The sequence below is a fragment of the Artemia sp. Qi Xiang Cuo genome, chromosome 5 (assembly GCF_049724085.1).
Source record: "Artemia sp. Qi Xiang Cuo chromosome 5, ASM4972408v1, whole genome shotgun sequence".
Taxonomy (NCBI): Eukaryota; Metazoa; Arthropoda; class Branchiopoda; order Anostraca; family Artemiidae; genus Artemia; species Artemia sp. Qi Xiang Cuo.
In genome coordinates, this window is record NC_142798.1 from 74,198,365 (window position 1) to 74,342,543 (window position 144,179).

Below are 144,179 nucleotides of genomic sequence, written 5' to 3' on the forward strand. Positions count from 1 at the left end.
CAAATAATCTACCAAGCGTGAAACTACCACCAATCAGCATCAATAAATCAATGCAACTCAAAATAAGCAGAAATTACAATGAATCACCAAGACAAACTTAAAATGAGCAGAAATTAACATAATTTTGGCTCAAAATCCTTATGCCTTCCCAAGGCCAGAATGTAATTTGCACTTTACTGAAAAAAATATAAATGTTTTTACTTTTATAGTTTACCAAGCGTCAAACTACCACAAAGCCTGAAACTGCCTTGGGAAGGCCAGAACATAATTTGCACTTTACTGAAAAAAATATAAATGTTTTTACTTTTATAGTTTACCAAGCGTCAAACTACCACAAAGCCTGAAACTGCCTTGGGAAGGCATAGGGGTTTTGAGCCCAACTTATGTTAATTTCTGCTCATTTTGAGTTTGACTCGGTTATTTATTGTAATATCTTTTCATTTTGGGCTTCATTTATTTATCGATGCTGATTTGTGGTAGTTTCACGCTTGGTAGATTATTTGATTTTATTTTTGCTCAATTTTTGTTTAATGGAGTTCTTCACTTTTCTCTGAAAAACTTATTTTGTGGAAAAAGTTTTTTTAATTAATTTATTTTAAAGACCGACTTCATACTTGGAAAAAAAAAGAAAAGAAATGGCCGATTCGTAAAAGATATGGACGGGTGAACATGACACCTTTCCTTCACATCTTTCATTGGAATCGAAAGCATATAAGAAAAATACTACTTTAAGCTTTTTAACTTTGAAAAACTTAGTCTTGCATCTCCGATTTGTTAGTTGTAGACTCTGTGCTTGAAAGTTGAAGATAGCCCAGCTCAACCAATTATGCACTAAAGTCATGCAAATTTTGTGTTATTAACAAGTTTGATTACAGTTTGGCTTTAAAATAATTTTGGAAAGCGTTGTAGTCAGACGTGGTCCAAGGAATTTAATCAATCTTTCAGGAATGTATATATCAGTTCATTCGTAGGAGACTTTCTTTCGCTAACAAGTAGAACCATTTTTTATCCCTGCTACCTGGAAAACCTGAACTTTGTTAAGATTAAAACAAAAGCGTGGAGCGGTAAAATGGTCAATATATTTTTTCTTTCGATTCCAAAACGAATCCACATAACCATGCGATAAAAATCATCATAATTAGCTCCGTCTTATATCTATAATAGAATCAGACTCTGCCATTGAACAAATCACAGATTATATTTCTTATAAAAACATCATTATATAAAAACTGACCAAATTCAGATCAATAAGTACAAATGCAGTGATGGCACAAAACGTAGCAAATAAACAACTTGTAAAAAAAAACGAAACGCCAATTTTGAGTTATGACTTACAACGTCAAATAAAAAGCGTTACTTTTGAATTGCAGCGCCGCCACTTTGTGCTGAGTTAGCAGAGTCTGATGACTGAGAAGTAGAATTTTCGCTGCGGCTTGAAGGTTCTGAAATTAAAAGTATAATTAACTTCATTAATTAACTAAATTTAATTTATTAATTCTTATTTTATTTATGGGGAAAAAATTAGTAGGAAAACAATAGGATTTTATTTTCTATATACTTCCTCCATAATGGTTGTTTATTCGGTTCATTAGGGAGAAAAAAGGGGGGAAAAGAAGGTCTGTTACGCGAAAAATTAAAATCATCAAAGTACCGAATATAACAAACTCACAGTCTAGGTCCACAATTAAACCGTTTACACCATTTACGCTTTTGCTGCGATAATTCTAAGATACAGGGGGGGGGGGAATGACCCCATTATTGCTTCTGGGATGTTTTGAAAAAGAAATTCGAACTTTAAGAAAAAAACTTAGACTGTTTAGAGACTGTAACACATGAAGAATCTTAAACTTCCGAAAGGATACAGGATCGACAGAGTCCTCTACATGCACGCCTGTTGTCACTATATGTAAAAGAGGGAAAAATTACTTAGTCTACTCACAATCCAACTTTAAGCTAACATAATATCTTAAAATATGTCTATAACAGCTTCCAAATAATTTCTAATACAGAATTTCATAATCAATTCCCAGTTACGTCAATGGGACAAATTTTGCCCCCCTTTAGATTTTTAAATATACCATTCCTTATCTATTTTTATAAAATAATGGTTTCTTTGTGTATTACCATGAGAAAAATTGCCCCTCCTCTGATATAAAAAAAATCATGTTTGCCCCCCCCCCTCACATTTTCGTGAATTGACACCACTGGAAGAACTTTAAGCAGCCTTTGTACCTAAATAATGGTCTTTATTTTTGAGTAAAACTGGTATTTGAGGATTTCTTATATCAAAAATTAGAAATACGGAGCTCACATTTTTTCCCAAAACAAAAAAGAGTATGCAGCCTATATTTTTCAAAGATAGGTTCCAGTCTCCACTCCAGTTTGTATCCAAGAATTTCTGAAATCGTTGAATACAAACCTGAGGCTAATATTATACTACTGAAGTCAAAAATCAAAGTACTGTAAGTAAATGTTTCACAGAAATATTTAATTAGAGTTAATTTAATTAGATAATTAAATAATTAGATAATTAAATAATTAAATAAAATCTAATTAAATAAAATTTAATTAGAGTCAAACTTAAAGAAGTTTGATTTTTCCCTAAGCTGATATTTAAGATATTTTGCAGCTCTATTGTCTCGTGATCATTCAAGGATTACTAAGGGAATGTTCCCAAAGGGCTCATAATGTAACCATTAACGGTAAATTGCATTAATCAGCAAAGATACAATATGGGACTTAGCTTCACCAATAGCGTGCAAGTCACAAAAACAAAACTTGTCCTTCACGGAAAGAATTTAGTTCTACTACTAGCCTACTACAACCTTCACTACAACCACTCCTACCGCGACTACTCATACCATGTGAGTTTTTACTACGACAATTTTCACCAAGGCCACTGCCATCATGGTTACTCCAACCGCTACTATTCCAACTAGGAATAATCCAACGATAACAGCTTATTTGGCAGGCTTTTGCTATATCCATTTTTTAAATGCATTTTGCTTTTAAAATAAATTCTATATTAAACCACATTTTCATAGATGTTGCAAATGTTCCTGAAGTCACAGTTTACTCATTAGCCGCACGATACTTTAAATCATCAAGCCAAAAATAAAAGGGTGTATTTAACACTTTGTCAATCTTACAAGATGGCAAAATTATTGTTTTAAAAAATAAAGTTGTGAGACAGAGTCAAACTTTAGCGTAAAGAGCGAGGCGTTGAGGAAGAGACAGCCCCTTTCATATACGGAATAATTTCTGTTCGTTTCAAGTTTTAATGTCGCTCCTTACTTTCAGTTTAAAAAACTTGTTTTTTTATTTAATTGTATATAAGAGCTTAAAACCTCTATAATAAGGCTTTCTGATATCTTGAATCTGCTGGTTTGATTCTCAATAAGATCACTTGACTTTTAGGAAGTGTTTCTCTCCTTTTTTCGGAAATTGGGCAAGATTTCTCGGCTCGTAACTTTTGATGGGTAACATCAAAATTAATGAAGGAGTCAGGATAAAAATTCAATACTGTAGTTATCAAAATTCTGTTTTTTAGAGATTCGGTTACTATTGAGCCAAATCGTTCGTTTTAACGAACTGTTTGATATGAAAAAAGGAGACAATTCACAGATTCACATGCAAAGTGATTTTCCTTGTTTCTCATGATGCGGGACTGTAGTTCACCTATTTAGGCGTTCCGACTATACTGATTCCAAACTTCAGTTTTCATTTTGACCTGATACTATTTTTGTTGGGTTTTGCTAGAAGATCACGGATGCTGGTTTGTCTGTGTGTTTTTTTTTCAGGGGTGATCCTATCGAACCAATAGTCCTAGAATACCGGGTAACGGCTCATTCAAATGGAAACTAAGACTTCTAGTGTCCTTTTTACGTGACCAAAAGGATTGAACGGGAACTAACCCCCTTCCCACGCCCCAAAGTTTTTCCCCAAAGTCGCCAGATAAAAGATATCGAGACACCCATTTTGTTCAGCATAGTTGAAAGATTCAGTAACTATTCCTTTGGGGATAACATGACCCCCTACAGTCCCTAGGGAAAGATTTGTAAGTCATTAAATTTGCCCAGTGTTTATGTATAGTATTTGCTATTGGGAAATACACGGACTTTTTTCGGAGAGAGGGGGTAAATTTTCTGCTGAAGGATTTTCCAAGGGGAGAATTTTCCATGGGAGGGAAGATTCCAGAAGATGAACTTTCCAGAGGAAATTTCCCAGAATTCCTATATGACATTATTTTTATTTGTCTTACTTTCTCTTTGTCAACTTAATTTTACTTGTGGAGATGTCAAGGGGAATTGTTCAGGGAAAATTTTCCCGTGTTGGAATTGTCTAGATAATCTTTAAAAAAACGTATTTAAAAACGTATAAGAAAAGTATTTAAAAAGCGATCAAAAGTTTTTTTTTCACTAAAAGTAAGGAGCGACATTCAAACTTTAAACGAACAGAAGTTATTACGTATACGAGGGGGTCACCCCTCCTCAATATCTTGCTCTTTACGCTTAAGTTTGACTTTAAGTCCCAATTCTTTAAGAACGACTCCTGAAATACAAGGGCCGTTTAACTAGAATTCAAAAATCAAAAATCTTTGAAAAGACCGCAGCATAAAAAGACATCACAAATATAGTTTTTTTGTAAAAAGTGATTCTATTGTTAATTTTTTTTTGTTCTTTGATTATAAAAGGCACTTGAGCTTTTAATTTCCGTTCGAATGAACCCTCTCGCGACATTCTAGGACTACTGGGTCGATACGATCACCCCTAGGTAAAAAAACAAACAAACAAACAAATAAATACGCATCTGTGATCCTTCTTCTGGCAAAAAATACCAAATTCCACGTTTTTGCAGATATGAGTTCGAAAATTCTACAGTAAGGTTCTCTGATACACTAAATCTGATAGTTTGATTTTCGTTAAGATTCTATGACTTTTAGGGGCTGTTTCCTCTTTTTTTCGAAAATAAGACAAATTTTCTCAGGCTCGTAACTTTTGATGGGTAACATTAAACTTGATGAAACCTATCTATTTAGCGTAAAAATCCAATTCTTTTGATGTATCTATTAGTATCAAAATTCCGTTTTTTAGAGTTTCGATTACTATTAAGACGAGTCGCTCTTACTATACAGTTCGTTACCACAACTGTTTGATTTCAACTCCATAAATTCCTTTAAAATGAGCTAAAACAGCTCTCTACAATGTTCCAGTGCCCTACTATATGAGGAAAAGAAAAAATAAAAGAAAAAAGATGCTAAACTTTTTTAGGAACATATTTTTAAATTTTGGGTTACTAAGAACTGTTTTACCTTTTTGGGGCCCCAGTCGGGGCTCAAAATTTAATGTCCTCCAGAAGCAACTATTAAATTACGAAAGAGGATAAAAAAGTCATCATGTTGTGTATTCACGTTCATCCTAGTTAAACTACATACATTAGTCATTAAATTATTACTGATTAAAGTAAATTACTAAAGTTATAGAAGAATTCTTATCATTAGTATCTTGCAATAACGTAGTGGCCTCACCTAGAGCATAAGCTTTGTCTCTAAGACATCGGCTTATAACAGAAAGAGCTGGTAATAAAAACTTCTGTGTGGTCTCTATAAGCTTCCGTTGTGATCTCTACAATTTCAGGGATATAATTTAACTCGTCGACAATTAAATTTTTCTTATTCTTGTATCGTAATCGCTATCCCGAGCTTCTCTCCTCTTTGTAGACAAAGAACGATCTGTAGTCCATAGTAACTGAAGTATTATAAGGAATCATTTTAAAGACTACCTTTGCAACCCGTATTATATAATACAAACAAGAAAAAGCCTTATTTGGAATAAAAAGAGACGAATTTCAAAGAATCAGGCAGACTAAATCCAAAATGTGCCAAGGTTTATTCTTTACCAAGTTTCAGCCATCTCTAAAGCCTTGATACCCATTGAACTTACATAATTCCCATCTATAAATAACTAGACCCATCCACCATACTAGTCTAATGGTGTACTTTATAATTCAATTACTATAGGCTATAGTTCGTTCTTTAATATAATTCTTGATTTTCAAGCCAATATATTTCCCTTGCTGTTCAAGCCAAGCGCTAGCGCGCTGCCTATGATTACAAACAGGAAAAAGCCTACGGCTTTTTCTTCTTTGAAATAGTAAGAGACAAACCTCATGTAATTTTGATATATTGACTTTAAATACAACTGTACTAGTCTATACTATAGTTAAGTGGCCTATAAAATTTAGTATAGGCAAGAGGTCGTTCTTTATTGTAAATAACGATGTTCCAGTGCCAAGCTATCTTTGGAAAAGAAGAAAGAAAGAAAAAAAATACCATTTAGGCAGAATATTGTAGTAGCCGCCACTTTTCTTTATTTTCAAGCCAATATATTTCCCTTGCTGTTCAAGCCAAGGGACAGAAAGTTTCCTATACAGGAGTTTCGGACAAGGCGGTTCTAATGGTGTACTTTTTTTTTATCTTAACTTTCTTTTAAGGAGTTATGGGTTTTTATATTTCTTAACATTGGATGCGATCGTCTCTTACTAGGTTGCTAGCTACCGCTGCAACCCAGATCTTAAGGAACATAATTAAATAATCATCTATATAATGATTCCTTTTTTTACTTCATATACTCTGGGCTACAGTTCGTTTCTTAATGTAATAAAAATTAATTGTTTTAATTACAAAAGGTTTTTAACCCCATTAATTTCCTTGAAAATGGGCCATTGAACACCTCTCTACGATATTCCAGTGCCAAGCTATCTGTGGAATTACTAACCTATACTATTATTAAGTGGCGTATAAAATTTAGTATAGGCAAGAGGTCGTTCTTTATTATACCTGATTCAATACAAAACCAGCTGCTTACCTCATTTCCTACCTTAACCGCATCAGTGTTATTCTCGTACATAGCACTAATCACTTTAATGTATATGTCTGGTATACCATACAAGGATAAAACCTTTACTAAAGCTATTCTAGCAACAGAATCGAACGCTTGCTCATAATCTACAAAACTGAGGACCAACGGTGTTTGAAAATTCAGGAACTTCTCAATTATTAACCTAAGAGTGAAAATTAGGTCGACACATCCTCCACCTTTTCTAAAACCGCAGTGTCCTTCTCTTAAAACTTTGTCTACGGCATCTCTCAGTCTAAAAAGTACCATATTAGTAAGTAATTTACTGCCTACAGAGACCAGACTAATGCCTCGATAATTACCACACTCGCTTTTATTACCTTTCTTATAAAGTGGCTTAATTAAAGTTTTCCTAAAGTCGTTATGTACTTCCCCTTCTTCAAAAATTATATTCATAATCTTCAGTAACTTATTTCTAACCTCAGAGCCACCATATTTAAGAAACTCATTTACCACCCTATCAGCGCCTGGAGCCTTATTATATTTTAGTCCTTTTAGTGTGGTCACATATATTAAGTTTGCCCAACAACCGTCTAGCGAAGGCGGCTTACAATGAGATGTGGAATACTTCTGAAGCCCTTAGGAATTTTCTTTGCAAGTGCAGCAAAAATTTTCTGTATTTTTTGTTGTCTAATAAAATTATCTATCTTCTAAAAAAGCAAAATGGCCAAAACAAGTTGAATCCCAGCTGGATATTTCTGGATTTTCATGGACATTGAATAAGGGCCAGGGTACCCAAAGTAAACCTGACGATTTCCTTGGTAAGTTTGAATCGCGCCTTCGGGACCAGGAAATCCGGCTTTGGCTTATTGGTGTAGAGAAATATAGCACCCTACGTGTTTGGAATCAGATTAAAGCAACGAATGGATGGTAAGCAAATGGAAGTGTAAGCAAATTGTGTGCCACTGCGTAGGGGACACTAGGAGTCATATGACGAAGATGGCTCAGAAGGTAGGTGTGTTTGTCCCCTTTGCGGGGAGCATGGGGATGGACTGGAATATTTTCTGAGTAATTAATTAAACAAACCTTTTTGCACAAAATAAGTTTTTCAAAGAAAAGTAAAGAACTCCATTAAACCAAAAATGAGCAAAATAAAATCAAATACTCTACTAAGCGTGAAACTACCACAAATCAGCATCGATAAATAAATGAAACCTAAAGCGAACAGAAATTACAATAAATAACGGAGTCAAACTCAAAACGAGCAGAAATTAACATAAGTCGGGCTCAAAACTCCTATGCCTTCCCAAGGCCAGAACATAATTTGCACTTGAACAGAAATTATTCCGTATATGAAAGGTGCTGTCCCCTCCTCAACGCCTCGCTCTTTGCGCCAAAGTTTGACCTTCTCGCAACTCTTTCTCTACAGAATGAATGTGATTGCAATTTACAGGAGATACTCCAAACACACAACAGGTTGAAAAAAAAACTATTTAAGATAGGTATTTTAAGAAAGAAAATAAGAAAATATTTATGTAAATGTGTACTGAAAGCCACATTGAATCGCATTGAAGCAACTGAGCCCAAAAACTATAACAACTGTTTTTGTTTCTTGTGAAAAATTTTACTTCCAGGCTTTTTGTTAACATCTGGATTTTTCCGAACCGCTGGCATTACTATGTTTTAAGATTTTCTGTAGAGAAGAGCCGCCGACAGCCAATGCTGACAGCAAATTTTTCTTAATGATAATTTGCATTAGGAAACACAATGTTTTGTATCGGGTGTAGCACATTTACACCTTTATCATTTGTTCTCTTCTACAGGATTAATGGCCCAACATCTCTCGGAGAGCAAAGAAAATGAGCACGTCATCGAAAGTTAACAAAATCCTTAAGCATTTTCTCATTATGGTTTTTCAGGTCAGTCATTTGTGCGTTTTTACTTTTTCTGGCAGCTTAAATCTCCGCTGGCACTTTTAAGGCTCAAATGGCAAGTCAGGCAAATTCAACTGTCTTTCTTTCGGGAAAGTCTAACCTATGGAACAAGATGTTTTTATATGCCTCCTTTTTCTGAAAAAAACAAACAAACAATTAAAATGGTATTTTATTATGGTTGCTCCCTTAGGAGCAACCTAGTAAAGATCGAACACAAGCCCATTTTAACTGTAAATTCAAAAACGTGTTTTGAAAAAAAAAATGTAATACAAGGAATACTCTAAAAACCAGTCTATGACGACACTTCAAAAATAAATGACGATATTTCAGAGAATGAGGTAGCGGAGTCATAAACATGACACCATACCTTAGAGAAGCAACTTTTCATAATTAAAACAAAATCTCCCAGTATGCTCTAAAAATGGTTATGGAGAATTTTACAATGGGAATTTTTCAGCAAAGATGAAATTTTCTGGGGGGAGGTTTAATCTATTTCTTCTATAGTTGGTCCACCAGATTCTTGAGGTCGGTCAGGCATTTCTCCAGACGTACTTTCAACCCCTTGATAAAGTTTTGTTATTATAGGCTGGCATATATTTTCAGTTCCTTTTTGCTTGTCTTCATATTCTTCTTTCTCAGCCAACTGATTGTTGTCATAAACATGACACCATACCTTAGAGAAGCAACTTTTCAAAAGATACGCGCGTTATATCATTTTCCATATGAAGATGCCGTTTCTGTCAAAAATGCATTTATTTTAACTTTATATTTCGTTACTGCTCATTCACAACGAGATTTTATTAATGCCAAAACTAAGCTAGCACTAATTTTAGCCAATCAGAATCCTTTGTAGAATTTTTGGGCCAATGAAAAAACTATGCAAAAAAATCTGATTGGCTCATTTTAACACTAGCGAAGTCCAGGTATTAGGCAAATCTCATTGTGCATGGGTCTTTTTTTAAAAAAGGCATCAGATGTGGCAATGTTCTTCCAAATGGACCATCTCCTAATTTCATTAAAAGGATATGATTTTCATAAGCCCTTTGGTGATTATATCCTGTTTTGCTTCTCATTTTGGGGATTGAGTAGGAACTTTCAGGAAAAGTTTTCTTTTTCTGGAGCTGGGATGGAGGCTACTTAAAATTTTTTGGAGAAGTTGCAAACTATTTTCGTCTATTTTCCTTACAAGACCGTATACAGCATGGCTTTTTAATCGTTCTACAGGCTCTTTGACTAGTTATAAAATAAAATAACAAATATTTCTTATTATAATAAAAAAGGGAAACTAAAAAATACAAGAGAGCACTTTTTGTGGACAGAAAGTGTGCAAAATATTGATACACATTAGATTGACATGGTCAGAGGCACCAAATTGGGCAATTACCCACTACATTCTTTTGCCCCCTTAGATTATGAAAAATACCTTTTTTAATATTTTTATTGAAAATACTTTTTTTGGCGTTTTTACTGAAAAATTGCAAAAACAATGATATTGCCATCCTAAATTATGAAAAATACTTTTTCTTCTAACCCCCCCCCCCCCACACATTTTTTGAACTGGCACCCCTAGACAAAGCGATTTGGGATTTGCAACCCAAAAATAAAAGCTCTAGATACTGAAGATAAACAATCTGAATTATGCAATAAATCAATGAGCATCACAATAGTATCATATCCAGAAACTCACGATTAAAAAGAAACAGGAACGTTCTCAATTAAAATAAAATAGGAAAGGGATTATTTTTGAAATTGATATGATAAAAGGAAAAACCTTTTTAGCAGGTGAAACAAGAAAGCCTTACGAAGCTCCGGCAAAGGATTTTAGTAAGAAAAACGTTTGAGTCATGTGCCATCATGCTAAATAAGGACTAGTTTCAAAATTGATGATTACTTTTTTCTAATTCCTTCAACTTCTTTGTGCTTTTTCTCGGTTATTCAAAATGATTCAAAATGAACAAAACTTAATGGATTGCAAACGAGACTCGCTAGATAGTACTTTTTAATCTTTCAGGTCATTTTTAAGGGCCAAGGACCAGAAAGTGCTTTCAGATCACGCATAACAAACGGATCATGGAAGTGTCATATTTTTAGGACCTGGCCCCTGGACTAGACTTTAGCTAAAATTTACGAAAAATCAAAAACACGATATACCCATTAAAGCACTTGTTTTATTTCATGAAATTAGGATCTCTACCTGACAGTAGTAACCATGCTTTTATAGCTAAAAATGAACTAATCTGTCCTTGATAGAAGAGATGAAAAATGTGTTTTAGTGGTTTATTTAAACATAACATATTTTCACAAGTTTTAGTCTAAATGGAAGAGTAATTTTTAAATATTTAAAAGAAGGAAGAATAATAAAACATCTGTAATTACGAATTGACTGTATTTGTTGTATTCTAGCAAGTTTTTATTTGGCCATAGGGCTACTGAAAATTTGGTTTTGTGGGGCTTGGGGTAACGACAACTCCGAATTATCCAGGGCCGAAAATGTCCATTTCAGCTTTAATTGTTTTTCTTAGGTTTTTTATTTCCTTTTATTAAAATAATTGCGACATAACAAGTGCGTTCATTGAAAAGCTTTTAGAATAATATTTGATAATAAAAAAAAAGATCAATTCATCAAGCCAATAAGCTGAATAAGCTTACCATTAATTTATTCGGCTCTATTTCAGGTAGTATAATATTATTACAATTTCACTTAGTATGCCAAAACTTGATCCAATTCCTTTAAATTGTTTTTGTTGAGTTTCAGCAGTTTTTTTAGTCATCCGCCTACCAAATCGGCTTATTCTGCAAGACAACCCACAAAGGAATGCGAAAAAGAATATTTAGGATGTCCCAAAAGCCGCCAACTTTATCTTATTTTTGCGATTCGAAGTTGCTCGCAGAAATTTGCAGGATAATTAAAACAAAATCTCCCACTATGCTCTGGCTATGGAGAATTTTACAATGGGAATTTTTCAGCAAAGGTGAAATTTTCTGGGGGGAGGTTTAATCTATTTCTTCTATAGTTGGTCCACCAGATTCTTGAGGTCGGTCAGGCATTTCTCCAGACGTACTTTCAACCCCTTGATAAAGTTTTGTTATTATAGGCTGGCATATATTTTCAGTTCCTTTTTGCTTGTCTTCATATTCTTCTTTCTCAGCCAACTGATTGTCATCCAGCCATTTAATAGTCTCATTACAGGTACTTATGACTGTGTTTCGGTCATCTTCACTAATCTTGTTTTTTAAATCTTCACCTTCTATAATCTGTTTTAAATTGAAACAATAGGATTCAAGGGAATTCTTAGCAGAGATTTTATCCCTTTGTTTCTCATCATCGGCACGATAACGCTCAGCATCATTGACCATTCGCTCAATTTCATCCCTAGATAAACGATCTTTGTCATTAGTGATCGTGATCTTACTTGATTTACCCATGGATTTTTCAACAGCGGCAACATTTAAAATTCCGTTAGCATCAATATCGAATGACACTTCGATCTGAGGTACACCTCGAGGGGCTGGTGGAATTCCAGAGAGCTCAAATTCTCCGAGAAGATTATTATCTTTTGTCATGGCTCGTTCTCCTTCATAAACCTTAATCAAAACTCCAGGCTGATTGTCCGAATAAGTAGTAAAAATCTGAGTTTGCTTCGTAGGAATGGCTGTATTCCTTTTTATCAATGAAGTCATAACTCCTCCAGCTGTTTCAATACCAAGAGAAAGAGGTGCAACGTCCAACAAAAGGAGATCCTGAATTACTTTGGACTTGTCACCATTAAGAATGGCAGCCTGAACAGCAGCACCGTAGGCTACTGCTTCATCAGGATTGATTGACATATTGAGTTGTTTTCCGTTAAAAAAGTCTTGTAGAAGTTTTTGCACACGTGGAATACGAGTTGAGCCTCCAACAAGAACAATTTCATGGATGCTTCCTTTGTCTAGTTTAGCATCCCTGAGAGATTTTTCAACTGGCTCCATTGTCCTTCTAAACAAATCAGCACAGAGTTCTTCAAATCGAGCACGTGTAATGGAGGTATAAAAATCAATGCCTTCATACAGAGAGTCTATTTCAATTTTAGCTTCGGTAGAGGCTGACAAGGTTCTTTTCGCTTTTTCACATGTGGTCCTAAGTCTTTTAAGTGATCTTGCATTAGTTGAAAGATCCACTTTATACTTTCTTATAAACTCTTTGACGAAGTGGCTCACTAGTCTGTTATCAAAATCTTCTCCACCCAAATGTGTATCCCCTGCCGTTGATTTTACTTCAAAGATTCCATCTTCGATCACAAGAATGCTCACGTCAAAAGTACCACCACCAAGATCAAAAATGAGCACATTTTTTTCAGAATCGTTTTTATTATCTAGGCCGTAGGCAATTGCAGCGGCGGGCGGCTCATTAATTATACGAAGAATATTAAAGTTTGCGATGACACCAGCAGCCTTAGTAGCTTGTCTTTGGGCATCGTTAAAATAGGCAGGTACAGTGACAACAGCGTCACTCACTGGTTCTCCAATATAAGCCTCGGCGATTTCCTTCATCTTACTAAGAATCATTGAAGAGATCTGCTCGGGCATGAATGTTTCTGCCTTGCCTTGGAATTCAACTTGAATTCTTGGCTTGCCATCTTTATTGACTACCCTGAAAGGCCAATGTTTCATATCTGATTGAACTGAAGAATCTTCAAATTTTCTACCGATTAATCTTTTGGCATCAAAGACTGTGTTTAAAGGGTTCATGGTTCCTTGATTTTTAGCAGCATCTCCAATAAGACGTTCAGTATCTGTAAATGACACATAAGATGGTGTTGTTCGATTACCTTGATCATTGGCAATGATTTCAACTTTACCATGTTGAAAGACACCGACGCAGGAGTAAGTAGTTCCTAAATCAATACCAATTGCAGGTCTTGTAGTCATTTCTAATATTTCTTTTGAAATTGTTTTAAATAGCAAATGAACCCAGTTTTGTAGGACAAACTTGCATGATAAATTACATCTTTTAATTCTTATAATAGTATTAAGAATTACATAAAAATAAATCTTGATGAAGTGAAAATTTTTATGCATTTAAAGTTTCAGTAGTAGCTAATAGGGGTAAATATCCAATCCGGAAAAAATTTCAAAACCGAGAATTTATTCGATGACATCATATTGCCTTACGATACCAACTCTTTTGAATATTTAATGTTTCACGATGTTCACTGTCTATGATCCATAGCTATTTTAAATGATCTAATCGCGTCTCTAGAGATCTTATTATCAATTTGTAGTTCCTGTTTAGATTCGAATGCTATAGTTTGCATTCGAGATGGCAAAACAACTTGCAAAGTTCTATTCAACAATCGAAAAAGTAAAAATACAATTTAATTACATGATGACTTTAGTTATGTGTTTTGTTATGACGCTATTTTAGTGCAATTTTATGTTGTATGCAGAAGCTTTACAAATAGTTTGCTTTCTACCTGATGACTTCACTAGATCCGTTACTCCAAAATATCTTTAGTCGGATTTATCGCCGCTGCACTTCAGAATAGTGCAGCTATGTCAAACTGTCTTAAGAATTTTGGGTTTACAGTGTATATTAATCTACCATTGCGAATATATATAAACATACGAACCTCGGAGCAAACTCTTCAACTATGTTTTATTGTACTTTGTGCTGCGTTGGTGACAATTTCGTCTGCTCAGTTTACCCGTTTGAAGCTAAGATGTTGTTTCCAACGCGAAAAAGGTACGATGTGCCTTGTCAATGGTGCATTTTATATAATTAATTTAAAGACCATTGTTATTAATAAGACTCATTGATTCTTATTAAATCCTTTATGTAAAACCCCCCAAAAATTACTGCATTTTACATAATAATGGATACTTATTAAAAAAAAACCTAATTGACAAATACCATTTATGATGAACTATGTCGGTCCTTTATGTAACCTTTTATTTACACTGTCTGTGTTTTTAAGATGTAGTCTTTAGTACGAGTAAGACACGCATTTCCCTTTATTACTACAGCTAAGTCCAATGTATGCAATGGTTTGTTCTTCTAATAATGTAATTTCTGAAAATATTTGATATGAAATTACAAACAGAAAAAGCCTATAGTTTTTTCTTAATTGGAATAGCAAGAGACGACCTGGCTACAACCTATGCTTATGACGTCATTGATCAATCTTTAATATGAAATGTGCAGTTTTTCTTAGAAAAATTAATTCTATTTTAAAAACTATTGGGTTTAATTACAAAAGGTTTTCAACCCCATTAATTTCATTTAAAAAGAGTCATTGAACAACTCTCTGCGATGTTCCAGTGCCAAGCTATCTGTGGAAGAAAATAAAGAAAAAAGGAGGCTGTTTAGGCAGAATGCTGTAATAGCTACCACTTTTCTAGATTTTCAAGCCAATATATTTCCCTTGTTGTTCAAGCCAAGGGACAGAAATTTTTCTATAAAGGGGTTTCAGACAAGGTGGTTCTAATTGTGTACTTTTTATTCTGATCTGATTCTATTTTTAGGAGCTATGGGTTATTGTATTTCTTAACATTGGACGTGATCGTCTCTTACTAGGTTGCTAGCTACCGCTGCAACCCACAGGATAATCTTTTTTACAGGGACAAGTAGCAAGCTGGTCACTCAACATTGCTGCGGTGGGAATTGAACCCGGTCCCATGTTGCCAAGCAGGGCAAATTTCAAAGGATGTATGTCTTATATAATCTTTATGATATCATGTTATGTGATATTATATTCTCAGGTTATATGATATTATATTCCTGTTATGTGATATAATTCCCTTGTCAAAAGATAGGTGTGTTACCACCTTGCAAATGAAGATGCAGGTTTTTGTCAGAAATTGCGTTGTATTACAAAGTCATCTCTTATTAATTAACAGAAAGACATAAAATGTGATGAACTTAAGCTGGCTGTTCTCTAATATAAATGTTCTTTGTTTGTTGTGAAATTACAGACAGGAAAAAGTCTATGGCTTTTTCTTAATTGAAATATTAAGAGACGACCTGGCTACAACCTACGATTATGACGTTATTGCTCGATTTTTTACATGAAATATGCAGTTTTTTGTAAAAAAATTAATTCTATTTTTGAAATAATTTGTTTTAATTACAAAAGGATTTTAACCCCATTAATTTCCTTTAAAATGAGCCATTGAAAAACTCTGCGATGTTCCATTGCCAAGCTATCTGTGGAAAAAAAAGAAAAAGAGGAAAAAAAGATGCCGTTTGGGCAGAGTGCTGTAGTAGCTGCCACTTTTCTTGATTTTCAAGCCAATAATTCCCTTGCTTTTCAAGCCATGGGGCAGAAAGTTTCCTATATAGGGGTTTCGGACAAGGCGGTTCTAATGGTTTACTTTTTGTTTTGATCTGAATCTATTTTTAGGACTTATGGGTTATTATATTTCTTAACATTGGACTTGATCGTCTCTTACTAGATTTGAACAAAATTAGATGAAATTAATTAGCTAATTTGACATGACATAGTAGGTAACTAAGGGCAGGAGCTTGTTCTTTACTATAACAACCAGGATGATGTCAGTTACAACCTGGAATTTGTTTTATGCTAATTCATTACAAACAGGAAAAAGCCTACGGCTTTTTCTTCTTTGAAATAGTAAGAGACGAACCACAAGTAACTACCCTTGGAACCACCATATATCAGTTACTATACATGAGCGATCGTTCTTTACTGTAAATTCGATTCCCGGTATTGGAAAATTTTTAACTCTATAATCTTCGAACATTAGAAGCTCTAAACCTTTTATAATTTATAATGAACCACATCGATCCTTTATGTAATGATCGTCTCTTACTAGGTTGCTAGCTACTGCTGCAACCCAAATTATGAGAGGCAGCCTGACCAAGTGGTCCAAGACACTGGTGTTAGCCACCAGTCTCTTCGGAGGCGTGGGTTCAAATCTTACCGCTGGTATACGATTATGTTTGAAAGACTGCAGTGTGAAAAGACATCAAAAATGCAGTTTTTGGTGGAAAAATTTATTCTCTTTTAGAAATAATTTATTTTATTTACTATAGATTTTTAACCCAATTAATTTCCTTTAAAATGAGCTATCGAACAACCCTCTACGATGTTCCAGTGCCAAGCTATCTGTGGAAAAGAAAAAAGAAAAAAAAAGAAAAAAATATCCCGTTTATGCAGAATGTTGTAGTAGCTGCCACTTTTCTTGATTTTCAAGCCAATATATTTCCCTTGCTCTTCAAGCCAAGGGACAGAAAATTTCCTATACAGGGGTTTCGGACAAGGCGGTCCTAATGGAGTACTTTTTGTTTTGATCTGACTCCTCTTTTAGGAACTATGGGTTTTTATATTTATTAACATAGGACGTGATCGTCTCTTACTAGGTTGCTAGCTACCGCTGCAACCCGGATAAGAGACGAAACTCAAACAATCAAGTAGCTAACTAAGTCCAATATATGGAATGGTTTGTTATTCCAGTGATCGTCTTTTAATGTAATTTGAATTACTAACCTATACTATAATTAAGTGGCGTATAAAATTTAGTATAGGTAAGAGGTCGTTCTTTATTATAAAGTATCTAACTAAGTCCAATGTATGGAATGGTTTGTTATTTCAGTGATCGTCTTTTAATGTAAAAAATTTTCAGGTATTTTGTTAGTTTGAATGAAAAGATTAAAATTATTGCTCAGACATCATAAATATTTTTGCAGTTTACATAATAACTTTAGCGATTCTAAACTGAAATACTAACTCAGTCCAATATATGCAATGGTGTGCTTTTCTAATGATCGTCCTTTAATATAACACTTTTCATCTCTTACTATCTCTTCGCTCTTGCTTCTATTTCGGGCATTTGTAGTGTTGATGCTTGTTGTAATTGTAGATACTGGTTCTTTAGTTATAAGTATATATGGTAGATTCCTTTGAGCACACTCATTGTTGTTACAAGATTCTGGTTGCTCTCTTCCTACACCTCCTCTTCCGTGGCTTTGCCCGACTGGACAAGTTATTTTACTGCAGAGAAGCAAATTTTCAAAAGATCCTTGTCTAACATAAATACTTGACTTTTCTCTCTCAATTTTAACTTTTCCATACAACTGGTCTATTAAATACCTTTGCTTTTCTCTTTTCATGATACTATGCCTTGTTTTTGTGTAGTACTATTATCTTTAACTTACTTGAAGCTTGCTTGGATAAAGCCATTAATGTTTCAGCTTTGTAGTCTTACGGGTCCTTATATTATAAGAGACGAAACTCAAACAATCAAGTAGCTAACTAAGTCCAATGCAAGGAATGGTTTGTTATTTCAGTGATTGTCTTTTAATGTAAAAATATAAATACTGTAATCTTAACTATAGTGAAGTTGCGTATGGAAGTTAGTATAGGGAAGAGTTTGATCTTTATTATATTCTAGCTAAAATAATGAAGATAATATGAATGTACCACAGGGTTCAGTTTCTTTGGACTTGAGTTCGTTTTTTAACTATAAATACAAACAGGAAAAAGCCTACGGCTTTTTCTTCTTTTAAATAGTAAGAGATGAAACTCAAACAATCAATTAGTAGCTAACAAAGTCCAATGTATGGAATGGTTTGTTATTTCAGTGATCGTCTTTTAATGTAAATTTACTAACCTATACTATAGTTAAGTGGCCTATATAATTTAGTATAGGCAAGAGGTCGTTCTTTATTATAATCTAATGATGTACTTTTGTTTTGATCTGACTCTATTTTTAGGAGTTTTGGGTTTTTATATTTCTTAGCATTGGACTGATCGTCTATTACTAGGTTGCTAGCTACTGCTGCAACCCCAATTCACATATTTATTTATGAGAGGCAGCCTGGCCGAGTGGTCCAAGGCACTGGTGTTAGCCACCAGTCTCTTCAGAGGCGTGGGTTCAATTCTTACCGCTGGTATACGATTATGTTTGAAAGACTGCAGTGTGAAAAGACATCAAAATGCAGTTTTTGGTGGAAAAATTTATTCTCTTTTATAAATAATTTATTTTAGTTACTATAGATTTTTAACCCAATTAATTTCCTTTAAAATGAGCTATTGAACAACCCTCTACGATGTTCCAGTGCCAAGCTATCTCTGGATAAAAAAAAAGAAAAAAAAAGAAAAAAAAAAAGAAAAAAATATCCCAGTTAGGCAGAATGTTGTAGTAGCTGCCACTTTTCTTGATTTTCAAGCCAATAAATTTCCCTTGCTTTTCAAGCCAAGGGACAGAAATTTTACTATGCAGGGGTTTCGGACAAGGCGGTTCTAATGGTGTACTTTTTGTTTTGATCTGACTCCTTTTTTAGGAACTAGGGGTTTTTATATTTCTTAACATTGGACGTGATCGTCTCTTACTGGGTTGCTAGATACCGCAGAAACCTGGATTTGTTTTGATCTGACTCTTTTCTCAGGAGTTAGGGGGTTTTATATTTCTTAACAATTGACGTGATCGTCTCTTACTAGGTTGCTAGCTACCGCTGCAACCCGGACAAAAACAATCAAGTAGCTAACTAAGTCCAATGTATGCAGTGGTATGTTATTCCAATGATCGCCTTTTAATGTAAACAGCCATGATACTGATGGGAATTACATAATCCCTATTTATGTTTCAGTTAACATGGGCTAGGTTTCGTTCTTTATTGTAAATTTTCAATTTTCTTTAAAATGAGCCATTAAACAACTCTCTAAGATGTCCCAGTGCGAAGCTATCTTTGATTTACTAACCTATACTAAAATTAAGTGGCGTATAAAATTTAGTATAGGCAAGAGGTCATTCTTTGTTATACTATTCCTTTAAAATGAGCCATTTAACAACTCTCTACGATGTTCCAGTGTCCAGCTATCTGTTGAATTGTTAACCTATACTATAATTAAGTGGCGTATAAAATTTAGTATAGGAAAGAGGTCATTCTATATTATAACCTCCAACAATGGAATTTTTTTTCCTTGAGTATGTTTTCCTTTAGAATTTACTTCATTTGTTATAGATAATTTCTTATGCATAACGTTAAAATCAGCGTCTTTTTCTGCATCTTATGTTTTTACTTTTCTTTTGTTCTCTTTTTCTATGACTGCATGCACAACAGTACTCTCCCTTTTCTTTCCTGTTGGAGAAATTTCCGTTAATAAGGGTACTTCATCTGGTGTACCTCTGAGTTGCCTTTCTGGGAAACTCAAACAATGGAAGATCTGTTCTATAAATTTTTCTCAAACGGTTGTACTCAATTAAAGCATCAACATCGCAATAAATCTTTGTCTTATCAAATTCTACTAGATGTAAAGCTGCACTAGTGGTCACACGGGAAAGAGCAACGTACATCATACCTAGACCAAAGCAACGATTACCTACGTCAACAATTGCACACTGTAAACTTAGTCCTTCAATTTTTACTTCTCGATACGCCTGGTCGGTTGAATACCTTTGCTTTTCTCTTATCAAGATACTATCTCTGTTATCTGTGTAGTACTTTTTTTTAACTTGCATGCAGCTTGCTTTGCTCTAACCATTATGTAATTCACGAATGAGACCATTTACATCTTTTTCGTTCTTAAGTACTAACACTTTTCTTGATTTTCAAGCCAATATACTTCCCTTGCTGTTCAAGCCAAATGACCAAAAATTTCCTATATAGGGGTTTTGGACAAGGCAGTTCTAACGGCATACTTTTTGTTTTGATCTGACTTTTTTTTAGAAGTTGTGGGTTTTTATATTTCTTAGCATTGGACGCGATCGTTTCTTATATTTATATTATTATAATAATGGGTTATGATATTTCATAGTATTGGACGTGATTGTCTCTTACTGGATTGCTAGCTACCGATGCAAACCGGATTATACTATTACTATTAATTATTATTTTAGTCACTATAGCTAGTGTTTGTTCTTTATAGTTATGACTTTAAAAGTATATCGATCTTTTAAAAAATCATTACAAACAGGAAAAAGCCTATGGCTTTCTCTTCTTTGAAATAGTAAGAGACGAACCTCAAGTAACTACCCCTGGAACCACCATTTATCAGTTACTATGGATGAGAGATCGTTCTTTACTGTAAAATATATTTTTAACCCAATTCATTTCCATTAAAATGAGCTATTTAACAGCCCTCTACTATATTCCAGTGCCAAGATATCTCTGGATACAAAAAAAGAAAAAAAAAAGAAAAAAAAAAAGAAAAAAATTTCCCGTTTAGGCAGAATGGTGTAGTAGCTGCCACTTTTCTTGATTTTCAAGCCAATATATTTCCCTTGCTGTTCAAGCCAAGGGACAGAAATTTTACTATGCAGGGGTTTCGGACAAGGCGGTTCTAATGGTGTACTTTTTGTTTTGATCTGACTCTTTTTTTAAGAACTATGGGTTTTTATATTTCTTAACATTGGACGTGATCGTCTCTTACTAGGTTGCTAGCTACCGCTGCAACCCGGATCTTACTAGGTTGCTAGCTACCGCTGCAACCCGGATATATGACTACTACACGAGATCTTCTCGAGTGACACCATTTATGATAACTTTATCGATACCTTATGTAAAAACTGGAAAAATACCTGAAAATTTTAAAATTAGTTTTATTTTTTGTTAGGTTTTTGTTTAATAACAAGCAGACATTTTTTCTTTGTTGTTAAGCAAAAGGATTCCGGGTTACAGCAGCAGCTGCAACTCAGATACTGCAAAAATCTGGAAAACTTTTAGCTACCCCTGTAAACACCGTATATCATTTACTATGGGCGAGAGATCGTTCTTTACTGAAATTCTTGTTTTGATCTGAATTTTTTTTTCCAGGAGTTATGGGTTACTTTGGGCTTTACTATGGGGCGTGATCGTCTCTTACTAGGTTGCTAGCTACCGCTGCAACCCGGATCATATATACCACAGACCTATTTTTTCTTTTCCCTGTTGCATCAGTTACTATGAGATAGACTTCGTTCCTTACTGTAAATCAATTTTTAGGAGTTATGGGTTACTTTAGTTTTTACTGTGGGGCGTGGTCGTCTCTTATAAGGTTACTAGCTACCGCTGCAACCCGGATATTCAGCTATCAATAAAACCATGATATCGATGATAATTACAAAATTATCATTTACAATATCGATCCTTAATGTCAAAAACCCTGATTACAAACAGGAATAAGCCTACGGCTTTTTCTTCCTTGGAGTAGTAAGAGACGACTCGCAAAGAATAAGGGAGTTAACTAAGTCCAATGTATGCAATGGTTTGTTCTTCTAATGATCGTCTTTTAATATAATATTTTTAACCCCAATTATTTCCTTTAAAATGAGCCATTGAACAACTCTCTACGATGTTCCAGTGCCAAGCTGTCTGTAGAATTACTAACCTATACTATAATTAAGTGGCGTATGAAATTTAGTATAGGCAAGAGGTCGTTCTTTATTATAATTTTCTTTTCAAGTTACTATCTCTGTTTTTTTGTAGTACTGTTTTTTTAACTTGCGTGTAGCTTGCTTTGATCTAACCATTATGTATTCATGAATGAGACCATTTACAGTTTTGACGTTTCTTATATAGTAATTATGACGTCACGGCGTAATGATTTTATTTCATGACGTTATGGCGCAATGGTATTATTTCATGACGTCTTCAGAAACAACAATATAATTTCGTGTTTTTCTATTCACGTCATAGCTCTAATATAAAACTATGATGACATTCATTATTTATCTAGTAGGGTTTCAGACAAGGTAATTCTAATGATGTACTTTTGTTTTGATTTGACTCTATTTTTAGGAGTTTTGGGTTTTTATATTTCTTAGCATTGGACTGATCGTCTCTTACTTGGTTGCTAGCTACTGCTGCAACCCAAATTCACATATATATTTATTTATGAGAGGCAGCCTGGCCGAGTGGTCCAAGGCACTGGTGTTAGCCACCAGTCTCTTCGGAGGCGTGGGTTCAAATCTTACCGCTGGTATACGATTATGTTTGAAAGAGTGCAGTGTGAAAAGACATCAAAAATGCAGTTTTTGGTGGAAAAATTTATTCTCTTTTAGAAATAATTTATTTTAGTTACAATAGATTTTTAACCCAATTAATTTTCTTTAAAATGAGCCATTCAACAACTATCTACGATGTTTCAATGTCAAGCTATCTCTGGATACAAAAGAAGAAGAAAAAATATCCCGTTTAGGCAGAATGTTGTAGTAGCTGCCACTTTTCTTGATTTTCAAGCCAATATGTTTCCCTTGCTGTTCAAGCCAAGGGACAGAAAGTTTACTATACAGGGGTTTCGGACAAGGCGGCTCTAATGGTGTACTTTTTGTTTTGATCTGACTCCTTTGTTAAGAACTATGGGTTTCTATATTTCTTAACATTGGACGTGATCGTCTCTAACTAGGTTGCTAGCTACCGCTGCAACCCGGATAATAGGAATAGTAAGAGACGACTTGGCTACATCCTACGATTATGACGTCATTCATCACTCTCAATTTTTACTTCTCGATACGCCTGGTCGGTTGAATACCTTTGCTTTTCTCTTTTCAAGATGCTATCTCTGTTTTTTTTGTAGTACTGTTTTTTTAACTTGCGTGTAGCTTGCTTTGAGCTAACCATTATGTAATTATAAATGATATTTATATCTTTGTCGTTTTTTATATAATAAATATGACACTATGGCGTTTTGATTTTATTTCATGACGTCATCGCGTAAAGATACTGTTTCACTACGTCTTAAGCAACAACGACATAATGTAGTGTTTTTCTATTCACGTCATAGCTCTAATAAAACTATGACAACATTCATTATTTATCTAGTAGGGTTTCAGACAAGGTGGTTCTAATGATGTAATTTTGTTTTGATCTGACTCTATTTTTAGGAGTTCTGGGTTTTTATATTTCATAGCATTGGACTGATCGTCTCTTACTAGGTTGCTAGCTACTGCTGCAACCCGGATTCACATATATAGTTATGAGAGGCAGCGTGGCCGAGTCGGCCAAGGCGCTGGTGTTATCCACCAGTCTCTTCAGAGGCGTGGGTTCAAATCTTACCGCTGGTATACGATTATGATTTATGTACAAAAATCAAATATCTTTGAAAAGACTGCAGTATGAAAAGACATCAAAAATGCAGTTTTTAGTGGAAAAATTTATTCTCTCTTTGAAATAATTTATTTTAGTTACGAAAGATTTTTAACCCAATTAATTTCCTTTAAAATGAGCCATTGAATAACTCTCGACGATGTTCCAGTGCCAAGCTATCTGTGGAAAAGAAAAAAAGAAAAAAGAAAAAATATGCCGTTTAGGCAGAATGTTGTAGTAGCTGCCACTTTTCTTGATTTTCAAGCCAATATATTTCCCTTGCTGTTCAAGTCAAGGGACAGTTTCCTATACAGGGCTTTCGGACAAGGCGGTTCTAATGGTGTACTTTTTGTTTTGATCTGACTGATTTTTTAGGAGCTATGGGTTTTTATATTTCTTAACATTGGACGTGATCGTATCTTACTAGGTTGCTAGCTACCGCTGCAACCCGGACCAAATGTAACCTCGTATGACGTCATGTATACAACAGACCTCTTTTTATTTTCTCTGTTGCATCAGTTACTATAAGATAGACTTTGATCCTTACTGTAACTCCTCAAACTCCTTGCTGTAGCTTCTCCACATAGTTTCTATCTGGAAATCAACTAAGTTGAAAAAAATCACTATCTCAAACTTTTGATTGGGTGTTTTTGGGAAAACGGTTGGCGTAGAAGAGGTGTTAGTTGCCTTCCAATCACTTTCGACTATTAAAAAGGGCACTAGCCATTCCGATTTCCAATGGAATGAACCCTTTTTAAAGTTTCTACGACAACTCCTTCGATACGAAGTGCCCTGGTATGGAAAAATAAATAATATACCGTGGCAACATCGTTCTTTACTTGTTAGCTACGGCTGCAACCGGGATAATATCTCTCCTTATGTTAAAAATTATTTTTAAAACAAAATCTGATGAAATTAATTAGCTAATTTGACAAGACATAGGTAACTAAGGGCAAGAGTTCGTTCTTTACTATAACAACCAGGATGACGTCAGTTACAACTTGGGTTTCGTTTTATGCTATATCATTACAAACAGGAAAAAGCCTACGGCTTTTTCTTCTTTGAAATAGTAAGAAACGAACCTCAAGCAATAAAGTAGCTAACTAAGTCCAATGTATGCAGTGGTATGTTATTCCAATGATCGTCTTTTAATGGAATTTAGTGGAAAAATTTATTCTCTTTTAGAAATAATTTATTTTAGTTACAAAATTTTTTAACCCAATTAATTTCCTTTAAAATGAGCCCTTGAACAACCCTTTACGATGTTCCAGTGCCAAGCTATCTGTGGAAAAGAAAGAAGAAAGAAAAAATATGCCGTTTAGGCAGAATGTTGTAGTAGCCGCCACTTTTCTTGATTTTCAAGCCAATATGTTTCCCTTGCTGTTCAAGCCAAATGACAGAAAGTTCCCTATACAGGGGTTTCGGACAAGGCGGTTCTAATGGTGTACTTTTGTTTTGATCTGATATATTTTTAGGAGTTATGGGTTTTTATATTTCTTAACATTGGAAGTGATCGGCTCTTACTAGGTTGCTAGCTATCGCTACAACCCGGATTTTTTACGTCAAGTCACTCATTACGTCATATATGGTTATTCTTGTCGAAAGATAAACGTGTATAAATATTCCATTCACTTTTAACGTTATATATTATAATATAATACAAGAAAATTTAATCCCTTTGTATCTTTACAACTTTATATTCGTTCTTTATTATAATAAAACACAGTTAGAAATACTTTTTTCTTGAGGAGGTGTTCCAGGAATTTGTTCTAAATCATTAGTCTTACAAAGACATATACTAATAACCCTAACAGGTTCGATTCCACCATGATTTAAAAACATTACTTTTCCTTCGTTGTTCATAGGTATGCTTGTATATATATTTTTATAACTGCTACATAAACTGCAATTGCTTCTCTCGAAATTAATATCCGAATTTTCTAAGAAGTAAGCCTCCCTATATTCACTTTGTTGTCAAACATTTTCTATTACATCTATAAACTGTTCCGCAGCTACCAATTCATACCTTGGAAGCTTTTCCTAAAACTGACAAAATTTCTTTTGGATATTACAATGAAGTTTTGTCAGAGCATTTCTAGCCGACTTTTCAACAGCATCCGCTCTTTCAAAGAGAATTTTAATCTGTAATTTTGAATACTTTTCGTGATCCTGGTTAAACATACGTAAAATTTTTCTCAATTTATGAAGATCAGCCTGCATTTTTGCCATGTTCTTGTATCTCCTTTGTCCTTATGCTTTCTTCGGTACAACCTCGCAGAGAATTTAATTTTTCAATTATAGCTTTTGTCACCCCAGTATCTACACATTATTCTGGTAGCAATTTTTTTCCTATGTTTGTTTCGGTAATCTTTATCATTATAATAACGTTCCTTGCTCTTTTGTTTGGCTGTCTAACTTTTTGCATGTCTATAAACTTCATCATTATAATAACGCTGTTTGTCACTATCAATTTTTGCATGTCTATAGTCTTCATCATTGTGATAACACTCTTTGCTGTTTTGTTTTGCTCTCTCAGTTTTTGCATGTCTATACACTTCATCATTGTGATAACACTACTTGCTGTTTTGTTTTCCTCTCTCAAATTTTACTTCTCGATACGCCTGGTCGGTTGAATACCTCTGCTTTTCTCTTTTCAAGATGCTATCTCTGTTTTTTGTGCAGTACTGTTTTTTTTAATTTGCGTGCAACTTGCTTCGATTTAACCATTATGTAACCATGAATGAGACCATTGTTTCTTTGTGGGCTTTTATATAGTAATCATGACGTCATGGCCTAATGATTTTATTTCATGACGTCATGGTGTAATGATATTATTTCATGACCTCTCCAGAAATAACAACATAATGTCGTGTTTTTCTATTCACGGCATAGCTCTAATAAAACCATGACGACATTCATTATTTATCTAGTAGGGTTTCAGACAAGGTAGTTCTAATGATGTACTTTTGTTTTGATCTGACTCTATTTTTAGGAGTTCTGGGTTTTTATATTTCTTAGCCTTTGACGTGATCGTCTCTTAATAGGCTGCTAGCGACTTCTGCAACCCAGAATCACATAGTTATGAGAGACAGCGTAGCCAAGTAGTCCAAGGCGCTGGTGTTAACCACCAGTCTCTTCGGAGGCGTGGGTTCAAATCTTACCGCTGGTATACGATTATGATTTATGTACAAAAATCAAATATCTTTGAAAAGACTGTATGAAAAAATGCATCAAAAATACAGTTTTTAGTGGAAAAGTTTATTCTCTTTTAGAAATAATTTATTTTAGTTATAAAAGATTTTTAACCCAATTAATTTCCTTTAAAATGAGCCATTGAACAACTCTCTACGATGTTCCAGTGCCAAGCTATCTGAGGAAAAGAAAGAAAGAAGAAAGAAAAAAATATGCCGTTTAGGCAGAATGTTGTAGTATCCACCACTTTTTTTAATTTTCAAGCCAATATATTTCCTTTACTATTAAAGCCAAGGGACAGAAAGTTTCCTATATAGGGTTTTCGGACAAAACGGTTCTAATGGTGCACTTTTTGTTTTGATCTGACTTTTTTTTTTAGGAGTTATGGGTTTTTATATTTCTTAACATTTGAAGTGATCGTCTCTTAATAGGTTGCTAGCTACCGCTGCAACCCGGATTCCTTTAAATAATTCCTTCCATCTTCTACATTATCCAGTTTTTGACTCTTTAGTTTAATTGTCCGTTATTTACATTTTGGAATCGCTGTGATGTTTGTTGTTGTGCGTCTTCTAGCGGCATATGTTGTCACGCTTTATATTTCCTCAGAAAATTTTATTGCATGGGCAACAGTTCGTTCTTTAATATACTTAATGTAAAAAATGAAATTAATTTTAAAATTCTCAGGTATTTTTCTAGTTTAAATTAAAAGATTAAAATTATTGCTCAGATACCATAAATATTTTTGCTGTTTATAACTTTAACGATTCTGAACTGAAAACTGAAATAAAATAAAAATTGATTTTTTTTTCAATTTTTACGTCACGTCACTCATTACGTCATATTTGGTTGTTAACACAAAATCAGTTTTAGATTTTACATTACGTCACCTACTGCGTTATACATGGTATTTAGCAGAAAATTGGTTTTAGAAATCGACCTTGCTTCTAAGACCAAGTATCTTTGAAAAGATGCAGTATGAAAAGACATTAAAAATGCAGTTTTTTTTTGGAGAAAGTTATTCTATTTTTAATTTTTTTTTTTTTTTAGTTAAAAAAGGAACTAGAACTTTTATCCCCCCCCCCCTTTTTTTGCCGCGGGCTATTCTTTTAATTCTTTTGATTTTCTCAGGCTCATAAATTTTGATGGGTAAGACTAAACTTAACGAAGCTTAAATGTTTAAAATCAGCATAAAAATCCGATTCTTTTAATGTATCTATTGGTATCAAAATTTCGTTTTTTTTTAGTTTCGGTTACTATTGAGACGAGTCACTTACTATACAGTTCGTTACCACGAACTGTTTGATTGCTTCAAAAGTCAAATATCTTTGAAAAGACTGCAGCATGAAGACATCAAAAATTCAGTTTTATTGCAAAAAGTGTCTATTTTTATTTATTTTTTTTTATTAAAAAAGAGACTAGAACTTTTAATTTCCATTCGAATGAGCCCTCTCGCGACATTCTAGGACCATTCTCAATACGATCACCCCTGGGGGAAAACAAACAAACAAACAAATATACACGCATCCGTGATCTTTCTTCTGGCAAAAAATACCAAATTCCTCATTTTTACAGATAGGAGCTTGAAACCTCTACAGTAAGGTTCTCTGATACACTGAATCTGATAGTGTGGTTTTCGTTAAGATTCTCTGACTTTTAGGGGTTGTTCCCATTTTTTTCAAAAATAAGTCAAATTTTCTCAGGCTTGTAACTTCTGATGGGTAACATTAAACTAGATGAAACTTATATATTTAAAATCAGCGTAAAAATCCAATTTTTTTTATGTATCTATTAGTATTAAAATTCTGTTTTTTTAGAGTTTCGGTTACTATTGAGACTAGACCCCGGCACCGCTCCGGCGGATCGACCGAAAGCCGACGACGAGAGGCCCGGTCGAACGCCACCGAAGTGTCGTAACGCCGCCGGCGCACCGCAGGCGCGCCGCCGCAGACAGAGGCGGCGGCGTTCGGTCGACTTCAAATTAATTTTGTGGCAATTCTTTATTGCGTCAACTGCAAAGTCGGAGCTTTTCCTTCTCGTGTGGTTTAGTATTTCGATTTGCCTGATTAGAAATCAAGCAGGGCTTGCACTATCCCCGAATTTTCGGGTATTTCCCCAAAAACCAATGCGTCACCCCGAAAAAAAATTTGGTTCCCCGAGTCCCCGAAAATCACGCAATCACGATGCCCCCCCCCCCCAGCGATTTATCACCCGTGACTTCCCCTGCCAAATAATACATAATATACCATAATTCTTCACTACTCTCTTCTTCATTAGTTTTCGTCTCTTTTGTTACTTTGCATAAAAACCAGAGAGATGCAATATGCAATTGCAAATAGTACAATGTACACAGTTCTTAATATGTTTACAAAAAACAGTATCGTCTTTATGAAATGAGTTTAAGCCATTTCGAATGCAGTTTCCCAATCGCTATTTCTTACATCATTCATAGTCAAGAATTTTATTTTCAATTTGAATAGAACTATAGAACGCATTCACTACTATACAGCTTCAGCCTTCAGTTGGATTTTGAAATTGACAGCCGACAGATTGTTTCTACAGCTGAATTGTAAATTTGTAGATTTTTTTTGCTGATTTTAGATAAGATTTTCTTAATGTTTAATACTCAATTATTGAACGCCTGATGTAAAATACAATCTTCATTTTTAAAAATTTTTACCCCCCCCCCCCCCCACAAAAAACAAAAACCTTCGATTGGGAAAAAATTTATCTATAGACAAAGCTATGTACAAGGTTGGAGAATTAAAGATTGAACCGAAAGTTACCCCAAACATATGCTTCATAAATAAATTGTAAATTATTGCCTATAGGGGGGGATAGGGGGCTATCATTTTTAAATGATAATAACTCTTTTTTTTTATTGAAAGCAGGGATGCCAAAAAGATAATTATTTTTTTCATTTAAAGTGGAGACAGAAGAAAATGATTTCAAATTTCCCGAAAACCCATGGAAATAATTTGATAGGCACAGGGCCCCCCCCATTAAAACTTTATTAGTGCCTTCAGCCTTTTGCAAATCATCGCAGACTCGTTGTTTAATCTAGCTGGTTTAGATGCCCCCTTTGAATTCGACTACTGGGAAATTATTGAATACCTCTGCAAATCTATGACTCAGTTTTTAAATAATTTGAGCTATATCTGAATAATTTCGACATTTTTGTTGTTTTCTTTGTACCTCTTTACTCATACCCTCAATTTTTTTTAAAGGAACACTAAGCTGTTTAACCTTATTTTGCGTATTTGTTTGAACCATATAGTGACCTAGTTAATTATTAAGTACATTATTTTTCTAATGAAAGCTGAGACGGTATCCTATCAAGGTGGTATCCAGAGGGGGGGGGGGTAGGGAGGTATTACATTTAAATAATATCTCGAATTCTTTTTTATTAAAAGCAGGGGTCCCAAAAAGTTATTTTTTTTATTTAAAGCAGAGACGGCATCCTATCAAGGTGGTATCCCGAAGGGGGGGGGGTAGTGAGCTATCATATTTAAATGGTAATACCTAGATTTTTTTTGAAAGCTGGGGTGCCAATAAGTAATTTTTTTTTTTATTTAAAGCAGAGACGGTATCCTATCAAGATGGTATCCAGAGGGGTGGGCATAGGGAGTTATTATATTTAAGTGATGGTTATCTTGATTTTTTTTTTTATTGAAAGCAGGGATGCCAAAAAGTTGAAAAGTTGACGAAAATTAACAAGATTTTCGTGAGTTATACTTGATACAGCGCTTGCATGGTTTTGTCCTCGAAAGGCAAAGTGACAAATGCGTCCGACCCGTCTTTTTTTTATTATTGGTGAAACAGGTTTACTTTGAAAACATTCATTCATAAATACCAGGCAGATTCACACTAAATCGAATTGGTGTGACGAAAGCGATATCGACATCCCCACCTAACATTGCGCTCGAGTGACAATGGCGCCCTTGGTCCAGTGCCCAAGTTACATTAAAAGGCCAGGTCATAATAAAAGCTTTCAATTTGGGAGGTTCAAGGAGGGGTCTTTGACAGTCTTATGACATCAGGGTACTAAATGTTGCAACATTCTTAAGTATCTACAGTGGTTTAAAAAATTTGATCACCCCACAAATGATTACCGAAAATATGCACAAATATAACAAATGTAACATTTGGAATATTATAACACTTTTTTCAAAGCTTTGAAGAAAAGCAAAAAAGGCTAAATACCCCTAACTACGCTTGAAAGCTATTTTAAAAAGAAACTCTTTGGAGATTTCCATGGAAATGAGCCTGGGTGGGGATCAAAGAGGAGCCTTTGAGTATTTTGACCACATGTGACTTATTGTTGCGACTTTCTTAAATCTGGTAATTTTTGTGAGCACTTTGAAATCAAAGCTTAAACTCAATAACTGATACTAAGTGTCCTAACATTTCGCTTGGATTAAAAGTGACGAACTAGGATGAAAATCTCAACATCTTCCTGGAGCTACTCCAGTCTGCATATTATTTCATTTAATTACATTTAAAACAGATGAGCTTTTCATTTTTTACCAAAGAAAATCACTTCATTTTTCTTCATACCGAATAAACCATTAAGTGTTTTTTGTTTCATTGTAATTGAAGTGTTCTCATGTGAAGTGCTCATCATATATTTTTCAATTTGATAAATTTACTCCTTTTAGATGCAGTTTATAATTTGACTGATATTAGGTATTTATCAGTTTATAATTTGGAATGAATCCCCGAAAGAAAAAATGAATAATATCCAAAAGAACAGCCAAAACCAATATAAAAAAGCAGCAGTTCAGCCTTAGCCTACATGTCAAGTATTCTATAAAGAAGCCAAAAAAAAACTTTAAAATGCATTTTTTTTTTTTTTTTTAGTTGTTATTAAAACCAGTTTTTAATAAAAGAAGGCTTTTTAGGAATCCAAAAGAGCAAAAAAAAACAATCAATATCAAAGTCTGTCCATTTTAACTGTTTTAAAGGTGATAAAACAGAAATAGGCACAGGACATTATGAAAAAATTAAGGTTATTAGTTCAAAGTTATATTCAAAATTTTTATCCAAATAACTGACGAATTTTGTGATACGGTATTTGAAGTTTTGTATGCAGTAATGCTCGATGAAAAAAACTACAAATTTTGATAATTATTTATGTTAAGAATACATAGCTAATAGATACTTCAACTACTCGTATTATGCAAGGGTTCTGAAACGTCGCAGCCATTTCGTTTCTATCAGATTTCTACTTCTCTTGATGAATAACGAAGGAGACCAGTTTCCAGCCAGCGACTTGTGAATTTTTGAACTCATGAATAGGCTTGAATCTGTTGTAAATTTAAGCTTTGATTTGAGAAAGACTGATGAAAACATTAATGTTTGCGGTAAACATTGAACGCGCCGGCGTCGCGCCGCCGGCATCTTACTGGCGACGCGCCACCGACATCTTACCGGCGGCGCGTCGTGGCGCGCTATTTTTGGCCCTGCCGCCGCCGGTCTTCCCTCATCGGCGCGGCGCCGGGGTCTAATTGAGACGACTCCCTCTTACTATACAGTTCGTAACCACGAACTGTTTGACAGTAAGAAACTTTTTTTAAATACTAAAAAACTTTAGCGTGAAGAGCGAGTTATTGAGGAGGGGAGCCCCCCTCATATACTTAATAATTTCTGTTCGTTTAAAGTTTTGATGTTGCTTCTTACTTTCAGTTGAAAAAACTTGTTTTTTTTTACTTCATATCATCAAGACTAATGGAAATAACAGTTACCATTCTTGAATAAACTTCACATGGCGGGTCTTACCCAATTCATTTTTTTTTCAAAACCCATTTTTAAATTTTCGATAACTATTGGCTTTTCTTTACTGGGTTGTTCTTTGTTGTACTAAATTTGTTCTTTACTGGGTTGCATCTGACGCTGCAATCATGATGCATTTTTAGAAATAACAGATATTGGATTAAGTTTTATATTGTAAGGCAAAGTAATACAGCATCAACTTCTATACATGCTGCGTTTTAAAGTATCAACATTGATTTGATGTTGATAGAGAATAAAGTTGATTTTCAGCATGAAAAGCGTATATAGAGACTGTCTTTAAGGAACGTGTCATAATTTTTTTTTTTTACAAAAAAAAATGCTTTGCGGGATATACTGTTCTAAAAGTGTTGAGTGGTCGACAACTAAAACATTTGCGAGAAAACAAATTCAGTGTTGCACCTGCAAAACTTCTGCCAGCGAAGCCATCCAAAAGTTGTTGTACAATTTCACGGTGCCCAAGGAGCGTAAGTACAGTCAGTATCCGGCTTTGACCTCAGTTCAGCAGGTGCAATCATATGATTCTTTAACAAAACAAAATTGAGGAAATAAAAATTGGGATTGAGGTTCTTTTAAGGCCAATAAAAATACTGGACAAATAAAGTGAATATTTTGGGACGACAACCGCCTCCCTTCTTTGTTCAGTTTCTTCATCCGGTATTTTCATGAACCTTAAAATAACCCATTCTCAAATTTTGTTTTGTTTTTGTTAGGCCTATAGCAGACCAATGTTTTTTTTCACGAAATTATACGATTTTTTTTAGGATCTCCCCTCCATAGATAATAGCATCGAAAATTGACTTGGAAAAGAAAAATCTCATTTTGTCCAAGAATTATGAAATCAGTTAATAGTATATTATAGAAAAACAACAGGGCCCAAAACTCGGGCGAATTCTGTTTCAAGAAATTGCTTACCCATCAAACACGTTACGAAAAAACAAGGTGCTAATACGCTCAAGCCACTTTTTCACACGTGTCGATAAAAACACTATTTACGAATGATCCGTGTTCTTCATTGGTTTTAATGCTACACCAGCGCTACTCAAACAGATAACTGAAACCAACAGATCTTTCGTCCGATTCAGCATGCATATAGGAACAGGGTTGCTACCAGTAGCACGAAAGTGCTATTTTAGCACTATTTCATTATGTGTAGCTCTGTAGAACGTGCTCCGGGTTGCTAATTTAGTGCCAAAATAGCACGAAAGTGCTATATTAGCACTATTCCAGTCAATTTTCGGACTACAGCACCAAATATCGTTGTGTAGCTCGCAAATTTGGGGAATTGTAGGACTTTAGGAACTGATCGTGATGGCAACCATGTATAAAAACACTGCGATTCCAAATTTCCATCTTCTCTAATTTAAAAAGAAATTTGTCTAAATATTCAATCTGAATAGTCAGCCATAAGAATTACTCTTGAATGCTTTGCCCAACTCACCCAAATAGTTGTTAATTAAATTTAAATTAACCTATCTTCAGTGTAAAGAAGGCGGAAGTCTCCTCACATACAGAACAATTTTAAATCCGTTTTAATCTTCAGTGCCGATTTCTACTTTCACTTTAAGGACATGCTCTTTTTTATTATTATTATTATTTAACAAGCGTCAGTAGCCCCTTGCTATTCAGTTTGATAAAGGTAAGCTTTATTCTAAACGCAGCTGAAAAACCCATACTGCAAAAACAAATCTAAAGCTGACACTACATCCATTATGCCATAACATATTCCATTTTCTATCGTACATTATTTATCTATGAAAATGAACAAAGAGATCATTAGGAGTTGCTAATACCTAGCTTTGGTTTTTCAGAAAAGGATTCCTATAAATCGATTTTTCCCGGGAAATGAGCCATTGGCTATCTCATCCTTTTGCCTTATTTGATACATTTAAAAGCGAAAACTATACATAAACGAATTACTGGCTGAATAGGTTTGGATATTGGTGGAATTTGATTGGAAATCATGTTTTTGTTTCTTCATTCATAGCTAAAATGTGAACAATTAGTTCATTATCCATAGTTTCGACACAATAAAAGATATACTAAGAGTAGAAAAGCAGAATAAATGTTTACTTGTATTCCTCGTTTCGTTATTATTTACACATTTGTAAGTTAATCCTTTTGTTTTTGGTTTTTCCTTTCAGCCTTTTTGGGCTCATAGTCAAGCCAAATGAGGAAATTGGGTTGATAGATCAGTCAATCAATAGATTCACACTATTGATATTCTTCTATTAACTCTTTTTTTTTGTGGAATCAATGGGGTATCATCTCAAATGGTCCCATTTTTACAACCAGTTATTGTGCGAGATAGGAGAAGGGAAGATCCGTAAAAGAAAACTGAACTAGTCATCTCCATTGTAAGTTTCTTTTATTACTAATGGTGAAAAACCTCAAATCAACACATTAAGTATTTTCTAAATATTCCATTCTCATAGAAATAAATATTGCTCCCTGAAGCCTTGCGATTATCTTACCAATATATTACACGATTCAATCTGATCAATCCTCCTAGAGGCCATAGAGCCTTTGTGGGGATTTGTAGACTGTAATGTTGGCATTGGTATCTTATTGTATTGTATATGTGTTTTAATATTGTATTGTAATATGAAAAATAAATCTATCAATCTATCTGTCAACGACAATATTTTCTTCTTCATGGGTAGAAAAAAAAGCGGCAATCGAAACGGTCAAACGCAGCAAGTAAATTGGAACCAAGGGCACAGAAGCAATGGGTTTTCGGAGGCGCATACCACTTGGAAGTCCTACTTATCTTCCATACCAAGCTATCAACACTGTTAAAACTGACTGTGTCTATATTGTCTGAGACTTTGGACCCCTACTTACCGTCGATATTTGGTTGTCCAAAACTTTGCAAGTCAGAGAAATCACAACCTTAGTCATTAAATTGATAAGAATGAGGTTTTGTTTTTTGATAACCTCTAGGAAAAACATGGAATTAGATGTTTTAACTTTGCAAATCAGAGAGATCACAACCTTAGTCATTAAATTGATAAGAATGAGGTTTTGTTTTTTGATAACCTCTAGGAAAAACATGGAATTAGATGTTTAAACTTTGCAAATCAGAGAAATCACAGCCTTAGTCATTAAATTGACAAGAATGAGATTTTGTTTTTTGATAACCTCTAGGAAAAACATGGAATTAGATGTTTAAACTTTACAAATCAGAGAAATCACAACCTTAGTCATTAAATTGATAAGAATGAGATTTTGTTTTTTGATAACCTCCAGGAAAAACATGGAATTAGATGTTTAAACTTTTCAAATCAGAGAAATCACAACCTTAGTCATTAAATTGATAAGAATGAGATTTTGTTTTTTGATAACCTCTAGGAAAAACATGGAATTAGATGTTCAAACTTTGCAAATAAATTGATAAGAGTGCGGTTTTTTTTTATAACCTCTAGGAAAAACATAGAATTAGCTGTTTAAACTTTGCAAATCAGAGAAATCACAACCTTAGTCATTAAATTGACAAGAATGAGATTTTGTTTTTTGATAACCTCTAGGAAAAACATGGAATTAGATGTTTAAACTTTGCAAATCAGAGAAATCACAACCTTAGTCATTAAATTGATAAGAATGAGGTTTTGTTTTTTAATAACCTCTAGGATAAACATGGAATTAGATGTTTAAACTTTGCAAATAAATTGATAAGAATGAGGTTTTGTTTTTTGATAACCTCTAGGAAAAACATGGAATTAGATGTTTAAACTTTGCAAATCAGAGAAATCACAACCTTAGTCATTAAATTGATAAGAATGAGATTTTGTTTTTTGATAACCCCTAGGAAAAACATGGAATTAGATGTTTAAACTTTTCAAATCAGAGTAATCACAACCTTAGTGATTAAATTGATAAAAATGAGATTTTGTTTTTTGATAGCCTCTAGGAAAAACATGGAATTAGATGCTTAAACTTTGCAAATCAGAGAAATCACAACCATAGTCATTAAATTGATAAGAATGAGGTTTTGTTTTTTGATAACCTCTAGGAAAAACATGGAATTATATGTTTAAACTTCGCAAATAAATTGATAAGAATGAGGTTTTGTTTTTTGATAACCTCTAGGAAAAACATGGAATTAGATGTTTAAACTTTGCAAATCAGAGAAATCACAACCTTAGTCATTAAATTGATAAGAATGAGATTTTGTTTTTTGATAACCTCAAGGAAAAACATGGAATTAGATGTTTAAACTTTGCAACAGAGAAATCACAATCTTAGTTATTAAATTGATAAGAATGAGGTTTTGTTTTTTGATAACCTCTAGGAAAAACATGGAATTAGATGTTTAAACTTTGCAAATAAATTGATAAGAATAAGGTTTTGTTTTTTGATAACCTCTAAAAAAAACATGGAATTAGATGTTTAAACTTTGCAAATCAGAGAAATCACAACCTTAGTCATTAAATTGATAAGAATGAAGTTTTGTTTTTTGATAACCTCTAGGAAGAACATAGAATTAGATGTTTAAACTTTGCAAATAAATTGATAAGACTGAGGTTTTGTTTTTTGATAACCTCTAGTAAAAACATGGAATTAGATGTTTAAACCTTGCAAATCAGAGAAATCACAACCTTAGTCATTAAATTGATAAGAATGAGATTTTGTTTTTTGATAACCTCTAGGAAAAACAAGGAATTAGATGTTTAAACTTTGCAAATCAGAGAAATCACAACCTTAGTCATTAAATTGATAAGAATGAGGTTTTGTTTTTTGATAACCTCTAGGAAAAACATGGAATTAGATGTTTAAACTTTGCAAATCAGAGAAATCACAACCTTAGTCATTAAATTGACAAGAATGAGATTTTGTTTTTTGATAACCTCTAGGAAAAACATGGAATTAGATGTTTAAACTTTGCAAATCAGAGAAATCACAACCTTAGTCATTAAATTGATAAGAATGAGATTTTGTGTTTTGATAACCTCCAGGAAAAACATGGAATTAGATGTTTAAACTTTGCAAATCAGAGAAATCACAACCTTAGTCATTAAATTGATAAGAATGAGGTTTTGTTTTTTGATAACCTCTAGGAAAAACATGGAATTAGATGTTTAAACTTTGCAAATCAGAGAAATCACAACCTTAGTCATTAAATTGATAAGAAGGAGATTTTGTTTTTTGATAACCTCTAGGAAAAACATGGAATTAGATGTTTAAACTTTACAAATCAGAGAAATCACAACCTTAGTCATTAAATTGATAAGAATGAGATTTTGTTTTTTGATAACCTCCAGGAAAAACATGGAATTAGATGTTTAAACTTTGCAAATCAGAGAAATCAGAACCATAGTCATTAAATTGATAAGAATGAGGTTTTGTTTTTTGATAACCTCTAAGAAAAACATGGAATTAGATATTTAAACTTTGCAAATAAATTGATAAGAATGAGGTTTTGTTTTTTGATAACCTCAAGGAAAAACATGGAATTAGATGTTTAAACTTTGCAAATCAGAGAAATCACAACCTTAGTCATTAAATTGATAAGAATGAGGTTTTGTTTTTTGATAACCTCTAGGTAAAATATGGAATTAGATGTTTAAACTTTGCAAATAAATTGATAAGAATGAGGTTTTGTTTTTGTATAACCTCTAGGAAAAACATGGAATTAGATGTTTAAACTTTGCAAATCAGAGACATCACAACCTTAGTCATTAAATTGATAAGAATGAGATTTTGTTTTTTGATAACCTCTAGAAAAAACATGGAATTAGATGTTTAAACTTCGCAAATCAGAGAAATCACAACCTTAGTCATTAAATTGATAAGAATGAGGTTTTGTTTTTTGATAACCTCTAAGAAAAACATGGAATTAGATGTTTAAACTTTGCAAATAAATTGATAAGAATAAGGTTTTGTTTTTTGATAACCTCAAGGAAAAACATGGAATTAGATGTTTAAACTTCGCAAATCAGAGAAATCACAACCTTAGTCATTAAATTGATAAGAATGAGGTTTTGTTTTTTGATAACCTCAAGGAAAAACATGGAATTAGATGTTTAAACTTTGCAAATAAATTGATAAGAATGAGGTTTTGTTTTTTGATTACCTCTAGGAAAAACATGGAATTAGATGTTTAAACTATGCAAATCAAAGAAATCACAACCCTAGTCATTAAATTGATAAGAATGAGGTTTTGTTTTTTGATAACCTCTAGGAAAAACATGGAATTAGATGTTTGAACTTTGCAAATAAATTGATAAGAAAGAGGTTTTGTTTTTTGATAACCTCTAGGAAAAACAAGGAATTAGATGTTTAAACTTTGCAAATCAGAGAAATCACAACCTTAGTCATTAAATTGATAAGAATGAGATTTTGTTTTTAGATAACCTCTAGGAAAAACATGGAATTAGATGTTTAAACTTTGCAAATCAGAGAAATCACAACCTTAGTCATTATATTGATAAGAATGAGATTTTGTTTTTTGATAACCTCTAGGAAAAACATGAAATTAGATGTTTAAACTTTACAAATCAGAAAAATCACAACCTTAGTCATTAAATTGATAAGAATGAGGTTTTGTTTTTTGATAACCTCAAGGAAAAACATGGAATTAGATGTTTAAACTTTGCAAATCAGAGAAATCACAACCTTAGTCATTAAACTGGTAAGAATGAGGTTTTGTTTTTTGATAACCTCTAGGAAAAACATGGAATTAAATGTTTAGAGGATTAAGTTCCAATCAAAGTGAAAGTTGCATTCAAAGGTGGAAAGTTGCAATCTGATTAGTATATCAACGAAGTTCCTTAAAAGCACAATTAGTAACTAAACATTATATTGCCAGGCTACGTGAAGTGCTGCAGCAACACACGCGACAACTTAACTTGTTTTTTCCATGTATTTGCCATTTACCGTGAGATTAGACAACTTTAGAATTAAGTTTTATGTGGTTGAAGCAACGGTTAAAATGGATACAGTAAACAGTTTTTTACAAATTTTTAGGAATTATGCAAAAAGCCAAGTTTGTTTGTCAGATATGTCACAACATTCTTAGACGATTATCAACAGTTATTGGACCATCAGTAAAACGACCAGTGTATGAAGGCGAAATCAATCAAAAAATAAAACAACGCCCAAGGATCCATTTCGAACTTACTTTTAGAGGAAAAGGCTCTACAAGTTGTTACTAAAATCATATATAGTCGTAAAACCTTAGCTGGTAATCCCTAACAAATTTAATTGAGATCCAATAAAGAAGATCTTGTGATGGAAGCAAATGACAAGAACGTATGCCTTCCTTTACTATACACGTCTGATCAAGATAGACACCCGAAACCACAGCTATTGACCAGGTCGACACTCAATGGATACCGCCATGCAGCTTAGCAATTAAGCTGAGGACACGAGATTTTTAGGTGATCTGTCCCACTCCCAAAGAGGATCGGGTACAAAACTTAAAAAGTTTAAGATCTTACTCTGCACCAAGTTTGGTTCAAATAAGACAAACTTTTCAGGTAGAGTCCTGACGGCAAGAATCTATGGACCCAGTTCCGTCCATAGAAAATTGCGGTTTGGATCGCTCTTGGAAACCCAAAAGGCATGACTATTCTTTTCATTTTCATTTTTTTTACTATTTTTTTTTTTTTACTTATTCATTTTCTGACTATTCTTTTCTGATTCCAATGGGCAATAAAAAAAATCTAAAAACATCTCAGGGATTCTTATACAGCTTCAATATCATTTTATTCCATGAAGGCGTAATTAATTCCTGTGAGTAAAATTCTTAAAGCTATATTTCTGTGCAATATTCATTTGTTTATGTTTCTGATTCAACAACCTGCCTAAAACCGTGTTTCAAACCTGTATCTTGAAAATTAAAGTCTTTTGACTAAATAAAAACTGTATGAAACTTTCTAGTCTACTTTTCTACTAGTCTACGTTTCTTTTGTAGTTTCTTTTTGCCCGCGATTCAAAACGAGGCTACATTAAATGTCAGGACCAACAGATAATAGAATAAGCAAAATTAGAAGTGCTCTAACGCTTACTTTCAAATAACAATTGAGATCCAATTTCAACCTGGAACATATCTCAACCAGAGGAATTTGGGACTTTTTTTCCTCCTCCAGCCAGGTTGAATAAGTCACTAACTCCAAAAAGGAACTGGCGCATAAAATGTGTTTCTTAATAGCTTTGGTCGGGATTTGATAGCCCTTTCTTGTGAAGGTCCTAATGACACGGATTTACCCACCTCCCCCCTTCACCTACAATATAGGGGTCATATTATGACAGGACATCCATAAGGGGCTTATTATTTTTCCCTCATACGTCGGATCGGTTCATAGTCTCGAAAAGGCATAATTAGGACGCTAACTCTTACTTCCCATCAAGCGTGGTTTAAAGCCAGCGAGTCTTGCTGGTAAATGTACTGACGATAAGATTAAGGACCCTCCTCCTACAGACTATGCTGCGTCCGAATACCTAATTAATGAGCCAGGAAATTACCTCTTAATTCCAATCAAGTTTGTTGAGATAAGTCAGCCCCTTAGGTAGATGATGTCCTGATAACAAGAATATCACCCTCTTATAGGTCAGACCGGGTCATGATACCTAAAAAGTATTTGAGATTTCTTCTCTGTTTTCCCAGTCCACGTGTTCGAAATAGCCTCAAATTTATCTCTTACAATTTCCAAGCTACATACCACTAACCAAAAAGCAAACCTACAAAAGCATGTTGCTTCACATCACAATTAAGCAAGTTGGTCATTTGCTATAGATATTAGCCATGAGACCGTTGGATTGAGTTTTGTCATACTAAGACGCGATTCACTTCTAAAGAGATAAATTTCCTTGAAATTGATTAGTCAACTATCTATAAGCCGTTAGTGTTTGGCAAGTCTGAAACAGAGGATTATGAATGAGATTTAATACAAATACACACATAAATAAACCAGCCACGGATACTACCCAGGATATGTGGAAAAAAAACTATATCCGTTATTGAACCATGCAAAACTCGTTACTAGCAGTTCAGTCGATTGTAAACATGAATTCAGCCTATTTAACCTTACAATATCCCTCTTATAAAGTGAACAATTAGCCTTTAAAGTTTTACTGTGCCACCAAGTTTCGGTAATTTAGAATCAAATAGGATTAAAAGGAAATAAAAAAAATATGACAAAAATAGGTGAACTACTACTAGCAGCTCAAATCCGCCAGTGCCCGGCTAAATGCCAGTGCCCACTACGGCTAAAAATCCATGACAATTTCTTAGCTGTATTAAGCTCAAAGATCACCATGAGAGAAGGTCTTGTGATATGCAGGTGTGAGCCGCAGTCTCCAGAGTTTACGGGGGTGGCTTTATCAGACACTAAATAAAAACCATCCACAGAGACTAAACTGAAAACACTTCCCGCGAGCCAAAATAACTACATACATTGTGGGACCCTTAAACAGATTCTTAAAAGTTCAGTCAGTTGTGTACAATGATTCAGCCTACTGAACTTTATAACGTTGTCCACCCAGACAAGGCTTACAGTTGCATTCCATCTCAAATTTGATGTCCGCTAAACTTTATGATCCTTACACGAAAGATTGAAATCCCCACCCATAAATTAAAACACGAGTCAGAAGACACATGACTCCAGACGACACACTAACTCAACAAGCAAAAATGAGCGGCGCAGAAAGGAGAAAATCCACTCACTTAGATTTTAAGCTTTAAACAAATTAATGAGCCGATAAGCATAATGCCATGAATTTCTCCATCAATGTTTGTGTAAATTATATTTAAAAAAAAAAAAATCCCGCCTCCTCTCCACTCGGGGAAGATGACACCAAAAAAGGCCTTTGACCTTACACACACTTTGTTGTTAATTAGCAGCCGAGCAGGACACAGCTCAAGACATCATAATGACAGTTACAGCATCAGGACGACCCCAACATCAAGTCTAAATAACTTTTTGAATAGTTTTAATAGGCTATCACTCCCAATGTTTGAACCTTTAACATTTTTTCAAGGAATTAGTAAGAACCTCTATTATGAACTCAACATTGGTATATGTATAATTCGTTTGTTCCTAGCAACAAAGAGCGCAGAAGACAATATTGGGCCTATCCAAGCTATTGCCTTAATTTCTCGTCCAAGGTATTGAAGGCCTATTTAAAGAAGTTTTTTGGAAGAAAAACGTGTGTCTTGCAGGTTGAAATAGATCGGAGGTTACAATCTTTTTACGGCCGCCTCTTTTGATGTACCGCCGCCTCGTCATATATAACTTTCAATATCCAAAACTGTTTTTTGGTTCTTACGCGAAGTGTCTAATTAAGCGAAGAAAAGGTTAATTTTACAAAATATCTTTTAAAAAATGTCTAAATATTGTTTAAAAAATGTTTAAAATGTTTAAGTATAACGAATGCTTTGTCATAATGATTAAATAAAAAAAACAAGTTTTTTTTAACTGAAAGTAAGGAACGACGTTAAAACTTAAAACGAACATAAACTATTCCGTATATGAAAGGGGCTGTCCCCTCCTCAACGCCTCGCTCTTTACGCTAAAGTTTTTTATTGTTTAAAAAAAATAAGAGTTGTGAGAAAGTCAAACTTCAGCTTAAAGAGCGAGGCGTTGAGGAAGGGACAGCCCCTTTCATATACGGACTAAATTCTGTTCGTTTTAAGTTTTAACGTCGTTCCTTACTTTCAGTTAAAAAAACTTGTTTTTTTATTTAATTTTTGAACGTTTTTGAATTAATACAGGTTTTGATTTTGGCTCACCATACATAAATAATTAAAACAAAATTTGGATATTAATTTTACTTTTATTTGGCTAAATGGCTTTTTCGAAACTTGTTTAATTTTATTTGCGAACGTTTTTATTAGTAATAAATATACGTAACTTACGAATTAACTTACGTAACGAACGAATATATTTTTAATACGTATATTAGGGGGCTCGCCCCCTAGTCAATACCTCGCTATTTAAGCTAAAGTCCGAATTTTGTTCCAATTCTTTAAAAATGACCCCTTAATCACAAAGGCCGTTATTTAGAATAAAAAGCTCTTATGAGAGTAGTAAAAAATATTTGGCTTAAAGAGCGAGGTATTGACTAGGGAGTGAACCTAATCATACACGTAATATTTTCTGTTCGTTTTAAGTTTTGATGTTACTCCTTATTTTCAGTTGGAAAACTTGTTTTTTTTTTATATTTAATTTCTGATATTTTTTTTAAATAATGCTGGGAAATCCGGCGCCCCCTTCATAGCAAGGTCCCTTCCCACATGAAAACTTCCTTCATGGAAGAACTTCCCACATAACCCCCGACCCACCTACCCCCCTACTACCAGAAAAATCGCCCCTGAAAACGTCAGTAAACTTCCCAATAACAAATACTATATGATAACATTGGGTAAAGCTCATCACTTTCGGCCCCCTCCTTGGGGAATTTAGGTAATTAAATTACTCCCCAGAGAACAGTTATTATGTATCGGCCCGTGCTCAACAATATAATTATCTACATGTGTTGAACGGGTGACTTTGGGAAAAAAATGAGCATAGTAGGGGTCCAAGTTGTCCCCCATTTTTTTGGGTCACTTCGTACGAAAACAAATACTTCTTAATTTCTGATCCACGGAGCCATCTCGCGATATTCAGTGACCACTGGGTCGATAAGATCAACGCTGGAAAAAAAAATAATGAACAAATAAACACGCATCTGTGATGTTTCTTCTGGCAAAAAATGCAAAATTCCAAATTTTTGTAAATAGGTGCTTGAAACCTCTACAGTAGGGTTCTCTGGTACGCTTAATATGATGGTGTGATTTTCATTAAGGTTCTACAACTTTGAGGGAGTCTTTCCCCCTTTTTTCGAAAATCAGCCAAATTTTCTCAGGCACGTAACTTTTGATAGGTATGACTAAACTTGATGAAAGTTATATATTTGAATTCAGCATTGGAATCTGATTCTTTCGATGTATCTATTGGTATCAAAAACCCATTTTCTAGAATTTCGGTTACCATTGAGCCGGGTCGCTCCTTACTTACAGTTCGTTACCACAAACTGTTTGATTAACTCCGGGTTGCAGCGGTAGCTAGCAACCTAATAAGAGACGATAATATTAAGGGTAATTTTTTTTTTTTCGTCACTTTAAAAACAGTCCTCAGTACCCCATATTTTATGGCACGTGCATTTTGCATGTTTTATTAACCCAGGATTGTCTTTGGATACATTTAACCAATATTTTCTACCCTCGAAAAATCTTTCATTGTATTTGTATTAACCAAACCATAACAAAACTAAAGGACATCAAAATTAAAATATTTCTTGGCTCTGGACCCATCTTAACTTTTTCATAAACGATGTTTAAAAACATAACAAAGTAAATATTTGTTATTTACATAGTCTCTTGCTTTAGTAACCCTTTTTTTCTGAGTGGATCAGTAGCTTTTTTCCGTCATTGTAAAAAGAATTGGGTTTTTTCAGTAGCCAATTAAGTCAAAGTCCCCCCCCCCTCGTAACTGACATTCTTGAATCGTTGGATTCCAGGAGTTCCTTTGAATAAGAGAAAGGGATTAAATGGCAGGGTGATACTTCTGTGTTACAAGGAGGTTTTCTTAAATAGTGTCCAAATGTTCCATCCAATTTTTTGTGTATAAAAGTCATAGTAGGGCCTATGTTGTCCTGGATATAAATGTCTACTCGTATTGGTTGCTAAAGTCTTTTGAAAAATTAAGCAAATATATCTAAAGTTACTCAATAGCAAAAAGCTGTCTACCACATGGTGATCAGGTGATTGTGCAATCAAATAATACGCAAAACACTGTGCTTATCCTGTGCCACACTGTGACAGTTGAAAATCTGCTTTCACATTTGAACTCCCTCGCAGCCTGCCATGAACTGTTTATACCAAGGTAACACACACGGCTTAAACAGTGCTTGGCCAAAAAAGTATGCTATTAGTCCCTGGTGGATGCCAAACTGTTTTACCTTCTCACGAACCAGAAAATTCATGACAATCCCTAAACTAATCAAGAAGCATATTACTTTCTCAGACTTATTGCTGAACCAATCTAATAAGGAGATGACCTATTCCTGACGATAAATAAAAGTTCAAATTGAGATAAAATCCTTTTAATAGACAGTGTTTCACAAACAGTGACTAAACAGGAGTTTAGTTTTACTACTGATGACGGTCACTGCATATGTGACCAAAATATCTGGTATTTTCGTAAATTTCTATCACTGTTTGTGAAACACTGTCTATTTAAAGGATTTTATCCCTATTTGAACTTTTATTTATCGTCATGGAAAGGCAGTGTGGTCTCCGAAATTAGCGTCTCAATCCTCACCTGATATACCTAATATCCTTATACCTAATATCCTGATATACCTAATATCCTTATTTGGGCCTATTACGAGATACGTATAGTCTTGTATACTCTATGAAGGACGCTTTGTTTATATTTGATCCGTAGGTCATCCCCGAGGTACCCGTCCTTGGTCCGTATATGTTATACCAGCGTATATCCCCTTTTTAATCTTGTTAAAAAATGCATGCTCTTAAAGAACCCATAATATATCTCTCAATATAGCCCTATATCCCTTTCGTACTTGGTCCCCATAGTTCATCATAACCCACTTTTTCCAGCAGAACCTTCAATGACGTTCTGCAGAACCCTATGTTAGAGTAAGAAGCACTCAGAAGTGAAGATAACCGAGATATACGATTCCATGATTTTAGCTAAAATTAACCTTAAGCAAAAATATGGCTGAAGTATACTAATTTATATTGGGAATAGACGGTCTTCTGTCCACTTTGCCGTACCATCACACTAAAACATATTTCAATTTTTTAACAAAGCTGGGCTTTTTACATATTTACACGTGATATGTCATGTCAGATCAGTTAGGGACTCAGAGTTGCCATATTCCTCTTTCCAGCAAAAGCACTTGCATTTCAATTCGATACATCAATATTAAAATTAAATAAGTTCCCTTCAAAATCCAAAAATTTGACAAATCTCCACTGAAATTAAAAACTCTCCAAATCACCATTTATAATTATTTCTCAAAACCAAATTCGTTGTTTTCTAACATAGCTTTACAGTGAAATTAAGGGTAGAATGATTCAGAGGTTTTTATTCCACTCTAGAGACTTACTGTTATTTATTGATAAGGATATTTGAATAAGATATATGTCAAAACAGGGGAGGAGAGACATTGAACAAACTTTACTGTGAAAGTACCCAAAATTTTACTTGGTTAAATACAGAGAAACTAAATGACTTTTTGGAAGCATTTCAAGGAAAGGGGGATGAAATAGAAATAAAATTAAATGTAACTGGATATGTAATTTAAATGGATATGATATTTAGTTGAAAATATGGTCCTCCAATAAAAGCTACAAGATGAGAAACAGCACTAACTTAAAATGCACTAACTATAAGAAATTTGGACCAAAAGCACTCATCAAACTAAAGAAAACGTCAAAAAAATGGTGAAATCACAAATGTCATGCTGTTCCTGCGGTAGGGGTCATAAGACCCTGTCCCCCTATGCTTATATCCTGGTTGACGAGCCTTGACATAAAAGGCCTTTTTATTCAAATTTGTGGACTTATCTTTACACTTAATATTAATTGCTAGTATAACAGGTTGCCTTGTCAAATAGATAAATTTTGACTCACCACCACAGGATAATCCTTCTAGGGCTTCCGGCAGCCCGGCAGTGGATACAACAGCAAAACTTCCTTGTAATTCTGGCAGTGCATTACGTCTCCCGGTCCGTCCACACACTAAAAAGTCCCTATTTAGCAAGTCCTGATCAGTATTTGTTGTTTCGGTCATCATAGCTCACGTTCATTGCCCTGAAAGGAAATATACCTTTTGAACAAAATCATAAATAAATGTGCAGTAACGCTCCTGTTTCTTGTCACTGGTAAACTAATGTTATCGTCAGCAAGGCCTGAACCATACTGAGTGGAAGAAGTGTTCAGTGTTTGCTTACAGCCGAGTCGGCTTGGAAAAGCTAGGAAACCACCTTTGAAAATAACCAGGCTTCTCTGACAAATAACTAAAGCGGGGATACTTTGCTTCAAAAGAAAAATTAGCAAGCTGAGCTGAATTTCGTGGAAAAAAATGGATTAAATACGGAAGAAGGTTCAAGTGCTTTATCCAAGGAGTAAGGCTCGATACGAGGAATTTTCCAATTAGAATCTGACATCCCACTTTCAACTGTCTGTGATGTCAATTGGATTGCCAATTTCGTCAATTGCGATACTTGTCAACTGCCCCATTCGATTGTCAATGAAGATATACAGCTTCAATCAAGGTCACAGTTTATAAGTTAGTGTTAAAGAATCCATTTGTCAACGAAACAAATTATTTCTTGGCAAAATAGCTTTTTCACCATTTATAAAAAAGAATTATACACAATGAAGATTTATGTTCCTTTACTTAGGCAATGCTAGAGGGCTGCCTTTGATATTTTGTTTCTATTGACATAGGATCGCCCTCTGTCCTATGTTAATTAAAACCAAACTCTTCAAAAAAGCGATATCAATTGTCATACTTTTCCATTGCCACATTCAATTATCAATGAAGATACACAACCTAAACTCAAGCCCATTATTTATAGTTCAGAATTCAAGAATCCAATAATCAATTAAAAAAAAACATGGCAAAAAAATAAATACATTGAATGCTTATGATACTTTACTTAGGCAACGCTAGAGCGCTCAAGTTTTGCTGAAGAAAAGTAAAGAGCAATATTAGAACCTAAGAAGAGTAGAAATAAACTCCTACAATAAGTTAAATTTAAAAACAAACAGAAATTAAAATGAAAAGATAAATTCATCTTCCTTATTTTCTAATGGAAGTGATGTAATTTTTGTTGGATCATGTCATGTCCCATGGTTCCACCTTTTCTTCAAAGAAACCCAGAGAGACCAACAAGGAAGACTACATATTTATCCACAGTCATTATTTGAAACAGTGCACAAAACTTTTTAAGCAGTCAATTGATTCTATCAAAAGAAAATTCCATAGACTCATTGGAGAACCGCTGGGTAAAAAGAATTTAACTGATCACATATCAGGCCCCTAAGTTTTAAGCAGCATAGTGCCATGAAGGATGTCAGAAGAAGTGGCACAATTTTTTAAAGTACTTTTATTGAGTTATTTGTGTTTCAGACAAAAAAAAAGTAAAAAATAATCACATAAAGCTGTAGATGCTTGACGGATTGTGCTGAAAAGGTTCACAAATTTAAGTCTTTGAGCCATGAGTCATAACTTTGTTCTAGTGTGATTTGTGTTCTGGAAAAAAGAAGTTAAAATGCTTAAATGTACTTACTGCTGATTTGTATGCTAAATTTAACTATATTTTCTGACTAATTCTGGCACTTATTGTTTTAGTGCAAGTGATCTTAAACTTCTTGTTGTCAAATCTTTGTTGTTCTTTCAAAATTATTTTTTTAACTACTATTAATAATTTTATAAAATTAATATATAAAATTAATATTATAAAATTAATAAACTACTAAAATAATTTTTTTTAAATTAATGGTGCTAAAAAACTTGTATATTTAGTATCCAAAACTGCATTGGATAATCTTAAATAATCTTAAACTGTTCAAATTTATTTTTGGAACAGTCAAAAGCATCAGAATTTTGCCAAGAAAGAAATAAAATGTATTATTATGGGCAATGGAAAAATGCGTTTTCATTTTTGAATTCAGAGTTCTTTCAAAATTGCGTACTAAATAAATCTTAAGCAAGAAAGTTCCATCTTGATCCCTAGTTTAATCCTTTCAAGAGTTCATGTTGAACCAGGATCTTGAACTTGCTGTTATACACTCAGGCTGAAGAGAATAAAAGCAAGCTTGACCATCGATTTTTAGCTCGATTAGATAACGCGATGGCTTCTCTATCATAGTCCTTTCTTGAGAATTTTCACTAATGTTCATAAACAAAAATATGACCGACATGTTACAAATATTGCAAGTTCTTCCTCAATCTTTCTCCGTGGATTAACAACTGACAAATAAAGAGTAGATATTTGGTTATTAACATGGAGGATGCGATTTATTTCATAGAAATGAAATTCCCCTTTATGACAATTCAGTATGGATCTACGCCTCGACTGGTGTCCTAAAACAGAAATGCAATGTGTTTTAAGTTAGGTTTCATAGTTGTTTGAAGAAATTTGTTTCGTATTTATATTTATTTGAGTATAAGACGTATTGAATTGAGTTTTTTGTTTGTTTTTGTGTACTCCATCTATTGTTGGTTTGGTGGTATGGAACAAAAACCTTTTTAATAAAATACTTGGCTTTTGTTATTCTCCTCAGGAACGTGGCTAATTTGCCAGTTGGCTCCTAGCCTATCTAAAATGCAGACACTTTGAGTGCATAACCACTGTTTATACCCATAGGCAGGGGCGTCCCGAGGGGGGGGGGCCAACATTTTTGGCGGCGAAAATTTCGGCAGAAAGTTTGCAAAATCGGGTGAAATTTAGCAAAATTCTTGATTTCTGCCAAAAATTCGGCATAAATCAGGTAGCGATTTGGTAAAATTTACGAAGATCGCCCCCCCCACCCAATAAATGAGCCTCGGGACGCTCCTGTCCATAGGAAAGGAAATCCGTCAGCGCACCTCAAAGTGGTGAAGGGGTATAAACATGTTAGCAAAATGTATTAAATTTCAGAGGTTTTGTGAGTTAAGTGTACAAAAATAGGTTTGAGAATTAATGCTAAGAAGACTAAGGCGCTAAGATTAGGAATAAGTGAAGATGAAAAGGTGATGTTGGGTAACGAAAAGATTGATGGACATCTTCACTTACCTAGGTAGTCTTATTAGTAAAGACGGCAGGTGCAGTGGAGATATTATAAGCAGAATAGCAAAGGCCAAGGGTGTTTCTTCACAGTTGATAAAAATTTGGAACATTAGGAAGATAAGTTTGTGAACCAAGATTAGAATAGCCTATAGAAAGCTACATTGAAGACAGTGGTCAAGTATGTTTCTGAAGCATGGGCGCTCCCAAAAACGGGGAAAGATTTGCTAGATATTTTCCAGAGAAATTGCCTACGGATTGTTTTGGGTACCCGACAGACTGACAGTATCTCAAACAGTAGGCTGTACGAAAAGTGTGGTTAAATTCCACTTTCTAGGGCTATAATGAGGGAAAGGTTGAGAGGATTAGGGCAAGTTTTGCCGATGATGGATGACAGATTTCCTAAGATTGTCTCTTTTGGTCAAACATCTAGGGCTAAACAAGAAGCAGGTCGTCCTCGGTTGGGTGGGAGGATGTCGTAAGGAAAGATTTAAGGGAAATTCCAGGGTGATTGTAAGGAGAGGCTTTGGGCATTGGGATACAGGAAGAGCGTGCGTAGATGCGTTGGCCTCGGGCAGCTTGGTGCTGCGGTGAGTTTTTAGTAGTAGTAATAATAGATGGTGTCATAACTTACAGAGCATGTATAAGAGATCCGAATAAACGACAGAAAACGAAAATCCGACACTTACTTTCCCAGAAATCTTAGAAAAACTGTTTAATCTCCTGCTTTGTGTCAAAGATAGAGATATTCATACCTAATGAAACTTACATCGTTAGAAAGGGTGAATTTTGTTTTTCTAGTTAAGTAGAGCAGTAGTTGAAGAAAGGACATTTCCTAAAAATATTCAAGCATACCTGCTTTGAAAACATCACAAATCAGCTCAAAGAAAGCAGTATTTTGGTAATGTGGTAGTTTTGAGACTTTCCTGTTGTCCTACTCGCCTCAATTAAACACTTTGTTGACAAGTGGCATGTATTATTTATGCTGTATGTACATTGAATAGAAACCCCTTTGCTTGACAATTAATTATAGAGACTATATACTTTCTTTATTTTAAACTATCCTCCTATTAGCATATCGAACTGCTGTTACATTTAAGGTCCCCTATCAACTTTTACCTTTTTTTTGGAGGGGGGGAGTTCAGATTTATTTATTTATTTCAGATGGAGAGGGTTCATTCTAACAGAAAATAAAAGTTCTAGTGCCGTTTTTAAGCGACCGGAAATATTGTAGGCCAACTAGCCCCTCTCCAACACCCCTTTTTTCCAAAGAAAATTCTAATCCAGTAAAGCCAATGAGAAGCACTTCAAAACTAATAAAACTGTCCCCCTCCCAAATTTTTAACTTAATTAATTGATATCTATCTTTAAAAAAAAAACGCCAAAAGTCTATTTTACCAGTGCATAAATCGAAGGATTTTATTTATTTTAAGCACAATTTGGCCGGTCAGAGAGACGAGTTCTTACACTTTTATTGGGAACAGTAGCATGCCAAACATGCGCCCATGCGAATACATTTTTTTTGTTGAGCAACGTGATATCAGTAGAGTAAGAGGTACCATTTTGCGGCCTTTACGTTCCATGGTAGCTTTCCAAGGCATAGTCTACAGCCAGCGGTTATTTGGCAGTGTATAATGTGGTCAAACAGGGTTTTTTTTCTGTTTTTGTTGTCAATTACACAATGAATGTAGGTCATGAGTTCACAAACACATTCTTAAAACTACACGTGATTAAACACGTTATAAAACTACGTGCTATTTGCTTATGTCCTGTTGGTACCATTCCAAACGAGTGGGGATTCCCCGCCTGTTCCTAAACGTTGCAAAAAAGATAACAGTATGAACGGGGGATTCCCCTCACAATTTTTTTTCAACTCAAAGTTTTTTCAATATTAGTGGGTTTTTTTTCAAGCTGAAACCTGTTTTTTAGGCAGACAAAAAGAGACAACTGATATATTTACTCCTCTCTCTCTCTCTCTCAATTTTTTTGGTTTTTCTAGCTCACTTTAATTTTGGTAGTGAGAGTGTCACCAAATGAAAAAATTTTCCATAAATGTCAGTTATGTATGTATACACTTGCTAGCTGGTAATCACCATTTGAAAACTGCACAATGATTGAGGAATTTTAGGGAAAGTGTAGATTATGGAACCCGTTTAAACTGCATAGAGGATATGCTGTATAAATTCAAGGTTGTAATTCCTGTCATGAAGAGGTGTGTGACTCTCATCCTGGAGGCCACCTATGTTCCAATTGTCATTATGATAAATGTAATCAGTGGGAGAATACATATTCCGGTATGATTGGAAAGAATCCTAAGCGTGATTGTAGTTTATTGCTACGAGATTGGTTTCGTCGTGGTTTTAGATTGTTCTGGGAGATGGAACCGGGTCAACGATTTAACTGTTGGAACAACAAAAGAATATGGTTTCTACGTAATCGTTGTGAAGACAATGGGTGTTATGATTATTAGCCCACTAATTTTTTTTTTGCTGTGACAGAATGTGATTTGCTACTTGAAGAAACTATTTGTGAATCTACTTCAAATAAAAAATTTGAAACATTTGAATTCTATAGAATGAATGAGAATAGTATCATTGACTTTACAAAGAGATATGATAAGAGTGAAGTTACACTCTACTTTAGAAAATGTGACCCTGACTTTGTAGTACATCAGGATCAGTATACTGTGAATTCAGATAATCTACCTGCACTAGTTGTTGTCGACAAATACCAAGTAGTTGATGAAATCTAAAGAGCAGAAAAGTTGCTTTATCATGTCTATAAATTTTTATTAATAAACAATTTCACAAACATTTTTAGAACATTTTATTATTAGGGCACTAAAATCAATATTAAATACACTTGTAAGTATATTTTTCACAAGAAAAGCGTTCAATCAAGGTAAGTCAACGTAGATATCGAGAAACTGTTTGTAGGTGTAGCCACGAGATCTGAACATGAAAAAGGGTAGTGCATGGACGTCACAATGTCTTAGTCTTTATATCCTGTACTCTTTGTTGATTTTGAATAATGGTTTTCCCCCTGATTTCAATAAAGTTGCTGATGTATGGAGCGTAGAATTTATACGATAGGCCAAGAGAATCAAAAAGTTCAATATTCCTCGCTGTTTGAAAGATGCATAGCCAATGACCGGTCTTCAAAGTCGATGGACTGCTATTAACAATGATTAGGGTATTGTTAACACTTGGAATTTTTTCAATGGAGTCCAATGGTATACAATAGGAGTTGTACTGGGGCATGTAAGGATCCATACTAAATACGTTGATTATTTGGTTTGTGTTCATGGTGCTAAGTCTAGTAGAACACTGCCGTCGGGTGTGATCTCCCAATAGGTTTCAAATTGACTCAGAGATATTAGCGTGATACTCTCAGTCAGAACATTGGCAAATGTACACTCTAAACGTACATTCCATGTTCGTACTATGCTTATAACCTGTGTGCCAGAAAAGTCCAAAACAATAACCCCATAATTTTTTAAAAAATTGAATCGGTTATTCCATTTTCAAATAGTTGAGAGTCATGATCTAGGGATTGCATGGTCAACTCGTACAGAGTTCTATAGGATTTTTTGTCAAATTATAGAGTGTACAGTGGAATACCATTCACTTTACACAAAAGGCTAGATAGACCGAAAAAATTAAAATCATGGGGGATTCAGTTCAGGATCCAACAGCACTGCCACTCTTCACAAAGGCCAAAGTGAGTTTTGATGGGATTTCTCCATTGATAAATGATGAATGGGTATAGCTACGAGACCCAGTGGCAATGTGACGTTGATTGGTGATAGTATGGGGGACAAGAAGTTTAATGTTGTTGCCATTGGCTCTTAGCTTTTCCAATGCCAATGCAACAGAGCTAATAACCTGTTGTTTTCGAACGTGAAGAATTGCCGATGTGATAATGACATTTGCATCGGGTGCTGCAGGAAGTGTTTTTCTCAAAATGAAATTCGACGGGGCTAGTTGCAACTTTATGTCAATCTTGATATTGGGGGGTAACCATTGGGATATATTGAATATCTCTTGATTTAATTTTCCAACTAAATGATAGTCATGGGTCACCACAGTAGTCATCTCACCGTCAGTATCAACACCTGATCGTTATTCATAGCCCAATGACTGTCCTCTCAACTCCTTATATGCCTTTGGTGTCATCATCATAAATTGTAAGTAGCTTGCATAGTTGGATAAGATATTGCTAGTGCTCACCAATGTTCTGTTTTTTCATGCATTATTTCGATTTAACTGATTGTGTAGAATACAGTTTTCATAAGTGAGTCCATAGCCAACAGTTAGAGTTAAATTATCTGACGTTTTATTCGCCACAGCATTTAATTCAATAAGTGTTGAGGACACATCAATGAAGCGGTCTTCATTGGAAAATATTTGAAAATGTATATTTTCGAGAGGGGTTGCTGGGGGTGAAATTGTTCATAGTAGCCATACTTGACACTGACATCAACATTTTCAGCATTGAACAGATTCAATGAGGAACTGATTGATGGATGTGATTCCTTGTGGGGGAGATAATTTATCTTAAGAGAAGAAATCTTTCTTTGATCTAAAAATGGGATTTCTCCATTGATAAATGATGAATCGCTATAGCTACGAGAGCCGGTGGCAATGTGACGTTGATTGGTGATCGTATGGGGGACAAGAAGTTTAACGTTGTTGCCACTAGCTCTTAGCTTTTCCACTGCCAATGCAACAGAGCTCATAACTTGTTGTTTTCGGAAGTGGAGACTTGCCGATGTGATAATGACATTTGCATTGTGTGCTGCAGGAAGCGTTTTCCTCAAAATGAAATTCGATGGGGCCATCTGTAACTTTATGTCAATCTTGACATTGGTGGGTAGCCAATGGGATATGTTGAATATCTCATGAATTAATTTTCCAACTAGATGATACTCCTGGGTCACTGCAGTAGTTAACTCACCGTCAGTATTAACACCTGATCGATATTCATAGCCCAATGATTGTCCTCTCAACTCCTTGAAGGCCTTTGGCGTCTTTATCATAAATTGTATGTAGCTTGAATAGTTTGATAAATTATTGCTAGTGCTCACCAATGTTCCATTAATAAATACAATAATCTGTTTGAATTGGTTGTGTAGAATACAGTTTTCATAGGAGAGACCATCGCCAACATTTGGAGTTGTATTATCTGACTTTTTCTTCACCGCAACATTTAAATCAATAAATGATGACGACAAATCATTGAAGCAGTCGTCATTGGAAAATACTGCAAAGTGTAGCTTTAACATAATGGACTGTTGGAGGGGAATTAGTTCATAGTCGCCGTACTTAACAATAACATACATATTATCACATTCGAACAGATTCAAATAGGAATAAAATGATGGATATACTTCACGGGGGGGGATATAAGTCATCGTAAGAGAAGTCCTTCTTTGATCTAACAATCTTTTTCTTCTTCTGCTTATTGGCCTTCGTTGTTTAATTTCTTCTCAAAGTCCTTTTTGATGTCCTTTGCTTCCTTCCTGGGTAAAGCCTGATGAGTGAATGACGCGAACACATCCTTTACAATCCCCCTCCCATTTGTCATGATTTTAGTTGTTCATCAACGACTCTTGCTGTAGATCTAATATTTTCCTTAACACTCTCCTAGATATTCTTACTTAACCCCCAGTCCTATAATGTAGAGGCAGCAAAATTCGATGCAGCAGGTACAAGATATTTTTTGGCAAGGGGTAGTGCAGAACGAAATAGCCTAGCAAACCAGCTACCAAGACCATAGCCAGACATTTTAGTCCGCCTCTTGTAGTAGTCCAATCCATTGCCTATTTGACGTGGAGTCAAAGCAGCAACATAGCAATCGATATCGGGACAGACAAATGGAATTCTACTATTGTTCATTTTAGGTGATTGTGCTGTCGTTGACAATGGATCGAAAATGACATGTAATCACTGCTAAGCCCTTTTTTATTGCTAGAGGATTACCCAATTCACTTCTTAGGGTTAAGTGACAGAGTTCCAAATATGAAGTGTTTACAAGAATATACTGAAGATGCTTTATATTATAGTGATGAACAAGTTCATGAGTTGTTTTTCGTTCAAGAACACGTAAGAGGGGGACATTTGAATTACCGACTCTCGACGTTTCCACAAAGGATGCATAAAGAAATATGCAAGAGTCCGAGGCAAAACCAGGTGGATAATCAGCAAAAATAACTTGATCCATCTCGTAAACGATGCCAGCATTTTTCCCATTGATAATATTCTGTTTAAAGCCAAGAACATCTCTCAGATTATCATTGGGAATAATTGTTTCAGTGTCAACAGGTGAGCTAATGTAAATCCTATCATGTTCCAATGAATAATTAAAGTGAAATGTGCCGTTCCTTCGATATGGGTTTTATTTATTGATTGCACGACCCAAATCCCACATATTATCATATTCTATATATTTTAATCCGACATTTGCATAGCCCTTAGATTTCAGTGTTTCAACCCATTTATAGTCGACTTACCCCAACCCATTCATAGTCCAATCGAATAGTATAACTTTTATATCATACACACGATCCTTTCTCAGGAATTCCTAGGTATTTTTAAGAATACATTCGACAAGAGACCCTTCATATGCACCGTCAAATTTGATGACGAGGGAAAGTTTTTTCCAAAAATAATTTGTTGTATTCAACTCATTGTAGAGAAAATTAGAAATGTTGGAAATGAATGTCACATAGAGATCCTGGGTCTTTGTCAATATCTTCAACATCGATCCAAGAATCAAAATCAGAGTTATATCCTAGCCACCGAACAAGTAAATGTTTCTTACCCCTGTGAGTACGTGTCTTTAATATCTTTTCAATTTGATAGATATCACTAGCATTTTTAACTTTTTGCAATTCATAGTCATAAAAGCCGCCGAGAATCTCTTTATCTTTGGTATCACGCAGGCGATAAGTTATGGGTCTAGTGTCTAGGATTTTTGCCACTTTAAAAAGTTCGCTGGACCACAAGTAATTCCCCTTTTCAAAAACATTAGTTGTTCTATTAATTCGAACAGTATCACCAACATTGACTTTATTTTTCTTATTGACATCTGATTCCTTGGAATATTGTTTAAGAAAGGTGTCAATTGTATCATGATCAGAATGATGAACTTCCATTGGCGTAGAGTTTGACAACGATCGATGAGGTCGTTGATTATAAATCAACATGATTTTATCCAGATCATGAATAAAAGCCGGTGTACTTTTAAATGTAAAATATCTTGAAATTAAAATTCTAATAGTTCTTATAAATCGTTAGGACATTGCGGAATTTATAGGACTTTGACTATGATCTAGCAGTGTACTACATTTATCTATTACCTCTGTAACAATATAATTAACAAATTTAATACCGCGGTACGTTTGAATTCTTCTGTACTAATCGTTTCCAAAAATACTTTTAACGCCCCGAGCAGCATCAACGCCTCGCTTTGACCGCAAAGGCATTGCACATGTATTATAATTATAAACACTCATTTTAAGTAGGGTGTATTTATACGGCAGATTATGACGTCGTTGAATTTCATCTAGACAGGAGATCTGCTTGCATTATATGCAATGGGAAAAAGGCTTTAGTTTTTCTATATTGATTGGCACGAAGTCTATGATTTCTATGCAGTGTAACTTGATTCATTTTGTAGATAGTCTTGTACATTTTTAGTGTGAACACCAGTGACATTGGACAGAGTTGTAGGTGAACTTAAAACTCCCTGCTTTACAAATATTTTCGTTAGCACCTTTAAGAAGCTCACCCATTTTGAACATAAACATGTCGTGTAACTTCCGCTACCCTTTTGCATACTGGCTCTTGGTGGTGTTGGTAATGGAGACGTTGAATTGATACGTCTTCGCTTTTGTCTAGCTATCAGGGGTGTACTAGTATTTTCCAAAATTGATTTAAAAACCTTATTCTTCTTCATTTCTTAATGCTTTCAATGTTGTTGATGATGATGATGATGCATGTTTATTTAATTTTTTTAGAATTTATCTATTGACAATAAGACTTTTGGGGAAGTTTAATGTATTTAGAAAGTTGTATAGATGAGTGTCAAATGATAATAGCCCTTTACGATTTTTAACCATGTCATAGATTAAATCAAGTAGATTATAGCTCTTGCCCTGAATTATAATCCCTTCCCCATTGCTCTCAACTTGAATATGATCTTGACCACTTTCCAAGAGATAGATTAGGAGTCGTGTTATTTGTGCACGATATGAGTGGGGCATTAGATTTACAATTTTCAATACAGATTAATCCAATTACTCCTTCGTCAATTGTGTTCCAGCAGGAGCAGACTCTTGAGAAGTTGATTATTTTTTGGGATCAGCAGCAGCAGCAGTGGGATTCAACTGAAAGGACTTGTGTTTATCCTCTCGGCGAAGTGTATCTTGAAGTAAAATCATTTTTTTTTTATCCTCAATAGTTTCATTGTCAAGGAATTTACTCAGATTGTCTTCAAAGTGTTCGACGGGTGAGAGAGCGAGTTCTATTGGAGTCAATTTATAGGGTTTTGCCATTCTCACTAGAGAAAACCGTTTACACGTCCTGCAATTATTGGCAGTAAAGGCGTGAAAAAGCTACCGCCCGCCTGAAAAAGTCATTTCCTTTTAAAATTATTTCCTTCCTTTTGAGAGGCCCCTGTACGTACGATGCAATGATGTTGCTTCGCCTGCTGCTTAACTACTTATGGCATTTTAACATTACCCGTAGTCAAATTTAAACAAAGTTCGGATATTAGACTAATGAAATCGTTGTTAATACTGTGTTTGAGTATTGCTTTCCTAAGTAGAAGTTATGAAGTGCTTAAAGCTGAAAACAAATGTCTAGTTTCATGTAGTTTCTTCAGCGTCATGATAGCGACTAATAGGTCTCTTTAGTGTTCACAGAGAGATATACTGTAATTTCATTGTCAAAAATATCCGTGACTTCACGCAGATCCTCGGGTGTATTTTGATTAAGATCCAATAGGATGTAGCCGTGGGGTTTATTAGTTGCCTGATTGTATGCCGAGAGCAGATATTTAGAGGAACCTGGATAGATTTGTTTATTGAGCGTTCTTAGCGAGCTAGAATCACGAACAACTCTGTATATGATATAGTAGGTACAGTTCAAAGCAAGTGTTCGCATACATTTGCTCTGATGAAAGAGATTGTGTAGAACCAGAGTAACGGAAATCTGTTCATGATGAGAGTGAACAGTGAATAATTGCAACATTTGCTGGGACCATTGTTCAATAGATTCAGCCAGATCGTCAATGATCAGCCAAGAGTTTGGTTCAATAATTCTGAAAACATCAAGTCCCTGTATGAATTGTATCTGCACCAATCCCATGGCAGCAATTGCTTCTATTTTATCGTATGACTCCTACCAAATACTGTAGCAATATTAGATTTTTTTCGGCTTTTCCGCAAACATTTTATCGCAATTTTTTATTATTTTAGTTAAGAGTGTTGTTTTGCCCGACATTGAGGGCCCACACAGAAAAGATCTGAATGGTGTTTTAAATTGATACATGTTCCCTTCAACAGATCACCTGGACAACTAACTGTAGACCCTAATTGTCTAATGACTATATAATTTCCCTACTGCTACTCTGTTCTTCAAGAAGAATAAGAAAACGAATAAAGAATCATATTTTCTTTTATTATATACATAAGAAAGTAACAATACTTAAAAAAAGCACATTAAACATGAAAAAATACACTTTTTTTTAAATTTAATTATAAAAAAAATACAACATTTACATGGGCACAGAGAGAAAAAACACTTGAATACTTTTTTTTTGTTTATTTATAGATAAAAAAAATACAACATTAGAAAAAATATCACTTTTTTTTAATGAAACATTTACAAAAAAAAATCTGCTCTAAGTCAAAAAGATAACTTTGATAGTGGCGGTGCGCCCCCCGCTGGCGGCCGCCCCCCCGGGCCACGAGGCCCCCCCCTCCAAAGTCCGCGAGCCCCCCCCTCCAAAGGCCGCGAGGCCCCCCCTCCAAAGGCCGCGAGGCCCCCCCAAAGGTTTTAGTAAATAATTTACAGGACTTTGTTTAAACCGAGACTTTCCCTATGGGTAACACATTCGGCCCGGTCTGAAGTTAAATAGTGACCAAGGGGGAGGGTGGTCACACCGTCTTGACAAACATAGACCTTGTCGGAGATGGTACTCATGGCAATTTTTTCTACATTTACAGTAAAGTTCCTGTATTTGAGAGAACGAATTGCCAGCAATTTGGCTCGTGGAATTGTATTTTCAACAATACAATTCCTATAAATGTCAATGTCGAAATTCTTATCCACATAGCGCGTGGGTACTCCTTTACAACGTTTCTTGATTTCCTCGTCGTGTGTCTGTATAAAGTACACCTTCGGACTTACAAACATACCACGGGAAATCATGTCGCTTCCCGTTTCTGATTTAAAAAATAAAAGCTGATTTGGTTCCCGACGTTTCACTAGCTCTGGGTAAAGACCACCCCAATTGGTGTAGTCCATCCGTGAGCTGATAATTTTACCGTGCGCCAAATCATAAATTATATTTGGAGTTTTTTCTTTTAACATTAGAGAATCCGTGTCCCCGTATCAAACCTCTACTTGTCCCTTTTCCGGCCATTGTACCCTAGCCAAATTGTAGTAGGATTCCAATATGAGTTTTTCTTAGATCTCTAAGATCGCACTGCCTGCAGCAATATTTTTATTCAAGACAATGCGTCTTTTTTTCCTATTCAATAGTACCATGTCCGGGCCAATGAGTGAGAAGGAAATGTAAATTGGATCGGCAATATTTCAAGCCTATTGTTTGGGATTAGTCATGACTTAAAAACAATTCCTATTACGAATAACCTGACAAATTTTGCCAAAATTTGAAATCAAAATGAGTATATAAATTACTTTTTAAGCTTTCGTCTACGCTGTTGAACGTTTCTTGACACAGGTGTCAACAAACGTTTTTAGATATGGTTTTTGACTAAACTGGAGTGCTCTGTGAACCTTTGTGACGTTGAAACCGTTGTTGCACATCTATTTTAAAGCTACATGATGTACAACTATGTTTTTTTGGCAGAAGGTCAGCAATAAGTTTTTGTTTTGAAGGTGACCAATGCAATCCGTCCACCTCGACTAAACGCCTATTGCGGGGGCTCAAAGAGTCCCTAGTCACAGGTCTATTGATGCACGGGAAAACAAAATCCTTTACTGAATCGTGAAGCTCGATTGGTATCTCTCCATCAATTTCAAAAAAAAATCCAACCGGGCCATTCTCCTCAACACTGTCAATGTTGGGGAAATGGGGAGCTTGAGGGTCATTGAGCCATTTATAGTCACCGCAAGGTAATGGATAATGGGACATGGCCAAGGGGTGGAGAGAATTCATATCAAGAAAAACTGCATCCGATTTTGTCCCCGTCTTCTCTCCTTTTGAATCAGTTTCCCAGATACGATCCCCATGAAAAACAAAACCACCCCTCATTGACCTTTCAATGAACAGGTACTGATCAATGTCAATGATTAGCTCAATTTTTTCCCCACTAATTTTTAGGATGAGGTCCATCACTAGATGAGGAGATGAAAAACACTATCCCAAATCAAGATTAAATTCCTCATAGATTTTATCCGTATTTTTACACATAATGTCTAACAAAGTTAACACATCACTCGATGAATACAGCTTGCAGTAGTCAAACCCATTTTTACACCCTCCCTCTGCCCAAACTTTTTTAGCAAAACTGTATTCATTGGGGGTGCACCTACGGTCATGTAAACTGTCGTAAAACGATTCAATCGAAGGAGAAGTTTCCTCGGCGAATCTCGACATGGAACAATAATAATCATAAGGATAGATGCCCTTGACCGTCAACAAATCATATAAATCATTTGGAAATTGTTGCTTGAGAAGGGGGAAAGCATTGCAACCGTCATCGTTTTTCTGCACTTGAATTAATTTGCTCAATGATTTTGGGAAAAAACTGTATGAATCTAAAAAGCGAATTTTATTCGTGTACTCAACGTCGGCTTCAGCAAATTTCCACATAGATTCCAAAACAAGCAACTGTTCCGATGACTTAGGAACGGTTTTGTACCTAAATTTGTCTATCACCAATGCATCATCCACTCTTTCGTGTCTTTGAAGATGCGCCAATGTTATTAGCACATACTTCAGATCATAGTAAGAGTTATGCATAAAACACGGAAAAAAAAGCTGCTGTTTAATTTTTAAATTACATGAATTGTGAGCCCACCCTCGAAAGTTACTTTTTCCCGTTGAATTGGGGTTAATAAGGTGATTGTTATCCTGGACAAAGTCTTTTTGGGCAAGAGCACTCCTAAATAAACAGCAAATTCTTCCCTTTTCAAGTGCCAGCTGCTCTTTATCTGACAATGTCATCAGGTAATTGATGTGACGCAATCGTGAAATTGCGCCGTTTGCTGTTTTTGTTACAGAAACCAATAGCTTTTCCATACTGCCCTCCTCATCCATAGCCAAAAAAAACTCTTCGAACTGCATTTTATTGTTGGAATCAGGACGGGCGTGTGCGTAGAAACACGCAACTAGTTTGTGTTCATTTACTATATTTGGCCTTGATGGATCCGATACCTCAACCAGTCTTGATTCACAGTCTAAAGACACTTTATCAACTTGTAGCAGGGAATTTTGGAAATTTTTAAATTGTAAACTATCTTTGCCTTCTGCCGGCATTTCAATTCTTTGATTCCCATGAATTTTGCAATGGTTCATGTGATCTGAGAATGTTCGCTCAGATCTAAATGGGGAAAGGCACATGGGGCAATAGAGACGTTCTCCTTTCTGGACGCCTTGAGATAAGAGTCGACTTATTGCTGTAACGGGGAAAAAATGACCATAGGAATTTACATCTTTGGGAGGCTCGTAAATAACCCATACCCAATTTTTAACATTATACACCATCGGTGTCCTAACTGAACACGAAACTCGTTTTTTATTTGTTTTCTTTCCCCCATCTAAAAATTCTGTGTCATACTGGAGAACAACAATACCCACCCCAAAATTTTCATTTGCTTACTCGACTAAGCTTATTTCTTTCAAGGACACCGGATATTTCCCCTCTAAACAATCCAAATTTACTTTAGGGAAAAATTTTCCACCGTTACGTGCAAGTCCGTCGAGATTTTTTATTGTTGAATCTTTGTTTAATGTTTTATGGGCTCCTGCTAAAAATGCATATTTAAAGCATTGCAGCCCTGTGTCAAATCTCAAACCCTGAACCCCTCCTGCAGCTGACAAATCTGGGTGGCATTTTATTTTTAGATTACCCGCTCCCCCCTTAAAATAAAGTTTTTTTTAAATCCACTGAGATTCAGATCCATGTGTTCAATGTCTAGAATTGTGGGCCCACTCCCCCTCTCGTTAAACATGTCCAAAGTCGAAATTAGTTTATTTACCCAGTTGAAAAAGTTGTCTTCAAATTCATTTAGACCTGGGTAAAAAGTCTGGTTACCAGTTGAAAAATTAAAATAAAAACTATCCCCGGATGTCCCCTTTTGTCAATAAACTTTTTGATTAACTGATGCTTTAACTCCTCCTTGACCCTCCCATTTCTGAATCTGAATCTCAATTTTTGCTCGAATTCTGTCGATGTAGCTATGGAGAACATTCACAGGGTCTGTTAAAATAATGCCCTCGTCAATCACGTTTTCCTCGGGGGGTTAAAATCTACCCTGTATGTTTGTAAGTGACCTAGAGCAGATTCTAACAAATAAAATTCACATAATTCCGGGGACATGGCACTATTTTCATGTCCTGCACCTATTTGTACAGGATCCAATTCACTAATAGTAAAGTTGTCGTTAAAAATGTCCGCGGAAGAATTAGGCCCAAAAATTTGCATAAGACTGTCCATTTCTTCAGCTGTAAATTGAAAATCTAGGGGGATATCAAATAACATACCTTCACTAACATCATCATCTGGTGAGAGGTAACAATTATCCATGATACATTGAAGTCCTGTTCCGGGGACGGCAGCAGTTGTAACAGCTTCCCCCTGAAACTAGAAAATGATTGGATTAAGTTTTTTTTTCTTTGATAAAAGTTTTATCACATTTATAACACACTTTTCTTTTTTTTCTTTTTTTTATAGATCAATTTTTTTTTTAAACTAAAAATCTACCCCCCTCCTCACTAAGAAAGTTCAGACAGACACAAAATCCATATATGTAGTGAAGAAATTTTCTAATCTTACTTCTCGCCAAATATTTAAACAGTAACATGTTTCCATAACAACCAACAAAACCCAATTCCTCCTATAATTATTTAAACTAAAAAGTTACCCCCTCCTCCCTCAGAAAGTTCACAAAAACACAATCTGTAGTGAAGCATTTTTCTACTCTTAAACTAATTTTTAAAACTAAAAAATTTACCCCCCTCCTCCCTCAGAAAGTTCAGAAAGACACAATAGCCTTATCTGTAGTGAAGCATTTTTCTACTCGTATGTTTCCCGAATATTTAACGCGTACCATTTTTCCATACCATCCAACAAAACCCAATTCCTCCTATAATTTTTAAAACTAAATAATTACCCCCTTCTCCCTCAGATGGTTCAGAATTAAACAAACTCCTGACCTGTATTGAAGCATTTTTTTACTCTTAAAAAAACATTTTAAACTACAAAATTACACCCTCTTCCCTCACAAAGTCCAGAATAACAAAAAAACTTTATACATAGTGGATCATTTTTCTGCTCTTACACTAATTTTAAAACTAAAAATTTACCCCTTCTCCTCCCTCAGAAAGTTCAGAAAAACACAATGGCCTTATCTGTAGTGAAGCATTTTTCTCGAATATTTAACACTTACCATTTTTCCATACCATCCAACAAAACCCAATTCCTCCTAGAATTATTTAAACTAAAAAGTTACCCCCTCCCCCCCCCCTCAGAAAGTTCAGAAAAACACAATAGCCTTATCTGTAGTGAAGCGTTTTTCTATTCGTAAACAAATTTTTTTTTAACTAAAAAGTTACCCCCTCCTCCCTCAGAAAGTTCAGAAAGACACAATAGCCTTATCTGTAGTGAAGCATTTTTCTACTCGTACGTTTCCCAAACCATTAAAACGTACCATATTTCCTTACCATCCAACAGAACCCAATTCCTCCTAGAATTATTTAAACTAAAAAGTTACCCTCTCCTCCCTCAGAAAGTTCACAAAAACACAATACCCATATCTGTAGTGAAGCATTTTTCTACTAGTAAACTAATTTTTAAAACTAAAAAAGTTACCCCCTCCTCCCTCAGAAAGTTCAGAAAAACACAATAGCCTTATCTGTAGTGAAGCATTTTTTTCTACTCCTAGGTTTCACGAATGTTTAAAACTATCCATTTTTCCATACCACCAAACAAAACCCAATTCCTCCTATAATTATTTAAACTAAAAAGTTACCCCCTCCCCCCTCAGACCGGTCTGCCAAACACAATATCCGTATCCTTAGGGAAGCGTTTTTATTTTCGTAAACAAATTTTTTTTTTAAACTAAAAAGTTACCCCCTCCTCCTTCAGAAAGTTCACAAAGACACAATAGACATATCTGTAGTAAGGCATTTTTCTACTCGTATGTTTCCCGAATATTTAACACTTCCCATTTTTCCAGACCAACCAACAAAGCAAAAGTCCTCCTAGCATTTTTAAACTAAAAATTTACCCTCTCCTCCCTCGGAGAGTTCACAAAAACACAATACCCTTATCTGTAGTGAATCATTTTTCTACTCGTAAACCAATTTTTAAAACTAAAAAGTTACCCCCTCCTCCCTCAGAAAGTTCAGAAAGACACAATAGCCATATCTGTAGTGAAGCATTTTTCTACTCGTAAACTAATTTTTTAAACTAAAAAGTTACCCCCTCCTCCCTCAGAAAGTTCAGAAATATACAATAGCCTTATCTGTAGTATATCATTTTTTTCTACTCGTATGTTTCGCGACTATTTAACTCGTACCATTTTTCCATACCACCCAACAAAACCCAATTCCTCCTAGAATTATTTAAACTAAAAAGTTACCCCCTCCTCCCCCCTCGGAAAGTTCAGAAAAACACAATAGCCTTATCTGTAGTGAAGTGTTTTTATATTCGTAAACAATTTCTTTTTTAAACTAAAAAGTTACCCCCTCTGCACTCAGAAACCTCAGACGGACACAGTAGCCCTATCTGTAGCGAAGCATTTTTCTACTCGTATGTTTCCCGAATAATTGGAGCTTACCATTTTTTCTTACCCTCCAACAAAACCCACTTCTTCCTATAATTATTTTAACTAAAATGTTTTGCCATCATTCCGCAGAAAATTCACAGACACATAATAACCTTATTTATAGTGAAGCATTTTTCTACTATTTAACTAATTTTTAAAACTAAAAAGGTACACCCCTACGCCCTCAAACGGGCAGAAAAACACCATAGCCTTAGCCGTAGTAAAGTATTTTTCTACTCCTAAGTGTCCCGATTCTTAAACGCTTTCCATTTTTTCCAAACCATCCAAAAAAAACCTCTTCCTACTAGAATTATTGAACCTAACAAGGTACCCCCCTCACCCTTTCGACCTGTCAGCCAACAACACTAGTCTGATACTGAGGGTCTCGTTTTTCTATTCTTTTACAAATTTTTTTTTTTAACTAAAAGTTACTCCCTCTTCCCGCAGAAAGTACAGAAGGACACAATAGCCTTATCTTTTGCGAAGCATTTTTATACTCGTATGTTTCCCGAATATTTAACACTTACCATTTTTCCATGCCATCCCACAAAACCCAATTCCTCCTAGAATTATTTAAACTAAACCGTTACCCTCTCCTCCGCCAGAGGGCTCCCAAAAACACTATCGCATTTTATGGCGTTAATCATCTTTCGACACTTAACCTTATTTTTTAAACACAGTATTCCCCCACCCTCCTCCTTAATCCAGAGGAGACAGACTTGCAATCCTGAGATTTCATGTGGCATTTTTTCTACTCGTATACTAATTTTTAAAACTAAAAAGTTACCCCCTCCTCCCTCAGAAAGTTCAGAAAGACGCAAAAGAGTGCTTTCTTTGCTAATAAAAAAATGCATTATATTCGGTAATCTATGAGGGGGGTAGAGAAATTTAAAACAATGGTCGGGGGATGGGGAGATTAACATTTTAATATCTCTGACATACACTTTTACGGTGTTGAAAAATGATGAAAAGAAAATACTTAAAAAAAAACAAAAAAAGTTGGATAGAAATAGGTAGAAGCTAGAGGTGAAAAGACTCACATTTCCAAATTCAGACTGCTGTTGAGTGCCGTCCGTTTCTTGCATAGATGTGGTGGCGATGTCACTGGCTTGTACAGGTGAGCCAGTGGGGCTCCCCATCATGTGAGCAACTATCCATTCTCTTTTCAGTTTTCTACCTGGCTGCATAGGAGCTGGCACTGGCGAGTTTTGAGCAGGCATCGTCGGTCTGGAATGGATGTGAGTGGCCCCCAATTGACCGCCTATCTCCACTTGTTGTATTGGAGCAACGCCGTTAGTCTTAGCTCTCTTTTCCAGGGGAGGGTAATTGTAGGAATCCTCTTTCTTAAAAAGAAGGCAAAATTTAGCATGGAAAAAAACAATTCCCTTTTTTACAGAAGAAAAAATTAGTCTGCACAAAGAATCCCCTCTAACCACACGGAATCAGGGAACAGAGTCTCTCTCAAACCACTTAAAGCTCTTTTAAAAGATACAAGAATTACTTATTTAACACAAAAATTTTGTTTTTAACGGATGCCAAGTAAAGATAAACTGTGTTAGAATTGATTCATTACCCTCTTCCCTGTCATATATTTTTATAAAAGCCTCTGAATCATCTATGAAATCCATTTACTATCATCAAATACAATTGAAAAATATCTTTCTAATTTAGTTAAAAAACAAACTCTTTTTTCAATGAGCCTTGAATCGCACATATCCGTCTTTTTTTTTTCTTAATCCCGATAAGACTCATGCCAAATGTTGTTTTGAAATCATCCCCTCTTTGGTAACATGTTAAACACAGATGGCCTTATTTAGAGTGGAGGAAGATAGTACATTTTAAATGCAGGATTGGGAAAGGATTCTTTAGAACGAAAAAGAACTAAAACTACAGAATTATGTACCTGACATAATAATGGAAAAGGGAGTTTTTGTTTTACATAATATAAAAAAGCGTGCTTTGCCGTTTGTATCGAATATACTCATTATCTTATTAAGATTTTGTTTTGTTGGTGGGGAGGGGGCTAAGTCCCCAATTAGGTTTTAATTAAAGATTAAAACGTTTTTTTTTTTTTTTTGGAAATAAAAAATTAAATTTTAATCAAAATTAAAATATAAATATCCCTTTTTTTAAAAGTTAATAAAATTTAATGTGATATAATCAATTTGTTAAAGCATAATGAAAATTGGAATGTAGTGTATGAACACTTTATACGGGGTTTCAATGACGAATTGTTAAGCAATTCTCTGATTGGCTGCCTAAAAAACTGGTGTCAGCTCGAAAAAAAAACCACTCTGGTTGAAAAAAAAACCACTCTGGTTTAAAAAAAAAACTCGTTTGGAATGGTACCAACAGGACATAAGCAAATAGCACGTAGTTTTATAACGTGTTTAATAACGTGTAGTTTTAAGAATGTGTATTCGAACTCATGACGTACATTCATTGTGAAATTGACAACAAAAACAGAAAAAAAACCTGTTTGACCACATTATACACTGCCAAATAACCGCTGGCTGTAGACTATGCCTTGGAAAGCTACCATGGAACGTAAAGGCCGCAAAATGGTACCTCTTACACTGATATCCGACCAACAAAGCGAAAATCGACTACTAGGCAAGAACCCTAATTTTGAATGTGCCAAAAACTCGATGAAAATTGACCAGCTAAGTCAGAGAACAACCCCCCCCCCCCCCCCCAAAGAGATATTTTCTAATCCTTTTTCGTTCCGAGTCCCAAGGTCAGCAGGTTTTATCCCCCATCACCCTCATGTTAAAGATTTTAAAATACTAAAAATGAAAATATTGGCAATTATCTTATTGAATGTGATGCAGTAACAAAACAACAGAAATTCTTCATATTAAACTACCAGATCATCTCAAATCCCAAAAGGTGCCACCTTCTGCCAAAAGTCTACAAAGAAAAGTACTGAACTTGAGATCTTCAACTTAGTAATCCAGTACCAATAATTAAAAATAGCCCCAATAAGAGATCTGAAACTGCAGCAAGCAGTTTCTCTATAACTCTACTTAATTGTATTAAAGCAATCCTCCTCCCCCCTCTAGTAAAAAGGTGGCTTAGTACAAGATTTCTTTTATGAACTACCTACAATAGCAACAAATGAGTAATACCCATTGATTCCCTATTTAGCTCTTTCAAAATATATTAGTCGTTGCCGTGACATTTGTATCCCAGTCCCTCCCTATTCAGAGGCAACGCTATAGTGTTGCCTATAGTAAAGGTCATAAGGCTTCAATGTTTTATTATAATTATTCATTTTTTTTCCCCAGAGGCACTTCATATGGAAGGGTGGTCATATAAACTTCGGAGGGGCTCATTCGATTGGAAATAGCTAGTTCTGGTGCCCTTTTTAAAAGTCAATAGTGATCGGAGTGCAACTAGCCCCTTCCCCCACGCCCCCTTTTCCCAAATGTATCCGATCGAAATTTTGAGATAGCCGCTTTCTTTAAAATAGTCCAAAAGTAAAATAACAATGCCTACGGGGTTGAAATCCCTCCTGGCCCCATTAAGTGCTATAACTTATGCTAGTTCCTCATTGTTAACATATAAGGTTTTTGTGGAAGGGGTGGTTGCATGAACTTTGGAGGAGGCTCATTTGTTTGGAAATTGAAAGTTCTCGTTTCCTTATTGAGAGTCAAAATTGACCGGTCGCAACCATCCCTCCCCCCCGGCACCCTTTTCCCCCAAATGGATGTACTCAAAATTTTGAGATTGCCATTTTGCTTAAAATAGTCCAAAGGCACAAAAAAAAATATGCATCAAGGGTTGACAATCCCCCAGCTCCCAAGGCAAAGGCTATAAGTTATGGTAGTTGCCCATTGTTAACATATACGTTTTTATGGTTGTTGGGGCTCATTCGATTGGAAATCGAAATAGCCCCCTCCAAATTAGTAAAGCCTTATAGCCCTCTCCACAATAAATTTTACAAAATAGTCCTAAGACCAAATAACTATAACTCCGAGGTTGACCCCCCCCCCCTCGGCCCCCGGGGCTAGGGCTGTAAGTTATGCAAGATTTTTATTGTTAACACATAAGGTTTTAAGGTTGGGGTGGTCGTATAAACTTTGATCAGAAATTGAAAGTCTTAGTGCCCTTATTAAGATTCAAAAGTGATCAAAGCGCAGCCAGCCCCCCACACCCGTTTTTCCCCAAAATGTATCAGATCAAAATTTAGTGTTAACCATTTTGTTCAAAAATGGTTCAAAAGTTAAATAACTATGCCTCCGGGTTTGAAACACCTCTCCCAGCCTCCTGGCAATGGCTATATATCATGCAATTTGCCCATTCAGACCAAGATTTACCAATAGGCCTACTAAGACCTGGGCCTAGGGGTTCACAATGCCAGGGGGCGCAATAAATTGTCTCTCAGCGATTTGTTTTTCTTAAACAGCTGGACTATTGTTATTTATCGTTGAAGTGCCATATACACTCCGCTGCCGTGCCGCCTATTCACAGAAAAGCGATTTTAGAGCAACACGAATTCCATGGTCACTTAAAAACTGCCCGATGCCTCCCAAGAATGGGTGTTGAGAGTTCGGTATCACCTCTGTCTTTTATTACTTTTGACTCATCAGTTGTGTTCGGTTCAGAGGTTCCACTATTCCCAAATTTTTGGGGATTTCCCCAAATATATCGCAAAAAAAGATCGACAAAAAAGCTTGGGCCTAGAAGCGTCAAAGCTTTAAATCCGGCCCTGTACCCATTGTTAAATATAAGGATTTTTATTGGAAAAGAGGGCATGTTTTGGTCCTGGGTCTCCAAACGGCTCAGGGTATTAAGGTGAAACTTTAAGGAAATGTTGAGAGGGATGCCAAACACAATCGAAACCCTCTATATGCTTCCTGGTTGTGAAAAGGGAGCATCAGCAATTTCTAAAGTACGACTGAGGGCATTAAGTTGAAAATTTCAGGGTATGTTGAGGAGCTGTTGAAGAGAGATTTTAGAATAACCAACCCCCCCCTCCATGCTCTTTTTAGGTGCCCGCTCTGCTCAACGGTGATCAAAATTTTGGAACTGTCATTTTGCTCAAACTAGTCAAAAGGTCAAATAACTATGCTTCCAGGAATGCCATAGCCCCATAGCCCGGGGCAAGGATTTTAACTAATTTTCCCATTGTATACATGCTGGATTTATCATTAGGAAAAGGGCAAAATATTTTATTCTGGATGAGCCTGAAAAGGCTAAGCGCATTAAAGTGAAATCTTACAAAATATTTGAAAAGATCTTGCAAAGGAGGGAGGGGGTTTGAAAAGTGAATGAAGGGTCACCAGCCCCCTCCCATGCATTTTAACTGCAATTTCTCCTAATATCTGAGCAGAATTTTGAAAGACACCTTATTGAAAAATGTCAAAAGCTCAAGATACTACGCCTATGCTACCCCCCACAGCTTTGGAGAGGGATGCAGAACAAAATAAAACACAATGTGTGCGGGCTGATTGTCAGAAGGATGTATTATCAATATCTAAGGAACAGCTGAGAGTATTAAGATGAAAATTTCAGACGATGTTACAGAGCTACTGCAGAGTAGCCAGCCCTCCTAGCCCTTTTTAGATGCTCCCTCTCCTTATAACTGATCAAATTTTTGAAAAGCAATTTTGTTCAAAACGGTCAAAAGGTCTAGTAGCTACGCTTCCAGAGATTCAATGCCCCTCACAACCCCCAGGGTAAGGATTGTAAATTACGCAATTTGCCCTTTTTTACATGCATTATGTATCATTACGAAAAAGGAGGATTTTTTAATTCGAGATGTGTCTGAAAAGGTTGAGGATGTTAAAGTAAAAGTTTGGGCAATACTAAACTAAATCTAAAGATACTATGTGCATCCTGTTTATCCAAAAAAAAATATATCTGCAATATCACAAGAACAGCTGTGGGTATTTAAACTTCCAGCGCATATTGAAGAAGATATTAAAATGTAGCCAGAGGGCAGCCAGTTCCCCTCCCATTTGTTTTTAACTGCTCTTTCTTCAAAAATACCTTATCAAAATTTTAGAATAGCCATTTTGTTCAAAATAGTCGATAAAGTCAAATAACTGCACCTCCAAGGATGACTTATCCCCATAGCCTCTAGGGCAAGTGTTGTAAGTTATATAAGTGGCCAATTGTTTATATACAAGGTTGACTATTGGGGAAAGGTGGCATGTTTGGTCTTGAGTCTCCAAAAAGGCTAAGAATATTAAGTTAAAGCTGGTAGAAATGTTGAGGAGGATGTCAAACAAAATTAAAGCACACTATGCGCAGGAGGAATTTCAAAAGGAAACAACAACAATATCTAAGAAATGGATAAAGTTGATATAGAAAAATATCTAAGAAATGGTGTTAAGTTGAAACTTTAAAGACATGTTAAAAAGGAACAAAAAACAGCCACCACTCATGCATTTTTAAACTGATAGAGATCTTAAAAAGCCATTTGATTTGATAAAGTCACAACGTCGATTAGCTAAGCCTCTGGGGATGCCACGCCCCTGCAGGGCAGGGAATGTAAATTATGCAATTTCTCCATATTTTATATGCAGAATTCAACATCAGGAAAGGAGAAAATTTTTGTTCCTGGACGTGTCCAAAAAGGCTAAGGGTATTGAGACATAATTTTGGGAAATGTCCATGGATAGTTGCAAAGTAAGACTCAAAGCAGGTGTTTACAAAAATAGGAGAAAATGTGACAATTTTAGGATTTCAATTGGCTACAGGTTAAACAATACCACCACTTTTCTTCTTTCCAAGGATAAAGGTTCATGATTGGATCTTTTGTAAAAATCTGCTTGGTTGTACAGAATTATCATACCAAAGTCATTGGATGACCTTTCTCAACTTGTGTTTTTCAATCCAGCAAGTAAAATCTTCAAAAGATGATTGAGTATTAGGCTACTACTCTTTGGCAATCATGTGAGCTACAATGTCATCAGTATTTTTACTCTCCTTCTGATCTGTTCATGTTGTCTCCAACCCCTGCCCCACTGTACTGGCTGTTTTAGCCAGTTTATAGATAAAAATAAACTCGTGGCTATGTTTCTATTCATGAGACAGCTCAGCTTTGTAAATAACCAGTTTTGAGCAAGCTGAATCCAGAAAATATAGCAGCTGGTGTCAGAAGTGCAAGGATTTGGCCATTCAACAGAAATATTTTACAGAATCTGACTCTTTACTAGTCCAGGTGACTTGCAAACAATTTCAAAGTGAACCCTCTTGTGAAACCTTGAGAAGCCTCAAATGAAAATAATGTTAATGACATATATGAGCATCAGCCTGGAGATTTTGTGCTAGTACAATTTCAGTAAAGGAAAAAAAAAATGGGTTCTTAAGTTTAGGAAAAAAGCCTTGATATGCTTTGAAATCCTGCTTAAATTACAGGTCCTAATAAAGAAGACAGAAAACCCATTATTTTCACAAAGTTTGTCCTGCTCACACAAGAATTTCGCCTTTATGACTACAACAATTTTTTGTAGCAAATAACTTCAATAAATCATGTATGGAGCTGAGAAAACCATTTTCTTAAGCATTTTTTTCTTTTAATAACTTAGCTGATCAGCAGGTTATTACATGCAACCTAGGCTATTTGGTTTATTTAAAGCTTCTCAGAAGTCTTCTGCTATTGGCTAAACTTTGCTTGCTTTCTTGAAAAATTTAAATCAACTTCAACTTTTTTCTGACTGCAATAAAGTTAACAAAGTCAAGTGAGAAAAACAATTTATTCACTTTGTGGACAACTTTATTAACTTTATTGATGTCATCCACTAGATAAGCGAGATATAGACTTGTCATGTGCACAATCTTCTAAGCCCTAGAAAAAAGGAAGGGTTAGAAACTGTATCCTGATAACATTATTAGCGGGGGGGGGGGTTAGGCCCTGGGTTCACTCCTGAAAGTTCTATTGGTAAATTTGTAGTTGACAACATAATTCAGCTAGGATGAAAGTGAATATATCACTTGATCCCTTTCTTAATGCTTTTACATAATTTGATAGTTGCTTATGTGGGAAATTAGATTTTTAACCCTTTAAAGCCTAAAAGGGCTCAAAACCTCTCATAGTAATCAAAGTTTTAAATGTGCTTCTAAAAAAAACTGGCTACGGTAGTGAGAAAAAACTGTCATTTGTAGTTGGTTCAGGAATGGTCATTGTTATTTCCATTGGCCTTAATAGTAGAAATTTATGAAAATAGATTTACAAAATAAATTAAAAATAGCCTGAAATTTCTCAAAAATGAGACAGTTTTGCTATGCTGCCATTTTCAAGGGGTTTCAGGCTCTTTTTTTTCATTCCTCCAAATTTGTTTTCAAAATAACATTTTACTATTAAGACTAGGGGAAAAAATAATTATCATTCCTGAGTCAGCTGCAAATGGATTTGTTTGTGGTAAAATTCTAGACAAGCTACTTTTCTTGGAAAGGGGTTAGGTTAGGAAAATGAAACTTTCAGGGATGGATCTCTACTCCTTCTCCCTCTAGAGGGCAATGATCTTTGAAAATCCTTGTGTTATAAAAGTTAAACCTTGTAAAATAGACCTTCTGCTTAAATAAAGTACAAGAAAAGCATTATCAGCTTCACAACTTTGCTCAATCCCAATTTATGAGGTTTCAAATATCTGCATATACATTTCCTAAATTTAGAAAAAAAAACATTGATATGACTTAAAATTCCAATCAAATAACAGGAATTGTAATTTCAAAACTAAAATCAGAGGGAAAGAAACTGAAAACTGAAAATTAAGGCATAATGTTGTTTTATCAAAATTCTAAAACTTATAACCCTGTCAAGTAGGCAAATTTTGGTAAATATCTAGATTAACAGAGTATTCAGATAGCTAAGAAAAAAAACTTCCCTCTGGAATCAGAATTTCTTACTGAATCCAAATAAGATATTCATTATCATTATAAATTCAATTTTAAGTCAGTTACAGTCCCTCAAAGACAATACTCTTCTCTTTTTTTAAATATGGCTTATATGCCTGTGTTTGCATCAGTCTTGATAAAAACCAGTTTGCCTGTAAATTGAATCAAGAGTGACAAAATTGGGAATCAATAAATGCATGGGAAATAAATTAAAGGCCTATGGGCTATAGGTTAGGTTAAAATTGAATATGCAATGGGGTAAATATCTACCAAATCATATTATTGACCTACGCATAAAGTGAATATACCACTTGATGCCTTTTTTTATGCTGATTACAAATATAATAATCATTTCTATCGGAAATGAATTTAAGCCCCTCCCCCCTATAGGCTATATGCCAATTCAGGGTATATATTTCTACATTAGGGGGGGGTGGAGGTAAAGTTTAAAATTACCTCCCATTTACATCAGAAACAAAATTTGCCCCCCCCCCTAATGTAGAAATATATACCCTGAATTGGCATATATAGGGGGGGGGCTGAAATTCATTTCCGATGAAAATGATTATTATATTCGTAATCAGCATAAAAAAAAGGTATATTCACTTTATGCGTAAGTCAATAATATGATTTGGTAGATATTTACCTGCAATGGAAACAAATGTGATATTAGGATTCAGGATGAAATTCTGATTGTAGAGGTAAGTTAGATTTTTAGCTATCTGAACACTTTGTTAATCTAGATATTGACCTAAATTTATAAGACTTAAAACCAGAAGAGGGTAAACCAAGCTAAGTAGCTTAGCAATAGGGTAAAAAACTAGTATACAATTGGGCAAAAGAATGTAAAACTCAAACCCTCACATATTGTAACCAAATAGGAATTGAGAAGAACCAATGAATAGCTAAAAATCTATGCTCTCCATCAATATGGTTAGTATTAAAATTATTAAGATCAAACACTTAAAATTTTGCACCTTGGACCGAATAACCCAATGGCTACCTATTCAATTTGGTAAAAATTTAGAATTATGACTTCTGATAAGGAGACATGTTAAGAAAACAATTCTTACTGTAAAATATGTATAATGATCCTAGTTAACATATTGTCCAAGGGGAGAACCTTTATCATCAAGTCTTTCCTCTTTTTCCCTTCTTTTTTTAACTTAAAAGAAAAAAATTTCAATTTTTACCTTGCTCTGAATTTACTTTTGTTACTTACTTACTTAAAGCTCTTGCTCAGCAGCGTCGCCAGCGTAGAGGGAACCAGTCGTCAGCGCCGTCAGTCTTCTCCAGAGTGGTCGGTTCAGGGCGAGGGTTGTCGCTTCAGCCGGGTTGATGTTTCTGGAGGCGAGCCGATCACGGATGACGTCCGCCCATCGGGTGCGTGGTCTTCCCCTAGGACGCCTCCAGCCGTTTGCAGCTGGGTTGAAATCGAAGATGAGCCAGGCAGGTGTTTGGGCAGGCAGACGGAGCAGATGACCATACCAACGCAGCGAGCGAGACTCAAGCTGCTCGGACAGGGGTGGGAGTTTGAAGGACCTGAGGATTTCCGAATTTCGTACCCTGTCGGACCATCGGGAGCGTTCGATTTTTCGGAGGTGTTTCGTCTGGATGGCATCTACCTTCAGCGTCTGTGTCTGAGTCAGCGACCAAGTCTCAGCAGAATAGAGCATAACGCTGGCAACCGAAGCAGAATATATTCGTGCTTTGGTGAGACGGCTGATCTGGGGTTTATGGAAGACTGTTTTTAGAAGGTGACCAAAGACAGAGTTTGCTTTTGCCGCTCTTGCTGATATTTCGGCATCTAGGCTTCCGTTAGAGGAGACAATTGAACCAAGGTAGGTAAACTGCTTGACTACCTCTACAGTTTGGCCACAAATTTCAACAGATGACAGGGGGTTGGACGGCGTTTTCTCAACAGGCATTATCTTGGTCTTCGACCAATTTATTTTCAGACCGAGTTTCTCAGCGGCAGAGGCCAGTGTTTCCAGTGTAGTTTTGAGGTCACTAATGTTTTTGCATATTAGCGCCACGTTGTCGGCAAAGTCGACGTCTGAAAGAACTCTTCCAGCAAAGCCTATGCTAAATGGCTGCACCTGCTGTGTTTTATTCAGGATGTGGTCTATTACACAGTTAAAGAGATCAGGTGCAGCAGCACATCCTTGCCGGACACCATTTTTAATTTTGAAATATCCAGAAGGCCATCTATTTATGATCACCGCACTTTCAGTGTTATTATACAGCTCTTTGAGGAGACGGACGATTTTCGTGGGTACGCCAGCAGACTGGAGGATTAGCCATAGTGACTGCCTATCGACAGTGTTGAAGGCAGATCAAAAATCGACAAAGGCAATGTACGCCTTCCTCTTATATTCAAGAGTTTTCTCTACTAGCTGTCTAATCGTATGGATTTTCTTGGTGGTGGACCTGCCTGGCATGAAGCCAGCTTGCTGGGGGCGACGGAGGGCATGAAGGTATCTTGTTGCCCGTTTGAGAAGCAGCATAGCAAAGAGCTTTCCAGGAACTGAGAGTAAAGTTATGCCACGATAATTGCTACATTCTGCTTTGCTCCCCTTCCTCTTGTAGATTGGTACAAGTAGGCCCTTCTTCCAGTCTGAGGGGATTTTTTCAGAGTGCCACACAAGGTTAAACAGCATTTGTAGCCAGAGGATCATGGCTGGACCCCCATTTTTAAGGAATTCCGATGTTAGGCCACATATTCCTGGCGCTTTGTTATTCTTTAGCTTGCGGGTGGCAGCTTTTATCTCCTCCGATATAAATTCAGGACCATCAGGAGCAGGTATGGTAGTAGCCGCAGCAGCCGCTAGCTCGTGGTCCATCTGGTCTGGTGGATCTGAGTTGAGCAGTTTCTCAAAGTGGTCCTCCCACTGGCGGAGGCATCGTGATTGGTCGTAGATATTCTAACCGCTAGCGCTTCAAAGGTATGGCGTAGTTTGAGTGTGCTGACCTGACAGCTCACGAAGAATCTTGTAGGTGGCTCCACTGTCCTTTTTCTTGGCGGCCTCTTGCAGTTCAGATGCCTTGCTGTCAATAAAAGCCTTGCAGTCTTTATGCAGCATGGAATTGTGCTCTTTGTTTAGCAGTCTGTATGTAGCCATGTCCCCGCCAAGACGTGCTTCTCGCCTGAGATCTATGATGGCAAGGGAGTGATTACTGATCCAGTCCTTTTTCTTCCGTTGCCTCATTCCAACAACGTCAGTTGCTGCCGCAAGAGTGTTCTCTTTGAAGGACTTCCATGCAACTTCACTATCATCGCATTGGCCAAGGACCTCAAATCTGTTGGATATCTCCACATGGTACTGCTCAGCCAGAGCGGGGTCCTGTTGGATGCGACCGGCATCAATTTTCCGAAAAAATTTTTCAAATTGCTGCTATAAATTTGTTCTTATAGATAGTGTTCATCCTGGCTGTCCGAGCGTTCTGGCCATCTGTCCAAGCATTCTGACTGACCAAGTCTATTGATTTTGAATTGAAGTTAGGTTATATTAATAATTGGTATTTTTACCACTGCTCATTAAAAAAAAACAGAATTAACAATTACCAGGATGAACACTATCTACAAGAAAAATTTATAGTAGCAATTTCAACAGATTTACGCATTGCATTTTAGCATGGAAAAATTTTTAATTTTTTTCTTTTAAGTTGGAAAAAGAAGGGAAAAAGAGGAAAGACTTGATGATAGAGGTTCTCCCTGTAATATTCTTACCTTTCTGTTCTAGGTGACCTGGGTTTCTATTTCAAATAAATAAACATCGAGACTTTCTACATGGTGTCAGATCCTCTAAAAACAACATGGAAACCAACGTCCCCTACCCTGCAATGGATTGGACAAGTGATAACCTTATAGAGGCGTGGACCAGATTTAACAACCATGCAAAGCTGATGTTCCAAGGACCCCTTAGCGGAAAGACAGAAAAGGTGCAATGCGCCTTCCTGCTGATCTGGCTTGGAGATAAAGGGCGACACATTTTTAGTACCTTTACAATTACAGCTGATGAACAGGACAAAATTCAACCGTACATGGACAAGTTCAGTGAATATTTCCTTCCACAGTGCAATACAGTGTTTCAAAGATGTCTCTTTCATAAATGTGATCAACGAGATGGTGAACCAGTGGATGAATACATAACTGATCTGAATCTTTCGGCTCGTGAATGTGCATATTCCACAACAGCCATGAGAGATGAAATGGTAAGAGACCGACTTGTATGTGGCATCTCTTCAGCAAAAGTCAGAGAGAAACTCCTCCAAGCAGGTTCCAATCTAACTCTGTCACAAGCAATTAATATAGTGCGAACACATATAGAAACCCAGGTGCAGCTCAGGACAATGTCACAGCCTGATACTTGTGGCAGCCAAGCTTATCAAGAAACATGCATAAAGCATGAAGTGGATTTTGTCAGGAGGGGCAAAGAAATCAAACCATGCCCCATCTGTAAGACAATGCTATTTCTGTGGAGGGGATTATTCATCTTCCCACAAATGCCCCGCAAAAGGAAAAATATGCAGTAACTGTGAAAAACCAAACCATTTTGCAAAGGTTTGCAAAAGCAGCAAAAAGGTGGTGAACGTAATAAATCAACAACATCAAACAAACGAGCATCAACCAGACAGCAATGATGAGCTCTTCATAGACACCATAAACATGAACAAAGGGGATGATCAACCATATGTGAAGCTCATAATCAACAAACATATCAGTATCATTTTCGAAATTGACACAGGTGCACAAGCCAACATCATGCCTTAAACATTATTTAATACCCTTAAACCAAGGCCCAAAATCAATAAGACGCTACAAATTCTTACTAATTTTGGAGGACAGAAGATTCCAACACTTGGCGTTTGCAGCCTTAACTGCGCATATACCAACGGATGCACTGAGACAGAGCCCTTCTTCATAGTGAAAGACGTCCCCTTCCCAATCCTAGGCTTCGAAACCAGCAAGAAACTAAAATTAATTAAGCTGATACTTACTGTGACAAAACCAAACCCATTCATCGAGGAATTCAAAGACGTATTTCAAGGTATAGGACAGCTTGAAGGTGAGTGTCACATAACACTCAAAGAAGGAACTGAACCTAAGGCTGTACCAGCCAGACGCATCCCAATATCTCTCTAAAACAGGTTCAAGAAGGAACTAGACAGGATGGAGGCACTTGGGGTCATCAAAAAGGTTACTTACCCCACAGATTGGGTAAATGCTGCAGATGTGGTCGAAAAGCCTGACAAAAGCCTCCGGGTCTGCATTGACCCACAGGACCTGAACAAGGCCATCAAAAGACCCCACCCCCCAATGCCCACATTTGACGAAGTAATACTAAAACACTCTGGTGCTAAATTTTTCACCAAGCTGGATACCCGTCACGGATATTGGTCTCTCGTCCTTGACAACAAATCATCTCAACTAACAACATTTAACACTCCATACGGCCGATACATGTTCAAACGCATGCCGTTTGGGTTGATTTCAGCGCAGGATGAATTTCAACGCCGTATGGAAGAGCCATTTGAAGGCATTAAAGGTTTTCCAGTGATAGTCGATGACATCATTATATCTGGGGAAACCATAGAGGAGCACAACGCAAATGTTCGCAGTGCACTAATCAGAGCACGCAAAAGGACTGTGAAATTCAACCTAAAAAAATGTGTGTTTGGGTGCAACAGCACACCATACTTTGGACACATAATATCAAAAGGTGGTATCCACCCAGAACCACAAAAGGTCCGTGCACTGAAAGAAATAAGACCCCCACCTACCAAGGATGAACTACAGACCATACTGGGAATGATGAACTACCTAGCAAGGTACATTCCCAATCTAGCATCACTAAATCAGCCCCTACATAACCTGGTAAATCAGCGACAGCTCAAGTGGGAGCCACAACACGATATAGCATTGAACAACATCAAAGAATCCATTTGCAGCTCATTGACATTTTTTTATCCAAAAGCAGGGAACATTGAACTACAAGTTGACGCTTCGAAGTTTGGCCTAGGAGCCACCCTTATTCAAAATGGGAAGTCAATCTCCTTTGCATCACGCTCTTTGAACACCACCGAACAGAACTACTCGCAGATAGAAAAGGAACTATATGCTATTCTCTTTGGCTGCATACACTACCACCAATACCTCTATGGCCAGAAGTTCATAATCATATCGGATCACAAGCCTCTCCAAGTGATCCTGAATTGCCCAATATCAAAGTCGTCACCGAGACTCCAGTACATGCTACTGAGAATCCAACCATACGACTTCACCATAACATTCCACCCGGGCAAAGAGATTTCAGTTGCCGATGCCCTGTCATGCATGCATCTCCCTGAAGAGGATGGAGAGATGCAAAAAGATATCAAATCATATGTGCATTCTATTATGTCAATCCAACCAATCAGCAATGACAGACTTAAAAATCTCAAACTAGAGACAGCAGCTGACACTCGATTGGTTGAGCTTTCTAAGACAATCAAAAGTGGTTGGCCAGCATCCAGAAGAAACCTCCCAGCAATTCTCATCCCATTCTGGAATGTCCGGCATGACCTAACGGTCATAGACCAAATTATACTAAAAGGAGATCGCCTGGTCATACCCAAAAACTCCCGCAAAGATATACTCAACTGCATACACGCATCACATCTGGGTATCGAAAAAAACTAAACAGCGTGCTCGCTCAGTCATTTTTTGGCCAAGGATGACAAAAGATATTGAGGAATACATCAAACACTGCTATGCATGCACCAGACTCCAGAACTCTAACCAGAAAGAGCCCTTGAGGCCACATGACATCCCTGACTTACCATGGGAAAAACGCGGTTGCGACCTCTTTTACAAAAACGGAGAATACTTCCTCATTACGGTCGACTATTACAGTCGATTTTTCGAAGTTGATAGATTGGGAAGCAGTACAAATGCTCACCAAATAATTACGTAACTGAAAAAGCACTTTGCTCGTTATGGAATTCCTCGTATGCTCATTACCGACAACGGCCCACAATTTACATCATCTGTCTTCCAAAAATTCATATCGGATTGGGAAATATCTCAGACCACATCCTCACCACATTTCCCCCAATCAAATAGATTGGCGGAAAGGTCCGTACAGACAGCCAAAGATATCCTGAGTAAAACCGATATTGCTGGAAATGATTTTGAGCTGGCGTTGCTAGAGTACAGGAACACCCCAATTGATGGTCTGGCCTCCCTATCACAATTGCTAATGAGCAGAAACCTCAGATCAATAATCCCATGCACCAAAGAATTGCTTGTACCAAAGACCATTAACCACAAGCAATTTTGACAGAATCGAATGAAGCAACAGTCACGCCAGAGCAAGTACTATAATCGACAGTCAAATTGGACAACCTGTACAGGCCCAAATCCACAGTAAACTCTGGCAGGCAGGCATTGTCAAAAGTGCAGATGTGAATCCCAGATCCTACATAGTCAAGACAAACGACGGAGCAACCTACAGAAGGAACAGGCGCCACATAAAGATAGTCTGTCAGCAACCTCAGTCACCAGACGCCACCACAACTGAAGAGATTCCCCATACAGATACTCCAACCACACCACTGATCTATCAGAAACAATACCTACCCCTGTCCCTAGAACACCAGATGAAAACCATCTGAAACCCTTTACTCACGTTCATAGCCCAACATTTAACAGGCCCATACCTGTACCAAGCACCAGTCATATGACCCATACAGAACTCCATGATACCCCCTACATAACCCGTACCGGTCGCGCTGTGAAGCCAGTCCAGAGGCCTAACCTGTGAAATAGTAATCCGTGAATTAAAGGAATATCACCACCCCCCTGTTTCAAAAGTGAAGTGAACATTGTGAAAAAAAAGGGGGGGGGCGAGCCTAGCGCCTCCTCATAAAGAAATATAGTAATGTATTATGGCAGTGTGTTTAGTATTTAAAAGTGGAATTTGTTTATTATGTTTTGTACCAGCTCGCTAGTTTGGAAAGGAGGAAGGATGTAATATTCTTACCTTTCTGTTCTAGGTGACCTGGGTTTCTATTTCAAATAAATAAACATCGAGACTTTCTACATCCCCTTGGATAATATGTTAACCAGGATCATTATACATATTTTAAAGTAAGAATTGTTTTCTTAACACGTCTCCTTATCAGAAGTCACAATTCCCAATAATCTAATAACCCAATGGCTACCTATTTAATTTTAAATCTAATCACTAATTTAAGGGACCATCTAGTGAAAAGAAAAGAAGAAAGGGACCTTGGTGAGATCATTAATGAGAGGTTGAGGCTCCACAGCCACATCCATCATGTTGTCTCCCAAGAAAACTCTATCCTTGGTCTGCTAAAAAGGACCATCATTAGCTGAGAGGTAACAATATTCATAAAACTTTTTAAGGCTCTTGTTAGACCCCATCTTGGTTTGGCATATGTCTCTATTTTTCTGGAATGCCAAAAAAGGTGGTATTCCCCAAAAGGAGATCTTTACCCTACCTTCCCAGAGTATGTTTTTGGCCCTGGATTTATCGCTGAAAGTTTCATTTTTTTTTTACCCTAGCCCCTTTCCAAGATAGTAAAAAGTAGCTCATTTAGAATTTTACGTTTTATCACTAGGCAATCTTTTAAAACTGATGGTTAGGCCTACTAGGGACTGTTTTACCTTTTGGGGTCCCATAAAGGGATCAAAATATAATTTTCCCTAGTAGTGATTATTGAATTATGAAAGAGTATACAAATAAGGCATCAAGTGAGTATTGATAAAGTTCTAGTTTAGCTACTTTTGGCTATCTTCAAAAGGGTTTAGGTTAGGAAAGTGAAACTTTCAGGGATGGGTCTACAGACTAAAGTATGTCCCAGGAAGGTATTTTGTAGTACCTACCTCCTCTCCTTCTCCCTCTAGAGGGTCATGAAATTTGCGAACATGACAGACATACTTATTGAAATTTTGAAAAAGAAAAACAACATTATACCTCAATTTTCAGTTATCAGTTTCTTTTTCTCTGGCTTTTGTTCTGAAAATGTAATTTCTGTTATTTGAGTAAAATTTTAGGCCCATATCAATAGGGCTGTTTCTTAGCACTAAGATCTTACAGCTCATTGATGTTAGCAAAAAGCATGAAAAACACCATCTTTCTGCCATATAGAACAATGATGAGAGAACTTTGTTGATATACTCATCATTGTTCTCTGACCACTGATGAGAGCAGAATGATGAAAGACAATTGCATAAAAACAACAAAAGATTTAAAATCTTAGATCAAAGATTTCCTTTTTGAGCATTTTACAAGATCTATTTTACAAGGTTTCACTTTTATAACACACAGATTCTTAAATGCCATCAAAGGTCAGGGGTAAATATATACCAAATCATATTATCTAGTTAGGAATAAAGTGAATACACCATTTGATGCCTTTTTTATGCTGATTTTGAATATAATAATCATTTCTATCAGAAATAAATTTCAACCCCCCCCCCCCTATATATGCCAATTCAGGGCATATATTTCTACATTAGGGGGGTGGGGGCAAATTTTGTTTCTGATGTAAATAGGAGGTAAATTTAAACTTTATCAACACCCCCCCCCCCTAATGTAGAACTATATACCCTGAATTGGCATATATAGGGGGGGGGCTAAAATTCATTTCTGATAGAAATGATTATTATAGGCTATTAATAATCAGCATAAAAAGGCAACGAATGGTGTATTCACTATATTCCTAACTCAATAATATGATTTGGTAGATATTTACCAGGTCAGGACCCTTCCCCCTTTGTCCATAGGTTTGAAAAATACCTTTTATTTATATTTCATAGGCTTATGGCTTATATGCCTGTGTTTGCATCAGTCTTGATACAAACCAGTTTGCCTGTAAATTGAATCAAGAGTGACAAAATTGGGAATCAATAAATGCATGGGAAATAAATTAAAGGCCTATGGGCTATAGGTTAGGTTAAAATTGAATATGCAATGGGGTAAATATCTACCAAATCATATTATTGACCTACGCATAAAGTGAATATACCACTTGATGCCTTTTTTTATGCTGATTACGAATATAATAATCATTTCTATCGGAAATGAATTTCAGCCCCCACCCCCTATATATGCCAATTCATGGTATATACTTCTACATTAAGGGGGGGGGGGTAAAGTTTAAACTTACCTCCCATTTACATCAGAAACAAAATTGGTAAAATTCTACATTAGTTACTTTTGGCTATCTTGGAAAGGGGTTAGGTTAGGAAAATGAAACTTTCAGGGATGGATGTACACGCTAAGGTTTGTCCCGGGAAGGTACTTTGAAGTACCTAACTCCACTCATCCCCCCCCTATATAATGGTAAATTACTGCACATTACTAGTTGTTTTTAACTCATATTTCATCCTATATTACTATCATAAATATAAATCACTGCTTACCTTACACAACTTCTGCTTTTAACCTTGTTCATTAAAATATATATCCAAAATCCTATTTAAATCCTAAGCCATTTAATTTTCAACCCATGCTGACTTTCTTTATGGTATATGAAACCAGGTTTGTTGTGATGTCACACTTGCCTTATCAGAAACCCTTACCCTTAAGGGTAGCAGGCACATGCCAAACAACTCTGTTGATAAGACCATTTAAACTGTATCAATTAGGGAAAGGATTTGACAAGAGAGACTAGTAAAAATCACCTAATCCTTTTTAGAGGACAAATTATGTCATGGGAAGATGTTTTTGAAATTCCCCTTCCACCCAAACTTAAAATTTTCTAAAATTCTACTTTAGAAGCTTTTAAAATATTTCTAAAGTACTAAAAGATAGAGTGCTAAGAACATCAGAATCGACTTCAGAGGGCGCGTTATATCATGGGAAGGGGTTTTTGAAATCAACCTTCCCCCCACACTAAAAATTTTCTAAAATTTTACTTTAGAAGCTTTTAAAATATTTCTAAAGTATTACAAGATACAGTGCTAAAAACATCAGACTTGACTTCAGAGGACACATTATATCATGGGAAGATGTTTTTGAAATCCCCCCTCCCCCCAAACTCAAAATTTTTCAAAATTCTACTTTAGAAGCTTTTAAAATATTTTAAATATTTCTAAAGCGCTACGACACAGAGCGCAACAGACATCAGAATCAACTTTAGATGACAATTTATGTCATGGGAAGATGTTTTTGAAATCCCCCTTCCCCCCAAACTCCAAATTTTCCAAAATTCTACTTTAGAAGCTTTTTAAATATTTCTAAAGCACTAATAGATAGAGTGCTAAAAACATCAGAATCGACTTCAGAGGACACATTATATCACGGGAAGAGGTTTTTGAAATCACCCTTCCCCCCAAACTCAAAATTTTTTAAAATTCTAGTTTAGAAGCTTTTAAAATATTTCTAAAGTACTAAAAGATACAGTGCTAAAAACATCAGAATCGACTTCAGAGGACACGTTATATCACGGGAAGAGGTTTTTAAAATCCCCCTTCCCCCCAAACTCAAAAGTTTCAAAAATTATAATTTATGAGCTTTTTAAATATTTCTAAAGCGCTAAGACATAAGAGTGCTAAAAACATCAGAATCGACTTCAGAGGACACGTTATATCACGGGAAGAGGCTTTTAAAATCCCCCTTCCCCCCAAACTCAAAAATTTTCTAAAATTCTTATTTAGGAGATTTATAAATATTTCTAAAGTGCGAATACATAGAGTGCTAAAAACATCAAAATCGGCTTCAGAGGACATGTTATATCAAGGGAAGATGTTTTTGAAATCCCCCTTCCCCCCAAACTCAAAATTTTCAAATTTCTACTTTACAAGCTTTTTTAAATATTTCTAAAGCGCTAATACATAGAGCGCTAAAAACATCAGAATCAACTTTAGAGGACAAATTATGTTATGGGAAGATTTTTTTGAAATCCCCCTTCCCCCAAAACTCAAAAATTTCCAAAATTTTACTTTAGAAGCTTTTAAAATATTTCTAAAACACTAATAGATAGAGTGTTAAAAACATCAGAATCGACTTCAGAGGACATGGTATATCACGGGAAGAGGTTTTGAAAATCCCCCTCCCCCCCAAACTCGAAATTTTCTAAAATTTCTATTTTAGAAGCTTTCTAAATATTTCTAAAGCACTAAGACATAGACCGCTACAAACATCAGAATCATCTTTAGAGGACAAATTATATTATGGGAAGATATTTTTGAAATCCCCCCTCCCCCAAACTCAAAATTTTCCAAAATTCTACTTTAGAAGCTTTTAAAATATTTCTAAAGCACTAATAGATAGAGTGCAAAAACACCAGAATCGACTTCAGAGGACAAATATTGTTACGGGAAGATGTTTTTGAAATCCCCCTTCCCCCCAAACTCAAAATTTTCAAAAATTCTACTTTAGAAGCTTTTTAAATATTTCAGAAGCACTAATAGATAGAGCGCTACAAATATCGGAATCGACTTCAGAGGACAAATTATGTTATGGGAAGATGTTTTTGAAATCCCCCTTCCCCCCAAACTCAAAATTTTCCAAAATTTTCCTTTCGAAGTTTTTTTAAATATTTCTAAAGCACTAAGACATAGAGTGCTACAAACATCAGAATCAACTGTAGAGGATAAATTATGTTATGGGAAGATGTTTTTGAAATCCCTCTTCCCCCCAAACTCAAAATTTTCAAAAATTCTACTTTAGGAGCTTTTTAAATATTTCTAAAGCACTAATACATAGAGTGCTAAAAACATCAGAATTGACTTCAGAGGACATTTTATATCATGTGAAGAGGTTTTTAAAATTCCCCTTCCCCCCAAACTCAATATTTTCCAAAATTATACTTTGGAAGCTTTTAAAATATTTCTAAAGCGCTAAGACATAGAGCGCTACAAACATCAGAATCATCTTTAGAGGACAAATTATATTATGGGAAGATGTTTTTGAAATCCCCCTTACCCCCTAACTCAAAAATTCCCAAAATTCTATTTTAGAAGCTTTTAAAATATTTTTAAATCACTATTCGACAGAGTGCTAAAAACATCACAATTGACTTATGAGGACACGGTGTATCATAGCAAGATGTTTTTAAAACCCCCCTTCCCCCCAAACTCGAAATTTTCTAAAATTCTACTTTAGGAGCTTTTTAAATATTTCTAAAGCGCTAAGACATAGAGCGCTACAAACATCAGAATCATCTTCAGAGGACAAATTATATTATGGGAAGATGTTTTTAAATTCCCCTATCCCCCCAAACTCAAAATTTTCTAAAATTCTACTTTAGAAGCTTTTAAAATATTTCTAAAGCACTAATAGATAGACTGCATAAAACATCAGAATCGACGTCAGAGGAAAAATTTTGTTACGGGAAGATATTTTTTAAATCCCCCTTCCCCCCAAACTCAAAATTTTCCAAAATTATACTTTAGTAGATTTTTAAATATTTCAAAATCACTAATAGATAGAGCGCAAAAAATATTGGAATCGACTTCAGAGGACAAATTATGTTATGGGACGATGTTTTTGAAATCCCCCTTCCCCCAAACTCAAAATTTTCCAAAATTTTGCTTTTAAAGTTTTTTTTAAATATTTCTAAAGCGCTAAGACATAGAGTGCTACAAACATCAGAATCAACTGTAGAGGATAAATTATGTTATGGGAAGATGTTTGTGAAATCCCTCTTCCCCCCAAACTCAAAATTTTCTAAAATTCTACTTTAGGAGCTTTTTAAATATTTCTAAAGCACTAAGACATAGTGAGCTAAAAACATCAGACTCGACTTCAGAGGACAAGTTAGATAACGGGAAGAGGTTTTTAGAATACCCCTTCTCCCCAAATTAAAAATTTTTATAATTTATACTTTCGAATCTTTTTTAAATATTTCTAAAGCGCTAAGACATAGAGCGCTACAAAAATCAGAATAAACTGTAGAGGATAAATTATGTTATGGGAAGATGTTTTTGAAATCCCCCTTCCCCCCAAACTCAAAATTTTCCAAAATTCTACTTTAGGAGCTTTTTAAATATTTCTAAAGCGCTAAGACATAGAGCACAACAAACATCAGAATCAACTTTAGAGGACAATTTATGTTATGGGAAGATGTTTTTTATGTCATGGGAAGATGTTTTTGAAATACCCATTACCCATTGAAATTTTGACAAAACAACATTTTACCTTAATTTTCAGTTATCCGTTTCTTTTTCTCTGGCTTTAGTTCTGAAAATGCAATTTCAGTTATTTGAGCAGAATTTTGATATGAATGTTTTATTTCCAAAATTTAGGAAATGTATTTGCATACATTTAAAACCGTATAAGTTGGGATTGAGCAAAGTTTTGAAGCTGAAAACAATTATGTTGTACTTCATTTAAACAGGAGATCTATTTTGCAAGGTTCCGTTACTATAACTCACAAATTTTTAAAGGTTATTCAAAGTTTTTGAAATCCCCCTTACCATTCATCCCATTCCCCCTTCATACTCTAAAATCTGGTTGATAATTTGAAATTTGAAAAGCCTTATTTTCCACGGGGGTATTTTTTTTGGGGGAGGGGGGATTTTCCGTGAGGGTATTTCCCGTGGGGGGGGGGGGTATTTTCTTCGGGGAGGTATTTTCCGGGGGATTTTCCGGCGGGTATTCGCCAAGAACCACAAATTTGATGGTATGAGTTTTATTAAAATCTTTTACTTTTAGGGGTTGTTTCCCCCTTTTACGAAACTCAGACAAATTTGTTAGACAGGCAATTTATCAACCAGATTTTAGAGTATTATTCCGGTGCAACACGTTGCAATGAAATGGTCAGCTTAGATTAGTATAAGCAGGGGCACCACGAGCAGGTTGCTGACCCCCGCCCCCGCCAGCCCCTCCCCCCGCTATCAAATCTCCTTTCAACTAAGCTTTGCACCCTAGAAAGGAAATTTTTATATAAGTTCCAACATTTTTTATATATTTTAAATCACGGATGTAAAAAAGAAAAGCAATATTTTTCAACATTATAGGATTAAGCTATTTGAATGTTTTATGTGGTTACCCAACTCAAAATGTTAAGGGGTTTCCAAAAAAAAAATGATCAAAACGAATATAGACTATTTGGTACTTGTGTATTATAAATAACCCACCGCTATAGACTGTACAAGGAAACCAGACGAACGGGTATTTGTTTGACAAATGGATTGCAAAGCATGATTTTTTATTGTGTTTACAATATTTAAACTGTTGTTTTTTGGGTTTAGGGAGGGAAAAAGGTACCTAGGTTATGTTATGTATTTAATATATGCTATGATTTACCCCCCACCCCCTAATGTGCAAATATATAGCCCAAATTTGTTTCTAAACTAAATCCTATCCTATTTTATTTTATTTCATTAGCAGTAACCAAACTTAACTTCTTTTGTGTATAGTGGTGGGTTATTTATAATGCACAAGTACCGAATAATCTATAGTCAAATATTTACTTCTGCCCCCTCTCTCCCCCTCCCTCCTTACACTTTAATAATGTCTCGTAGCTTCAAGAATGAAGGTTGCTACACTAAACTATTTGGACAAAAACATTTGAATTGCTTTAAGAACAAATGGGGTTAGATACCGTAAATTGCCAAATTTTCTGTTACTACGTTTTAAACATTAATTAGTAAATAATACCCATAAAAAAAAATTTTTTGGGGTTATAAAGCTCCGATATATATTTCAAGAAATGGTGCATTCTAGAGGAGATTGAATATTTTTTTTTTGAAATAGTACTCTGCCATATTTCCTTCAATATGTTCTTCTTTTCTGCCATATCTGTGTATCTTGTCTTAAACGTCATGCCAGTGTCTTTCAATGTTTTGTCTGTGAGCACATGTTGCAGGGTCAAAAAAATTTATACTGTGGTTGACGCGTAAATGCTGATAGCCCTGGCTAGCCAGGCAATCGTAGGCCCTCCAACAGTCGCTGATAATTGTTGTCCTGGCAGGATTCGGTTTTGGATAATTCCCAACAACGTGGCACTACTTCTATCCGGCACAGAAACCATGAATGAATTACCAGTTCCTCGCTCTATTCCACCAAATACCCATTTACCCTTGACAATCCGACCACTATTATATTTACGCTTCCCAAATTGGGCTTCATGTATCTCAACAATGACTCCTTCTCCTCCCAAAGGAGCGAAGTTTGAATGACATATGTACATACAAACCTCTCTTCAGAACTGGCTCCAATCCACAAAGGTTTGTTTACAACAAGTAACATTGTTGATAATGAAATCCTCCCTTGGAGGCGGTATTTGAAGCCAAATCATAAAAAAACGGAAATTTTCTAGCTCAGAAAGGTAAGATAAGCTAAGATAAGATTTATTCCAAAAATGAACTATCACTAGCCTTTGAAGGCCGAATTCGCATTCTGAGTCAAATAACAGACAATAACACACAAATCAAGTCAAATAAAAAGATCAAAATTCTGAGGTCAGGTAAAAGATAAAAATATGAAGTAAAAAATAAGTTCGAACATGACATTGAAATAAAAATTTATGAAACACTTGCTACACTGGCAATACAAGAAATTGGTTAGGTACAAATTAGAAACTATTAATTGTGTCAGTTATAGCTAAAGATAAGATAAAGATAAGAAAGTAAGAAAAAGAAACTATTGGGACATTTTATTCAATTTACCTGTAATAAAGGGGACAAAAGTTTTTTCATATCTCGAAGTAACACAGTGAATGGGGGACAAAACAGGAATAGGATCAGAAACAGCTCGAGGCGGCCGTAATCTGGATGGGGAGTGACATTTGGGGAAAATACTTGCCGTCCGAGGGTTTGTTATGGCATTTTTTGCAAAACGGAGGCACAAATTATTTCTTCGTCTCTCGAGGGTCTCTAGGTTTGAAATATTTAACAAATACAAATACGGTATCTTGCCCTCTTTAAAAATAATTTTTAGAGCTCTCTTTTGGACATTTTCAATTTTTCGTGTTGCTTCATTAGAGAGGCCAGGGTGCCACACAGGACAAGCGAAGAAAGAAAGGTGTGAACGAGCCATCCATGTTTTGTCATAGATCGATTTTGAAAAATTACACTTTACCTGAGAATATTCACGGCCACCTCGGATAGGTATAAGCCTAGACTCCTGGCAACAGAGTAAATTTTTATATTTTATGCAAATCTGGCCGCAAATATCCCAATTCCTGCTTCTCAATAACATGCCAAGGTTATAATACAACTCTAAAACTGCCTCAACAGTAGAAAATTGAACAATACCACCACAGAAATTTATTTCACAAAAATTGCAAGACATATCTCAATAATTGTCATTTACAGACTGAAGCTGTAACTCCTAATATCTGTTGCGGCTTTAATTAATTGTTTCATTGTTAAACAGCGGGAATAGTCTAACAAAGATAACAGTGAATTGGGTTATAAATATATTGGAAAGATAGGTCAACTTAGTATGGGTTTTTCCTGCATTTGAAATAGTCGCTTCTTAACAGATGTAAATATCCTAGTTGATTCTGATGTTTTTAGCACTATCTATTAGGGCTTTAGAAATATTTTAAAAGCTTCTAAAGTAGAATTTTGGAAAATTTTGAGTTTGGGGGAAAGGGGGATTTCAAAAACATCTTCCCATAACATAATTTATCCTCTAAAGTTGATTCTGATGTTTGTAGCGCTCTATGTCTTAGCGCTTTAGAAATATTTAAAAAACCTTCGAAAGTAAAATTTTGAGTTTGGGGGAAGGGTGATTTTAAAAACATCTTCCTGTGATATAATCCGGCCCTTGAAGGCAATTCTTATGTTTTTATCACTCTATGTTTTAGCGCTTTGAAAATATTTAAAAAGCTCCTAAAGTAGAATTTTAGAAAATTTTGAGTTTAGGGGGACGGGGGATTTCAATTCTGATGTTTTTAGCACTCTATCTATTAGTGCTTTAGAAATATTTTAAAAGCTTCTAAAGTAGAATTTTTTTAAAATTTTGAGTTTGGGGGGAAGGGGGATTTTCAAAACCTCTTCCCGTGATATACCGTGTCCTCTGAAGTCGATTCTGATGTTTTTAACACTCTATCTATTAGCGCTTTAGAAATATTTAAAAAGCTCCTAAAGTAGAATTTTAGAAAATTTTGAGTTTGGGGGGAAGGGGGATTTCAATTCTGATGTTTTTAGCACTCTATCTATTAGTGCTTTAGAAATATTTTAAAAGCTTCTAAAGTAGAATTTTTTTTAAATTTTGAGTTTGGGGGGAAGGGGGATTTTCAAAACATCTTCCTGTGATATACCGTGTCCTCTGAAGTAGATTCTGATGTTTTTAACACTCTATCTATTAGTGCTTTAGAAATATTTTAAAAGCTTCTAAAGTAGAATTTTGGAAAATTTCAAAAACATCTTCCCATAATATAATTTGTCCTCTAAAGATGATTCTGATGTTTGTAGCGCTCTATGTCTTAGCGCTTTAGAAATATTTAAAAAAGCTTCTAAAGTAAAATTTTGGAAAATATTGAGTTTGGGGGGAAGGGGAATTTTAATAACATCTTCCAATGATATAAAATGTCCTCTAAAGTTAATTCTGATTTTGGTAGCACTCTATGTTTTAATGCCTTTGAAATGTTTAAAATGATCCTAAAGTAGAATTTTAGAAAATTTTGAGTTTGGGGGGACGGGGGATTTCAAAAACATCTTCCCTTAAAAATATTTTTCCTCTAAAGTAGATTCTGATGTTTTTAGCACTCTATCTATTAGTGCTTTAGAAATATTTAAAAAGCTCCTAAACTAAAATTTTGGAAAACTTAGAGTTTGGGTTGAAGGGGGATATCTAAAAAAACTTCCCATAACATAAGTAATCCTCTAAAGTTGATTCTGAGTTTTTTTGTGCTCGAGCTCTAGGGGATTTGGATAAATAATAAATAATCATACACCAGAATAGTTGACCATGTCGAGTTTGGGGGGAAGGAGGATTTTACAAGCATCTTCCCATAATATAACGTGTCCTCTGAAGTTGATTCTGATGTTTTTAACACTCTATCTATTAGTGCTTTAGAAATATTTTAAAAGCTTCTAAAGTAGAATTTTGGAAAATTTTTAGAGTTTGGGGGGAAGGGCGATTTCAAAAACATCTTCCCATAATATAATTTGTCCTCTAAAGATGATTCTGATGTTTTTAGCGCTCTATGTCTTATCGCTTTATAAATATTTAGAAAAGCTTCTAAAGTAAAAATTTGGAAAATTTTGAGTTTGGGGGGATGGGGGATTTCATAAGCCTCTTCCCGTGATATAACGTGTCCTCTGAAGTCGATTCTGATGTTTTTAGCGCTCTATCTATTAGTGCTTTAGAAATATTTAAAAAGCTTCTAAAGTAGAATTTTGGAAAATTTTGAGTTTGGGGGGAAGGGGGATTTCAAAAACATCTTCCCATGACATAAATTGTCCTCTAAAGTTGATTCTGATGGCTGTAGCGTTCTATGTCGTAGCGCTTTAGAAATATTTTAAATATTTTAAAAGCTTCTAAAGCAGAATTTTGAAAAATTTTAAGTTTGGGTGGAGGGGGAATTTAAAAAACATCTTCCCGTGATATAACGTGTCCTCTGAAGTTGATTCTGATGTTTTTAGCACTCTATGTCTTAGCGCTTTAGAAATATTTAAAAAGCTCCTAAAGTAGAATTTTAGAAAATTTTGAGTTTGGGGGGAAGGGGGATTTAAAAAACATCTTCCCGTCATATAAAGTGTCCTCTGAAGTTGATTCTGATGTTTTTAGCACTGTATCTTTTAGTACTTTAGAAATATTTTAAAAGCTTCTAAAGTAGAATTTTAGAAAATTTTGAGTTTGGGGGGAAGGGTGATTTCAAAAACCTTTTCCCGTGATATGTGTCCTCTGAAGTCGATTCTGATGTTTTTAGCACTCTATCTTTTAGTGCTTTAGAAATATTTTAAAAGCTCCTAAAGTAGAATTTTTGAAAATTTTAAGGTTGGGAGGATGGGGAATTTCAAAAACATCTTCCCATGACATAATTTGTCCTCTAAAAAGGATTAGGTTATTTTTACTGGTCTCTGTTGTCAAATCCTTTCCCTAATTAATACAGTTTAAATGGTCTTATCAACAGAGTTGTTTGGCATGTGCCTGCTACCCTTAAGGGTAAGGGTTTCTGATAAGGCAAGTGTGACATCACAACAAACCTGGTTTCATATACCATAAAGAAAGTGGGCATGGGTTGAAAATTAAATGGCTTAGGATTTAAGTAGGATTTTGGATATAGCCTATATTTTAATGAACAAGGTTAAAAGCAGAAGTTGTGTAAGGTAAGCAGTGATTTATATTTATGATAGTAATATAGGATGAAATATGAGTTAAAAACAACTAGGCTAGTAATGTGCAGTAATTTACCACTAGCCTATATAGAGGGGGGATGAGTGGAGGTAGGTACTTCAAAGTAGCATCCTGGGACAAACCTTAGCATGTACATCCATCCCTGAAAGTTTTATTTTCCTAACCCAACCCCTTTCCAAGATAGCCAAAAGTAACTAAAGTAGAATTTTAATTAGCCTATTATATTCATAATCAGCATAAAAAAGGCATCAAGTGGTATATTCACTTTATGCATAAGTCAATAAAATGATTTGGTAGATATTTACTGCTAAAGTAGAATTTTACTGATGCATTTACTGTCATCCTAGCAAAGTTCTGTAGCCTAGCCTACTCAACTACAAATTTACCATTTCATTCACCTATCTTAGCTACTTTTAAAGACAAGAAGAAGCCCTGCAACCAGAAATTTACCTAGAAGTCATAATGGAGCAGCACAAGGATGAAAAACCTAACATTTGCTCCAAACTGGAAATCAAAGTAGGCCTATTAAATAGATCTGGTCTATCCCCAGTTGTGACTTGCCTTAAAAGGTATTCCCTATAGATATACAACTGAAACTTTTCACTATTTCGAACAGCTACGAATTGGTTGTTTAATGAACCCTTTTCTGAATGAGTTATACTGTAGACTTACCAAAGTTAATTAAGAATTGCCCATCCTTAACTTCAAGTGGTCAGAAATTTGCTCTCTAGGAAATTTTCTATAGAGTTATCATAAATTTGAATATTAGAAGTTTACTAAAAATAGATGGCACGCTATTTGCTTGCAAACTAAAGCCTATCAACTTGAAGAGGCCTGGTCTCATTATTTTCTGCTCCATCCTAGCAAGAGCTGTAAATGAGCCGTATCTTATCAAAGCTATATTAAGTCAAAGGAATTTGAAAACTAATTTTTTTTATTCATCCCACCATTTCTTTAAATTTCCACAATTTCTGCTCTGTGCTGAAGAGGGAGCACACAAGTAATTGTTGAGTTTTTACTTTCTCTAATGCATAATTTATGTAGGTTGTTTTAGCGAGTCAAGAGTAGTCAAGGGGACGCAAACGGTTTATTTTTTAACAGATTTATTCCACTCCTCAATGCTCAGGTTACGAATACAAATTGAATATTGTAATTGTCCTAGTTATGTGGAAAGCTGCAGATTTAATAACTTTGGTTGCGTGTCGCTGAAAATTTTAATGCATTGATTTCAACAGGGCACCGAGCAAACCAAAAATATACCAAAAATAAACCAAATAAAAACCAGAATAAACCAAAAATAAGCCGAAAATAAGAGACATGGTGTATTTTACTTGATAAATCAGATAGAGCATCGCTTTATTTAGATCTCGCTTTATCCAGGACCGCCTACAGAAAAACTTCTATCAATACAATTTATCAATAAATATCTTCTATCATGTATCTTCTATCATTGAAAATGAAGTTATCAAGTATTTTGCTCAATAGGTTGCATTGGTTGCGTCAAGACTGGGCTGGGTAATTGTAGACAGAGAACAGCCAAGATAGAAAGTCCAAGTAATTGAGAGGCAAATGTTTACACGGCTGGGGCACGGGTAAATGGCAGGAGTATGAATGACTCTCTTATTGGACACATACTTGTCAGGTTAATATTGTATTCTATGTACATGTATTCTATATCATGTATCAATATATCTTCTATCAATGAAATACTTCTATCAATATCAATATACAATGTATTTACTGATATTTTCTTCAGGTCAAGCGAAAATCCTGTGTGGTTGTTTGAAAATCTGGCAATGGGAAATTTTACAACATTTAAAAAATGTGTGTTAACTTTACATAAAGAGATGTAAAAGCAATACTTCCAAGGCCAATTCAAGTTTATGATAGGTCTTTTAGAGGCCAATCAAAATAATTTATCTTTCTACAATTTTGAAGTTATTAGCCTTAAAGCCTTTTTAGATAGTACCTCATATTATGCCTTTTCGCCAACAACTAGCCTTTATCCTGTAGTTTGACTTTTTGTCAAAATACTATCGCGAACTCTTCCGATACTAACCGCTTGAAATCTATACAGAACCATCAATAAGCTGGTCCCACCAAGGCAACTTCGAACATTTGTTTTTGAGTATTTTCTGTATATAGCATGATTGGCTGTTGTTTTCATACAGTAGCAAAAATATTTTTCAGTATTCAAAATTAACATAAAAAATGACGAAACTTTATTGTAATTAAACACGAAATACTCTTTCTGAGAAATCATTGGTCGCAATGGCTGTATACAATGGTTCTAGGCGTTTACCCCCAAACCCGGCATTTATCCCCCCAGAAAATACCCCCCTCCAAGGAAAATATACCCCCGTGGAAAATACCCCAGCGGAAAATACCCCCCCCCCCCACATCTGCGGAGAAACTCTCCCAGAAAATACCCCCACCCCGTGGAAAATACCCCCGCGGAAAATACCCCCCGGTAAATACCCGCCTGAAAATACCCCCCTCCCCCGTGGAAAATAAGGCTTTCCAAATTTTAAAATTTTATTGGAGTTTTTTTTCCGTAGGGGGAAGGAATTTTGGTACTTGCGTATTGTACGCCACTCACTCTAGTTCACGCTTTGTAAAACACGAGAACAAACCGGTTTCTTGGTTAGTCTCTTTCAGCTTAGCGTGAGACAAAACAAAGACAAGTGACAGAATAGATGGGAAATATATAATTTTGGCTGTATATTTGCACATATGGGGGGAGGGGGGGGGGTCAAGACCTCGCTCTTTACGCTAAAATTTTTTTTATATAGAATTTACAACGAAGCTTGTTATTCTAATTAAACGGCCATTGTGCTTCAGTAATCATTCTTAAAGAATCAGCAAAAAAGTCAAAACTTTAGCGTAAAGAGCAAGGTCTTGTGGAAGGGGAAACTCCTTTCACATACGTAATAATTTCTGTTTGTTCTCAGTTTTGATGTTGCCCCTTACTTTCAGCTGAAATACTTTTTTTTTTAATTAAATTTCTGTTCGTTTTTGAATAATACCGGGAAATCCGGCTCACTCTCCATGAAAAATTCCGGTACTTGTGCATTGTACGCCACTCACTCAAGTTTACGATGGGTAAAACTCGAGAACAAACAAGTTTCTTTGTTACTTTAGAAACAAATTTAGGCTATATATTTGCACATTAGGGGGGGGGGGGGGAAGTATACCGGGTCTACGTGCAAAATATGCTAGGTAAGATTATTCTGTATATTATGAAGTAAGAATTGTTTTCTAACTTCAAACTGTCCAAATAGTTTACCCCCCCCCCCTTATGTGCAAATATATAGCCCGAATTACATATTTCACATTTATTCTGTCACTTGTCTTTGTCTTGTCTCACGCTAAGCTGAAAGGAACTAACGCAGAAACCGGTTTGTTCTCGAGTTTTACACTGCGTAAACTTGAGTGAGCGGCGTATAACATAATTTTCCGGGGAAGGTATTTTCCGCAGGGGGTGTTTTCTTCGGTGGTTATGTTCCAGGAGGGGGTATATTCCGGGGGGTATTTTCCGGGGGATAAACGCCAGCCATCGGATACAATATAATCTGTCACGGCAAATCGGAAGAAGTGATGCAAAAGATGTTATGTTGCAAACTTGCAAAGTTTGATTTTTGTCCCAATTCTTTAAGAACGATTCCTGAAACACAAGGGCCGTTTAATTGGAATACGAAGCTTTTTTGAAAGTTCTAAAATGCTTCAGGATAAAGAGCGAGGTATTGAGAAGGGGGCAGCCCCCCTTATTTACTGAGTAATTTCTGTTTGCTTTAAGTTTCAGTGTTGCTCGTTACTTTTCGTTGAAAATACTTGTTTTTTTAGTTAATTCATACTAAAGGAAACAAGCAAATGCAAAAAAATATAGAAAATGAAATTCAAAAATACCTTTAGTAGTAAAAGGGATATCACGACAATTCATCAAATAAACATTTTATATCAAAACCAAAACAATATCCCCCCCCCCCCTGAATCCATTATAGGTTGATTCCTGCCAAAAAAAACACGATTTTATCTGGTGTTTTTATGGCAGCGCCACATTTTTGTCAGTGCAATCGCGTTGAACTATGAAAATTAATAAGTAAAACAATTTGGTTAATTTTGACAATGATTTTGCCCGTAAAAAAACAAGCATTTACAATTTGTGGATTCTCAAAGACAATTGCACCTTAAAATGCAAGCTTCACCTTCTGAAGCTGTTTAATGCCGTTTATTTTTAGCGTCTTTTTTGCTGACTTTTCCTTTGCGATTCTTCTTTCTAAATTTAGCAGCCAGTAGTACCAAAAGCTGTATAAGCGCTTTGGGTTCCTTTTAATTAAGCATTAGGCTTTCGATTTTCGTTGATAATTTAAAATATATTACTGGTTTTATAAGTTTACGCTTCCACGTAACGAATTCAAACAATCACTGTCATTGGAATGACTATGGTCACATTGATCTCTAAAAGCCCTCGTTTCACAAGCTGTCACACTCATTATGATATTCATTTAGCTCCTAAGAAATATTTGACGACAAATAAAGATTTTGGCTCTGTAATTCAATATATATAAGAAATTAGATAGGCTATAATAAATGGAAAGTAAAGATAGCCGCCTCCACTTTCCATTTATTATGGCCAAGCTTTACGAATGAAGGACGACAGGTTCTCAAAAATTGGACTCTACGGCCATTCATGTAAGGCCAAGCAAAAAGAGTTTGTCCTCGAATCAGGTGGGAAAAGGTCATAAGAAAAATTTGAAGAAAATTGGAACTTTATGAAATTGGACGTAGAGTGAAGCTTAGGACAGACTGGGATGGAAGAGGAGCGTGGGTAGCTGTGTTGGCCTCAACTGGCTTGGTGAGTTGTTAGTAGTGGTAATAGTGGTATTAATAATTCTATGGTCATAAAATAAAGTTTTTGTCGAACCAAGATATTCTACCTTTATACCACTATTTCCCATTTGGCATAAGACTATTGACTCCTAAGACAAAATATTTAGTGTTTGATGGCAACAAGTATTTAATGGCAGTATTTGATTTGGTGTTAATTCTTAATGTTGAAACAATATTTATTGTGACTGTACAAGATAACAGTCACTGAAGTTCTTAGAAGTGAACCCCCGAAAAATTTTCATAGTGGCCTTCATTGGATCTGCTTCTGGAGGGCTCTTTATTAACTTTGAATTTTTAATCTTGGACGAGTCTGTGATAGAATTGTTACAAAAATTTTAAACTTTAGATAAAAGGGCTAGTTGCCGGGGGAGTGATGCAAAATCATGTTTAATCAATAAAGAGCTTTGAAACAGGTATCTAAAGCTAGATTCTGCTAACTTCTGCTAGTCCTGGATATGTTTAGAGAACCAAACAAAAGGTTGTTCCCATCTACTTAAACAATTTTGAGAGTTGTATCTCATCGGCTACTCTTGACTCGCTAATGCTATCTAGGCAAATTTTTGAGAAAAGATAGTGAAACTATAAAATTGCTCATGAGGTTCCCTGTTTACCACTAAAATAGCATAGCGTGGTTTTGACGAAAAAATTATCAAATTTGAAAATTAAAGGCGAACAAGCAGCAAAGTGCTTTTCGATAAATAATTTGGTTAAATGCATTGAAGTCTAAAGGCAAGCAAAAAGAAAAATAAAGCTATATGCTTAATGAACAAATTAATTGTATTCAGGAGTGGATCCAGGATTTTCTTAGGGGGGGGGCGCAAAATAGGTTGATCCGATAAACTTGCGTTTGGAACAAGTTTAATTGACGCAATATTGCGTTAATTAAGTAAATTATACTACTTTAGACTACGTTAGTGAGGGGGGCGTCCCCTCACCCCCTGGATCCACCACTGATTGTATTCGTATTATAATTGACAGTTACAATGAAAACAATGAATTGTTTTAGTAAGTAACGATTAACTGAAACAAATTAACAATTAATTTGAACAATTAACAAATGACCACATTTGGCGCTCCCAGAAAAACTTTCCGTTAAGAACTAGTAAAGCAATAGCGCACAGAGAGGGGAGAAGGGGAACAATTAAGGTTGGGGTTCTCCCTCACATAGATGATACCTGTTTGTTTTAAGCTTGAAACTTTAAGAACTTGAACATTTCTGGATTCTGTTCACCGAAATTCACTTGGAATCAGAGGCTGTCAATGTTTATTATTAGACTGTGTGATCTCATTCACATCTGGTTCCTATCACGATATTTTTAACAAAATAGTGTGGTATCACAATAAATCGGTATATATGAAAGCAAAACGCACTAGATAATTATCCAAGCACATAACACCGTTATACTTATTTTAATCCTACAGTAAAGTTCTGATAGTGCTTGGCTTGATATCTTTAACAAAATAGTGTGGTATCACAATAAATCGGTATATATGAAAGCAAAACGCACTAGATAATTATCCAAGCACATAACACCGTTATACTTATTTTAATCCTACAGTAAAGTTCTGATAGTGCTTGGCTTGATGATCTTTAGCGTTTTTCACTAACAATGTCTAAGGTTGACAAAAAGTCAACCTTAAATCTTCCTTCTATTTTTTTTTCAAACTAAAAAATTTCGCTTACAAGTTGGACATTACGCAACTCATGAAATTAAGTAGAGGGCACGTTTTTAGCGCTGTTGTCCTGTAGGACTTCAGTGCTTGATGGGTAGTGTAAAAAAACAAAAACCATTCGTCATAGAGTCATAACTCTAATTGAGAGCAAACATTAAGGGTGTGACACTCCGGACGTTAACTTTAACTTAGGATAGTCTTAGTACAGACGTATTTTCCGCCTCGTTTGAAATTGAGAGTTCGTTCTAGATTCATGCCCTTTTTTAAAGGTTTCTTTTTTTTACTAACTTATTTAAGTTTGACTCAATAAAATGGATATTTACCCTATTGGTTTTGTGGAAACACCTTCTATAAAGGTTTAGCTTATCCAATAACACTTAATATGCTACATGATGGCTTATCCAAACTATTATCTTCTTGGAGTGTCAATGTTTTACAAGTTCAAAAGATTTGTCAAGGAAACCCTGCTTTTCTGTGAAAAAAAAGTGAGGTTATGATAACATTTACCATATTTGTCTAACTAAAATGAAGATATCGAGGAATCTTGGAATTCTTAGGAAAGCCAGATACATTCTTGCTGTGTGGATTCCAAGGGAGCCAATTCACGAAAATGCAGGGGGGGGCAAGGTGTTTTTTTTAATGAAAAAAAAGAACAAAATTGAGCAAACATACCAAAACAAAGCGAAATCTTAGATATTAATTCTCTTAATTAGCAGCTACAGCATCAACTACGATTTACTAGGCTGCAGCCAGCACTACGATTGAATTTATTTCATTTTTTTCTTTGTTAATTGCAAAAGGCACCATATGTAGCAATTTTCTTTAAAGTGAGCCGTTAAACAGCTATTTATGATAAAAATGCCCCGCTAGCCGTGGAGAAGGAGAAACTGAAAAAAAAGAAGACGCTGTCGATACAGAATGTCGTGGTTTCAGCCACTTTCTTGTATTTCAAGCCAATGGATTTTTCTTGTTGTTCAAGCCAAGGGAATATAAGTTTTTCTTTACAGGGTTTTCGGACAAGGCAGTTCTAATAGTGTACTTTGTATTTCGATCTGACACCATTTTTAGGAATTTTAGGAGCACAGTACTATTTAATAGCTGTGGAAAAACGAAACACAGGAATGACGAATACAAACAACCAGTTAGCAAGTCCCGCTGCTTTAATATAGCATATAGCTAAAATAGAAAATAGCTATGAAATATAAATAACAGGTATTTTTCAAACCTATGGACGAAGGGGGAATTGCCAATTCTGCCCCCCCCCCCTATGTAGTCTTAAGTTTCTTATTGTCCTACTATATAGATCCCATATTTTTCTTCCAGGACTTTCTAAGGTATATGACAAGTCGAGGAACCTTATACTTCAAACAAATAGTTTGCTTAATAAACCAGTGCTTAATTCGATGTCTGTTTATATTCTTTTGTGTGTATCTTTTGTTTTTCTTCAACAAAACGATAATTTTCCTCCAGCCCTCAGAACTAGCCCATCTCTTGTCTGAGATCATTTTTTTATCTTCGTAATTCTAGTGAAAACTTCAAGTCTATTCGCTCCATCAGTAAGACCCTTTTAATTTGATGACTACCTCATTTTTCTTTTAAACTTCATATCTCAGAGAGATTTTAGGCTCATGCCGTTGTTCCCCCGGGAGCTGAAGTTTATCCCCCCTCGGAAAATACCCCCTGCGGAGAATTAACCTTCCTCCACGGAAAATCAACCCCATTTTCCCTGGATAATTCCAGATCTTCAATAGAATAGCAGCGATATTTCTACTTTACTGTCTAAGTCAGAAATAATCGCAAAGAACTGCCTATAGTAAAGACTTTTAACGGTTCAATGTATTAATATTTGTTCATTTATTTTCTCCCAGATGCACTTCATGTGGAAGGGGCGGTCGAATAAACTTCAGAAGGGGTAAGTAAATTGGAAATCGAAAGTTCCAGTGCCCTTTTAAAAGTTTGAATAAACCTCGGAGGGGGCTCAGTCAATTGGAAATACAAAGTTCCAGTGCCCTTTTCTAAGATTTAGCCTTGTTTTTAACTAATTACAACTGAATTAATTGTTACTGGCTACAGTGTCTTTAAGAAATTATCCTTCTAGTATAGCGGCCCTTGTGTTTCAGCAGTTTTTTTTTAAAGAATCTTCAGATAAATAAAGAATTAGTTCTAAGGGAGAGACGAAGAGGAGGGTGGAGGTGGAAATCGATATATAATCCTCAGGGCCGTACCCAGAACTTTTTTTTTGGCGAGGGGGTTCGGACAGGCACTGCCATCTGGGTCTAAAGGAGAGGAACTAGATTTGCCAGCAAATCTTGTTGAAGATGGTCTTATTGACTGTGAAAGTGACTGAATGTTCTGCTATTATGATCCAGTGCTTAGTTAATCAAAGTCATCAAAGTGATACAAACCATTTTTTCACTTCTATTTAGTGATTTTATAAATAAACGAAAATAACATGGACATGATATGAGTAATGAGGCTGAATGCGGCTATTTAAATATGCAAGGCTGTAAAGGTAACATTTCTTAGGTTTAAATATAGAAAAAAAACTTTAATAAGATTTTGCTTCCAAATGATATTTTTTTTTCAAAATGGATGTCTGAAATTTGGCCCTGTCCATGTGCTGAAGCATTACCTAGACACATGCTGACTAAAGCGAAAAACTAACTGCTAATTAAATTAATGAAACTCTAGATGAAGGGGTTCTACCTTTTTTTAAGCCCAGGAAAATCAGAATCATTAAAATTTTTATTAAAAGCAGAAAATCAGACTTTAAAAATGCTTAACTGGTCTTGTAACTACTGGGCAACATAAAAACACCATTTTTACACTATATTTTTAAGGGAGTACCTTATTTTACCTAATTTTACCTTATTTTACCGATTTCATCAATTTTACTTAGGCCTACCGAGTTTTTATTTTACGGTAATTTTACAACACTATTCAATCCTACAGGAAAGTTCTGCTATTGCTTGACTTTGTGATCTTTAGCGTTTTACACTAACATTGTCTCTTGATGCCTCTTATTAGAGTCAGTGTACAGGTACAATAAATTGGTGGTCCAATCTTCTATCTTTCCAAATTTCAAACAGTCAACCTTAAATCTTCCTTCTGTTTTGTCAACCTCAAAAATTTCGCTTCCAAATTATACATAGCGCGCAACTCATGAAACTAAGAATGTTTTTGGCGCTGTTGTCCTTTAGAACTTAGTGCTTAATGAGTAGTGCACAAAAACAAATGCCGTTCGTCAGAGATTCCTAGCCCAAAGGGAGATCAAAAATTAATGGCGCGACGCCCCAGCCATTAATTCTAAGTTAGGATAGTCTTAGTACAGATGCATTATCCACCAGGTTTGAAACTGAGAGTTCTAGATCCATGCCCTCTTTTAAGTGTGTTTTTTACACTAACTTATTTACGTTTGACTCAATAAAGTGGATATTAACCCTAATGCATTTGTGAAAACGCCTTCTATAAAGGTTAAGCTTATCCAATAACACTTAATTTGCTACTTGATGGCTTATCCAAACATATTTTCTTGTTGGAGTGTCCATGTTTCACAGTTAAGAACATAGAACACAGTTAAGCTAACATAACTAAAACAGAGGGTAGCCATAGATGTTAATTCTCTTAATTAGCAGCTACTGCAGCAACCACGATTTACTAAGTTGCAGCCACCGATTGAAATTATTTCTCAAATTATTTTTTGTTAATTGCAAAAGGCACTATATGCAGCAAATTCCTTCAAAATGAGCCATTAAACAGCTATCTGTGATATTTCTCTTCCCCGCTAGCTGTGGAGAAGGAGAAACGAAAAAGAAGATGCTTTCGATGCAGAATATTGTGGTTGCAGCCCCTTTCCTTGTTTTTTAAGCCAATGGTGTTTCCTTGTTGTTCAAGTCAAGGGACTTTAAGTTTCCTTTATAAGGTTGTCGGACAAGGCGGTTCTAATAGTGTACTTTGTGTTTCGATCTGACACCATTTTCAAGAGTTTTGGGTGCTATTTAAGAGCTATGAAAAAACGAAGCCCCCGGGTTACAAAAAAAAACGACCAGTTAGCCAGACTCGCTGCTTTAATATAGCGCATACCTAAAATAGAAAATAGCTATGAAATGGAAATAAAAAGGTATTTTTTAAACCTATGGGGGAAGGGGGAATTGCCAGCCCTGCCCCCCATATAGTCTTAAGTTTCTTATTGCCTACTATATAGATCCCATCTTTCCCTTCCAGGACTTTCTGAGGTATATGACAAGTCGAGGAATCTTATACTTCAAACAAATAGTTCACATTATAATCCAGTGCTTAATTTGATGTCCCTTTATATTTTTTTATAAAAAGAAGTGTATCTTTTATTTTTCTTCAACGACACGGTAATGTTCCTCTAGCCATCAGAACTAGCCCATTTCTTGTCTGTGATCATTCTATCATCTTCGTAATTCTTGTGAAAATTTGAAGTCCATTAACTTCATCAGTAAGACACTTTTAATTTCATGACTACCTCTTATAATGCCTGGCATGCTCTGCATGGGCACCCATAAGCTGAATTTTACGGGGGGGGGGGGCTTTCTTGGTCTAATCGGTACTTCCAATGCTGTATAATAACAATCTCAAAACAAAATATAAAAATATAAGGCAGCGTCATTCAGCCAGGGAGAGGGACGGGAGCTCCCCATATGGGCGCTCATGAGTCTCTGCCAAAGTCAGCTAAAAACTGGCACTCGTTTGGTGACTTGAGAAAAATCGTAAAAACTTTTTTGATTTCTGGATAAATCATTTAATACCACGGGTTGTGGATGCCTCTGGGGTAGTTTGGTTAATGTATGTTTATATTGTTTATTGCCCAAGGCACTCTAATATGGCTTCGTCTTTGGTGGACATTTCATGATGGGTGGCTGTTCACCATTTTTTTTTCGAGTCGGTGGTGGTTCTAGGCCTGGACTGGGGGGGGGCCGTTGCACCCCAATTTTTCTGACATTAAATTTCCTTTATTTTATATTTTTATGTTCCTATGTCATACCTTCCCCCCCCCCCCCGGATTATGAGGCCTAAAACCGCAACTGTTTAGAGTGTGTGTATTTCTTTTCCTTTTCTTTCTCATTGAAACTCTTTCGGTTTGTAAGCATTTCGTGGGAATAGCTTCTATTTTAAGTTTTTGAAAAAGATAACACTACAGTGTGTATTTGAATATTTTGGTTTCATTTTATATAGATTATTGTGCAGAAGATAATATTTGGTAAGCTTTGACTCAAGAGTATTGTAGGTGATTTGGGTCTTATTCTGGTAAGCTACTATTTGATGCTACATTTGTGTATATATCCCTTAAACTTTTTGTGACTAAAAATAACAAAATTATTAAGTTTTAGGGGAAATTTTTCTCTACTTAAGCATTGCTATTTTACATGCGACCAATTTCCCCGGTTCAAGAGAAATATATCAAAGCTGCAAAAACTTGAACGATTTCTTACTATGAACAGCTTTACTACTAAAATGTATTGTTAATAATCTACATATATATATATATATATATGTATACATATATATATATATATATATATATATATATATATATATATATATATATATATATATATATATATATATATATATATATATATATATATATATATATATATATATATATATATATATATATATATATATATATATATATATATATATATATATATATATATATATATATATATATATATATATATATATATATATATATATATATATATATATATATATATATATACATATATATATATATATATATATATATATATATATATATATATATATATATATATATATATATATATATATATATATATATATATATATATATATATATATATATATATATATATATATATATATAGATAGAGATATAGATATCGAATATGTCTGTGTTCTGCATGTGTTACTACACTGCTCATCCAATCGCCAAAAAACTTAAAGAAGCTGTTGAGTGCACTCTTGTGAAGATTTTAGGTACAAAATTCCCCTCGCCCCGCTGTCCGAGGCCCTTCTTATGTTTTGAATACTTTAAGCACTGACTCAAATTAGAGACCTCTGAACACAAATACTGAAGCGTTCCTTGCGTTTACATTAATCACATTTTTTTAAAATTAATTATATTTGAACAATACCCGAAGGTTAGGTTAATAGCTTAATCCTAACATAATTTTCAAATACTTTAAGATTAAAAATGCAATTGTTATTTCACATGTAGGGACGATATTTCACGGGGGAGCTGTCTTTGTGAGAAAATTTTGTGGAGGCGTGGGGGGGGGGGGTTAAAGTTTCCCAATGTATAGAGACCCAAAATGTATTCAGTGGCAAATGATAAATTTCTTGTCAAAATCGTAGCTGACCTCCCATACATCCTAAAATTATATATTAATGGCATTTTCATTCTGTCTAGGTTTAATAAACGTCCATGTTTAAGAGCAAATATATTTTACTGGTAGATATAACAATCTGCTACTGGGATCCCTAAATTGACATCTCTTAAACAGAGTAATTCAAAGGGGGGAGGGGTCAGCCGGGACAGCTTTCCAAGGTGTCATGGCTGGAGGGTGTGTTGAGTCCGGAGTGTAGTTAATATTTCCCCGGACACCACCGACCCTAGGATCCTAGGAACGGCTCAACTCTTATATACACTTTTACTTTTTGAAACACACACAAAAAAGCAGGCATAGTGCATGCATAATATTAGATATTATAGATAAAACGGTAAAAACATCAATATTTTTTTGTTTGGAGGGAGAATGGACCCAAAGTCCCACTGTCCCCTTTGTTCATGCCTAACTTAAAAACTGTTTTTCTAAAATAATGTACACTAAAACAAATACTCCAAAATATTTTTATTGCAAAACCAAAAATTCGCCAAAGAGGAATCAATCTAAATAACCTAGCTATTTCTTCGTGTTCCGTCAAGCTAAACTGAAATTGGCACCGGGTTGTTTTTATATAAACTGTTGTGTGAGTATATACAGGTACTACAAAATGTAGGAAAGTGGAATTACTGGCCCTTAACTTATTATTATTTATGTTTATTCCTCATCCTCAGGAACAACTCCAAATCCCTCGTTACTGGTTTCATAGAAAGAGGGGGCTTCTGAGCAGGGTAAGGCGTCTTCTGCTAGGGTACATGTCAGTGTCTCTTGACTGAAAATTGTGAGGTTGCCGCAAACAAAACTGAATTGCGCAGTTTCTTGCCTCTAAAAAAAGAAAAGAATTTAAGTATTTGAAAAATTAAATAAAAAAAATTCACAGTCACAGCAAGTAATTTCTTTTGGTCCAAAAGCATTTTTCCTGATTTTTGAAAACGATATTTTGACTTGTTTATCATAGTCCAGATCTCTTAAAGAATTTCTTATATTTTGTATTAAAGGTAAATTTTATTTGCATTTTCATACTGTCTCTCTTTATTGGGAATAAGTTTTATTTTTTCGAAGTTAACTAACTGGCTGGAAGCACTATAGACATGCATTCAAAATTGCTGATTTTGTTCTTGAATTTCATAAATTTTTCAATAAGTTATTTTACCTTTAAGCCTTTTAATTTGTTTTTTTGCACATTAAACAAATTAAACTTCGTACATGAACAAGGGAATTCCATAGACCCTACAACGCCGTTAATTAGAATAAATAGCTCTTATGAAAGTACTAAAAAAAACTTTAGCGTAAAGAGTGAGGTATTGACTAGAGGACGAACTCAATCACATACCTATTAATTTCTGTTCGTTTTAAGTTTTGATGTTGCTCCTTACTTTAGTTGAAAAACTTGTTGTTTTTTTGTTTAATTTCTGATCTTTTTTTAAATAATACTGGGAAATCTGGCGCCCCCTTCATGGCAATGTCCCTTCCCCCATGAAAACTTCCTCCATTGAAAGATCCTCCAATGTAACCCCCGACCCCCCCACTACCAAAAAACACCCCCCCCCTCCCTGAAAACGTCTGTACACTTTCCAATAACCAATACTATATGTAAACATTGGGCAAAGTTCACTACTTGCAGCCCTTCCCCCGGGGACTGTGGGGAATTAAGTCATCCTCAAAGATATAGTTATTATATTTTAGACCATGTTGAACGAGATGGCTATCTCAAAATTTTTATCGGATGACTTTGGGAAAAAATGAGCTTTGGAGGGGGGCCTAGTTGCCCTCTATTTGTCACTTTAAAAGGGCACTAGAACTTTTAATTTACGTTCGAATTTTCCCTCCCGCGATATTTCAGGACCACTGGGTCAATACGATCATCCCTGGGAAAAAAAACAACAAATAAACGCGCATCCCTGATCTTTCTTCTAGCAAAAATACAAAATTCCATATTTTTGCAGATAGGAGATTGAAACTTCTATAGTAGGATTATCTTATACGCTGAATCTGATGGTGTGATTTTTATTAAGATTCTATGACTTTTAAGGGGTGTTTTCCCCTTATTTTGAAAATAAGGCAAATTTTCTCAGGCTCGTAACTTTTGATGGATAAGATTAAACTTGATAAACCTGATATATTTGAAATCAACATAAAAATTCAATTCTTTTGATGTATCTATTGGTATCAAAATTTGTTTTAGAGTTTCGGTTACTATCGAGCCGGGTCGCTCCTTATTTACAGTTCGTTACCACGAACTGTTTGATAGTTAGGATGCATTGATAATTATTAATATTCCTCCTTCCCTGGTACTCAAGATTGGTGTTGACTACTGGTAACGTTTGTTACCGCTCGTTGATTGGCAAAAATACTAGTACGCCGAGAACCAAACTTTAGTCAATAATGTACAAGTTGGTCAGGACTTGGGTCAAGAGAAAAAAAAAATCTGACTTTTTAAATCATGATCATGAAAAACATAAACGCTAAAGCGTTCATCTTTGGTTTTCTTTTAGCGTGATGTGCCACTTTTTGATCGTTTTGACAAAGAAGAAAACTCATTCTCTAGATGCAAGGCATTTGTATCACTTTTGAATTTTTTTTTAGAAAATTTCAGTTTTAATATACTTTCCTGGTAAAAAAAGCTTGGAAGTTAAGAAGCAGGATGTTGGCCAAGGAAGGGCCTATGGGACCATGAAACCCGGAAGTCTCGAGTTTTGCTCCCTATTTTCCATATATGCTGCGTATCTCATGGTTTTTGTTTAAAAAAAAATTGCAACATCTTCATAGCAGAATTTTGCTACAATATCTTATGGTCTAAATAGCTTTCCCTGTTTCAAAATACGGTCTCATTTGTATTTTCTCTTTTTGTTGAATGATACCTCATAGAATCAGCCAATGGGGAGCCTATCCCTGGAATCCACTCTACAGGATTTAAACTTGCATGCTATCCGAATTTTGAAAGTAAAAGATTCTAGAGTATGAAAGGCTTAGGAGCGCAAACTTCAAATTTAAGCATTTCTTAATGTTAGGTCAATGGTCATTGATGGGGTGACCATAAAATAGACTGCACGCTGAAAAGAACTATTATTTAGCAGTGTTATTTACATTTCCCTCAGCATCTACAACTGGCTGGCAAACGTGGAAAATTTGACAGTTGTTATCAACATCAGCATAGTATCCATAATTTTTCCCTTCGCAGCTAAATGTCGTCTTCATTTCTTCGTTCAGTAAGGAGTCTGTGCCATCTGGTAAAATGTAAGCCATTCTAGCGCAGGCAACAGCGGCCAAAGAAAGAGCGATAAAGCTGGACAAGCGGAACATTATGACCTGGAATGGATTAAGTTCAAGTATGATAAACTACTCTGACGAGAGTTACCTTTCCTCACTATAGGGCTCAAAACACTCACAAAGAATTTCTTATGTAAATTTTTTGATAATCTCTTCTATCTGAGTATGACTTAGAAAAAGGCAAAATATAACCTTTTGGATTCTCCTTTTTGAAGTTTCAATACTGCAGTTTATCCACAATGAAAATTGCGCAGGTGGATGCGACAAAGGAATTTTAATGTTGAATTTGGGAAAAGATTTAAAACAATTACCTCATCATCAAATTAAATAATTTCAACAAATATCTGCCAGAGTTCATTAAAAGACTCGAAAAACAAGAAAGGAAACTATGGTTATCAGCTCTTGGTGTATCTCAAAGACCATGCAGTGCTGTCGCACTAATGTGGTAAGCTGACAATGTGGTAAGTAAGAAATTGATTTTAGTAAAATAAAATAATAAGACGCAAAATACAAATTTCAAAGTTTTGAAATTACCACTTTTTACTAAGATTAGTAAAAGATGACCACATATCCTGGGTTCCAGGACATGTGTGGGCTTGGAAAGGAAATTAAGAAATACCCACATCCTTGCTTATCCAAAGGTGTGGCCCAGATAAGTGTTGTAGGACCTATCTTAAAAAAAACAGCTGTTGTTCTCTTTCTCTGGATATCTTTCTTACCACTAGTCTTTGCCAAATCTTAGCATTACTTTGAGAATTGTTAGTGTCTGTAATTTCTTATAGTCTTATGTTTTTTCTGTGCTTTTAAATTTGCTGGGGCAAGATTTCCCCGTACCAAGATCTGTTTAACACGCGTACCTTACCGTTGTTGTTTGAGTTCATTACATGTAGTCAATAATTTATACCGGACTTCTCGCACATGCCCAGTAGGAACGGTCTCATATAATGAAATCAGGCCAACCATAAATTAGGACACTACGATAGTTATTAGTCACCCTACAGACTTACCTCTTATAGCCTCTAGGGGTCATACGGTATCAACTTTACCGCATCTGGTGAATATAATCATATTCACTTTATTACATCTGGTGGTTATAACTCAATCCACTTTATTACACTGGCATATCTGTAGACGTTACGCTACGATATGTAATTTCACGGGGCTAATTGACCCCCCCCCCCCACTAAAAAAATAATAATCCTACTAGTAAAAACTTAACAAAAATGAATATAAACCATTTATTGATACGTTTTTAAGGGCTTTTTTAAACACCACACCGAACAATATCCTTTTGTAAACCCCCATTCCCTCAAAAAATCCTGGATACGTCCCTGTTGTAACTCTTGTACAAAGTTTCGCAAAGACAGTGTAGCCAACTGAAGTATCCTGGAGAAGGAACATACACAGGATGGGGTCTTGAGTCCCCCTGAAACCTTAGACTTCCCCACAGCCAAGGGCACTATTCATTGTAAAGAAAATCTTAAGTACGTGCCAGTCCTAGAGTATATTTCATCAACGTGGCTAGAAACCACAAGAAGTTATGATATCATAAACAAGGAGTTACAGTTGGTCAAAAAAGTCAATTGCCTTATAGCTAAAAAATCTTCTGCTTATTTATAGATTTCAGTCAAATACACACAGAAGTTCATACAAATGCAGAAACAATGCTTAAAAAAACTAATTAGAAAAGATTAATCAATTAACATGGAAATATTTATGCTCTACTAACCGAATAGGTGATTAGGGTTAAATTACTATTGATTACAATCGTGGAATGACTGATTTTTTGTTTCACCCGTTTTGAGGGATTGCTGAACTGAAAATGCTAACAAATGATGCACCAGAAAACACGTGCGTCAGCATTTTTATATTATTTAAAGAAGATGACAATGTCAAAGGAATTTAAAATGATGTATTACGCTTTGGGAATGTTATGGAGTCTGTAATAAAGCGAGTGACCCCAAATTCAGTGGTTTCAAATTTTAAAGTTATGCCGAGGCCTCTCAAATACCTTGAATTTGTGTTACCTTGAACCAGGACCGCACCTTTATGGGAGGCCCAACCCCCAAAATCCAAGGTTTTCCCGAGTTCCTGGGCACTTTATTTTCGAATTATCAAATAAATTGTGATTGTTTTTTAGTTATAGCCCCTCCTGCGCACATAACCCCTCTGTATTTGTACCTACATAATTAAGAATTAAGAGTCGGCGTTGTGACTCCTAATTATTCATTGAATGTCTTTTTTTTAATAATTTTTTGTTAGCAATAAGCATTGTTTCTGAATCAGCATTTCCTTAGAAATGTTTCTCACTAGATAGCCTCACAGAAAATGCGCTGTCAGGATGCCATTTACTACAGGCCGGGATTTACTCTTTACTATGTTGCAGCTACAGCTACGACCATCTCTCGTCAGCGTAAAAAAAAAAAAAAAAAAAAACGCCGAGTGTGCAAGCATGCTTTTAGTTCATATGGCCACCATCTTGGCGAAGGTGTTAAAATAAATGATCGGTAAAAAACGCCAAGTGTGTTTTGGGCTAAAAGTGTTTAAAGATCTGACTTAAAAACACTGGCACATCTGTTTAATTTTTTTTAATTTTGAAAGCGTTACAACTATTATAACACTAACACACAACGCCAAGTGTGTTATGGGCTTAAGAGTGTTTAAAGATCTGGCTTATAAATTTTGACACATCTGTTTAAATTTTAAATTTTGAAAGAGTTGCAACTATTATAACACTTATACTATAAATTATTGTAATACATTGCGATATAAAAACAATTATTATAATTCAGTTTAGAACCAACAAACTATTAAATATTGAAATAGTTACAGTGCTTTAAAATATAGGCTAACGAATTGCATATGTGTATCTAGAATATAAAAGGTTTAATCGATGAAACTGTTCTAATATATAATAATGCAAAATAAGTTGTAAATTTGCTATATGGGGACTGCAGTTGCAGTCCCCCAATTATTTGGAAAAAAATATTATATAGCTATGCCCCTTGACTCTCCAGATTTATACCCCTCTTGCCCCCCCCCCCAATAAAAATGTTGCTTTTTATTATTGTCATATAAGATAATAGTTATTCAGGCGAAATATACACATCTTCAAGGACATAGCACATACATAAATACAACATGCTATACGCCCCCCCCACCCGCAAGGCTATACAGCCTAGAATACAGAAAAAAAACAGGCAGCCAACCCCCCGACTATCCACCAAAAACCAAGTTGGAGCAGAATGCCATATTATGCATTAATAAGAATAAGTGATGCACCTAGTCAAACTGCATCCAAGTCCGGTAAAATTGGGTAAATTAATATTATCCTATAAATGAAAGATACTGTCGCCCACCTCCACTCCTTAAGCTATAACTTTATATAGCTAACAACATTAAACTAACAACATATCATGATGTTGTCAAATTTTGGAAACAAAATTATGGAATTAAAAACATTACTTCATTAAAATTCAAAAGTAAATAACAACAATGACAAAAGACGTTGACCTATTTAAGTCGCACGAGCGTGCAGAAATTTGTCAATGTTGACATTTTATGTTTTATGCGATGTATTGTCTGTGTGCCAACTTGTTTTAAGGTTCTATTGTGTTTCTTCATAAGTATCCTATTTTTGCAATTATCCTTTTACAAGGTTCAAGTTCATTGTGTACTTTTGCAATTAATACATATTTTTATATTCTATCCCATAGTAATTTCTGCTTCAGTGAGTGGGTTTATATTTTTGGCTTATTTTGTCACGTAAGTGAATTTCCGTAGCCTATCTTCTTCCGCAATTAGTCTGTCTTCCTGAGATTATTATATATAATAGTTGTAATAACGACACGCTTTGGCGGTTTGAAATCGAAATGCATTACCTGCAAAAATGACAAGGGAAGTTTGCAAAATAATGTACCATACTGTGTTCAAATCAAGACAATTGCAGTAAACTTTGGCTGCTTAGACGCCACCAATGGTTCATCTTGGAATGAGGGGGGGGGGGTGATTAATAAAAAAAATTCGGGGGGGGGGGGAGAATTTACAAAATAATTTTTAGGGAGGGGGGTTGCAGAAAAACATATCAAAATTTGTTTATATTAATTTTTGTTACGTTTTTTACGAGTCAGATAAACATTTCGGCGGGAGGGGGGTCAAACCCACTACCCCCATCCTGGAAACGGCCTTATCTAAGAATATGAAATTATGACGCAATTCTTTGCCTTAAAGATGCTAATGTACTAAATAGTGAGTAGATGTAAAGAAAACATGCTCCAAAGAGGGGGCTGGGGAGTGAGGCCCCTGGGGTCCAAACCTAGAGGCTTTCTAATTTAGAAATTTAAACTAAAAGTCGTTTCCAAAAATTTAGTCCCTAGTACAAATATTATTTTCCAGAGTTTCTCATTACTTTTTTTTCAAGTGAATAGGAAATTCAATAATGGACGCATAATTAATATGATATGTATTCCTGATTTAATTAATTTTATCCACACCAACACAGAGTTGGGCCCTTCACGGGACGTTTTGCTACTAAAAGAAAAAAAAATTAGACTTTTCAAGTAATTTTTACCCTTAAAACCTGTAGCTCTTTCTGAGGTTGACTTTTCGTTTACAATATAACTATGGAGGGTCGGTATTGTCAATAAAGTTTCTTTTCCGCTCTCACATTTTTTATACTGTGTTTCTGTTTTTTTCTCATTGTGACGACAAAATTTTTTATGCACGTTAAAACCCTAAAACCTTTAATACAGTTTTTGTAACAACCGAAACTGCCAAAACATTAAAATTTAATGCGATTAAATTTACACGATGCAATAATCGAGTTTGGGCATCCCTATACTTTGCTGATAAAAATATCTTTAAAATCAAATACACCCCATAAATGATTGCTTGGATCCCCCTCCCTTCCCTGTCCATTTATAAATAAAATGAAAATATATAAGTAGTGGGTCCGCTCGTCTGAACATGGTTTAGACAAACATGTATCATATTTGTGAAATTTATAATTATAACTACAAACAAGACAAACCTGATACAGCATTCATCGTTTGATTTATGTATCAAATTAGAAATTTTTCATGAGCTTGAAATTTCAGAAAGGTCAAGAGCCTAAATTATGCCTGGAAGACATTTTGATGCATCTAACTTCTATCCATTCCCTCAAATGGGACCTGACCTTTGATGGATTTAGAAAAACTGGTACTGGTATATTATACGGACATTTTAAAAAAGTCAAGTTTGGTTAATGCTAATGAAATAAAATAAAATAGGATGAATATATAATAGTTTATAAATAAATTTAGGCTATATATTTGCACATTAGAGGGGTGGGGTTGGGGGGGGGGTGGGTGGTTGGGTAAAGCATACCATATATTAAATACGTAACCTAACCTAACATAGGTACCTTTTCCCACCCTAAACCTCAAAAAACAACAATTTAAATATCGTAAACGCAATGAAAACTACTCTTTGCATTCCATTTCTCAATAGTGGTCTCTTGAAAATAACCAGTTTGGAGGGTTTAGTCTCTCATTAGTATATAAAAGTGTACGTTTAACGCACCAGTACCGAAAAACTTTGTAATATTAAAAAAAGCAAACACATCCTCTAGAGCCATAGATGGCGTACAGGGCGTCGAATCAACGTTTGAATTGCTGGGTCTTTTATTACAGGAACAAGTAGAAAGCCTGTTCCCAAGCTTTATAAAGACTTTGTCTTATAAAAGTCGAAATTTTCAAAAAAAAGATGAGCCTTTTGTATTCGCTAAATCCTGATTTATATGTTTAGAGTGAATTTGTAAAAATGTGCCATAGGCTTCACTATACTTTACCCCCCCCCCCACACCCTCAGGTGCGAAGATGTAGCCAAAATTACACATTTTCCATGTGTTCTTCCAGTTCTTGATTTCGTCACAGTTGATTCTATTGATGGGTTCACGGATTGATACAAGAGTGACACAATGCAAAATGCATGGGAAACATGTAATTTGGATTATATATTTCCACATTACGGGCTCGGGGATAAATTATAGTGGAAATGAGCAGCAGACTCGAAATTTAGAAGTAGGGAAAAAGAATAAACTAGAGCTTCGAAATATCATCACTGGGCATAAAATTACCCCTGGAGTCACTCATGAGTTTCATTTCCCTGACTCTTTGGTAAAATTCTACTTTAGCTACTTTTGGCTATCTAGGAAAGGGGGTAGGATAGGAAAATGAAACTTTCAGGGATGGGTCTACGGGCTAAAGCATGTCCTGGGAAGGTATTTTGAAGAACCTTCCTTCACTACTTCTCCCTCTAGAGGGTCCTGACCTTTGATGACCCTTAAAAATTTGTACATTATCGAAATGAAACGTTGCAAAATAGATCTTCTGCTTAAATGAAGTACAACAAAATTGTTTTCAGCTTCACAACTTAGCTTAATCCCAATTTATAAGGTTCTAAGATATGCAAATACATTTCCTAAATTTTGAAAAAAAAACATTGATATGGCTTAAAATTTTACTCAAATAAAAGGCATTGCATTTTCAGAACTAAAGCTAAAGAAAAGAAACTGATAACTGAAAATTAAGGTATGATTGTTTTTTTCAAAATTTCAATAGGTATAATAATAATAATAATCTGTATTTAAAATATGCCTGTCATGTAGGCAAATTTCAGGAAAACATTGATATGGCTTAAAATTTTACTCAAATAAAAGGCATTGCATTTTCAGAACTAAAGCCAAAGAAAAGAAACTGATAACTGAAAATTAAGGTATGATTTTTTTTCAAAATTTCAATAGGTATAATAATAATAATAATCTGTATTTAAAATATGCCTGTCATGTAGGCAAATTTCAGGACCCTCTAGAGGGATAAGGAATGGAGGTAGGTACTTAAAAATACCTTCCCGGAACATACTTTAGCCTGTAAACCCATCCCTGAAAGTTTCATTTTCCTAACCTAACCGCTTTCGAAGATAGCCAAAAGTAGCTAAAGTAGAATTTACCCGGTTTTCGCTGTGTTTATACCAGACAATTAGCTTCGGCTCGGTGGCGAACTACATTATAGTTATTTTATAATTAAATATTTAGTTGGTATTTTGGTTAGGTTACGTTAGTTTAGGTTTACGTATTTAATCTAATGCAATCTCGGTGGGCCCCCTTCCATAATTCTTTGTTGCAGTTTTCATAATTTTGTTACTAAAGTATTGTATTTTCATAATATTTTGTTTTATTTCATTAGTACTTACCAAACTTTACTTCTCGAGTGTGTATTGTATAGCACACAGGTACCGAAAAGCCAATCATCTAAAATATTACCCAAAATGGGTACCAAGAAGGGTTTTCAGTCCACCACCACCCCTTTCTTCCTTGAAATCGCTAAACAATTCAGTGAAGACGTGGTACGATTATGTTTAAGAACTCCACTTAAAGTTAAAATAAAACATCAGTGGGACCTGTTTTAGTAGACTATTGTACAGTTTATCCATGAAGAAGGAGTGGCAGTAATAGCTCGGAACCACTACCCATAAGTTTGGGTTGCGGAGCAATCCTAAGAAATGGCATTTCCTTGCACATCAACTTTCTGCGTTAACGCTCAACATTTGACGTGCATAGAACCAGGAGAGTTGACTAGCTATTACCTCCCTTCTTCGGTAAATTTTTCGCAGTTCATATTATTGACTTACCAATAAAGTAAACATACCACTCGATGCCTTTTTTTATGCTTTTTCCAAATATAATAATCATTTTTGTCGGTAATGAATTTTACCCCCACCCCTATATATACCAATTCAGTATTTATTTGCACATTAGGGGGGGGGGTGGTGGTAAATTTTATTTCTGATCTAAATGAGAGGTAAGTTTAAACTTTACCCCCCCCCCCCCCTAATGGGCAAATATATACCCTGAATTGGTATATATCTGGGGGTGGGGTAAAATTAATTACCGACAACAATGATTATTATATTTGGAAAGAGCATAAAAAAAAGCATCGAGTGGTATGTTTACTTTATTCGTAAGTCAATAATATGAACTGCGAAAAATTTACCCCTTTTTCTTCCATAAGGCTAAAAATACATAAAACGGGCAAATTTTTGGAAAGTATGACACTATTCTGGAAGCAACTGCCCCCCCCCCCCATCCAGAATCTTTTGCAGGATTGTCTTTTTTAATTTAAGGGTATCCATGCTATTACCCTCCAGACAGAGAGGTAAAGCACGGAGCCCATGGATGAGGTTTTTACGGAGCTAAAAAGTTTGAAGCTTACAAAAATGCTTACACTTGATGAAGAGTTTATCCGTCTAAATCACTGTCAAATCTGGATAGTTGAGCAGAGGAAAGAAGAATCTTATAAGGAGTGCTATTGCAGCTTCTCAACCCCGAGGCACTTTTTCTCGTGATCAGCAACTAAACATGCAAGCTCCTGCGAAGACCCTCCCACGCAGTTTAGCTTGGGGAGTTTCTTTAAATTTAATGTCTATAATTATTATACAAGATGTGAGAAGGTCGTGGATAATAATTTTGAAATCCTCAAGAGATTAAATGCAAAGTGGAGATTATAATTAGTCACTATGATGTTGTCTGTAATCACTCTGCTCATTGGGCTTGGTACATCAAGGTTGTCACAGAACACCCCTTCTTTTTTGAGTGTCTAAGTATTAATTGTGTAAAAAAAGCAACAACAAACAAACAGGAAAGATGGATAGACTTAGGAGTGTTCTCCTAATATGATTTAGGATCAAGTATCCCACTGGGATCTTATCCCACTGGGATCAAATATCCCACTAGTCGATTAAAGCATAGGCTGGCCAGCAGACAGTTTTTTTTTTTTTATAAAAATCAGTTTTCTACCAAGTAGGCTTACAAACAAGGTCATACTGAGAATAGGTTTACGGGGTTTTAAACCCCGTAAACCGACGGCGGGTGCCCACCCTCCAATGTCATCAGCCAGCTGGTAAAAAAAAGGTGAGTCAATTAGTTAGTACTGGCTCGATTTTTTAATTAGGTAAATGGGCTGATGAAAATAAATGACGCAAATCAATAGAAGAAGATCGGTCCTATTTGGTAAAAAAGGAAGGAATTTTAATAGCAAAGAGCCGTCGATAAAAAAAAGCCGTCGAGCCGTGAATAAATAAAAATCAATCGATAAAAATGACTATTCAATCGGTAAAACCAACTGCCCCAAAATATTTTAGCTGGTGATACCTCTAGTCTGGTATTGCCTAGGTATTTCCTCTCATTAGAGTCTGTCCTGTCACCCACCAAACCGGTGGCACCAAGAGAGATAACTCCACAGATGGGATAATTGGAAGCCCTAAGAGAATACATTGATTCCATGTTCTTTCCTGTGAAGACTACATTCCTCCTAGAACAATTTTGGCTTCACGGAGAACATTCAAGCATTAAATGAAATAAGCCTGGAGGCACCAATTCATGTAAAAATAGGGGGGCAAGGATTTTTTTTTTCTAGCAGACATAAAAAAATTTAGCCAGGGGAGTATTGATCTTTTTCGAATTTTTTAAAATCTAAATCCAAAGGAATTTATTTTCAAAGTCTAGAGGGTCAATTACCCTCCCCTCTCCCTGTCCCACTAATTGAAACCCTTGCGTAAATCCCCCTCAAAATTAATCAAAAACCTCCTTCCAAATCACATTCAAAATGATGCCTACAATGAGTTTCGTTGGTTAAATCCTCCTCCCGGGAAGAAGACAGAATATAGATTTTTGTACTAACCTTTCCTCTACAATCAGATTTACCGCTATACTCCTGGCTTAAGGCCCGGTTGAGCTAATGTGCTTCATTAAAGAACATGCAGTCATATCAGGCACCTTTACTATGAAAGCAGTGGTGATCCTAACCTCTCTTACACCGGGGGCAAAATATCGATTACCCCCCCCCCCCCCATGTCGCGCAAAAAAGTTTCGGCTAAATTTCAACCAAATTTTCGTTTATTAACAAACTTATTTTCAATTTATTAATTAATTAATATTTTTTAATTTCTTTTTCAATTTATTATCTAAATGATTTAATTATTAATATTTATTCTAATTTAGTTATTTTAATTACTACTACTTAATTATTTGTTAATATATTTTGATCTTAATAATTAATTAATAATTTATTAATTTTTTTCATTTATTAACTACGTCATCTACTTAATTTTAATAAAAATAAATTTTGAAAAATTATAAAATGATTATTACCGTTATATTAACTATTCGAAATTTTGCACCCCTAAAATTTCTGCACCTGGGGCCGGTGAATCCTCTGTCCCCTCCCTGAAACCGCCTCTATACGAGGGGCTATATTATGTTTGTAAAATCAAGTCTTGGACCTAGTAAGAACTGAAATGAAAAGAAAGCACGTCTGCATCATTGACATTGTTGTTGAAATTTCACACTAACATATAATGACCAAATAAAACTTTGATAAACACATAGATGTGTTTGATTTATTTCTTTTTCTTCATTATTTTTGTTTGCACTAATCTAACATATTCTGTGTCAATATATAAATAAATGAATAAAAACAAGTTTTTTAACTGAAAGTAAAGAGCAACATTAAAACTTAAAACGAACAGAAGCTATTCCATGTCGAAGGCGGACTACCCCTTCCTCAACCTTCATTCTTTACGCAAAAGTCTTTAAAGTTCTTTATATATACTTTTAATTTAAATTCAACAAGCTTTATGTTTGAGCAGTCTTTCTTAAAAAAAAATGTGACAAAATATCAAAGTTTAGTGTAAAGAACAAGGGTTGAGGAACGAGTAGCCCCTTAAGATAAGGAATAATTTCTGTCCGCTTTAACTTTTAACGTTGCTCCTTACTTGCAGTTGAAAAAACGTGTTTTTTTTTATTTAATTTCATACATTTTATCAAATCATGCCAGGTAATCCTCTCCCCATCGTGTAAAAAACCCTGGAAAATTCCCCCTGAAAATTTTCCTCCCTACGAATAATTATTTCCCTGGAAAATTCCCCATTCAAAAAAAAAAAGAAATTCTGTACATTTCACAATAACAAATGCCAAGGGGCTATGGGGGTCTACTCTCACTAAGGATGTCTCTTTTGACTTTTTTTTTTACCAGAGCTCGGAACTAAATAGAAACGTTTCAATCAACAGTTGTGAGGAGGACAGAGTGAAAAATTCAACGCTCACAGTGACTTGATTTCAATTTTCCTTTTGATGGACACAAAAAGCAAAAATTTTCTTGGAAAGAAATCGCCAATAAATACAAAGTTTGCTACCCTGTCTCCTGGCAAATCTTGTTGATTTAACCGCATTTGTTTTGCACTTTTAACCTAGTTTTAAGTTTAACCCCAGTATTTATTTTGCATTGGTTAACCTAGTTTTATTTACCTAGTTAGATTCCCCCCTAGTTTTTGGAAATTTTTTTTTTTTTTATTTTCTTTGAATTTTTTTTTGTACTTTCCTTGAGAAAATAAAAAAAGCAAAAATGCTACTTTCTAGATTCTGGAACATAGGTATTTTTGCCCCTGCGCCCTATTCTCTGTGTTGAATACTACTTACCTAACTAACCTAACAATTGATATGTTACCTATGAATAAAGGGTTCTATCCCATTATCCAGGCCTCTCGGCTTAATCACTATATAGACTGGCAATGATAAAACCCGTTTTGTGACGTCTTATCTGTTGTAGAGCAGGCAATGATAGTAAAGTTTTCATTGCGTATACGATAGTAAACTGTTTTTTTTTAGATTTTAGGGGGGGAAAGGTACCTAGGTTAGGTTAGGTTACGTATTTAATATATGGAATGCTTTATCCCCCATTCCCCCTAATGTGCCAAATATATAGCCCAAATTTGTTTCTAAACTATTATATATTCATCCCATTTTATTTCATTAGCATTAACCAAACTTGACTTTTTCGAGAGGCCCGGATAATGAGATAGTACGAGATAGTCATAAGTCATAGCTTAGGCAATCTGAATAAAATGATGCTATTGAACATTGACTTTTTCAGATAATTGATCATCCATCGAATGTTGACATTTTGATTTATCCTATCCAAATGTTCAAACTGGCTACATTAAAAAAAACCCTCGTCAGCTCCATGGCTTGTGCCAGACGACACGAAAAATCGTGCTTTTTTCATTAAGTATTACACTCGGTCTAACTAATTTAGTAATAAATTTTAACTTACTCCTCATATATAGCCAAATGTTTTAATCCTAAGTTACAATTTTCTACAATAAAAAAATGCCTATAGAAATTGAGAGAATCAGGACCTGCCAAAAAGCATCACTTAAAAAAGTTAATCTTTAAGTGGTATGCGTCACGGCTTTGAGTATTGTGTTGCCTATATTAAAAATTTGTTATTCCAAAGCCGCGTATAAAGGATGCTGCTTATAAGCCGCGTATAAAGGAAGAGCTTCCCAAGAGGTTGAGAAACTTTTTTTTTGCTTTTGGAAGTTCTGGGGATAAGGAAAATACAGCCTTTTTTAAAGAAAGATGCTTTGTTAAGGGTTCCATGACACAGTCTTAATATATGAAACATGCATGAAAATTTTCTTTATTTTAAGTGTAAGGTCAATTTTGTCACATATTTTTTATGTGACACTTACTGAGGATATGGTACTACTTTTTTTTTATCTATCTTCTGAGTAGTGATAGTGTACACAGTATGAAACTTACATGGAAACTTACACCTGAGGCATGAATATACAGTGCAGTCTAACCGGTATATTGGCTTACCAAGGACAGTCACCTATTACTATGAACGATATATGAGTTACCAGACTGGTTTCTGAGGCAACACCCGTTTCTTGGGTGGCCAATCGGAGAGAGCGGAGAGGCTACTCCATATATGATAACTCGATTAGTAATTGAATTCAAATAAAAGGAGTGATTTTCATTGTAGTTCATATTAGTAAGAGAATTGAATTCAGAGAGAACAGTTCATTTAAGACGATATTAGTAAAGAAAGGGAGTGGAACATTTACACTATTGGAGGTTGATGGTGGAGCAAGTATCAGTAAAAATGATCCAAGAGTACCAAACGTGGCTGTTGAAATAAAACGAGGATGTAGACTAAGCTTTGAATGGGACGATATGTATGCTAGATATGTGATATCATTGAGCAAATTTAAAATGGAGGAGCAATTATGTTTTGCTGCGAAACTGAACATTGTGCATATAACATATTGATGAAAACAAATTGAATCAGTGATTATTATTGTTGTAATTATGCTCTATAAAACTGTTTCTAAATCAAAGATATTTTTCTTTCTATAGTAGGCTAACATATATTTTTTAAAGTAGAAAAAAAAAATCCTGGTTAGTCTGAAGTTGGTTGCTAGAGGGTTAGGACTCTAAAAAATGGATAGATTTGAGAAGGAGCGAATCATGGGGAATCTTGTGTTTATTGAAAAAGTTTGATTCTAGATGATGATTTTCTGGAGTTGTCTATTCAAAGGAAGATGTTTTCGCAGGAAATGCTTGTCGATATAATGAAAACTGATTCTCCGTCATTAGACTATTGCAAGAAGCTTTTACGTCGCAGACCAACGGCATTTACACAATTTATTGACATATTAATCACGACACAGCAAAATGGTATTGTGGATATACTTTTAAACATTAGTTTAGAAATTTAGGACTTTTTTCATGAGAAAGATTGTGTTCAAGGATGATTTACTCCTCTCTCTCTCTCTATCCCACTCAAGTCGTTGATAGTAACTCAGTTTCATTTGGCGGTGAGAGTGACAACACATGAAAAAAAAATGTTCCATACATGTCTACTATGCATGTACACACTGGGCAGCTGGTCATCATGTGAGAATTGTACAATGATTGTTGAGTTTGATGAAAAGTGCAGATTATGCAACCCGTGTAAATTACATAGAGGATATGCTGTACAAATTAAAGGTTGTAATTCCTTTCTTGAAATGATGTGTGACGCTCATCCTAGAGGGCACCTATGCTCCAATTGCCACTACGATAAATGTAATCAGTGGGTGAATACATATCCTGGTATGATTGGAAAGAATCCTAAGCGTGATTTTAGTTTATTGCTAAGAGATTCGTATCGTCGTGGTTTTAGATTGTTCTGGGAAGAGGAGCCAGGACAGCGATTCAACTGTTGGAACAACAAACGAATTTGGTTTCTACGTCATCGTTGTGAAGACAATGGCTACTATGATTATAAGCCCACTGATTTTTATTTGGCTGTGACGGAATGCGATTCACCACTTGAGGACACTGTTTGTGACATTGCTTTAAATAGGCGAATTTAAACATGTGAATTCTACAAAATAAATGTGAATAGTGTCATTGACTATACAAAGAGATATGATAAGAGTGAAGTTACACTGTACTATATAAAATGTGACCCTGACATTGCAGCACATCAGGATCAGTATACTGTGAATTCAGATAATCTACCCGCATTACTTGTTCTCGACAAGTACCTATATGTAGTAGAAGATGATATCTAAAGAGTAGAAAAGTCATTTTTATAATATACATTATTTTTATTAATTAACAATTTTACATACATTTGTAGAACGTTTTATTCGTAAGGCACTAAAATCAATATTAAAACGCTTGTAAGTATATTTTCCTCTAGAAAGTCGTTCAATTGAGGAAAGTCAAAGTAGATGTCTAGAAAATGATTGTAAGTATAACCCCAACATCTGAACATGAAAAAGAGCATAGCATGAAAGCCGCATGTCATAGTCCTTAAATCCTGTACTCTTCGTTGATTTTGAATAATAGTTTTCCCACTGCTCTCAATAAAGTTGCTGATGTGTGGAGTATAGAATTTATATGATAGACTGAGGGGATCAAAAAATTCAATATTCTTCGCTGTTTGAAAGATGCATAGCCAATGGCCTGTCTTCAAGGTTAATGAACTGCTATTAACAATGATTAGGGTATTGTTAACACTCGGAATTTTTTCAATGAAGTCCGATGGTATGCAATAGGACTTATACTTGGACATGTATGGATCCATACTAAATACGCTGATTATTTGGTGTGGCGCTCATGGTGTAATGTCTTGTATAACATTGCCGTCGCCTTTGATTTACATGTAGTTTTCAAATTGACTCAATGACATTAGCGTGATACTCTCAGTCAAAGTATTCGCAAATATGCACTCTAAACGTACATTCCCTGTTCGTACTATGCTCATATCCTGGTTCCCTGACAGGTCCAAAACAATTACGCCATGATTTTTTGAAAACATTGAATCGGTTATTCCATTTTCAAATAGTTGGGAGTAAATATCTAGGGATTGCATGGTCAACTCATACAGAGTTCAATAGGATTTTTTTTCAAATTATAGAGTGCACAGTTGAATACCATTCACTTTGCACACAAGGCTAGATAGACCGAAAAAATTAAAATCATGGGGGCTTCAGTTCAGGATCCAACAGCACTGCCACTCTTCACAAAGGCCAAAGTGAGTTTCGATGGGATTTCTCCATTGATAAATGATGAATCGGTATAGCTACGAGACCCGGTGGCAATGTGACGTTGATTGGTGATCGTATGGGGGACAAGAAGTTTAATGTTGTTGCCATTGGCTCTTAGCTTTTCCACTGCCAATGCAACAGAGCTCATAACCTCTTGTTTTCGAACGTGAAGAATTGCCGAGGTGATAATGACATTTGCATCGGGTGCTGCAGGAAGTGTTTTTCTCAAAATGAAATTCGACGGGGCTAGTTGCAACTTTATGTCAATCTTGACATTGGGGGGTAACCATTGGGATATATTGAATATCTCATGATTTAATTTTCCAACTAGATGATAGTCCTGGGTCACTGAAGTAGTCAACTCACCGTCAGTATCAACACCTGATCAATATTCATAGCCCAATGACTGTCCTCTCAACTCCTTATATGCCTTTGGTGTCATCATCATAAATTGTATGTAGCTTGCATAGTTGGATAAGATATTGCTAGTGCTCACCAATGTTCCATTATTTAAAACTTTATTTCGTTTTAAAAGATTGTGTAGAAAACAGTTTTCATAAGAGAGACCATAGGCAGTAGGTAGAATTAAATTATCTGATGTTTCATTCGCCAAAACATTTAAATAAATAAGTGTTGAGGACACATCAATGTAGTAGTCTTCAGTGGAAAATATTTGAAAATGTATATTTTCGAGAGGGGTTGCTGGGGGTGAAATTGTTCATAGTAGCCATACTTGACACTGACATCAACATTTTCAGCATTGAACAGATTCAATGAGGAACTGATTGATGGATATGATTCCTTGTGGGGGAGATAAGTCATCTTAAGAGAAGAAATCCTTCTTTGATCTAAAAATATTTTTCTTTTTCTGCTTATTGGTCTTCGTCCTTTTATTCCTCAAAGTCCTTGTTGATATCCTTCGCTTCCCGCCTGGGTAGAGACTGATGAGTGAATGACGCGCACGCATCCTTTTCAATCCCTTCCCATTTTGCTGAGATTTTAATTGCTCACCAACGGCTCTTCCTGAAGATATAATATTTTCCATAGCACTCTCGTTGAAATTCTTACCTGACCCCACAGTCCTGTATTGTTGAGGCAGCAAAATTTGATGCCACAGGTACAAGATATTTTCTGGCAAGGGGTAGTGCAGAACGAAATAGCCTAGAAAGCCAGCTACCAAGACCCTGCCCAGACATTATAATGCGATTTTTGTAATTGTACAATCCACGACCTGTTTCCCATGGACTTAGAGCACCAGCACAGCGGCCGAAATCGGGGCAGACAAATGAAAATCTTCTATTATTCATTTTAGGTGATGCTGTTGACGACGATAGGTCAAAAATAACATGTAATCACGGCTAAATCTTTTGTTATTGCTAGAGGATCACCCAATTCACTTCTTAGTGTTAACTAAAAGAGTTCCAAATCCGAAGCGTTTACAGGAGAATACCGAAGATGCTTTATGTTATAGTGATGAACAAGTTTATGAGATGTGTTTTGTTCAAGAACACGTAGGAGCGGGACATTTGAATTACCAACCCTCGTTGTTTCCACAGAGGAAGCATACAAAAATATGCAAGAGTCCGAGGTGAAACCAGGCGGATAATTAGCAAAAATAACTTGATCCATCCCGTTAACAGTGCCAGCGTTTTCCCCATTGATCATATTCTGTTTAAAGCCAAGAACATCCCTCAGATTATCATTGAGATGAATTATTCCAGTGTCAACAGGTGAGCTAATGTAAATCCAATCGTGTTCCATTGAATAATTAAAATGGAATGTACCATTCCTACGATATGATATTTTTCTTTTGATTGTACGACACAAGTAATTACCCTTTTCAAAAACATTAGTTGTTCTATTAATTCGAACAGTATCACCAACACTGAATTTTTTATTGACATTCGTTTCATTGGAATATTGTTTAAGAAAGGTGTCAATTGTATCATGATCAGAATGATGAACTTCCGTTGGGGTTAAGTTGGACAATGATCGATGAGGTTGTTGATTATAAATCAACATGATTTTATTTAAATCATGGATAAAAGCAGATGTATTTTTCAATGTACAATATCTTGAAATTAAAAGTCGAATAGTTCGTATCAATCGTTTGGCCAAAGCAGCCTTTATAGGACTATGACTATGATAAAGCAGTGTACTATATTTCACTAGTACTTTTTCAATATGGGGATTAAAAAATTCACTACCGCGATCCGTTTGAACTTTTTTATACGAAACCTGCTGGGGAATACTTTCTATAGCCTGAACAACTTCAACGCCTCTATCTGAATCCAATGGATTGACACAAGCTCGGCAGCTAAAAACACTGATTTCCAGTATAAAGTATCTTTTCAACGTTCCACGAAATCTTCGAATATTATACAGAATTAGTACATCAACTTGTATTAACTGCAGAGAAGAAAAAGCTGAAGTTTTTCGACAATGATTTGCACAAAGGCTTTGAAATTCGTGCATAATGCAACCTGTTTTAGTTGGTAGACTACTGTTTACACTTTTAGACTTAACAACAGTGATTTTGGAAAAAGTTTTGGGGAAACTTAAACTTCCCACTTCACCAATATTTTCACAAACATGTTTCAGAACTTCAACCATTTTGAACGTAAACACGTAGTGTAACGTCTGCTACCCTTTTGTATACTAGTGCCTGATGGGGGTGATGGAGAAGTTGACTTGATACGTTTTTGCTTTTGTCTAGCTATCAATGGTGTGCTCCTCCTCCTCATTGTCAAATCAATGTTTCCACTAGGTGTACTAGTATTTTCCAAGATTGATTTAAAATCTTCTTCTTCTTCTTCTTCATATTTTAATGGTGTTGATGATGATGATGATGGTGCATGCTCATTTTATTTTTTTTAAACTTGCCTGTTGCTAATAAGGCTTTTGGGAAAGTTTAATGTATTAAGAAAGTTGTATAGATGAGCGTCAAATGATAATAGTACTTTACGATTTGTAACCATATCATAGATTAAATCAAGCAGATTATAGCTCTTGCCATGAATTATAATCCCTTCCCATTGCTATCAACTTGAATATGATCTTGACCACTTTCCATGAGATATGTTAGGAGTCGTTTACTTTGTTCACGATATGAGTGGGGCATTAGATTTCCAATTTTCAACACAATTGAATCCAATTCCTCCTTCTCTAATTGTGTTCTAGCAGCAGCAGCAGCAGCAGCAGCAGCAGAATCCTGAGGAGATGATTCTTTTTTGTGATCAATACCACTGACCTTCGCACGATAGGGCTTATGTTTGTCCACTCGGCGAAGTGCGTTTTGAAGTAGAAGCAGTTTTTTATCATCCTCAATATTCTCGTTGTCAATGAGTTTACTCAGATTGTTCTCAAAGTTTTCCACGGGTTAGAGAGCGAGTTCTATTGTAGTCAATTTATAGGGTTTAGCCATCTAGAGAAAACTCTTTACAAGTCCTGCCATTATCGGTAGTAAAAGTGTAAAAAAAGCTACCACCCCCTTGTAGAAGACACTTCATTTTAAAAATCTTTCCCCTTTCTTTTTAGAGGCCAATGCACGTACGAAGGAACGATGTTGCTTTGCCTGTTGCTTAACTAATTCTGGCAGTTGAAAATTACCCTTGTTTAAGTTTAAACAAAGTTCATATATTGGATTAATGAGTTCTTTGTCGATACCGTGTTTGAGTATTGTTTTCCTACGTGGGGGTTTTGATATGCTCACAATGGAAAATGCATGTCTTCTTTTATGTAGTTTCTTCAATTTCATGATGGAAACTAATAGCCTTTTTTACTGTTCTTGGGGAGATGTACTGTAGTTTCATTGTCAAAAATATCTGTGACTCCACGCAAATCCTTAGGCGTATTTTGATTAAGATCAAATCGGATATAGCCGTAGGGTTTATTTGTTGCCTGATTGTATGCTGAGAGCATAAATGTAGGGGCGCCGGGATATATTTGTTTATTGAGACTTATTAGCGAGCTAGAATCACGAACAACTCTGAAGATGATATAGTAGGTGCAGTTCAATGCAATTGTTCGCATACATTTGCTCTGGTGAAAAAGATTGTGTAGAACCAGAGTAACGGAAATCTGTTCATGATGAGAGCGAACAGTGAACTGTTGTAGCATTTCCTGGGACCAATGTTCAATAGATTCAGCTAAATCGTCCATAATCAGCCAAGAATTTGGTTCAATAACGCTGAAAACATCAAGTCCCTGTATGAATTGTATCTGCACCAACCCTGATATGCCAATTGCTTTTATTTTATCGTATGACTCCTGCCAAATGCTGTAACAATAGTAGATTTTTTTCGGATTTTCCACAAACATTTTATCGCTATTTTAAAAAAATTTAGTTAAGAGTGTTGTTTTGCCTGACATTGATAGCCCACACAGATACGATCTGAATGGTATTTTAAATTGATACATGTTCCCTTCAACAGCTCACCTACAACTAACTGTAGACTATAGTTGTCTAATGACTAAATAATTTCCCTATTAGTACTAGTCCGTTCAAGAATAATGAGAAGAAGCAGAAGAAGAAGAAGAACAAAATCAATAAAGAATCATATTTTCTTTTATTATACATAAAAGTAATCGTACTTTATAAATAATACATTGAACATGGAAAAAGCACGTTAAACAAAAAAAATGCATTTTTTTTTATTTATTTATAATAAAAAATACAACATTTATTTTACGAAAGCACCAGAAAAAACACTTTAATAAATATACTTTTTTTAAATTTATTTATAAAAAATACAATATTTATTAAAATATACACACTTAAAATAATATCACACTTTTATTTACAACCTTTTAAATTTGAAATGGGGTCTCCCCCCCGGGGGCGGCCACTGCGGTGGCCTAAGGCCGAGGGTGGCCGCTGCGGCGGCCGGGAAGCGTCGCGAACCGGGAAGCGTCACGGGGCCTGCTGAGGCTTGGCGGAGGGGGTTATTAAATAGTAGAATTTATGGGGAAATTCCTCTGCCTTGCACACATTGAAAATTGTTTGCAATAAAAAGAGAAAAAAGAATTAAAAATACCCATCACCACCCTCCCACCCAATTTGTACTTTTAAAGAATTTAAGTTAATTTTTGTAGACCGAGTTGTTTTCTGTACTCTACACATTCAACTCGGTCTGAGATTAAATAGTGACCGTATGGTAGTACCTTCCCATCATCCTCAAGTACATAGACTTTGTCCGATATGGTCGACATGGTGTTTTTCTCAACTCTAACTGTGAGTTTTTAAATTGTAAAGAGCGAATCACCATGACTTTCGCTCTTGGGACTATACTACGTTCCACACAGTTTCTATACACACTCATGTCGAAATTATTTTTTACAAAGTGTGTAGGTACCCCCTTGCAAACATATTTGATATCCTTGTTGTGCGTTTCCACAGAGTATACGTTTGGCCCAGGAAACATACTACTGGATATCAGATCGCTTCCCGTTTCAGATTTTAACATTAACAATTGATTTGCGGCCTGACGTTTCACTAGCTCTGGGTAGCGGGATTCATCCCAATTGGTGTAGTCCATTCGTGAGCTAATGTGCTCACCATTTTCCGAAATTTCTAATAAAGTTTCAGTTTTAACTTTTAACAGGAGTGAATCAGTGTCCCCGTAATACATTTGAACTTTTCCCTCAATCGGCCACTGCACCTTGCATACATTATAATAAAATGACAACATTCAATAGATTTTCAGTTTTTTAGATATTTCAGTTATTGCACTCCCGCCTGCAATATTTTTATTTAAAACAATGTTTCTTTTCTGGAGCACCATGTTGACATGGAGCACCATATCAGAGTCTATGATTGTGAACGATGTGAAGTTTGGATCCGCAATGATTCGAGCACAATCTTTGGGATTGGTTACAATGTCACATCAACTTCTGTTTCGTACTCTTTCGCACATTTTACCGAAGGCCGAGTTCAAAATAAGTTTATAGACTTCTTTTTCAACCTTCGTTTTCGCTTGTGAAAGTTTACTGACAAAGGTGTCAACAAACGTTTTCATGTAAGGCTTTTGATCAAATTGGAGGGCTCGATGAATCTTTGTGACCTTGAAACCACTGGACACAATCTATTTCAATAGCACGTGATGAACAACGATATTCTGTTTCGGGTTGAGGTCGGCAATTAGTTTTTGTTTTAAAGGTTGTGCATGCTCCCATCCTCTACTAAAGATAAATTGTAGGGGCTCAGAGAGTCCCTACCCACCGGTCTATTTATGCACGGAAAAACAAAGTCTTTTACCGAGTCATGGATTTCCATGGGTATTTTACTACCAATTTCAAAAAACCATCCCTGTGACCCATTCTCCTCAACGCTAGCAATATTGGGGAAATTCTAAGCACATGGATTGTTAAGCCATTTATAATTGCCACACGGCAAACAGTAGTGAGACATTGCCGATGGGTAAAGGGAATTCATATAAAAAAAACTGCGTCTGACTTTTCATCGGTGTGCTGTCCGGTCGGATCAGTTTTCATGATACGATCCCCGTGAAAAACATACCCACCCCTCATTGATCTCACTAAAAAAAGATGCTGATCCACATCGGCGATAAGACCTATTTCTTATTTGCTGATTTTAATTATCAAGTCCATCACCAGATGATGAGTGGAAAAATAATAAACTAAATCCAACACGAACTCTCCATATGTTTTATCCCTATTTTTCACACAATGTCCAGAAGAGTGAGTACGTCACTGGCCAAGTATAGTTTACAATAATCCCACTCATTTTTACATCCGCCCTTTGCCCAGACCCTCTGAGGAAATTCATAGTCGCTAGTAGTGCACTCACTCTCAGTAAGAGAATTGTAAAAAGCTTCAATGGGCGGTAATAACACCTCATCTAGCCTCGAGGCAGAGTTGTAATAATCATATGCATATATGCCCCTTATACGTTAATAAATCATACATTTCATCATCGGGGAAGCGTTGTCTAAGAAGGGGGAAGCTGTCAAAATTGTCACTTTCTTGTACCTGAATCAATTGACTTAAGGATTTTTTTTAATCCCACCTCCTCTCCTCTCAGTGGCACTAACATTAAAAAAAAACTACTTTTAAACATTACAAAAATCTAAATGCCACCTACACTCTACATTTTACTAAAATTTGCAGCCGAAGAGTGGTCTTCGCATTATTGTACTTCTACTAAAATAATTTTTAATCCATATTAACAATAAAATAAAATTCTCTCCCGCAGAGAGGACGTCCCCCCTCCACAGGAAGTCCCCACTTGCGGTGGCCATTTACAACAACAAACAAAATTTTCTCAAATTCCAATTCTGTAAAGAAGCCACTACTAAAAAAAATAAAAAAAAATATCCCAATAAAAAATAAATAAAAAAACCCAAAAAAACCTCTTTTACATTATCATTTCAGCTTATTATTACAACACACAAAAATAAACACACTAAAATTTACGAAAAACAAATAAGCTGAAATGACCACCAGACCCCATTTTTAAACTTCATTTTTTTTCCTTTTTTCCTATTTTTTCCTTTTTTGGCTGCTAATTAAAAAAGAAAAAAAAACTATTACCAATAATTTTCTTTAAACTACCTTACTGGGCACGCTGTTTTCTCACTCACTCACGCAAAAAAAACTATCTCTTACCAATAAAAAACCCAAACTCTCTCCACTACTTACTTTCTCACTCTCTTTTTCCATCCACCATATTTACAAAAAAAATTGATAATTCAAAATCAAAAAAATACTCTCTCCACTCATTTCTTATCTTCAATAATTCCATTTTCTTCGCAATTAAACTCCTAAAACCCTCTAAACACACCACTTTCTTTCTTTTCGTAAATTGAATGGTGTCAACAAACCCATGTGTTATTATAAATTTCTAATTGTGGATTATTGCCTCAAATAGTGAGTCAAAGACATTTTTCCATACCTAGTGTGTTATTTTCCTTATTAATAGACCCTAAAGGGTTATATTATACTCACTTATCTTGGATTTTTATTGTGTTTGATTTGTTTCTAGTTGGTGATATATAAGTGTAATTCCCTAGAGATTTCAACGTGTCCTGATTTCGACTTTTCTTTGTCGCTGTTGCCGCTCCGAAGTTGCCAATATAATTTCTTTTGGGCGAATTTGAAAAATCAGCCAAAAAGTTGGCAGCCGAAAACGTTTGGAAAGTTTGGTTATCATATTCAAAGTCCAGTGAAATTTCGTCAAAAAGCCACCAACAGACCAGAGACTTGAAGATTGTGTGATTTAAATGTGTTTGTCTAATTAGGCTAACCTTACAAGACCTCTGTCAAGAGATTTAGATAGTAAATGACTTCAGCATAGGCTTCAGTCTAGTCAAGGTTACTTTGCTGAATTGCATCGGCTGTCGAGTGAGGATTGGTTGTCTGAAGAATTATCTGGATCTAAAATCAAATTCTTTTGAAGAATTTTCCGTGCAAAGCGAGCCGCGAAATAATATTCCCGATAGGTAAACGTACACAGGTTGTAAGCAGAAGAGGGGCGGGTGCCTGCCGCAAGAGCCGTACGTACCTGCTGGTATTTAGTTACCCTTAAATTGCGGGGACTAGGTGAGCAGGTCCCGACGCTTCCCTTATACTTGTGTACGCTATCCGAAAATTGCGTTGAATGCTGTGACGTAAGCAATGGGGACTCTCGTACGCAATGCTGTACTGAATTTCCTCACGCGATCCATGCAAGCGGGGAACAAAATTGAAAGCATTGTTAAGCGAGCTGTGGAATTCTTTGATCATGCTGAAATTCTTAGTGCGAAGGAGAAACTTATAACGCTTGCCAATGAGATTGGTTATGATTACGTCTATCGGAAAACGGCAAACGATTCTGATAACGTGATGGAAATGGCGAAAATCCTAGCCCTTTGCGCTAAAGAGAAAAAGCTCTTGCCTACTTTCGTAATTTTTGATCCGCAGGAAGTGCCCACCTGCCCTGATGAGGTCAGTGCCTGCGTGAGAATAAAAGTAAACGAGATGTGTCGAAATTTTGATGCCGGATTAGGGGCTATCGCGGATAAGATTAAACTGGCATCTGAACAAGGTGCCCAGCAGCTCGCCGGGGTATCGCAGCAATGTACGACCATAAGCGACGCTATTACCCAGGGCTCACCCACTCCCTGTTCAGCAGCGAATCCGCCATCAAAGCCACTTTACTCGGTGGTTGTGAAAGCAAACGATATGCCGCCTGAGTTAACGTCACCACAATCCCGGAAAGACTTCATTGCAAAGGTTTGCCCTAGCGACGTAAGCTCCGATTCTCTTACTCTGAAACGTAGCAACGATGAATGGAAGATTCTTGTCCAGTCTCGAGATGCCGCTACCCAACTTGCAGAAGCAATGAAAAGGAAGAACATAACCACTAAAGTCAAAGTTCCCCAGTTTGTCGGTATCATGAAAAGAGTACCCTCATCAGTTAGCGAGAGTGAACTCTGTCAAATTGCTGGTTGCGACAAAGTGGCGCAATGCGGATCTACGAGAGCGTTCAAGTTACTCTATGCAAGTCGACAAACACTTGAAAACGCTATCGCGAACCCGCTGAAGATTTGTTTAGAACTGTTCAGGATTGAAGAGTTCCGCTTTCTACCGAGGAGGTGTTTCAAGTGCCATGCTGTTGGTCATTTAGCAGCTGACTGTTCGCAACCAGAAAGGTGTTCGCGCTGCGGTGGCGATGGTCACAGCTCTAGTAAGAACAACCCATGTAGTAATCCGCAAAAATGCCTAAACTGCGGCTCTAGTAGACACTCTTGCTACCATGCTGCTTGTCCCTTTAACAAAGCCCAGCCTAACACTAGCACGTAAATGGAAAATTGAATATTCTGCTGGAATATGAACGGTAAAGTGTTGGACAGAATCCCCCTTCTAACTGACCTTTCTAAAGAATATAACTGTATTTGCATACAGGAACACTTTCTGACCGATGATAGTGTAAACCTTCTAAAGTTTTCCTCGGATATGCATTACCTCGTTCAACCTGCGCGAAGATCTGGGACTCGGGGTCGTCCCTCTGGTGGCCTAGCCATAATCACGCGCTCTAACTCGGGGCCCCCCGTGTGTGTTGAGCAGAATGAATGGTTCCAAGCTGCCAAAATGCATGGCGTGTTTTTCGTAAATGTTTATTTACCAACCAATTACAATGACATCGCTTCAGAAAAGAAGTTTGCAAAAGCATGCCAGAAGCTCGGAAAGTGCCTCCTCAGTTTAGTCCAGAAATCATGCCAGGTTATAATTCTTGGTGACTTTAACTGCAATCTCGACGATCATTCCTGCCCTCGGGCTGTACTATTGCTGAACGCCCTACCAAGCGGATTTAAAGTTGCTAAGAAGGATAAGTGCTATTCCTATATCAGTACCGCAAAAACCGTCTCAAATCTTGATCATGTAGTAACTTACAAACTGGACCTAGAGTCAGTCTCGGTTGGATCTGACGGTGCCTATTCGGATCATTTACCTCTCTCTTTTGCAAGACCAGCCGTCAGTCCCCAGTGTGCTCCAAAAACCAAGCCTGAGCCAGCACGTGATTGGAAAAAAGTAGTCCGTGAGCAGTTCCAGCTCAATTGTGAACAAACTTTGAAGAAAATTAAAGTGCCTTTCCACCTCCTACAGTGGGATTGTGGCCTAACAGAAAGCGAGATACGCCTACAACTGAACATGTATTTCTGCGTAATTTGCCACTCCTTGAGAGTAGCTGAAAGGATTGCTGTCCCATTACGTAGCGTCCGACGTGGGTCGCGAGTGAAAGGATGGGCCTCTAACAGTGAGCTTGTGAAGGCAAGAGCAGCTGCCAAGTTCTGGCTGGGGGTTTGGCACGAGTGCGACCGGCCAAGAAGCGGGGTAGTCAATGAATTGCGGGTTTATACAAAACGGCGGTTCGCGAAAGAGCTACGAAAACATCGTAGTAGCCTCAAACGGGAAACAGTTTCAAAAATCATTGAAAACCCTAATTTGGTCTGTAGAAAGTACGGGACAAAATGCTAGTGATATAGATGAGGAAATATGGGTAGATTATTTTGCTGCTGAATTCTCCCCACCAGATGAAGTGAAAAATAAAAAGTTTAGTGAAGAGCTCGATCAGCTTATGACGAAAGAGCATAATTACCTCGTGATTTCTAGTGCGAAAATAACCCACCTTTGTCAAAAATTGAAGAAGAAATTATCCACCGGTGCCGACCAAATCTGTGCTCTACACCTACTGAATGGTGGTCCAGTTCTATCGGAGCATTTAGCAATAGCTTACCAAATTATACTAACACATGGTATTGTACCGGATATTTTCTGTTTAGGTGTGATCACTCCAGTTTTGAGAAAGGGTAAACCTGCTCATGAACCATCATCATACAGACCCATTACTGTATCATCTGTGTTTTGCAAGCTATTTGAAAAGCTCATAATTTCGGACATTAAGGCTAGTTGTAAAGTGTCTCCCCACCAGTTTGGATTCCAAGCTGGCTTAGGATGTGCCCATGCCTTGCATGTAGTTGCAAATGTTCTACTGGATGCCCACATTTCGAAAGAAAGCCTAGCTATAGGTGAATATGATGTACGGCGGGCTTTTGATTCAGGTATCCATTCTCAGAATATGGTTGAGCTGAGAAAGTCCGGAGTTGACCGTGCTATTGTCAAACCCTTGAACGACATGTATAGTAGGCTCAAGGTCTGTATTAAACTGTCAGGTAAATTAAGTCGTAGGTTTGCTGTGGTGAAGAAAGGTATAAAACAGGGAGCCGTATCATCACCTGATCTGTTCAACAACAGCATATCGACGACCAAGTCAAAAGTGGCCCCTTGCTGTATTTTTAAAGGCATTGACGTGTCCCTAGTTGGGTTTGCAGATGACCTTCTAAACTTTTCAAGAATTTTGTCTTCTTTGGAATCTAATTTTAAAATTTTGGAGATGGAGTATGATGAAATCGGGTTGAGTTTTAATGTGACAAAATGTGAAGTACTGTTATTTAACTGGAATGCCTCTCAACCCGAAATCCAACTGGGGTCACAGGTGGTCATGCCCTCTAAGTCAATTGTATACCTGGGTCTGCCGATCGGTGAAACTCTTCAGCATACACGAGCACTACTTGTAAAGCACATCGAGAAGAAGATCAGGTCAGCTTATGGAGCTTCGGTTTCCTCCAAGCGTAATCTAAGTAGGTCGCTGCGTGCACAAATATTTGTTGCTGTTGCCTTACCCCATGTTCTTTACGTTTCGCCGTTCTGGAAGTTACTTACAAATTCGAATAAAGTAACTATAAGAAGAATATTCTTCAGGTACCTCAAGTTCCTACTTGAGATGACATTAAGAACAAGTAATTCTTACCTAACGAGGCGGTATTCAGTACCTGATCCATTTGCTGCGGTGGAAGCGTGTCTTGAAAAGTACCGTGATAGAGTAGAAGCGAGTAACCACCAGTGGACTGCCATTCTTACATAGTTGTATTATAGTTCCTTCGTGATTATTTTCATTTCAAGAAGTTTCGTTGTGTTTTGTATGTGCGTTTTCTTCTCTTTTGTTTTTTATCCGTCTTTTGTTCAATTGTGACGGGTTTTTCCAATATATTCATTCATTCATTCATATAACACAGAGAATTTTTCTTTTTCACATCCAAATCCGAATTTATGTGAAATTTCACCAGCTTCTTCTTTTCCTCATCACTTTGAATTTTAATTTTGCACTTTTCACTTAAATCAAAAACAAACTGAAAAATTCCCTTATTTTCATTACACTTGATGAACTCGTGGTCTAAACCATCTTCCACTACTTCAAAACAAAAAGAGCATTTTTTTCTTCATTTCTCAGGAAATGTGACACTCTATTTCGGTAAGGTAAAATCATGTGTATGACTTGAAACATAAGCTCTCTCACTTTTGGTTCCATGGGGAAAGAATGTAGATTTCTAAAGGCATTTTCAAAATTTACAAATGATTCTTTTTCTTTTACATGATATCCGGTATTTTCCTCTTCGGGAGTTAAAATCCTGGTTATCTCAGTTTTTATTTCTGTACTATCTGCCATGAGAAGCCCCTTCTCTTGCAGTTGCTTTAATATCGGGAAAAAATCTTTCATGAAAATTGGGACGTTTGTGTCTGAATTTGTTGAATTAGGATTTCTTAGGATTTGGATTGTTTAGAATATTGACTTAAGGATTTGGGGAAGAAGCTGAAAGAATCTAAAAAACGGATTTTATTCAGGCACGTGTTACCCTTGTCAACAGTTTTCCACATGAATTCTAGCAGCAGTAGCTTCTCCGGTGATTTGGGTATGATATTATATGAAAAATTACCATCTATCCATGCGGTATCTACAACTCCACCCTTGGCAATGCGGGCCAACGCCGGTAAAACAAACTTTAAGTTGTAATTGGAATTGTGTATAAAAACCGGTACGAAATATTGCTGTCTAACGTTTAAATTTCACGACTGATGTGCAACCCCTCCAAAGTTACTCCCCCCTCGATGTAATTTCCTGCCACAAATGATCATGGTCGATCACCTTCCTCCTCCCTCCATTCTCTACACCACCATCAAATTCTCCCTTACAAACCCAATATATTTTCCGATTTTTAATGGTCAATCTTTCATCTGGTGATAGGAGCATAGGATAGTTTGTGTAACGAAGGCGCGAAATTGTACCGTTCGCTGTTTTGATTAGACTGACCAATGCCGACCGCAATCAGAATTTGCCGCCCAACGTCTCAACTACATCCAGCACTTGCATGGTATTATTGGAATCTCGTTGCGCATGAGCGTAAGAGACCCCTATGTTTTCGTGTATTTTAACACGATTTGGATTTGACAAATCGTACACGTCTTCGAGTCTCGTTTTGCAGCCTAAAGCGATCTTATTGCTCCTCAGGAGCGTTTATTGGAAATTCTCAAAACGTAAGATCGCTCTCTCACCGCTTACCGTTACTACAACCTGGGATCCATGACGTTTACGGTTTTCTACGTGGTGTTTTAACTTTAAATCAGAGCGAAATCTTGAGAGGCATGTCGGACAGTAATAACACACAAAACACCGATTTTTACTCTCACATAAAACCCTAATCTTATCAGTAGTTGGATTAGATTGCAATGCCCAATTCATTCCTGCTCTGTAAATAGCTTGTAATGTAGCCAAAACCAATGACTCACTGACTCAAGTCACAGAACTCTCATTTGGAATATTACCCCTTTTGAATCAGAACGTCGGCCCTTTTAAAATTCTGTTTCATACTGCAACATCGTGACGGCAATCTTTAAATGTGCATTAGCCCGCTCGAAAATATCTATTCCTTTGATTGTCACGGGAAATTGACCATTTAAACAATTAAAATCTACTATCGGAAACTTTGATTCCTCCCTACCATTAGCTGCCAATTCGTCCAACTTTCTCTTAGAAGCATCTTTTTGAAGAGGTCTGTAGGCGGCAATCAAAAATGCATACTTGTAACACTGTAGCCTCGTATTGAAACAGATTCGTTGTACCCCCTGACACCCCTCTCAATATGAATGATATTTTAAAACTATAGCCCTCTCCCCAGCCCCACCACCTCTTAAAATAAAATCCTTTTAAATCTACAAATATTAACGTTTAAACTCTCAATAAATAAAACCACCGACCCGCTACCCCCCTCGTTATGATTCTCCAGTTTAGTTACAATACTTTTAATGCAATCTAAAAAACCTTCTCATAATTTGATAAATGCGGGTGAATTGCGAACATCTCTGTGTGCGAGTAGTTTGAATAGAACTCACTTGCATTTTCATTAAAAAAAAATTGTTAGTGCTATTGATGCTTTTAAACTGACCCCTACCCCCCCCCCCACCCCCATCTGTTGTTCAAGAAGAACTCGAATCTTGTTAATATATAAATGGGTAATGTCCACGGTATTTGTTATTATATCCCCCGACACTAAAGAGTTAAATGGGGCACCGAATTTGGCGCTGTAGACTTTTATATGGCGCAAGGCAGAGTTGGAAAGAAAAAAAATCTGGAAGTGGGGATAGTTGTGATGATGTTATATCATTATTAGTACTAGCGGTATCATTAACCAGAATGGTGGGGGTGGATAAAATCGTCAATAGCACCACCCCCAGTCTGTTTAATTGCATTGGATGGACGTGGAATGAAATCCCCTTGGCTAGTTAGTATGTCTTCCAGGGTGTTCGGGGATAGCTGATCAAGCCAGCCTGTATTGTCCTGTGACGGAGTTTCTTTAAGAGGACCCAGTTTAGATGCACTAATACTACTACTGCTACTAACATCACCTAAATGTTCTCTCATAAATCTATCTGTCCATTCCGGGTTCTCCATCATGTCAATGTCACGGGTTAGATCATCTAAGCTGGCTGTGTCCCCAAAACAATCCTTTGAAAAACCTCTATGCCACTCCATATTATGAAGAACTAGTGTAGGCTCATCCCTAAACTCTAGGGGGGGGTCTAATGGCTGGTGTATGTCCACTAAAAATAGATTCTTCAGTACTCGATGGTGGTGCTGGTGGTGCTAATTCAGCGATCTATAAAAAACATGGTTTATTTTCCATCTTAAATATCCATTATTTTATAAAGTTAAAATGCTTTGTCAATTTTTCATAGTCATTGTCCCACCACCTGAACAATTAAAAGAAACAAAGTTACATTAGGTATGTCTTTCATAATAATGTCTTTCATTTTTATATCCCCTGACAACAGAAAAGTCATGTCAAATGAAGAAGTTTTTTATAGAGTTGAATAAAAGGGTTTAGTCAGGAAAATGAAGTCTTATTCTAGAAGCCTTATTCTTACAGGTTTTGTTAGAACAAGAAAATGACGTACAAATCTAATAGTTTTATTCAGATAATATATATATATATATATATATATATATATATATATATATATATATATATATATATATATATATATATATATATATATATATATATATATATATATATATATATAATGTTCAGAATAAAAATCCAAAATAGGGATCCAACTCTAGTGCTTGCCCCTCCTGATTGTAATTCTCCACAAAACTCGCCCATCGTTCAACCGAGGCGGTATATTCTATAAAACATAGCTCTTCAGCCCCGGTTAATGGGCATGCATCCCATACATCAGATGATGCTGGTGATGGTGTAAGTTTTTCCTTTTTCTCAATGATTCGAATTTTCCTCTGTGTGTTGGTGATGGAGGTGATGGAGGTGGTGGTGGTAGCAGTAAACCTGGACTAAATAAATCATTGTAAGAAAAAAGAACTTTTTTCTCCTTCCAAATCAACAATTAAAGTGTCCCCCTCCATCACCCCCTCCTTTTTTATAAGGTTCCCTATGATTTAATACATGCAAAGGGTAGATTTTAAATTATTAAGAGTGGCAAGAAGAATTGCTGAATGCTATAACATAAAAATATAAAAGGGGGTGTCTAACCCCTACGTTGACATTAATTCATCAATTCAATTCAATTCAAACTTTTTAATTTCTCCGAATACGAAGAGTAAAAAAGAAATAAATAAAAATAATAACCGCTAATCAACAGGCCATAAAGTTATTTTAAACTAAATAACAACAAATACGCAAAGGCCTTTAATCAAAATTACCACACAAATTAACGCTTCATTCAATAGATAATAAATAACACTTCACAAAT

At 35.7% G+C, this 144,179-nt stretch overlaps 2 protein-coding genes and 1 long non-coding RNA gene across 4 annotated transcripts; all 3 read right to left on the reverse strand.

The window, feature by feature from the left end:
- Positions 1-1,179: 1,179 nt before the first annotated feature.
- On the reverse strand, positions 1,180-96,680 carry LOC148952509 (uncharacterized). The gene is made up of 3 exons (XR_016141771.1): positions 96,592-96,680; positions 47,416-47,595; positions 1,180-1,442 (listed from the first exon to the last, which is right to left on the reverse strand). It is a non-coding gene; the product is annotated as an uncharacterized LOC148952509 (long non-coding RNA).
- LOC148952510 (heat shock 70 kDa protein cognate 4-like) lies at positions 11,786-13,699 on the reverse strand. The gene has a single exon (XM_089088639.1). It carries the CDS (start codon positions 13,697-13,699, stop codon positions 11,786-11,788), a length of 1,914 nt encoding a protein of 637 aa, XP_088944765.1.
- A 12,654-nt stretch (positions 96,681-109,334) lies between the features above and the next one.
- LOC148952511 (U-scoloptoxin(01)-Cw1a-like) lies at positions 109,335-120,530 on the reverse strand. Of its 2 annotated transcripts, none has more exons than XM_089089936.1 (3): positions 120,416-120,530; positions 111,969-112,190; positions 109,335-109,706 (listed from the first exon to the last, which is right to left on the reverse strand). In XM_089089936.1, exons 2-3 carry the CDS (start codon positions 112,182-112,184, stop codon positions 109,539-109,541), a joined length of 384 nt encoding a protein of 127 aa, XP_088946062.1. In that variant the 5' UTR covers positions 112,185-112,190; positions 120,416-120,530; the 3' UTR covers positions 109,335-109,538. The 2 variants fall into 2 exon arrangements, with proteins under 2 accessions (XP_088946062.1, XP_088946063.1); XM_089089937.1 differs by having other exon boundaries at positions 120,404-120,431.
- Positions 120,531-144,179: the final 23,649 nt, after the last annotated feature.

What these genes read in the sequence shown, in the direction of transcription:
- LOC148952510 (XM_089088639.1), bottom strand. Translation starts at nt 13,699, where the DNA reads ATGACTACAAGACCTGCAATTGGTATTGATTTAGGAACTACTTACTCC.
- LOC148952511 (XM_089089936.1), bottom strand. Translation starts at nt 112,184, where the DNA reads ATGTTCCGCTTGTCCAGCTTTATCGCTCTTTCTTTGGCCGCTGTTGCC. An exon ending in TTGTAGATGCTGAGGGAAAT is followed by an intron (nt 109,707 to 111,968) that starts GTAAATAACACT and finishes TTCTTTTTTTAG; the next exon opens with AGGCAAGAAACTGCGCAATT.